The sequence below is a fragment of the Mesoplodon mirus genome, assembly GCF_964341445.2.
Source record: "Mesoplodon mirus genome assembly, chromosome: X".
NCBI classification, from domain to species: domain Eukaryota; kingdom Metazoa; phylum Chordata; class Mammalia; order Artiodactyla; family Ziphiidae; genus Mesoplodon; species Mesoplodon mirus.
Genome location: NC_138981.1, coordinates 45,013,405 through 45,151,275, shown reverse-complemented (window position 1 = coordinate 45,151,275; position 137,871 = coordinate 45,013,405). Strand labels below are relative to the sequence as shown.

General features: G+C 52.3%; 8 protein-coding genes across 14 annotated transcripts; 4 read left to right on the top strand and 4 right to left on the bottom strand.

The window, feature by feature from the left end:
* Positions 1 to 17,996: 17,996 nt before the first annotated feature.
* PPP1R3F (protein phosphatase 1 regulatory subunit 3F) lies at positions 17,997 to 33,371 on the bottom strand. 3 transcript variants are annotated; one of them, XM_082609859.1, is made up of 4 exons: positions 32,359 to 33,371; positions 22,738 to 22,793; positions 22,437 to 22,519; positions 17,997 to 19,731 (listed from the first exon to the last, which is right to left on the bottom strand). In XM_082609859.1, the coding sequence occupies exons 1-4, from the start codon at positions 33,357 to 33,359 to the stop codon at positions 18,436 to 18,438; spliced, it is 2,436 nt and encodes an 811-aa protein (XP_082465985.1). In that variant the 5' UTR covers positions 33,360 to 33,371; the 3' UTR covers positions 17,997 to 18,435. The 3 variants fall into 3 exon arrangements, with proteins under 3 accessions (XP_082465985.1, XP_082465986.1, XP_082465987.1); XM_082609860.1 differs by having other exon boundaries at positions 22,437 to 22,516; XM_082609861.1 differs by lacking the exon at positions 32,359 to 33,371 and adding an exon at positions 22,893 to 23,504.
* Positions 33,372 to 45,030: 11,659 nt separating this feature from the next.
* Positions 45,031 to 51,766, top strand: FOXP3 (forkhead box P3). The gene is made up of 10 exons (XM_082609800.1): positions 45,031 to 45,255; positions 45,776 to 45,880; positions 45,968 to 46,106; positions 46,500 to 46,761; positions 47,668 to 47,755; positions 47,954 to 48,034; positions 49,027 to 49,177; positions 49,865 to 49,941; positions 51,160 to 51,261; positions 51,482 to 51,766. The coding sequence occupies exons 1-10, from the start codon at positions 45,046 to 45,048 to the stop codon at positions 51,629 to 51,631; spliced, it is 1,365 nt and encodes a 454-aa protein (XP_082465926.1). The 5' UTR covers positions 45,031 to 45,045; the 3' UTR covers positions 51,632 to 51,766.
* A 706-nt stretch (positions 51,767 to 52,472) lies between these two features.
* CCDC22 (CCC complex scaffolding subunit CCDC22) lies at positions 52,473 to 66,184 on the bottom strand. 2 transcript variants are annotated; one of them, XM_082609857.1, is made up of 17 exons: positions 65,949 to 66,184; positions 64,740 to 64,917; positions 59,653 to 59,785; positions 58,802 to 58,905; positions 58,592 to 58,658; positions 58,313 to 58,491; positions 56,150 to 56,344; positions 55,544 to 55,606; positions 55,330 to 55,449; positions 54,693 to 54,812; positions 54,487 to 54,603; positions 54,280 to 54,381; positions 54,091 to 54,198; positions 53,738 to 53,833; positions 53,456 to 53,515; positions 53,301 to 53,375; positions 52,473 to 52,854 (listed from the first exon to the last, which is right to left on the bottom strand). In XM_082609857.1, the coding sequence occupies exons 1-17, from the start codon at positions 65,996 to 65,998 to the stop codon at positions 52,741 to 52,743; spliced, it is 1,881 nt and encodes a 626-aa protein (XP_082465983.1). In that variant the 5' UTR covers positions 65,999 to 66,184; the 3' UTR covers positions 52,473 to 52,740. The 2 variants fall into 2 exon arrangements, with proteins under 2 accessions (XP_082465983.1, XP_082465984.1); XM_082609858.1 differs by lacking the exon at positions 65,949 to 66,184 and adding an exon at positions 65,301 to 65,941.
* Positions 66,185 to 67,844: 1,660 nt separating this feature from the next.
* On the top strand, positions 67,845 to 91,371 carry CACNA1F (calcium voltage-gated channel subunit alpha1 F; the record flags this gene model as incomplete). Its single annotated transcript, XM_082609221.1, has 46 exons — positions 67,845 to 67,924; positions 69,869 to 69,974; positions 70,208 to 70,347; positions 70,597 to 70,739; positions 70,841 to 70,993; positions 71,627 to 71,823; positions 71,936 to 72,039; positions 72,648 to 72,838; positions 73,237 to 73,329; positions 73,442 to 73,535; positions 73,706 to 73,732; positions 73,891 to 74,051; positions 74,940 to 75,165; positions 76,113 to 76,320; positions 76,417 to 76,537; positions 76,653 to 76,734; positions 77,935 to 78,013; positions 78,470 to 78,609; positions 78,796 to 78,925; positions 79,397 to 79,456; positions 79,606 to 79,712; positions 79,794 to 79,881; positions 80,282 to 80,389; positions 80,485 to 80,537; positions 81,512 to 81,658; positions 82,432 to 82,633; positions 82,729 to 82,887; positions 83,714 to 83,824; positions 84,055 to 84,138; positions 84,960 to 84,980; positions 85,190 to 85,318; positions 85,660 to 85,725; positions 85,982 to 86,073; positions 86,504 to 86,663; positions 86,890 to 87,017; positions 87,316 to 87,412; positions 87,599 to 87,701; positions 87,978 to 88,079; positions 88,259 to 88,389; positions 88,622 to 88,756; positions 89,025 to 89,194; positions 89,705 to 89,830; positions 89,923 to 90,050; positions 90,155 to 90,267; positions 90,668 to 90,865; positions 91,137 to 91,371. The coding sequence occupies 46 exons, from the start codon at positions 67,845 to 67,847 to the stop codon at positions 91,365 to 91,367; spliced, it is 5,724 nt and encodes a 1,907-aa protein (XP_082465347.1). The 3' UTR covers positions 91,368 to 91,371.
* Positions 91,372 to 92,338: 967 nt separating this feature from the next.
* SYP (synaptophysin) lies at positions 92,339 to 107,010 on the top strand (the record flags this gene model as incomplete). Its single annotated transcript, XM_082609220.1, has 8 exons — positions 92,339 to 92,435; positions 95,022 to 95,254; positions 96,427 to 96,492; positions 97,719 to 97,843; positions 100,509 to 100,704; positions 101,419 to 101,610; positions 102,810 to 103,140; positions 105,399 to 107,010. The coding sequence occupies 7 exons, from the start codon at positions 92,339 to 92,341 to the stop codon at positions 103,134 to 103,136; spliced, it is 1,236 nt and encodes a 411-aa protein (XP_082465346.1). The 3' UTR covers positions 103,137 to 103,140; positions 105,399 to 107,010.
* A 1,501-nt stretch (positions 107,011 to 108,511) lies between these two features.
* Positions 108,512 to 117,060, top strand: PRICKLE3 (prickle planar cell polarity protein 3). Of its 2 annotated transcripts, XM_082610772.1 has the most exons (9): positions 108,512 to 108,618; positions 109,841 to 109,926; positions 110,820 to 111,003; positions 112,937 to 113,050; positions 113,352 to 113,489; positions 114,044 to 114,247; positions 114,335 to 114,521; positions 115,292 to 115,591; positions 116,242 to 117,060. In XM_082610772.1, exons 1-9 carry the CDS (start codon positions 108,577 to 108,579, stop codon positions 116,835 to 116,837), a joined length of 1,851 nt encoding a protein of 616 aa, XP_082466898.1. In that variant the 5' UTR covers positions 108,512 to 108,576; the 3' UTR covers positions 116,838 to 117,060. The 2 variants fall into 2 exon arrangements, with proteins under 2 accessions (XP_082466898.1, XP_082466899.1); XM_082610773.1 differs by lacking the exon at positions 113,352 to 113,489 and having other exon boundaries at positions 116,242 to 116,991.
* A 37-nt stretch (positions 117,061 to 117,097) lies between these two features.
* Positions 117,098 to 120,219, bottom strand: PLP2 (proteolipid protein 2). The gene is made up of 5 exons (XM_082610774.1): positions 119,999 to 120,219; positions 118,775 to 118,927; positions 118,575 to 118,670; positions 117,952 to 118,042; positions 117,098 to 117,530 (listed from the first exon to the last, which is right to left on the bottom strand). Exons 1-5 carry the CDS (start codon positions 120,092 to 120,094, stop codon positions 117,508 to 117,510), a joined length of 459 nt encoding a protein of 152 aa, XP_082466900.1. The 5' UTR covers positions 120,095 to 120,219; the 3' UTR covers positions 117,098 to 117,507.
* Positions 120,220 to 122,975: 2,756 nt separating this feature from the next.
* MAGIX (MAGI family member, X-linked) lies at positions 122,976 to 127,435 on the bottom strand. Of its 3 annotated transcripts, none has more exons than XM_082610500.1 (6): positions 127,150 to 127,433; positions 126,226 to 126,372; positions 125,381 to 125,463; positions 125,070 to 125,306; positions 124,823 to 124,958; positions 122,982 to 124,063 (listed from the first exon to the last, which is right to left on the bottom strand). In XM_082610500.1, the coding sequence occupies exons 1-6, from the start codon at positions 127,196 to 127,198 to the stop codon at positions 123,759 to 123,761; spliced, it is 957 nt and encodes a 318-aa protein (XP_082466626.1). In that variant the 5' UTR covers positions 127,199 to 127,433; the 3' UTR covers positions 122,982 to 123,758. The 3 variants fall into 3 exon arrangements, with proteins under 3 accessions (XP_082466627.1, XP_082466626.1, XP_082466625.1); XM_082610499.1 differs by having other exon boundaries at positions 122,986 to 124,063; positions 124,784 to 124,958; positions 127,150 to 127,432; XM_082610501.1 differs by lacking the exon at positions 125,070 to 125,306 and having other exon boundaries at positions 122,976 to 124,063; positions 124,784 to 124,958; positions 127,150 to 127,435.
* Positions 127,436 to 137,871: the final 10,436 nt, after the last annotated feature.

Here is a 137,871-nt window from a genome sequence, read left to right as displayed (position 1 = left end):
ATGAGAAGCCTGCACACCGCAATGAAGAGTAGCGCCCGCTGGCTGCAACTAGAGAAAGCCTGGTGGGTCAATGAAGTCTCAACGCAGCCAAAAAATAAATAAATAAATGTTTAAAAAAATACAAAAAACACATGGTAGGGCTTCCCTAGTGGCGCAGTGGTTGAGGGTCCGCCTGCCGATGCAGGGGACGCGGGTTCGTGCCCCGGTCTGGAAGGATCGCACGTGCCGCGGAGCTGCTGGGCCCGTGAGCCATGGCCACTGAGGCTGCGCGTACACGGCCTGTGCTCCACAGCGGGAGAGGCCACGGCGGTGAGAGGCCCGCGTACCGCAAAATAAAAATTAAATGAAATAACCAAAATAACAGTAATATTTATGAAGAACAGTCAAATATACAATGAGAATAAAGGGAATGGGGTAGAAAGAAATGAAAAGGCATTATTGCCAGTCATATTGTACAAACCTTTAATAGTGGCCTGAGTTATGTAAATGTTTTGCTTCAAAATACTATATATATCCAGGAGAAATAATGTCTGTCTCATGTTAATCTTAGAATAATTAACCATTTGATTTTCCTAACCATAGAAGGATTTACCCACCTTTTAATAACCACTTTAAAAAAAATCATACTAAACCAGCTACCTGTATGCCAGTATCCTGAACTATCCAGCTTTTATCAAACGTACCATGTAAAAATATGAATTACAGAAACCATGGCCATCATACATGACTCATTTCTGGAGCCTCTATCCTACTACATTGAACTGGGGCAATAATGAGCTACATTACAGTACAGACATTTGAGTTTTGAGCAAAATCATTCACCTTTTTTACAGCAACATTCATGGTAGGAAGACACAAACTCTGGAGTGAAATACAGATTTTGTATTCAAAAGCCAAGTGCTCTTTGATAAACCCAATCCTTTAGCCTCAATTTTCTCATTCATAAATTGGGGAAAATTTATTATAGTGAGAGATTGCCCTAAACTGCAAATTATACTCTCTTCACTTCTCCAGCCAATTTTCAGGTCACGTCTGAGATCCCTTTCTATTGTTTTCTTTCCTTCTCTTACTGGTATATCATAATGCATGACACATCACATACACACACACACATACACACACGCAACAGGCATTCTTCTTCCCTTTCCTTTCACCTTTAACTGAATATGCTCCTTCATCCATTTTCTCTTCACCAGGTGTTATGTTCTGACTTTCAGTTAGTGGCTTCTCTTGTTCGGGTTGCTTATCACCGGGCTGCTGGAACTATGGGTGTGTGTGTGCAAATGAAAAGTTTTGTTACTAATACACGTCAACAATATAAATATACAAAATACAAAGATACATTTCATCATAAATAAATCTAAAGACATTTTTCCAATACTATTCAGTACACTTTTTTTTTTTTCTGGAGCAGAGAAAGTTGTACTGCAAGTCCATGCAAGGAGACGAGGTGGCTCATGCCCTAAAAAGCCTCGAGCTCCCAGCATACTTATTCTTAGTAAAGTTACTCTTCCCACAGAGAGGCTACTCCAGGAAAACAGTTACCCACAAGGACTTTGGAAGCTATTTTCATCTATGTCGGGATGGCTGTGTGCAATCTGTTAATAAGCATGAGAAGGGAGTCATCAGTCAAATTCCCCAGGAACGTAACAGCATTCATCCAGGCAACACCAGAATATAGTCCTCCTGGATCAAAGTTCCTTATCACATGGAAGACCTTTATCACTGTATCTATATTGGTTCAACAACATTTTCACAAAAACTAATTTCTACTAATAAAAATCATCAAATGTTAAAACACTTACAACCACAGGCCCAACTGCCCTGGGATAGCCTTGAGCATCACCTCCTTCTTTAGGTCTGTATGTTGACTTTATTCTCCAACCCATATTTCCCATTGAAAAGAGAACATTGTCATTTGGAAAATGCACTTAAGAGGATAATTATATTTCGAACACTTCCGTGGCCAAATGGTGATGCGTACTATTTTTGTAATATTGAACACATTTTCAAAATAAGTCTCAAGGTAATTTAATTGTGTGTGCTTTCCAATCACACCAAATCTGGCAACTTGCAAAAGCAACTGTTTATGTCATGGCCACGCTGACAGAAAAATCACCTTAAAACACATGGTAGGGACTTCCCTGGTGGCACAGTGGTTGGGAGTCCGCCTGCCAATGCAGAGGACACGTGTTCGAGCCCTGGTCCGGGAAGATCCCACATGCTGCAGAGCAACTAAGCCCGTGTGCCACAACTCCTGAGCCTACGCTCTAGTGCCCACAAGCCACAACTACTGAAGCCCGCGCCCCTAGAGCCCGTGCTCCGCAACAAGTGAAGCCACCGCAATGAGAAGCCCGCACACCGCAACGAAGAGTAGCGCCCACTCGCTGCAACTAGAGAAAGCCTGGTGGGGCAATGAAGTCCCAACGCAGCCAAAAAATAAATAAATAAATGTTAAAAAAAAAAAAAAAAAAAAAACACATGGTAGGGCTTCCCTAGTGGCGCAGTGGTTGAGTGTCCACCTGCCGATGCAGGGGACATGGGTTCGTGCCCCAGTCCCGGAGGATGGCACGTGCCGTGGAGTACCTGGGCCCGTGAGCCACGGCCGCTGAGGCTGCGCATCCAGAGCCTGTGCTCCACAGTGGGAGAGGCCACGGCGGTGAGAGTCCCGCGTACCGCAAGAAAAAATAATAAAACAAAAAAATAAGCACATGGTAAAAGTCGAGAACACATTTCTGATGCGTTTTGGACTCACACCTTGATTCACCATTATGGAGACATTTAGTGAAATACTACTGGAAATTTAAAACTTTAGGGACTATTGCTTTCGTCATGCTCTCGTTTATCAAGCCCTTCCCCCACCCCAATAAAATTCTATTGGAACACAAAGCCACGCTCACTCGTTCACATATTGTCTACGGCTATTTTTGCACTTGCAGAGTTGAGCGGCTGCAGTAAAGACTCTTATGTGGCACTCTCCTTCCTTGGCACACTGTTCTTGGCACTACAAATCTCGGGATGCAGTTACCACCCCACAGCGGTCCTAGGTTTTCTAGGCGTTTCCTTTACTTCCCGCCCCGCTCCCAAGCCCCGGGCCCCACTGCCGACTCCGGATTCTGTGCTCTGTCTGCTGTTCCAGGGCCTCCAGGACCCAGATACCGCAAATAACGCCGCCATGACTCGCTCTACCTTCATCCGACCCCCCTGGCCTCCACCACCCACCGCCCTCCCTTTCCTGCCACCAGGACGAGTGCTATGGTGGCCATGACACCTGTGGCAAGAAGGACAACGACCTCGAGGGCCTTCCTCCTCAGAGGCCACAGATCGCCCGCCTGACCCGCCCGAAGCCCGCTGGCTCCCCCTCACACGCACACACACTTAAGCTCCAGGCAGGACAGATCTGTGGACCTACCTGGTGAGTTTCACCAGGCAGAAAGAACCGAGACATTAAGACGCAACCTTCAACAACTACGCACGCAAACTGCACAAGGGCCGACGGGAAGGCGCGCAGCCCTGGGCACGCGCACTGCGTCTCACATGTGCCACGTGGGCTGGTTTCCCCACCCCTCCACGGGACCCCACAGAGAACTCCCGGATCTGTACTCGTCTGCAGTTCCGGTCCCTCCAGGGTTCAGATACCTCAAGTAACGCCCCCAAGCCTCTCCCAACTTTCAACTTCCCCTCTCCCCTTTGTGGCCCACCGTTTTCCATTATCCCAGCCCCCACTATGACAAGGGCTGTGGTGGTTGCCTGTGAAATGAGTAGAATGCCTGCTAAAACTGAAATGACAATATACTCCATAGGATTTGCATAAGACCAGGCTTCAGAACCTAATATTCAAAATGTCCAGCATATGATTCAAAATTACTCAGAATACTCAAAACACTAAAAATAGAACTACTGTATGACCCAGCAATTCCACTCCTGGGTATATATCCAAAAGAAACAAAAACACTAACTGGAAAAGATACATGCACACCAGTGTTCATAGCAGCATTGTGTGCAATTGCCAAGACATGGAAGTAACCAAAGTGTCCCCCAACAGATGAATGGATAAAGAAGATGTGAGACATATATACAGTGGAATACTGCTTAGCCATAAAAAAGAATGCAGCAACATGGATGGACTTGGAGAGCATCATGCTAAGTGAAATAAGTCAGACAGAGAAAAATACTGTATGGTATCGCTCATATGTGGAATCTAAAAAATGCAACGAACTAGTGAATACGACAAAAACGGAGCAGACTCACAGATACAGAGAACAAACTAGTGGTTACCAGTGGGGGGAGGGGGCAAAATAGGGGTGGAAGAGTGGGAGGTACAAACTATAGGGTGCAAGATAGGCTCAAGAATGTATTGTAGGGGCTTCCCTGGTGGTGCGGTGGTTGAGAGTCCGCCTGCCGATGCAGGGGACATGGGTTCGTGCCTCAGTCCGGGAAGATCCCACATGCCGCGGAGCGGCTGGGCCCGTGAGCCATGGCCGCTGAGCCTGCGCGTCCGGAGCCTGTACTCCACAACGGGAGAGGCCACAACAGTGAGAGGCCTGCGTACCACAAAAAAAAAAAAAAAAAAGAATGTATTGTACAACACAGGGAATATGACCAATATTTTGTAATAACTGTAAATGGAAAATAACCTTTAAAATTGTATTAAAACTTTTAAGTGAAAAAATTGCTCAAAATATGAAAAAACAGGAAAATCTGAGCTCACATGGGAAAGACAATCAATAGACACCAATGCAGAAAAGACTAAGATGCCAGGATTATCTGACAATGTCTTTAAAGCAGCTATTGTTAAAAAAAAAATACTTAAGCAAATGAGTCATGAACACTTCTGAAATAAACGTAAAGACAGGAAGTCTTGGCAAAGAGAGAGAGAGAGAGGGAATATTTCAAGAAACAAATGGAAATTTTAGAAGTGAAAAGTATGATAACCAAATAAAAATCTCCCTGCATGGATTCAATAGCAGAATGGGGATGAGAAAATAGTGAACTTGAAGATAGATCAATAGAAATTAGTCAAGCTGAACAACTCAGAGAAAAGGAGATCGAAAAAAAAACAAACAGACCTGTGGGAAAATACTAAAACATCTATAATTTTTATACAAAACATATATAATTTTTCCTTCAGAAAACCAGAAGTGAAAGAGTTATAGAGATTAAAAATAAGAAGAAGAGGGCTTCCCTGGTGGCACAGTGGTTAAGAATCCTCCTGCCAATTCAGGGGACACGGGTTCGAGCCCTGGCCCAGGAAGATCCCACATGCCGCAGAGCAACTAAGCCCGTGCGCCACAACTATTGAGCCTGTGCGCCTAGAGCCTGTGAGCCACAACTACTGAAGCCTGTGAGCCCAGAGCCCGTGCTCTGCAACAAGAGAAGCCACCACAATGAGAGGCCTGCACACCGCAACGAAGAGTAACCCCCACTCGGCGCAACTAGAGAAAGCCCGCACGCAGCAACAAAGACCCAACGCAGCCAAAAATTAATTAATTAATTAATTAAAAATAAGAAGAAGGCTCAAGTGACTCTATTAATATCTGGCAAAGTAAACCACAGAACAAAGAAAATTACCAGGGATAATGAGATGTTACAAACTGATAAAAATTAACCAAGAATACATAATGATCTATAACATATATGCAATTGTGTTGGGGGCCCCCAAGACCACCCCAGGTTTATTATTCGCAAAGAGGATTCATAGAATTCAGCATATAGCTGTGCTCATCGCCAAGATTTGTTACAACTTAAGGATACTAAGCAAAATCAGCAAAGGGAAAATGCATAGGGTGACGTCCAGAGGAAAGCAGCAGAAGCTTCTAAGAGTCCTTTCCCAGTGGAGTCACACAATTCATTCCTCCAGCAACAAATTGTGACAACATGTGTGCAGTGTTGTCTACCAGGGCATCTCGTTAGATACTCAATGCTTTCTCCCTAAGATAGGGAATGAGGCAAGAATGTCCATTCTCCCGCTTGTTATTTAACATTGTATTGTAAGTCCTAGCCAGTTCAGTAAAGCAGGAAAAGGATATAAATGGCTTACAGATTGGGAAGGAAGAACTAAAACCATCCCAATGCTCAGGTGACATGATTATCTGCATAGAAAATCCCATGGAATTTATTTTTTAAATATTAGAGCTAGGACTTCCCTGGTGGCACAATGGTTAAGAATCCGCCTGCCAATTCAGGGGACACGGGTTCGAGCCCTGGTCCAGGAAGATCCTACATGCTGAGAAGCAACTAAGCCCATGCACCACAACTACTGAGCCTGCACTCTAGAGCCCACATGCCACAACTGCTGAGCCCATGGGCCACAACTGCTGAAGCCCACGCACCTAGAGCCTGTGCTCCACAACAAGAGAAGCCACCACAGTGAGAAACCCGTGCACCGCAATGAAGAGTAGCCCCTGCTCGCCACAACTAGGAAAGCCTGCATGCAGCACCGAAGACCCAACACGGCCAAAAATAAATTAATTAATTAATTAAAAACATATTAGAACTAATAAGTAAATTTAGCAACATTGCAGAATATAAGTTCAACACACAACAATCAAGCTTATTTCTTTACACTAGCAATGGATAATCAAAACCAAAATTTAAAAACACACATGCAATACTATTTTACAACAGCTCCTCAAAAAATCTAACAAAACATGTACAGGATCTGTGGATGTTGAAAACTACAAGAAGCTGATGAAAGAAATGAAAGAAGACCTAAATAAATGAATATAGTGTTCATGGATTGACAGATTCAATGTAAAGACATCAATTGTCCCCTAATTGATCTTTAGATTTAATGCAATTCCAATCAAAATGCCAGTAGGAATTTTTTTGTAAATACAGAATAATTGATTCTAAAATGTATGTGGAGGACATTCCCTGGTGGTCCAGTGGTTAGGACTCTGCTCTTTCACTGCTGAGGGCCCAGGTTCAATCCTTGATTGGGGAACTAAGATACTGCAAGCCAAGCAGGGCAGCCAAAAAAATTTTTTTAATTAAAAAAAATTAAAAATAAAGAATAAAATGTATGTGAAAAAACAAAGGAACTACAACTGTCAAAATAATTTCGAAAGGAGGAACAAAATTGGAGGACTAACATGGATTTTAAGAATTACTATAAAGCTACGATAATCAAGACAGTGTAGTATTGGCAAAGGGATAGATACACCTTTGTAAAATATCAATTGGTCATATTTGTGTGCGAAGGTGTGACTATGAAGGGAGAGCACAAGGGAGTTCTGTAGGGTGATGGGACAGTCACGTATCCTGAGTGTGGTGGTGGTTACATGAATCCACACATGGGTTAAAACTCACAGAACCCCCAAGGTCAATTTTACTGTATGATTGGTTGATTGATGGCTGCGCTGGGTCTTCGTTGCTGTGTGCCGGCTTTCTCTAGTTGCCGCGAGCAGGGGCTACTCTTCGTTGCAGTGCGCGGGCTTCTCACTGTGGTGGCTTCTCTTGTTGCGGAGCACGGGCTCTGGAGTGCAGGCTCAGCAGTTCAGTTGCAGTGCACGGGCTTAGTTGCTCCGTGGCATGTGGGATCTTCCTGGACCAGGGCTCGAACCCGTGTCCCCTGCGTTGGCAGGCGGATTCTTAACCACTGTGCCACCAGGGAAGTCCCTGTATGATTATTTTTTAAATAAATTTTTAAATCTTTGTCAATCAAACAGGTGAGAATCCTTGCTTTCTTTAAGACTTTTAACACAGTTGTACGTATGCCTAAACAGTAGTTTTGTTTTCTTTTGTTCTACATATAAAGGGAATCCTAAGTTATGTCCTCTCGTATCTGACTTCTTTCACTTAACATTTTGTCTGTGTGGTTTAGTTCATTTCATCTCATAATTGTGTAGTATTCCATGGTATCCATATAACAATTTATTTATGCATTTCCTATTGATGTGTAATTGGCTTGTTTCCGGGTTTTTTACTATTAAACATAGTTTTACTACATGAACATTCCTGTATCTCTCCCAGGTTTACATGCGTGTGCAAAAACTCTCACCACAGCTAGTATAAGATGGCAAAAAAGTAAATCAAACACTACCTAACCACCCAATAGGGAATGACTGAATACACTCTGGCTATAATAGATGATGGCACATCATCAAAATCACTTCAAAACCTGTGAGCCACTGTTTGGATAAGTTACACAAGTGCTCACCAGGGGCTGTTGTGATGATGACTCATGTCCCTGAGACTGCAGATGGGTCCCAGTAACGTTTGGGGCAGGGAGCTCACTGAGCTCATCTTGGGGCTCCCGAGGGCAGAGATGAGGACCAATAGGAAGGAGCCTGTGACACAGGCTGCTGGCCGCCCCAGAGCACTCCGGAGAGCGCCTCAACGGGTCCTGGCCCAGGTTTCTGATCTCAGAGCTTCTGCACCTGCCTGCCTGCCCCGAGCACTTCCAGGAAGGCAGCCCTGGTCCAGGCCTGAGGCGGCCACTTCAGTCCTGCCCCACCAGCTCTGACCCCCTCCTCCTCCTCCTCCTGGGCAAATCTGCTCTCTCATCTCTACAGATCACCCTCCATTCATGAGCACCCCCTGCATGCTGGGAGTGTAATAGTGCCCGCTATGTAGGTGAGGAGACAGGCCCAGAGAGGGCAGGGGCTGGGCCTGTAACCCCACAGCAGATCAGCAGGCAGGTTGTGGGTTGTGGTCCTCACCCTGCAGCAGCGTATCCCCCCAAGCCACACGGAGCTTTTCTGCTGCTTCTCACTCCAGGTCTGTGTCTCCGCAGACATGCTGCCCTGGTGCTCCACTCACCCCAGCCAGGGGTTCTAGACCAGCATTCAGGCCCAGGGAGGGGACTGGGTGGAGGCAGAGCTGGCAGCTGGCCAGGATCTGAATGGGGACTTGGGGGGGCCTATTCCTAAACCCCAGGCTCTGTTGGGGCTTCCCCCAGTGCCTTCTGCATCCGTGGCTGTGCCTTCCGGCCATAGCCAAACCTGCCCCAGGATCCAGGCTGCAGACAGTCTGTCTTGGCGGAAAGAAGCATATGATGCAAACTTTCAATGAGAAAAAGAAGATTAAAACGATGACAACTTCCCTTTAGCCCTGGAAATGAGCTTCTGGTAGGAGGCAGTAGAGCAGGAGGGGGAGGAAGGCATCTACAGAAGACCCTGAACTTAGACCAGGGTCCTCCAGGAGGAACAGGCAGAGCTGACCCTAGGTACCCCCAGCTGTCCACACACAGAGAGGGAGCCTCCGAGGGACACCCAGGCCTGGGGCTCACGCACGCAGAGGCCTTTGACCCTCTCAGGTGTGAATGTTAAAGCCTCTGTCGTTCCTCTGTCTTTTTTGAAGCCTTCCCAGACTTGGAGATGAGACGCCCCTGCTGGCGAAGGCAGGTATCGCTGTAACGTGGACAGTGCGTGGCTGAGCTGTGCCTAGTGACACCAAGACCTCCCATGGGGCCAAGGCTTCAGTCAGGCTTCCATGAATGAAAGGAAAAGGCTGCTTTAACTTAGCAGGCTGCTCAGGTTTGGACCTGGGCTCACCCTGCACCACAGACATCCAGAACGGGAAGTGGGGAGGTTGTAGGATACGGTCCAGTAACAGCCAGGCTGAGGGCTGACAGCTCAGGACAGAGAGCAGAGGCCACTGTGAGATCAAGATACTGGGCCTCGCAATGAGGAGAAGGAGGGAGAGGAAGATCAGGAAGGCCTCTGCAAAGGACTGGGCTCAGGGCTGATGAAAACCTGGACACTCAGGGCCTCAGTTTGCCCACCTGTACACTGGTGATAAAAGTTGAATTTACATGGTGCAGTTGGTGTGAGAAAAGCACGGTTCATGTAAAATGATCAGCCAGTGTCTGCCACAGAGTAACTGCGAGGTTAATGCTGATGGTATTGTTATGTTTATTATTACAAGAATCACTCAATCTTAATGAACTGTTGACATGCTCTTCTCCCCCGTGGGGTGGGCACCTTGCTCCCTTCAAGGGTAAGCCCCATCTGTCCACCTCTGTGGCTCCAGTATGGGAACACTGGCAGTCACCATAGCGGCCTGGTGAAGGAGGGGGTGTTTGATAGGCAGAATAATGGCCCCCAAATGATGTCCATGTCCTAAACCGCAGGACCTGGAATATGCCACCTTACCTTATGGTAACAGGGACTTTGCAGATATGATTAAATTTAAGCATTTTGGGCTTCCCTGGTGGCGCAGTGGTTGAGAGTCCGCCTGCCGATGCAGGAGACACGGGTTCGTGCCCCCGTCCGGGAAGATCCCACATGCCGCGGAGCAGCTGGGCCCGTGAGCCATGGCCGCTGAGCCTGCACGTCCGGAGCCTGTGCTCCGCAACGGGAGAGGCCGCAGCAGTGAGAGGCCCGCATACCGCAAAAAAAAAAAAAAAAAAAAATTTAAGCATTTTGACACGGGGAGATTGTCCTGGATTATCTGGCTGGGCCCAGTATAATCACGAGGGTCCTTGTAAGTGAAAGACGAAGGCAGGAAAGAAAGAGAGTGATTTGATGTGAGAAAAGACTCGACTGGCTATTGCTGGGCTTTAAAGATGGAAAAAAGGGGCCACCTCTAGACGCTGGAAGAGGCAAGGGAATTATTTCTCCCCGAGAGCCTCCAGAAGGCCCAGAAGGAACACAGCCCTGAGGACACCTTGTGAGACTTCTGAACTCCAGAACTGAAAGATAATACATTTGTGTTGTTTTAAGCCACTGAGTTTGGTGTAAATTTGTTACATCATTAATAGGAAACTACTAGATAGGGAAACACATGTCCTCCCCACTCCCTTCCTTCCTCCTCCTCAGGCCCCCATTTCCATCAGAAATGCCCAGTCCTGTGGCCCCTACGAGATGGTGCCCCTGGGATGAGGTGGTGGCCCTGTCCCCTCGGTCAACCTCAGAAACAGGGGGAGAGTGAGGAGGGTACAGGTCCCCTGGGGAGGGTATATTAGGACCCAGTGCTTCTCAAGGGGACAGGCAGGGAAGGGGCCTGGGGTACAAAGGAGGCCCCCACATTGCCCATTATCCACCCACTACAATAATACACACACTTGAGGGTGGGGACAAGGTGTCGTGAGTGACAGTAATTGTGAGATCTAGAGGGGGGCTGATAACAACTGATGTTTACTTGCTCTACCAAGCACTTCCCTAGGTGAATGATGTATTATCTCATTTAACCTTCACCATGACCCTGTGAGGAGGGAAAGTTATTACCCCTGATGACAGAGAAGCAAAGGGAGGCACAGAGAGCTTGAGTAACTTGCCCATCACGTGACATGATGGAAATTTAGTCCTGGACTGTGTCATTCCAGAGCCCCTCCTCTTGCTCACCCTACTCCACTGACTGGATTACTAGATTAATCAAATGTTGTCATGGGGAATTCCCTGGCCGTCCAGTGGTTAGGAGTCAGCGCTTTCACTGCTGTGGCCCAGGTTCAATCCCTGGTCAGGGAACTAAGATCTTACAAGCGTGGTGCAGCCTAAAAAAAAAAAAATGTGGTCATGAGTGAGGGCCATTACACATGTTTTCTCCAAAGCCCAGTGGGCATTAGCCCCCTTTTATGAATGAGGAACTGAAGCTAGGAGAGAATAGATGACTTGCCTAAGGTCACACAAGGAGGACTTGGGGTTCTGGCCTTTAAATGAGATTTGCCAGGCTCTAAAACCACATTTCCTCAGTTATTATGAGTGTGAATGAGGTCCAAGGGAAGATGGACTCCAACATCTGAGGACAAAATGGGCAGACCCTCTCCATCCCCTCAGAGACAGCTGTCCCCACACCACGGCTGGTGTCAGGAGATACAGAATAAACAATTCCCCCAAATATGACTTCCACAGACAGGGCTGAGGGAACCTCAGTAACTTCCAGGGCTGAAGGCAAGAGGACCCTGACCCCAGAGGAGGTTCTTTTTTGTTTTATTTATGTTTTAATTTTACACATTTATTATTTTTTAACGTCTTTATTGGAGTATAATTACTTTACAATGGTGTGTTAGTTTCTGCTGTATAACAAAGTGAATCGGCTATACATAATGCATATATCCCCATATCTCCTCCCTCTTGCGTCTCCCCCCCCACCCTCGCTATCCACCCCCTCTAGGCGGTCACAAAACACCGAGCTGATCTCCCTGTGCCATGCGGCTGCTTCCCATTAGCTATCTATTTTACATTTGGTAGTGTATATAAGTCCATGCCACTCTCTCACCTTTTCCCAGCTGAACCTCCCCCCTCCCCGTGTCAAGTGCATTCTCTACACCAGAGGAGGTTCTGAAGGAAGTAGTCTACACTTTGTGGTCTAGACAAGGAAATTGGGGTGGCTCAGACCCTGTATGGAGGAGTCCCAGAGTGTCACATTACTCCCCATTCTCACTGCATTTTTAGTTGTTTCTTTGGTATTTTTTTTTTAACCTGAGAAATGTACATCTTAATGAATATTAATGAATTTCACATCCATGAGCAATCACCCAGATCAAGCAGTATACCATTATCCACATTCCAGAAGTCCCCTGGGTCCCTTCTCAATCATATTCCTCCCTCCACCAGAAGTAAACACTATTATGACTTGGTCATTATCATTCCCTTGATTTTCTTTATAATTTTACCACTAGCAATGGATTCGTTTTGGCTGTTTTTGAACTTCGTGTAAATGGGTCATACAGTGTGTAATCATTTATGTTTGGCCTCTTTTGCTCGATGTCTTATCTGTGTGGTTCATCCAGACTGTTCCATGTATTCGTGGATCTTTAATTCTCATTGTACAATATTCCATTCTGTGAATATACAACTTATTTATATACTTCGTGTCACTTCTGGTTTTTCTATTTTTAGTTTTTAATATATTCTAGATTTGAGCCTTTCATCAGTTAAATGTGTTTCAATTATCTTCTCCCAATTTGTGTCCCAATTTGTGGTTTTCATTCTCTTTATGGTGTTTTTTGATCAATAGACACTCTTAATTTTAATGTAATTGAATGTTTTATAATTGTCATTTAGTGTTTTTCTGTCTTATTTAAGTAAAACTTTCCTATCTTCTATATTCTACTACTTTAAAGTCTTAAAACTCTTTGGGGGGGGGGGCTTCCCTGGTGGCGCAGTGGTTGAGAGTCCGCCTGCCGATGCAGGGGACACGGGTTCGTGCCCCATTCCGGGAAGATCCCATATGCTGCGGAGGGGCTAGGCCCATGAGCCATGGCCGCTGAGCCTGCGCGTCCGGAGCCTGTGTTCCACAATGGGAGAGGACACAACAGTGAGGGACCCGCGTACCAAAAAAAAAAAACCTCTTTGAGGGACTTCCCTGGTGGTCCAGTGGTTAAGAATCCGTCTTGCAATGCAGGGGACGCAGGAGATCTCTGGTCAGGGAGCTAAGATCCCACATGCTGCAGGGCAACTGAGCCCACACGCCACAACTAGAGAGAAGCCTGTGCACCACAATGAAAGATCCCTCGTGCCACAACTAAGACCCAATGCAGCCCAAAAATAAATAAATAAATAAATATTAAATAAATAATTTTAATTTTAATAAATAAATATTTTGCCTTTCACATTTAGGTTTTCAATCCACCTAGTGTTATTTTTATTTGTGTTGTGAGGTAAGGATCCATTTTCATTTTTTTTCTATATGGATAACTGATTGTTCCATTTATCAGAAGTCCAACCATTCCCCACTGGTTTCACAGTACCTCCTTGGCCACCTATTCTCTGTCTACATTATGAATGGGTCTGTTTCTGAGACCACTGGTCTTTCACTGGTCTATTTGTCTACCCTTGCAGCAATATCACATCATCTTAATTGCTATACCTTTAAAATAAGTATGGGTGCCCTGGCTATTTGGCACTTCCACATAAATTTAAGAATTAACTTGTTAGGATACACACACGCAAATCTATTGAAATCATGATTGTATTTGTATTGAACCTATAAAACAGTTTAGAGGGAACTGACAGCTTTATGACATTGACTCTTCCGTTGGATGAACATGTATATCTACTTATTTAGTCTTTTTTTAATATAGATCTATCTATCTATCTATCTATTTATTTATTTATTCATTTATTTATGGCTGCGTTGGGTCTTCCGTTGCTGTGCACGGGCTTTTCTCTAGTTGTGGTGAGCGGGGGCTGCTCTTCATGGCAGTGCGCAAGCTTCTCACTGCAGTGGCTTCTCTTGTTGCGGAGCACAGGCTCTAGGCACGCAGGCTTCAGTAGTTGTGGCTTGTGGGCTCTAGAGAGCAGGCTCAGTAGTTGTGGCGCATGGGCTTAGTTGCTCCACAGCATGCGGGATCTTCCCAGACCAGGGCTCGAACGTGTGTCCCCTGCATTGGTGAGCAGATTCTTAACCACTGCACCACCAGGGAAGCCCTTATTTAGTCTTTTTAAATGTCTTTCGATAAGGTTTTATATTTTTCCCAAAAAAATATTGGCCTGTTTTGTTAATTTCTAAGTAGTTCACACATGGTATCTTTATTAAAATTTTCTGAGTTTGTTGTTAACATATAAGAGCAATAGATTTTTTAAAGGCATTTTTAAACATTTATTTATTTATTTATTTATTTATTTATTTATTTATTTATTTATTTATTTTTGGCTGCATTGGGTCTTCGTTGCTGTGCACAGGCTTTCTCTAGTTGCAGTGAGCGGGGGTGCCTCTTCATTGTGGTGTGCAGGCTTCTCATTGCGGTGGCTTCTCTTGTTGTGGAGCACAGGCTCTAGGCATGCAGCCTTCAGTAGTTGTGGTGCATGGGCTCAGTAATTGTGGCTCGCGGGCTCTAGAGTGCAGGCTCAGTAGTTGTGGCCCGCGGGCTTATTTGCTCTGCGGCATATAGTATCTTCCCAGACCAGGGCTTGAACCTGTATCCCCTGCATTGGCAGGCGGATTCTTAACCACTGCACCACCAGGGAAGTCCCTAAAAGCAATAGATTTTTAAATATGGATTTTGTGTCAGAAATCTTCTTAAATTCTTAAAAATTCTAATAATTTATCCATGGACTATGTTGGATTTTCTAAATATATGGTGGTATCATCTACAAATAATGACAATTCTGTTCTTCATTTCCAATTTTTAAACATTTTCTTTCTCTTCCTTGCCTTACTGTGCCTGCTAGACCCTCCATTACAATGCTGAGCAGAAATGGTGATAGCAGGCATCCTTGCCACGTTCCAAATGTCAGAGCTCTTAACATTTCACTTCTGTCATTTACTGTAAATCTTTGTAGATATCCTTTAAGAAAATTTATTCAACTAATTTGCTAAGGTTTTTAAAATCATGAATAGATGTCAAATTTTATCTAAACCTTTCTCTACATTTATTAAGATGATTGTAGTTTTTCTCCTTTAATCTGCTAATGAGGCAAATTATGCTGATTGAGTTCAAATGCTAAACCACATCACAGATTTACAATAAATCTAACTTGATCATATTATTCTTTTTTAATATATTGGATTTAGGCAGTGCTATAGACTGAATGTTTGTGTCCCCTCAAGATTCATATGTTGAAACCTAATCCCCAGTGTGATGGTATTAGGAGGTAGGGTTTTTGGGAGGTGACTAGGTCATGAGAGTGGAGCCCTCATGAATGGCATTAGTGTCCTTATAAAAGAGACCCTAGAGAGCAACCTTGCCTCTTCACTATGTGAGGACACAGCGAGAAGACAGTCGTCTAGGAACCAGGAAGTTGGTCCTCACCAGAGAGCAAATCTGCCGGCACCTTGATCTTAGACTTCCCAGCCTCCATAACTGTGAGAAATAGATGTTTGTTGTTTATTAGCCACCTAGTCTACACTATTTTGTTATAGTAGCCTGAACAGACTAAGACAGGCAGTTATCATTTAGCTTAAAATATTTACATCTATTTTCTTGAGATTGTTCTGTAATATTCTTTTCTTACTCATCAGGTTTTAGTATCAAGGTTATAGCAGCCCCATAAATGCTCCCTCTTTTTCTCCACTCTGGAATTGGTTTTATAAAATGGGAATTATTATTATCATAAATAATTATTATAAATAATTATTATTATTCCTGGAGTATTTCACCAGTGAAGCCATCTGGAGACAGTTTTGGCAAGTTATATGTCTGTAGTGATTTGTCCATTTTATCTAATTTTCAACCCAATTGGCATAAAGTTGCTTTTTTGGACATTGAGCAAATTGTCACATCAGTGGAGGGCCACAGACACATGTCTGGACTTTGATATTTGACAAAGTCAGAATATCCTCATTGAAAGGTGAAATACGGGTGTGTTGAATTTGTTTTCACTAGCTGTTTTCCACTTCCAGACCTCTGCAATGTTATTCCTTCTTACTGGACTGCCCTCTCTTCCCCTTCATCACCTAGTGGATTCCTTCTTGCTTTGTGTGGTGTTTTTGGTGTTGTGGATGAGGGTGGGGGGAGTTGGTTTGCTTGTTTGTGCACCACGCGGCTTGCAGGATCTTAGTTTCCCGACCAGGGATCTAACCCGGTCCCTGGCAGTGAAAGCACCAGATCCTAACCACTGGACCACCAGGGAATTCCCGCTTCTTGTTTTTTAAAATCCAGTTCAGGTACCACATCCTCCAAGAAGGCTTCCAGAGTTCCCACAGTGGACTAAGCATCTGTCCTAGGGTCCCCACAGCTCACTGGATCCATCACTGCTAATGTACTAACCACAGTGTACTGAAATTCTTTCTCTGTGTCTGTCCCCCCCACTAGACTGTGGGCTCCTTCCTCTGTGTCCTCAGAGCAGAGCAGACGTCAACACTTGTGGAACTAACGTGAGCTGTAACCACTGAATGACCAACTAAGTTCTCTAGCCATGTCTGTATATTTTCCCACATATGTTTGTTTGTTCTTTTATTTCATTCAATAGGTATTTATTGAGAACTTACTATGTGCCAGGTAGTGTTCTAGAAGAGTGGCCAGTGAGGAAAGAGGAAAACTACAAGAGTGTGGTATCCTGGAAACCAAGTGAAGGAAGGATTTCAAGGTTGAGGAGATGGTTAACTGTGTCAAAGGCTGCCAATAGGTCAAGTAAGACGAGGTCTGAGACTTGACTGTTGATAGAACAATGTGAATATCATCAGTGACTTCAGCACTTTTGCTGAAGTGGTTGGGCAAAAAATCCAATCGTGGTTAAGGAAAAGCACTGGAGCCCTGGGGGAGAAGGACTGAAGAAAGCTGGTATAAAGTTTTGCTGTGAAGGGAAGCAAACAAATATATGGTGTTTTATTTTGCTATGCAGAGTTTTTTTTTTTTTTTCTCCTTCTTTGTGGTACGCAGGCCTCTCACTGATGGGGCCTCTCCCGTTGCAGAGCACAGGCTCCGGACGCGCAGGCTCAGTGGCCATGGCTCACGGGCCCAGCCGCTCCGCGGCATGTGGGATCTTCCCGGACCGGGGCACGAACCCGTGTCCCCTGCATCGACAGGCAGACTCTCAACCACTGCGCCACTAGGGAAGCCCCACTATGCAGAGTTTTTTATTTGCATGCAGTATATACATCTATCCTTTCTTTCAAAGCTTCTGGGTTTCCAGTTTTGAGTTAGAATGCAATGTCTGTGGACAGCAACTCTGAAATGAATTTTTCACAGCACATTAAGTCCTGTGTCCTTTCTGAGGCCTCCTCAATCTTGAGGGCAGAGGGCTCTCCCTGCTAGTGTCAAAGGCTGTGTTTTGGGGTTTTTTTTCCACTAACCTCAAAACCTTGTGGCTGATTCACAACAAATATCCCCTCAACCACAACTGACCACATCATGCAGTCATGCATGTGACACCAAACACTCATGTGGCCACCATTCTTCCTCCCTCCCTGGGAGAATGTGAAAAAGACCAAAGGACCTGCCCCCAAAAGACCACCAGACCACATGGATTAGTACCATAAGATGAGGTGACACAGATCCTCAAGGACATATTGAAGCAGCAGCAGCAGGCAATGACCACATCCCACCCACCCCTACCCACTCCCCACCGTGGTCCTCCCACAGAACGTGACCACCCTGCACATTCAGACCCAAACAGGAGAACACTGCACAAGACACATCGTTTCTCATAGAGCTGTATTGTGGCATATAATAATAGGTACTCTATATAAATTAAATTAAAAATAAAGCTCCAGCAGGTTGCACAGGTTGGCTGTTAATAAATATATCTCTGGGTAATTGTGCCCCAAGACCAGCTCATGACCACTCTCCCTCATCCAGAGAATTATACAAAAATAAATACAGGCTTGGGGGGGCGGGGTGGGAAGGGAGGACATGCCCAGTTCCATTCTGAAAGTTCTCACTCACACCATCCACCCATGCTGTTTCTCTCCACTGGTATCACCGCAGGGAGCCCCATGCTGACTGGAGAGCTAAGGGACAGGAAGGCCTCTCTCCAGTCAAGCATTCTCAGAAGCAAAGGACTCTTCACTGTACAGGCCACACATCCCATCTGAACCCTCTGGGGGGAGGGGCTGCCCCTCCCCAGAGAGGGGGAAGCCTGTTATTGCTGATCTCACAAGCAGCTCCTACGAGAACCAGGCCAGAGAGAGGCACAGCGCAAGCACCAGGAGGGACATACCACTGTTCAGAGCCACAGGGACCACCACCAGCCCAGCCAGGACTCCCAGAGTCTGGGTCAAGGGCCCCCAGAGCTGGGGAGGCAATATACACACACTCTCTGCAGGGGCTGCTAGGGTAGGAGACCTCTTTGGGGGCTCAAGGCTTGGGCCTGAACCCTCTTCATCCTGGGAGCTCACATGGGGCCTAGCCAGGCTGGAAGGACAGACTTCAGCCCCCAAGGAACCAAGGAGGGGGAGATCTTGCCCCTGCAGGACTGGAGCAGCTGGCTCCTTGCCGGATATAGAAACCGATCTGTCTGCCAACTCAGTGGTAAACTCCATCTGGACTTCTGTCCCCCCCGGTGACCCAGTCACCCCAGCTATCACCCTATTCAAATGCAAAGAGTCAGAGTCCTTGCCCATCCCCTTCTCTGGAGCCCCAGTGAACTGACCCTCCATACTCAGAACCACAGGGCTGTTACATCCTGAGCCTTCTGCCCACGGGAGCCACACATCTCCCATAGTGGCTACCACAGGATGGGCCCCAGAGAGGATTTCCGGAGGCGATTCCTTGGGGGTGTCCCCTTCTGGGCTGGAGGGTATGATGGAGAGCCCCTCTTCCCCCTCCCCCTCCTCATCAGGGTCCTCGGTGTCCTTGATGAGCTCCACACCACGCCCCAGCCTGGCATAGTGCAGCGTGATCTCCTCAGCCAGGGCACTGTTCAGGGCCCGCTCGGGGCCAGGCCACTTCAAGATCAGGTCGCGGTCCGTGAGTATGCCCAGGGGATGGCTGGGAGATACCCCCCCATCTGTGGGGCCCTCCCCACCACCTCCTGTCCCACCAGCAGCCACGGCAGCCCGCAGGCGGCTCAGGTGGGACAGGTAGAGCTGCTCCAGCTCCTGGTCAATGGTGTCCTCGCCAAGCAGCTCCTCCAACCCACTCACGACCTCCAGACCCGCGGGGGGCTCATCCATGATAGCTCCCACTATGGGGTCCTTTCGGCCCCTTCCATTCTCTCTGGATACTTCCCACGTGGCCTCCACCTGTCGCTGGCTGGGTTCCAGGAAAGGCCCAGCTGCCCCCTCACTTGCATCGGGCCCTGAGGCCTGGTCCCTGGGAGAGCCACCCAGGCCACAGAGGGAGGAAGAGAGGGGAATCCTGATGGCCGGTGCCTGGGGGACCTCTGTGAAAGCCACAGGTGGACTGCTTCTGGGAACATCACCTTCCTCTGGGGGTTTGCCAGCCACTGTAACTTCAGAAACCTGGAGCCATAGGGGGAGGGGGGAGGGAGGGGAGAGAAAGGGAAGGGAATGAAGAAGAGGAAGGGATGGGACAAGCAGAGACAGTGAAAACTGGTGAAAGCCCACATCCAGCCCCACAGGTGTTTCCAAGTGAAAACTCCGTAAAGAACTATAATTTTCTTAACTCCAAAGACTATGTCTACATTGAAATAACAAAATTAGGTGGAATAAAAGGGGGTTTCCTGTAGATCATAAAGCTGAGGAATTCAGTGGGCACCAATATCTGGTGAATGACTATCAGTAACTACTGTTGGTTGACCTCCAAAACATATCCAGAATATCCATATGAATTCATGTATTTTCTCTTTTAAAAGAAATTTATTTCCTAGCTCTGTCTTTTGACAAGGCCTAGAAACAATGACCAATCTAGTAGCAACAAGCACATCTAGCACCCAGATCTTGGTTCCTAAATACCATTCTCCCCTGAAAGGAATCAGGGCTTCTGAAATAAATGACTATTTCTAGGTTCGGGGCAGCGAAAGTACAAGATGAGGCTGGGACATATTGACATACCAGAATGTGAGAAAGTGCTCGAAGAATGTTGGGGATGTATCAAAAGAACTCTAGAGCCAATGAAAATAAGCTCCCACTGGCCAGAGACAATTCAATTTAAGTGTCAAAATAAATAAATAGGTGCAATGGGTTGAAACTCATCAAATATGTTTAAAATTCATGAGTTATTAATGCCACCTCAAAACTTAAATCCCTTAATTGGTCACCTTTGGAGAAGTTCATTTCTTCTGAAGACTGGTAAATAAAAGGGAAGTTTTTAAGTATTTATCCAGCTTTTTCTATACAAACTATATACCCTCAGGGCTTATATGCTCAAGGTAGCCAAATAGTTGATGTGAGAAAGTTTTTCTTTAGAGAAGAATTCCAGCTAATAAATAAAATGGAAATAGAATTAAGTAGAATCAATTTTATTTAAATTAATTTAATAATAACAGGTTATATTTAATAAAAGTAATAGTTAAATAAATTTAATACTAGATGAAATTAATTAAATAGAATAAATTAATAAAAGTGGAGTAGAAATGTGTTTCCACGTGGATGCAATCAGCCAAATCCAGACTGTGGGAAACTCTATAGGACAAACAAGGCTTCTTCAACAAACAAATTGCAAGAAAAGTGAGATAGATTTAAAAATCTAAAAAGACCCATCAACCAAATACAATGTATTGACCTTGTTTGCACCCTAAAACACTTATGAGACAAGGAAATTTGAACACTGGCCAAATATTTGATGATCCTAAGGAATTATTGTTAATTTTCTGAGGGGTAATGTGGCATTGTGGGTTTTTTTTTAAGAGTGCTTAATTTTCTGAAATACAAACCAAAGTATTCAAGGATGACATAAAGTCTGGATTTTTTCCAAAATAATTCCATAGGGAAGGTGAGAGGAGGGGGTGGGGTATAGAAAAATGTAGGAATGGACGTTTTGAAATTTGTTGAAGCTGGGTGATGAGTATATGTGGGTTCATTATACTAGTTTCTTTACTTTTATTATTTATTTATTTATTTATTTATTTTTTGCCACTCGCATGGCATGTGGGATCTTAGTTCCCCGACCAGGGATCAAACCCATGCCCTGTACAGTGGAAGCGTGGAGTCTTAACCACTGGACTGCCAGGGAATTCCCGGTTTCTTTACTTTTATATGTTTGAAAACCTTTGTAATAAAAAGTTAAAACACACACACACACACACACACACACACACACACACTTACATCTCTAGAATCTCTCTATCTCCCTGCCAGCACCAGCATCGCTCACCTGGACCACTGCAATGGCCTCCTCCTCAGGGTCCCCCAGCTGCCACCCTCAACCCTGCAGTCTATTTTCCTCACAGCAGCCAGAGGAAGCCTGTTAAATCCTAAGTCAGATCATGGCCCTCCTCTGCTCAAGACCCTCCTGCGGCTCCCCTGTCATTCAGAGTAAAAGCCAGAGTTCTCTCCATGGCCCGTGAGGCCCCACGCGATCTGTGCCTCCACCTCTCCCACCTCACCTCCTGCCGCTCCCCCTCACTCCCTCTGCTCTGCTGCACGGCCTCCTCCTCGCTGTTCCTCACACATATTAGCCACGGCCCCGCCTTGGGGACTTTGCACTTGTCTGAGATGTTCTTCCCTTACCTTAGTTATCCACATGCCTCACTATTCCACTTTCTTCAGATCTTCTCTCAAATCTCACTGACCGCCACGGCCTTCCCCGGCCACCCAATCTGAAGTTGCAAACGTCTTCCCTCCCCCAACCTACCACACACACACACACACACACACATACTCTCTCTCTCTCTCCTTATCCCTTTATTTCTTTTTTCCTTAGCACTCATCATCTAAAATACCATATATTTTAACTACTATTTTATTTTATCATGTCTCACTCCACTAAAATGTAAGTGAGCCCCATGAAGAGACAATGTTTGGGTCATTACTGTATTACCAGTGTCCCTAACAGTCCTTGGCACAGAGCAAGCACTCAATAAATATTTGCTAAACTAATAAATGACATTTCTATAAGCCCAGGCGAATAACTGCATTCTACCCTTCTGCCACCAAGTTCTGATTTGGGGGGCCACCCCCCAACCTAGGGGAGACCCAGAGCAAGTCAGCCCTACCACCCAGCCTCCCGTCGGGCTGTCCATCCAGAGGCTTCCAGGCCTGCTTACCTGAAGTGTCATCTGGGGCCACGGACGGAGAGGCGTGGGGGCCACCAAGGGACCCACTGACTCCTGGACATCAGGACGCTCTGCTGGAAAGAAGAGGACAGCGTCGGGGCCAGGCAAGGGTATAGACAAGCCTGGTTTGGTTAAGAATATATACTCTTCTAGCCAACTGGCAGATTTGCCTCTGAAGCTTTCTGTGACAGTCTAAGGCAGAAGGTGCCTCTTCATTTGTGGAGAAAGAAAAGGGGAGGAAGAAAGAAATGGTAAATATAAGCTAAAAGTCCCCAGCCTGCCAATTGCTTACCCACAGCAGGGGTATTATCGTCTGCACTCTTCATCCTCAGCTTCTCCTCGTTAGGCCTGTGGGGCGGAGGAGAGAATGCATGGATCTGATGCCCTGAAAGGCCGGTTCTGCCACCTACCGGCACCTTCTGAGCCTCTCTGCTGGCCCACCCTCACCTGACAGCTGCTGTTTTCTCTTCTGCTGCCTCTTTCTATCCTCTGGTCATAAAGTCCTACACACTCACTGTAGAAAATTGACGAAATACAGGAAAGCGTAAGGAAGCAGGAGAAAAGTCACACATCAGCCAGAGGCAACCACCGTTACCATTTTGGAAAATTTCATTCCACACATTCTGTGAATCGTTTAGATTCTGCGGGCATAATTTTGCAGCTGGCTTTGTCCATTTAACAGTAAGAAGCAGCATTACATACGTTTGTAAACATTTGAAATGGCTGCTTACTACCCCTATCACATGGGCTGACCTTAATGTACATAGCCATTCCCTTCCTACTAGGCAGCTAGGTTGTTTCCTTCATCTTGCTCCCACAAAGCAGACTTTGGCAGACATCATTGGGCATAGCTTAATGAACATTTTGGATCATTTCTTTAGAGTATACTTCTGGCTGTGGAGGAAACCATCTTTTCCAAGAAAGGGCAAGCGAGGACTGTGGGGCACAGGAAACAGCAAAGGGAAGGAAAGAAGCAACTGGAGAACGGGAAGGAGGTGAGCAGAAAAGGCAGTAACCCGAGATCACAGAAGCCTAGGTCCCTCCACCAACCCTCCACCCATCGCCATATCAGCCTGGCAGGGCACTTAAACTCCCTGAACCTCACCCTCCTCACCTTAAAACGGAGCACAGGGGAGCCAGGATGTGTACACCAAGCACAGGGCAGTCGAGGGAAATGAGGACATCAAGCCAGACACCAGGGCCTGGCACAGAGCAGGGGCTGAATCAAGCATAGATATTTGTTGGTCTTTTTCCTCATTTGCCAGGCAAGTCAGACCCCAAGGTCTGAGTGGCGGAAACCAAGGGTATTTCAGCCAGTCCCTGCCAGGGGTGAGGGCATGAGGATCGTGGAGAAATCGCTGTTCTCATTCTCACCAATGAGTATCAACTGCTTACAAATTAAGGCAAATGAGGGAACCATTAACTAAAACACATGCGGAGACCTGAGAAGAGCTGAGGTAATAGCTCAAACCTTTTTTCTTCCTCAGAAGTAACAGGATGATGTTGACATTTCTGGAAGTGGTTGCAACTTTTTTGAAAACACTTAATCAGTTACCTTCACAATTACCTACAAAAACAGAATATCACTAGCTGACCTGAATATAGTGCTTACTATGGTACTTCGTAGCACAGCTTCACATATATTCATTTAATTCTCATGAGAACCCTATGAGATAGGTACTTTTACTCTTTTGAAGTAGGCAGTTTTATTATCCTCATCTTACAGATGGTGAAACAGAAGCCAAGTAAATGGCTCAAGGTCATGCAGCAAAGATGGAAACCCAGGTCATTCAGCTCCTAAGTCTGTGCTCTCAACCAACAAACTGCTGCTTCTTGGATGAGGGAGGCTGGGGTCTTACCACGGCCCCATCTCCAATCCTTTCCAGGGCACATAGAAAGAGGCAGCAATAATGGACAAGATCCCCCCCTCCACCTTCATTCAAGCTTTGCTTTTGATCTGCTTTTTGCCCACACTCTCATTCCCAGTTTCCCTGCCTTCAGGGGACATGTGGCTAGGAGACCACCAGACACAGAAATGGCTGCAAGAACTGGCTTTTATTAACACCCTTGGGGAGGAAGCTTGAACCATGTACATAGATCTAGAGTCTGGAAGATCCGGAAGGGACCATCTGGTTTTCTCCACAGACTAGGGCTCACACATCACACCAGAGGTATTTGAGTCAGAAGACTACAGGGCATGAAGTAAGTGACTGCGTGGGAGCTGTCACCTACTTGGAGCAGGAGCCCAGCCATCAATTCCTGCACGTCATGGATGAGAAAGGGGGATTCGGAGCAAATTGGCTTGGATGGCGCTGCACCACTCCCCTTAGTAGGTCAAAAATCCAGGTCTTTGGATTTGTGGCCCAACACAATTTCTGCTGACTTCTTTTGCTGGTGTAGTCCTTCATTAGAGAAAATGTCATCTTCCTAGGGTCTTCTAAAGCAAGCATCCTCAAGACCAGCAAACAAACAGAGAGGCAGCCCTCCTCCCAGGGCAGGGCTAGGCAAGCCTTCCCCTGCCATCTGGCCCAGTGCAGGTGCATGACAACCAGGCTTCTAAAAGCCACTCCAGAGTCCTAGATGTACATGAGAGAGAAGAGAGGGGAGCTCAGGACGCAGCCAACAAGCAGGAAAAGAACTTCATGGTCCATTTGAAGGAAAAAGAGAGAGAAGAAAAACAAATACAAAACAAATCCTTCAGCCCCCAGAACATCTCTTCCAAAGCCGGGGAGGGTGAGAAGAGGGGGGAACATCCAAAAATCACGTCAAGTAATTCAGCCAATCCCCAAATCCACGAAGTCAGCAGAAGTACACAGGTCACTCTCCCTACTTCCAAAGTCAGAGAGATGAAAGCAGGAGGCACAGCATCTATCGTTCACCTCCTCCACCGTGGGCCCTTTTCATTGATACACCAAGTCATTTGAAAACCCTCACATCTATCCTTCAAAGCAACACCCTTCCCTTTGCAGAAACTGTTCCCAAATGCAGAAACTGAGGCTCAAGGAACAGTACCTACACCCACTGACTACTAACTATACACCACACTGATAACATCCAAAGAGGGTTCCATTTTGAAGACAGTGTGTGAAACTATGGGCTTAAAAAAAAAAAGAACACTAAATATCCTTGAACTGTCTTTCACAGTAAATATTCGAAGGCAGCTATGACTTTAATCAAAAGGAGGATAGTGAAAGAAATGGAGTACAAATGTATACTGACTCACTAATCAGTAACAGAGAAGAGGGGTTCTTAGAAAAATGGGGAGGGAGATTAAGAACAAAACTGTACCTCCCGTATGCTTGCTAATTTTCGAGAAGGAAACTTGCTCTTTTGGCACCAACCCCACACACGCCACGTGGTATTGCCTCAAGGGCAGTGGGCAGTCACGAGCTGGAGCACAGACCGGGGGCATCTTGGGCACTCATCCTCTGGGTGCTCTCGCGAGAACTAGTCAAGACCGTGTAGTCTAGGATGGGCCGTGTCAGGCCTGCGTGCCTGTCTCCTGGGCGTGAAAAGTCTTCCTGCCATCAGGAGACTCAATGGCCTCTGACCTCAGACGGCACCCAGGGAGACCAGGGGGTGAGATTTCAGAAAGAGGTGCTGTGGGCCCCAGCCTAGGCCAGCCAAGACAGAACAAAAAAGTCAATCGCCACAGTCAGAGTGAGTGAGCAAGTGAGGGCTGACAACCTCTGTGGAGAAGAGCAAAGCAGACTTTCAGAGCAGTCACATCACTGCCACCACCACCCAAGTCCTCTGAGAACACCCCCAACACTCGTGTTTTCAAAGAACCTGGCCAGCCCAAAGTGGGTCATGCACTGAAACCCAAAGGGAAACTCAGCAGACCCCAGCTCCCATGCTGTCAGCCTGAAGATAACGCTGACTCTCCGAGGGGACAGGTGGCTTCGGAAATCTGCCCGAGATACTTGGAATCCCAGTTACCCTGAGCCACCTGCTTTCTGAAAACAACAGGGTTTGAAGGAGGCTGTGAAAGCCACCAAGTTATGTGGGGTACTGCTCTGTCTTCCCCAGCTAGTCTGTGTCAGTGTCAGTTCTGGGACTTACGGACAGTCCAGTAGGGCGGAGGGAGGAAGCTGAGCAGTTTGTTGTGCTATGAGCTTCTGCTACAGCAATGACTTCATTCATTTGGCCGTGACCCACGGTAAGAAATACATTTTACATCATAACCCAGCACACACCCATATATACATATCTCTGAAAACCAGTTGTTCTTTGAATGAGACAACACTTACCTTTACTACATGTTGTGATGCACTCATTATTTTCTATGCTATTTTTTTTAATGTTTGTTGGAATCCAGTAAATTTATTTCACATCTTAATAAAGGGTCATGACATGTAGCTTTGAATAACCCCAGCTCTGCCACCTACCAGCTGTGTGACCTGGAGCAAGTTACTTAACCTCTCTGTGCCTCCGTTTCCTCATCTGTGAAGAGGGTATAATAGTAATACTTACCTCAGAGAGCTGTTAGGCAGATTGAGGAAATATTTGAAAGTCGCCTTTAAAGTGCTTAACAAACAGTACTCCACTCCAAATTCCCACTGAGAGAAACTGAGGCTCTGAAGAGGAAAGCAACTTGCCCAGCATTGCCCAGCTGGTAAGACACATCACCCAGCCCAGCACAGCAGTTGAGAAGTGGGGCGCCAGAGCAGGAGCACCCAGCTCAGATTCTGGCTGTGCTGCTTTCATAACACGTGGCCTCAGGCCCACATCCTCGACCATGATGCCCTATCAGCTTTCCGTGGGATAAAAGAGGATCACTTTCACACTAAAATCCTCACTCCAGACAACTAAGATGACCCCTGGCCCATCCTGTTTCGACTTTGATTGTTCTGATTTCCCAACTGCCAACTCAGATAGCAAGTTGGGTCCCCATCCATTCGGCTACAGGTACACCTAAAAATCATTGAGGGCTTACTGTGCATCAGCCCAGGGACAGACTCTGGAGACACAATGGTGAGCAAACCCGACTAGGAAGCTTACAATTTAGCGAGCAGGAAGACATCAAAAAAAGATACTCACACTCATTCTTTCAACAAACATTTATTGAGCACCTGTTAAGTGCCAGGCACCGTGGCAGGCCCTGTGGGAATACAGTGGTGAACAAAAGCAGACCATGTCCCTACCCCTCACGGAGCTTACAGTCTAGCAGGGCAGAGAGGGTCATCCGATAATCCCCTAATGAAGGTCTAACTACAAATTGAGGTCAGGGCCTTCAGAAAAGGAAAGAATGCCCCAGAACAAGGGGCCTTGGCCCAGACTACAGGGTCAGAGAGGGCTTAAGATGCTTAGAAGGAAAATGAGCAATGGAGGGGTCAGGGAGTGAGGGGCTGCTGAGGACTCTATGGAGGAGGTGATGGAGTCAATCTCGAACAAGGGGAGTTTGAGGCATCTTTGGGACATCAGCCAAGTAGAGATACTGAGTTTGTATGTATGAGGTTGAAGGAAAGAGTAGGGAGAAAGAGAAGAACCAGAGAGTTCAGAGGAAAAGCAGCAGAGGGTGGCCCCAAGGCAAGGGAAGAAAGGGTTTTAAATAGGAGTGCCCAACCACTTCAAGAAGAACACCAAAAACCCACCTGTGGAATCTGGCAGATGCGGGGGCAGAAGTGAGTGGAGAAGACAAGTGCAGGCAACTCTTTAGAGGGGGGTCGACAGTGAAGGGGAGAAGGGTGATTGGGTGCTGGCCAGGAGCAGTGGGGACAGAGGTGGGGTCAAAGGACAGATTTCTAAGACAGCAGAGACACTGGCATGTATAAAGGCCAATAGAGAGGCTCAAGCGAGGAGGGCAGTGAAAAGCTGCCAGGAGAGAAAGGGTAACTGATAATGTCAGGTTTGGAGCAAGTGGCAGAAAAATGGAACCCAGAGCACAAATGGGGAGACTGGCCTGAGGGAGGAAAAGGGCCCCCCTCCTCCCCTGTAACACAAAGGAGGGAAATCAGTTTGCAGGCTTGGGGGCTACAAGTTGCGGGGAGTTCCATTCTTATGGTTTCTACTTGTTTTTTTGAAGCAGGAAGTCTGAAGGTAAAGAACATTTGAAAGAGTCACCTCAGGGACGAGACAAGAGTGGATCAGAATAAAACAGTTGGACTGCCAGGCAGGGTGGAAAATGACCCTGGATCTGTGGCAATGCTCATCTCCTCTGCTCTATGACATTCTCTAACAGGGCCTGCCTGCTTGGCTGCTCAGCTGCTATAAAAAGACCCGGGCCTGAGGTGGTTGGGATGGACAGGCTTCCAGGAGGAAGCACTCTTAGAACTGAAGGATCAAAATGAGACTGCCCACTGCAGTGGGCACCGGACCAACATTCCTGATGAGGGAAACAGCATGGACACAGGCCCTGAGGCAGGAAGGGGCAAAGCACCTTGGAAAGACCACAGTGACAGAAGCTCAGAAGGCAGAGGATGGCATGAAGTGAGACTAGCTGCCCTGGAGGCCAGACTGTGGGAGAGGTCATGGGGTGCTCAAAAGCCATGCTGCAGCTTTCTTGGTCTTTATTTTTAAGAGGAAGAGGACACCTCCCAAAGGTGTTAAGCCAAGGCAGACCTGGAGGGCTCTCCTCCCCACACCAGCCCTGGGATTTTGGACTCTGGGAGCCTCAGTTTGCTCATCCAGAAAAGAGGGATCGAAGCCATCTATCTCACAGGGAATGCTGAAAGGATTAGATGAGACTGTACACGCAAATACTCCGCAGGGTCTCTGCCAGGTCTTGTACAACAAACCCTCCTCCATCCCTGCCCCTCCCACCCGGTTCCACCACCGGCCCTTTGACATCTTAGCGCCAGTCTGCACCTTTGGCCCTGTTTGAACCTAGCACTGTGCCCAGCACATGGTAGGCCCTCAATAAATGCTTGTTGACGGATCAGCTCTAAGCCTAAGGGTTATCAAAAGCCTGGGCCAGCAACTCGAGGAATGCAGCCATTTCAGTTTCTGAGCTGTATCCCGAGGGCTAGCACAGACTTCTCCCGTGTCCCCACGTGACGTGGCTGTGCTGGTGCACAGTGGACCTGCAGGCAACACCTCCTGAATGGGAAGCCCTCTACACCAGGGCTCGCGCAGGCTGAGGCTATCCCCTAAGATCCTCTACCACCTCCCAGAAGGGCTGGGTCGCAGGGAGCGGCTGTTCTCCAACAGCACTCCAAGTCACCGGCAGCACGCAGGTTTTAAAACAATAATAAGTTGAAATGTACTCGCCAAGAAAGCCACCGACCTACAAAGAAAATCTTATCGCTGATCTTGCAATGAGCACCGACCTCCCCTTTGCAAGAGCTGAGATCAAGATAAAGAAGCTATCAAAAAGCCATCTGCCCACTTAAAATAATATCACAAGTCATGTTAGGAACCACAGACCTGGGGCCAGATACCAAAACAATTGTCTGAACGGGCTGCTTCAATTTCTCCTTAAAACCACCCATGTATTTTAAAAGAAAAACACCCTCTCCACCCACCTTGGCCCTGCAAGCTTTTGATTTCTCTGTTCCCTTCCTTTCGCACTCTAAAATGACCAAACTCTGTTACCCAAACTGTCACATCTTACAGACAAGGCTCCCACGACAGCCAGCTGGAATGACGACTCGGGGAAAGTGACAGAAATTAAGGCGAGGGGCACTGGAATGGCTGGATATCTTGATCTGGGTGATGGTTTCACAAGGGCATACATATGTAAAAATCTATTGAGCTTCACATTGAAGATCAATAAAGGAAAAAAAAAACTAGAAGGAAAGCAAGACATGCTAGGAACATGGGAACACCTGGAGCGAAATGCAGAATTTGCCCTGAAACCTATCATCAGGCCTTCAAGAGGAACAGTAGTTTTTTAAAAACGTCCCTACCATCTCCTCGCTGGTCCTATCACTCACTAGCTGAGTGTACCTGAACAAGCTGGCTCACTTCTCTGAGCTACCTCAGTTTCCCCCTCTATTAAATGGGCATAACCATAGCACCTACACCACACAGCATGCACAGCGGGACTCAGGAGAGAACAAACTTGAAGCTGTCAACACAGAGATCAGTAAATGTTGGCCACTGTTAATCTTTCAAAGCTACCACCATGCTTCAGTTAACCTTGCCCATGCTTGCTGCATCCAATCCAAGCACACAACTTGACTGTCATTCCCCTTTAGCAGATGAGAAAACGGAGGCTCACAGATGAAGAAACTGAGGCAAGGCTACACAGCTGGTGATGGACAGAGCAGAGTTTGGGAGGGGAATCCAAGGAACTATCTGTGATTCCCTAAGCATTAATACTGACACCTATATGGCACTACTAAGAGCCAGGCTTGGTTCTGAGTGCTCTCAGTCATCTCCTGTGAAGTAGCTGCAATAATTCTCTCTGCTTTACAGATGAGAGTACTGAGGCACAGTGCGGTTAAATGAGTTGGCCAAGATCATAAGGCTAACAGACGACAGGACTGGGATTTGAACCCAGGCACTGATGTCAGAATCCACACTCTTACGCCTGTAAGGAAAGCCATGCTGCCTACCCTGCTCAGATAGTCTCAGGTTACTGTTACCAACACAGGTTGGTAAGTAGGTACTTGTCTGCTTGCTCACTTACCCAGGCACATCTGCCCATCAACCCCAAGCTAGACCTTTCTGAACCACTCACAGCCTAAGGCCCTTCAAGGATCACAAACATCTTGCTGCAGCCAGAGGCTTCTGATCAAGCATATACAAGGTCCAAACAGCATTTTCCCATTCCCATTTCCAGTCCTCCCAAGAACAGGGAAATGTATGCATTTCCCACATGTGCTTGGAGAATCTACTTATCCCAGGTTAGACTTAGGTGATTCCCTCCAAAATCAGGCCTAGCTGCTACTCTTGAAGAACTCATGGCTTGATAGGGAAAACCTAGGAGGATCTTGTATCAGGGGCTTCTGGGGTTAAGTGGTTCCTTCTCCCAAGCCCTGAATGGTCACAGGTGGTACAGCAAAAACAAAGGTAAAGAACTTCCAGTCCAGGTCCATCTGGTTCTGCCTCTGCCAGAGCCACTGCTTCCTGTGACAGCAGGGGCTCAGCCCCTCAACTCCACAGGAGATATCAGACTAAATTAGAGCAAAACAGTAAAGAGAGTGCACAGGCTTCAAGGTCAGACATGGCCAAACTGGAAAAGCCAAGAGCCATCACTTCCTCAACCAGTTTCTCCCTCTAGAACCCTGGCTTCCTGCTCTGTCAAATGGGGATCAGATTCCCTGCCTCCCACTGGTAAGGACCTTGGTCCACACTACCACATCACTGCAGTTCTCTCCGCTCCAGCACACTACCCTTCGTTCACACCAGACTCAGTCCCACCTCAGGACCTTTGCACTTGCTGTTCTCTCTCCCTAGAACACCTCTGCTCCCATTATGTGTGCAAAACTATTCCTCTTTATCATTCAAGGCTCAGTTTACACAGTACCTCCTCAGAAAGTCCTCCTTGTTCCCTTTTCTACAAACTCTCTCCCTCCCCATATCTGTGCATAACTCTTCTTATCAGCATCCAGGATTCACTTTCTCAAAGGCCTTCCCCTAACACCCCACCTAAAGCAGCTATTCCCTCCCAAACTGTCCCCTTACTCTATTTTACTTTCCTCTCAGCAGCTAAACTTATTCGTCTGTATCTTATCCACCTGCTGGTTTTTTCAAACTGTCTCTCATAAAAGCCTGTATGCTCCTTGAGGGCAGGTAAGATGTCTGTCTTGTTCAGGGCTTTACAGTGCAATTCAATAAATGAATGAAACCCCAGTAATTAAAACACAGCCTAGCACATGTTTGGTCTCCATTACTCTTTGACCGACTGACTGAATGCGCCCTCCTCCCTGTGCTGGAGGGCAGGCCTCACGGGCTCCGGGGTCGGAATGCTTGTCCTCCATCCTAAACACAGCCCTGCGTTGGCGGAGGTGGCGCTGGCAGACATTACCTGCGCCTCACCGGCTTCATGCAGCTCTTCAGCTGCCTGGCCTCAGCCTCCACGGGACCCTGGCACTCGGGCTGTGGCTCCAGCTGCTGCAGCTGCTGCTGCTGGGGCAGCCCTTCGGCATCACTGGGTGTGGGAGCGGGTGCAATCCGGAGCAGGACTGTGTAGTTGCGGCCGTGGTTGTTGGCCCAGAAAGTGCCCTCGGGGGTCTCATAGCGCACCACGAAGTCCAGGCGCGCCCCATCGCCCGCACCCTCAGCAAAGGGCAGCTGGAAGGCAAAGCGGTCGGTGCGGCCGCCGTCGTCGGGCGAGGAGGTGGGCGCCTGGCCAGGGCCCAAGCCAAGGCCCAGATCCAGGATGGGATCTCCTGCTCCTGGTCCTCCCGCTCCTGCCCCCGGCGGGCTGCGCGGGACGTAGCGCGCTGGGTGGTCGCAGAAGGAAGCCCAGCCGTCGTGTGAGGCCCGCACGTGCACCGCCTTCTCAAAGGAGCGGTTCAGCACGCGGACCAACCCGCGCAGCACCGGCGGGCGCCCCCCAGGCACCCACACCCCGGCACCCCCGGGGACCGCTCCGGGAGGCGGCAGCAGTGCCTCCAGCTCCACCATGACGCGCCCCAAGCGCTCCAGACGGCCCGGCGCGGGCGGCAGCGAAAATGTGGGCACCAGGTAAAACCCCCCGCCAGCGGGAACGGGGCACAGCGGCGAGGGCTCGGGGCAAGCCTCCTCTTCCTCCTCCCCTTCATCCCCATCCTCGCCATCGTCGTCCTCGTCAGCCCCGCCGCTGACGCCATCTTGCCCGGCCGCCACCGCCATCTTGCCCGCCCCGGGCCCGCCCCACGGCCGGTAGCGGCGCAGCTGCGCCAGCGGCAGCCCCAGGGCCTCGTCGGCGAAGAGCACCCTCCGCGGGGCCACCGCTGCCTCGACTGAGGTGCGGGGCTCGCCCGCGGCCGGCGAGGGGGGCGCGGGATGCCGCAGCGGGGGCTCCACAGGGGCCGTGCGCGCCATATCGGCGGCGGCACCGGCGGCGGCGGCACCGACGGCACCGGCAGCGGGACCGGCGGGGGCAGGGCCTGAAGGGGCGGGCAGCCAATGGGAAGGCCAGCGCCGGAGGGAGGGGGATACGACTCACGGTGGGGGGGCGTAGGCGGCGAGACGACAGGTATAGCGGAGAGCCAATGGGGAGCCACGCACGCGTGACGTAGACGGTGACGCTAGTGCAGGGGGAGCACGCAGCCAATGGGGATACCCGAGAGTGGGCGGTGTAGGAGGCGGGATGATCGGGGATCAATGGGGATGCGTGAATGGGGGGGTGCGGGGTCCGGGATGAAGAGAGCAGAAGTAGAACAGCTAATGGGGAAGTGTGAGCGGGAGCGGCGTGGGAGCGGCGGGGAAAACGGAATGGCTACAGGCGATGGGGGCAGCAGGGAGCGAACGGAGAAGCCGGAACACTAGGAGATCCGTGGGTTGCGTAGGTAGTGGGACGGAAGGTAGAGACAGCGAACAGCCAATGGGGAGCCGCGCACCAGTGACGTAGAGAGGAGGGATGACGATAATGGCTGCAGCGAGCCAATGGAGAGTCTTGTGAGTGTGCACGACGCCTTCAAGGGGCGGTGCCAGGGCGGAACTAGCCAATACAGAGACCAAAAGGTGACCAAGAGGCGGTATGTGAGCGGCCTCGGAGGCGGGACTGGAGGGGAAGAGTCAATGGAGTGGGTGATGAAGGCGAGAGCGAGGAAGAGAGGTAGCAGATAGCCAATGGGGGAGTCAGAGTGAAGGCAGTTGCGACCTCAAGGGGCAGTGCAAGAACGGGATGAACCAATGCTGAAGCTAGAAAGTGTATCGGGACAGAAAGACCCGGAGGTGGGACGGGAAAGAGCAGAGCCAACGGGGATGTTGTAGCTGGTGTGAAGGAGGGGATGAACAGCCAATAAGGAGGCTAGAGGAGAGGAAGGGTCGTAGGCCGTCTGATCTGTAGAGTGGTCGGGCCTCTGAACCGTAGAGTGCAGGCAGCCCTTAGAAAGAGTATGCCTCTCATGGATGGAGTTACCTTCTCCTTAACCCTCCGTGACTCCCTATTGCCCCAGGGCTATGAATGCCCAGAGCCCCTGAAGACCTAGACTGCATCCTAGTGTGAGATCTGAGAAAGCAAAACGGACTCTCCCGTCGCAGTTAGTGGGTCTGCCCAACCCAGCGCCGAGCCTTTGCTTGAGCGGTGCCACCAGCCGAGAATGCCCCTGATTATCACCCTCGGTGTTCTCCAGGACTTGGCACCATTGTTGAATGAATGGCTAAATGAAAGATTGAGCTTTTGGGGAAGATTAGCTTTTTCTAACTCCAGCTCAGAAAACGCTGGGCGTGACTATGCAGCCAGGAGTTGGTCGGGCATGTTGGCAGATATTGACTAACGTAATCACAAATCAAAGCCCTGTCTTTCTTGCGGGACTCAAGCTCCACACCCCACAGTGGCCTCACCTCCCTTCTTTCTGTCCCCGGTCTCTGCTCCTACTGTTCCCTCTCCCAGGAGTGCTGCTCCTTCTTCCTCATCTAGTGGGCTCCTTTCATTCCCCTTTCACTCTTCCTTTGAGATCCCGCCTTCCGTGGGAACAGAATTGTAGCTTGTGTCCACTGAACATGGCCATTCATACATTCCCCCTCCATCCTGGGAGGATTTTCTGAACACCTACTGTATGCAAGGTTCTGACTCACAGCATCCCTAGGAGGGAGGCAGTTCCCCCGGCAGGCTCCCCTCCTCAGGTCTCAGTGTCCAGGATGGGGTTATGGGCCAGGAACCAATCAGTATGTTTAGTTGCGAATAACAGGGAAAACCTCACAAAATAATATGGGCTTAAACAAGATAGAACTTTTTTTTCCTCACCTAAAAGTTCACGCTGTTAAGTAGTCCAGGGACTCCTTCCTGCCCACAGAGTTAGGGTGTTGTCTGTGTCCCGGTCTGGCCCCAAGACTCTCATCCTTCAACAAATCCTGTCAGCTCTCCATTCGATATATTTCCCGACTATTCCCTCCCCCCACCCCCTCCACTGCCAGCGCCATTATCTGTCACCTGGACCATTGCAGTAGCCTCCCTCTCACTGATCCCTCTGCTTCCATCCTCACTCCTAAAGTCCTTTCTACACTCAGCAGCCAGAGGGATCCTGTTAAGTCCTAAGACAGTTCACATCTCTCCTCTTCTCTCAACCCTCCCATGGCCTCCTACTCACTCAGAGTAAAAGCCAAAGTCCTTACCATGGGCTACAAGGTCCTGCATGGTTTAACGGCCCCCCTAGTCCCCTCTCTTACCTCACCTCCTACCCCTCTTCCTCTCACTCACACCATTCTAACCACACTCTTACCTCCTTAGTAGACCTTGAGCAAATCGGACACACTCCCACCTCAGGACCTTTGCGCTGGCTGTTTCCTCTGCAATTACTCAGATATCTACATGGCTCCCTCCCTCGCCTCCTTCAAGTCTTTGTCAAAGGCCCACTTCTCTGGGGACTTTCACCAACCTCTCTATTTAATCCTATCCACTCTCCCCCAGAAGCCTCCCATGTGAGAGGATGTAGTCCAGTGCAGAGAGGAGGTGGGGACCTCTGCCCCTCTCTGCCCACCTGACCCCTCGGCCCTCATTCTGCAAGGGTCCTGGCTCTCAGCAGCAGCAGCATCACCCGTCACTCAGCTTTCCTCCTTCTTTTCTGGCACTCCTCTCATGGAGCAAGTGACAGTAAGGGAGAGATGGTTTGGGGGGGACCCTGAAAGAGAAAACCAGCCCCCTCTCTCAGGAGGGAACAGGTCCTGAGGCAGGGAATGGGGCCTTGGCTTCTAGAACTGACCTGGTTTATAGTTACATGGGACATGTAGGGAATGTTCAGAACCAAGTCCACAGGGAGCAAGGGGTCATTAATTAACCTCAGGGACATCCCTAAAGTTGGACTCCCTCCTGATGAGCACACTCCTCACCCCCTCTCTTGCTCCCAACCACATGCCATATCTTTTAAGCCCCTGCTGTATGCAGGGTCCCTGCAGGCCTTCAACCTGAGACCTCACCCCACTTGGTGCCTCCCCTGCCTGCCCGGCACACACAGGCCATCTTTGGGTCTCAGACGTGTCCCACCAACTCAGAAGCCTCAACCAGTGAAAGTTTTGTTTTGAACTAATGGTAGGGAGGGTTGGGTTCTTTTTTTTTTTTTTTTTTTTTTTGTTGTTGTTGGCTGATTTTTTTAGGTGTTTTTTTTTTCTATTCACCTTTTTTTTTTTTCTTGTCTTCACAAAGCCAGGCCACCAGCCCCCCTCTGGGCTTTTCCAGAAAGGTGAGTCTGAGTTGAGGAAAGAGGTTCTCCTTCTTTTGAGGATTTGGGAGATGGGGGGAGGAAAAGAAGCAAAAGGGGTAAAGGGGTGGGTCTTGGCCAGTAGGTTTATACCATGTGAATAAAAATCTGTTTCCAATTTCTCTTTCCCAGGCCTGAAGCCAGTCTTGCAGACGGGTTGGAGTGGACATTGCATGACAGAACTCTGGGTCATGCAGGGCACTGGAGAGCCAAGGGCAGGGAGTCTCAGCCACGACCTGTCAGGAGAAGCCCCTGGGGGCTGGTCTCCCCTGTTGACCATTGGTTGGAGGGGGTGCCCGCTGAGGTGAGGAAATGCAGCCGCCAAATCTTGGACAACCTGAAACCTTCAAGCCCCCAGAAGAATCTCCAAATCTCAGAACCTCCCTGTCATTGCAGCCTAGAATTTAAAACCTGAGACCGTTGTGCTCAAGGAAACCTGGCGGTTTCAAAGCCCAGCACCAATGGAACGCAGGGCCCCTATCCTCCAGCTCTGTGATATTGGGCAAGTTGCCCGAATACTTCGTGCCTCCGTTTTCCCCATCTGTATAACGGCCATGATGACAAGATGGATCTCCAAGGGCTGTGGTGAGGATTGAACACGATAATTGTGAGAAGTGTTCGGTGCTGCATCTGGCACATGGGAAATCCGAGATAATTGTCAGCTACGGGGATGATGGTGGATATTTAGAATCCTAAATTCTTGGAAACTGGGACTTTTCGAAGTAGAAAATCGCAAAGGCTAAGGGCCTCAGAAGCATCAGGCCATGGTGTCCCTGACCGTGAGAAGGTTGGGGTCCGAACGAGCCTCTCTAGGCTTTGTGAGGATGGATTCATTAATACTGGGGCCTGGTTGGGACCTTCCCTCCGGGTCAGAGCTCTCAGGCCCTAAGATGTAATGAGGCAAGACTTTTCTCCCTTTCCTCACTCAGTTATGTTCAGTGGATTCTGGGAGCCAATGATTCTCAGACTCTTGGATTCTGTGAATTGCCGGGGGTAGGGAGGGACTCCCTGCTTCTTCCTCCATGAATTAACTTCCATGCCTCTCACCCTCTGTGAGAAGATGGGTTGCAAGAGTATCCAGAGCTCCCCACCCCTGGGCAGTAAGACCGTGATGAGCGTATCAATTCCACTTAAGGGGAAACTGAGGCCTGGACCAGAGCAAGGCCTCTGGAAACGCAGCCCTATTCCATTTCTTTCCCTGATGTCTCCCATCCACATGTAGCATCTCAGTTCTTTTCTTCCTTTCCCCAGAGACCCTCAAATATCCCCTCACTCACAGAATGGCATCTCTCCCTGCCTGGGATGTCCCTGTGATTTGAGTTCTTTTCCCTTTTTTTCTAACTCTACACACTTTTGTTTTAAAAACTGTGGTTTCTCATGAGCCCTGTTATCTCATTGATACCTCTCACCTCTGTAGTGAGGGGAAGAAATCATATTTTCAGATGACTCGTAAAGGGCAAAGAAAAAACCCAAAATTTCAAAATTTCCGTTTAAGTCTCATAATCAAGAAGAGGAGAAACAGAGCGAGCGAGTGAGAGAGAGAGCGAGAGAAAAAACTATGAGAACCCCCCCCACCCCGTGATTATCAGCGTACACACTCATCGAAAAAAAAAATTGGATTATTAGAAGAGAGAGGTCTGTGGCTTCCACACCGTGGTTTTTCTTCTCGGTATAAAAGCAAAGTTGTTTTTGATATGTGACAGTTTCCCACAAGCCAGACTGATCCTTTTCTGTCAGTCCACTTCACCAAGGTGAGTGTCCCCACTCTCCCCCACCAGATGCGGGTCCAGCGGAAGAGATGACAGTGAGGTAGGCACTGGGTTGGAGGGTAGTCTGGGACCAGCAAGACACACGCAGCAGCTCCTGTGGTCCTGGTCAGGTAAGGTATTTTTTACAGTAATAATAGTAATAACAAACGCCAGAAGACTGATAGATCAAGTACTTAATCAGTGCTCAGGCAGAAGCAAAGATAAATAAATGGATTGATGTGTGGATGGGTAGGATTTTTTAAATATATCAACTGCCAGTCTTTATGAATCTCAGAGCTTTGAACAGCTTGAAACACTGTCCAGGTGTAACTGGAAATTTCAGCGACGTCTCTGGCATAGTTGGCTCTTCTCTCTCGATATCTCCTGTCCCTCTCTGTCTCACTCTTTTCGTGTTTCTCTGCCCCTCTCTTTCTCTGTTTCCCTGGCACGCAGACTCTCCACCCCTCTGTCTTTCTCTGGTTCTGACCATCTCCCCTGTCGCTGTCTCCTCCATCTTGACCACACTCCATTTATCTCCTTTCCTCCGTCTCTCCCACCACCTTTCCTGCTCACTCGTCTTGCCTTCCCCCTGCCTGCCTCTCCCCCGCTACCCCCAGCCTCCAGCACAGAGCTTTGTACGGTTGGCGCTTAATAACAGTGTGTTGAATAATGTCGAGGAGGACATTTACATTTTACAAGAATGAGCATCAATTCTGTTTGCCCCGATCGAAAGAGGATTGTGGGCTGTCGGGTTGGGCTGAGCACTTAACTTGAACTTGCGCTTGCACCGCATGAGGAGACCCTCCAGGGGGGCACTTCACGCCATTTTCAACCATGGTTTAGCTGTGGGGTTCTACCCTCAGGATCTGGTGTTGTGGGGGGAGGGCCAGGACCCATGTCCAGGAACAGAGCAGGCCATTCAGGTCTGGGGTGACCTCGTCTCTGCAGGCTTAGCAAGTGCTCACCGAGTGTTAACTGTTAGTATTTTTTAACCAAATTAGAATCATGCTATCTAGCTATCTATTGCTTTTGTTTCTGCTTTATTCAGTGAATAGGAGCATTTTGGTAGGTCACTGAAAAATGTTTCAACGTATGATCTTTCACAACTGTTCAGACTGTCCTCACATCGGTATGAACCACGACTGGTTCGACCAAGTGCTGATTTTTGGACATTCGGGTTGTTTCTAGTTTTTTCGCATAATCATCCCGGATTAGTTCCTCGGATTCCTACAAATCGAGTGGCTAGGGCAAAGCGTTTGTGCATTTTTAAGGTTTCTGACCCTCTCTGCAAATTGTTCTTCCAAAAGGTTGTCCTGTTTTAGGTTCCCTCTACTCAAGCTAACCGTGGGTGGGTATTATCATTTTTTAATCCTTTCTCAACATAACAGGTAAGAAAAATATCACCGTGTTGTTGAAATTTGCATCTTTCGATAACTTATACTGTTCGTTGACCATATGTGCTTTTTCTTTTTTCAGTTGTCTGGTCAAGTCCTTAGTCCTAATAGGGTGTTCATCGTTTTTATTTATTGATTTGTCACAGCTCTTTGTATAAAAGGATATTAACCTTCCATCAGCCATACATATATAGCAAATGTTTTCTCTCAATTCATCATTTACTGAAGTTGTTTTTCTATTTGTTTATGCTGTTTCGTGATGCTTATGATGTTTTTATATTGTCAACGAGGTTAGTTTTTTCTTCTGTGGTTACTGTCTCTGGTTTTGTGCTTAGAAAGTCCTTTCCCACTTGAAAATGAGATAAATGTTCACCTGTGTTGGCTTTTATTCTCTTTTATGGCTTCATTTTTTCCACTTACTGTAGAGGTTAAGAGTGTGGGTACTGGAGCCAGACTGTCTGGGACAAACCCAGCCTCAGCTCAAGCAGTTCGTGTGACTTTTAGCCAGGCATTTAACTTCTCGATACCTCCATTTCCTCATAGGTACTGTGATGGTTATAATAGTACTGACCTCAAAGGGTGGTTGTAAGGATTAACTCTCTCAACTTTGTTAGATGCTTAGCCTAGGGCCTGGCATACAATAAACCCAAGGTCCATATAAGATTATTATCTATCTCTTTAATGGATCTGGAATTTATTTTAGGGTACATGATGAGGGTGACATTTCAAACTGGGCAGGAAGGGGTTGGTGGAAAAATGGACTGGTTAGTCATTAGCTTTATTTTCCCCTTAATTATCCCAGAACCATTTGTTAAACAGTCTATTCTCCAGCGTCCCCTGGTTTGAAATGCCATGTTCATCACAAACTCCATTCCCTCTAGACATTGGTCTGTATTTGAGCTTTTCCTTTCTGTTCTGTTCCTCGGTGTCTGTTCTGGTGCCAGGGCCACAGCGCTTTGCTGATTGTTGCTCCGCAATACAGTATAGCACCCGGCCGAAGGCCCTGGCATCTTGCCCTTTGTTATTCCTCGTTATTTTGGAATAACGAAGGACCAGCTCCTCCAGCCAGAGACCAACAACTGTTCTTATTTGGAGCATCTCTTTCTCTGTCTCTGTCTCTCTCTGTGTGTCTCTCTCTCTCTCTGTCTCTTTGTCTCTCCCCATCTCCCTGCGTTGTTTCTGTCTCTCTTGTTCTCTCTCTCTTTGACTTTCTGCTCCTATGGGCTCCTTCCCCCTCCTCACTGTCTCTCCTTCTCTCGGTGTCTCTCACTATCTCTCTTGTTCTCTTTGTTTCTCTCTCTGTGTGTCTATCTCTGTCCCACCTCATATCTCTCCCATCTCTCTCTGTAGCTCTTCTTCTCTGTGTCTCTCTGTTTGCCTATGTCTGTTTGTCTATCTCTGTTTCTGTCTCTCAGCCAGTCCCCTGGGTAGAACGGCAGTTATCGAATCAAAGCCCTGCAGACACCTAACAGCTCACTCAGACACAGAGCACAAGGCCCCTGGCCCTCATCCGCTCCACACCTCTCCCCTTCCCAGCGTACAGAGGGGCAAATTGAGGCTGGGAGATGGGCGGGAGGGCCTCTCTGAAGGCCTCACAGAGATGCAGTGGTAGAGTTGAGACCCAAGCTCAGATCTCAGGACTCTCAGTGGGGCCCTGTGGGGCTCTGTGTCTCTCCCCCACCATGGGCCTCAGTTTACCCCTCAGCACCCATGACAGGGGCAGGGGGACCCTGGGCTGTCTCCCAGCTGCTGCCGTTCCCCCTTCTGCCCTCTCACAGGTTGGACCCTCATGGTCACAGTGTGGGGCTAGCCTCACGAGAGCTAGGCTGGGTGGGGTCCCAGGGCCCCATGGGTCAGGAGGCCTCATGGCCAGAGGGTGGTGATACTAGAGGGACATAAGTCAGTCGGTCTATCTGTGGGTCTGGCTGTGGACAGAGCTCAGCCGTGTCCCCAGAGTTGGCACAGGTCCCTGGGATCCTCTATCCCACGGCTCCTCCAGAGAGCCTGGTGGTAGACTCTACCGGCAAAGGCCAGGGCTCTGACTGCTCCCACCATGAGGTCCTAGCTGAAGGTCTGCCAGCCTCAATGTCCCCTTCCTTCCCTCCCCATCTCTGGCAGAATGGCTGTGAGTCTGGGAGCACTGTCCCAGAATGGACAGGGAGATGGTGGCCCTGCAGGGGTCCATGTACTGATCACCAACATTTTGTTAAGCATTTCATGTGAGTTAACTTTGGAAGATGGGTACAATTATTGTCCCGTTTTACATATGAGCCTGAGGAGAGTTACAGCTAGTTAGTGTCAGAGCCTGGCTCCAGGCTGGGGGAAGCAGAGGGGACGATTCTGACCCTCCGACCTTCACAGAACTTAGGAGGGAGGCTGAGGGGAGGCTTGCTGCAATTCCAGGCCTGGCAGGCGGGAGGCACTATGAACTTCGGGAAGTTCCAGTGATTTTGGACACCAGGGACATAGGCCTTCACCTACTGAGAAGTTAGACCCATGGACCCCACAGAGTCTGTGGGTTTGAGATTCTGGGATCCTTTGAATCTAAGAAATGCTGTTCTACGATTCTGAGGTTCTAGCATAGTACCATTTGAAGACCCTGAGGGTCCCAGTCTCTGTGGGGTCTGCATGGCGCTCCCCAAGCATCAAACCTTGGGCCTCTCCATGGCCCAAAAAGGGCTGGGTCTACAGGGCCCAGGGCTTGTCATGGTGGCCAGACGGACGTCACTCACCACATCCGCCAGCACCCACATCACCCCACCTGGGCCAGGCCGGCTGCAGGACGGGACGGCCAATTCTCGGAACGAAACCCGTGGGGTAGGGTACCTGCCCCCTTCTCTTCCTCCTTGGTGCGATGAAGCCCAGCGCATCCGGCCGCCATGACGTCAATGGCGGAAATATCTGGGGAAGTCGGGGGCTGTGACAACAGGGCCCAGATGCAGACCCCGATACGAAAACACAAACTGTGTCCCAGAAACATCCTCCATGTGGCTTCTGAGAAATAGTCAGAAAAGGATGCCCCAACAGACAGTGCAGGAAGCCGGCTGCCCAACCTGGCCCTCCAGGTACCCCACCACGAGACAGACCATATCCACGGCCCCTTTCTGAGAATGTATCTATGCTGCCCTGAGTCAGGTTGTTCCAGATGTGTCTGAGGAGGTGATTTCTTATAGGCTCTGGCCAAGGGTCCAGGCAGCTTGGGAAGTGACCACAGGCTAGCCGTGTGGGCCAGGCCAGAGTGGTGGAAAACATCCACTCATTCACCAAAATCAATATTGGTTCGCTCAGGTCTTCTGTGACAAAGTACCACAAACTAGGTGGCTTAAACAACAGAAATGTTTTGTCTCACAGTTCTGGAGGCCAGAAGTCCAAGATCAAGGTGTCAGCAGTGTTGGTTCCTTGTAGGGCTACGAGGGAGAAATCTGTTCTCTCTCCTAGCTTCGGATGGTTTGCTGGCACTCTGACATTCCTTGGCTTATACAAGCAACACTCTGATCTCCGCCTGCCTTCATGCACTCATTCATTCACTCACCTCTTCGGGGTCATCGACACTCTCTCTGGCCCTTGTTCTGAGCCTCCATAGACCCAGGCTCCTGATTCTCACCCAGTAATGTTCTAAGGCCCCGAGAGACTAAGGGTTTAAATACCTGGATTCACACCCCCACCTCCGTCAGCACCATAACTCTGGCAACCCCCATGAGCTGACAGCAAAGAAAGAAAGGAGCAACTGCCCCCTCAGAGCCCTTCTTCCGCTCCCCAGGGCTGCTCTCGGCAGCTGTGTGCCCAACCCAGTGCTATGGGGCGGGGTGGGGAGACACACACATACACGCACACACTTTCCGGAGAAAGAAGTAGAGATCTCAAGTCACCATGGGGCTGTGGGACACTGTACCTGGTTGTCCCCTTCAGTAAAATGGATGTTGGGCTTGGCAGTCCCTTCCAGCTCTGGCTTCCTCTCAGGTTGGGACTCTAGGATTCTGAGAAACCAAGGCCCTGCCCATCGGGGAGTGTAAGGTTCTGGAGCTATTCTGGAGGACTTTCTGGATAGGGCTTGGGGAGGGGAAGAGAGGAGGAGCGGGCATTCCAGGCAGGTCGAATAGCATGAGCAAAGGCTTGGAGGCAGGCCTGAAGAGCAGAGATTGGGATGAACTCTGGTGGGAGCCGAGTCGAGGAGCCCGCACAGGCCCTGGCTCAAGAGAACCTGTCTCTCTTCCTCTCTGGCACCTGCCCTGCCAGCTCCATGCAGGGTGGGAGCCCAGAGATGATCTCAGATGGAGAGCTCCAGACCCCTGTACTCAGCTTCCACTTGGCCTTGCCACTTGCATGTCTAACACCAGAGTCGTCGTGTCCCTCCACACCTGGATCACCGCCCCCAACCCTGCTCCCCCATCTCCCCCATCTCAGGTCATGTCAGCTCTGTCCTTCCAGCTGCTCAGCTAATACCCAGAAGTCACCTTGACCCTCCCTCTCTCACCCTCCACATCCAAGCTGCCAGCAAATTCTCCTGACTCCACCTTCGAAACATTAACTCCGAACCCACCCACTTCTCACCATCTCCGCTGCCTTCATCCTGGTCTGGACTGTTGCTTGCCTGGACTATTGCAGTAGCCTCCTCACTAGTCCCCCTTACTACTGCCCTCACCTTCCTAGAGTCTGCCCCCCTCACAGCAGCCAGAGGGATCTTTGGAGTCCATATGCCCCCCTTGCACTCCCAGATATGCCCGTCACTGGGGTAACATAACGCTCCCAGGAGAAAATCAGAAAGCAGCCCCCATGGGATCAGCAAAGGTTGTGTGGCCTATACTGGGGTCAGGGAGGACAGGAGGGCTGAGGCTTAAAGAGCACCACTCAAGTGCTGAGACCTATCCTGGCTGAGGCCCCACAAACCACCCCAAATTCCCCACCACCCTCAGGGAGGACACCTCCCCACCAGGCCTGTGCCAGCGTGTACAGGCACACTGTGCGCTGGGTCCATGTACATCTGCACATGGGGTGTGCTTGGAGACACAGGCACGCCAGTGCTCCTGACACCGAGTATGTGTGTGCACATGCGCACACACGTGACCAGAGCTGGGGCCCCTTTGGGACACACCCCAGCCAACGCCTGCTCTGACCAGAGTGGGTGTCCACGTGGTTCAGATGGTTGAGCATTTCACACACACCCCAGCACATTTGTAACTCCCTCCCCTTGTGTCCCCGCAGCCTGCCCTCAGAAAAGGACCCAATGCCCAACCCCAGGCCAGCCAAGCCCTTGGCCCCTTCCTTGGTACTCAGCCCATCCCCAGGAGCCTCGCCCAGCTGGAGGGCTGTACCCAAGGCCTCAGACCAGCTGGGAGCCAAGGGCCCGGGGACAACCTTCCAGGGCCGGGACCTCCGAGGTGGGGCTCACGCCTCCTCTTCCTCCTTGAACCCCATGCCACCATCGCAGCTGCAGGTGAGGCCTAGGGCCCAGGATGGGGCAGGCAGGGTGGGGTACCTGGGCCTATAGGTGCCGACCTTTACTGTGGCACTGGGCGGGGGGCCCAGCTGGGGCACAGGAAGTGGTTTTCTGGGTCCCAGGCACGTCTGTGACTTATGCAGATGTCACGGGGCCAAGAAAGTCCCCACTTAGCAGGTCTCAGAGATTCGAGGCTCTCCGCAACCTCCCAATCCCTGTCTCAGGATAGGAGACCCTATCATGGTCCCACAGGCATAGCCATGTGTGTCTCCATCCCCCTGTGACAGAGGGCTTGGGGCCCAGGGAGGTGAGGTGACAGGATAGAGGCCAGCTCTGCCACTTATTAGCTGTTTGATCTTGAAAAAGTCACCCAATCTCCGTGAGCCTCAGTTTCCACATATGTAAAATGGGGTTGGTCATTCTGCCTAGTACGTGGGGTTGTGGTGAGGAGTATATGGGTTAGACGTGTAGAACAGTGAACATGAGGATGGCATCTCACCCGCCTGCCTTTCCCCAGCTGCCCACAGTGCCCCTCGTCATGGTGGCACCCTCTGGAGCACGGCTGGGTCCCTCGCCCCACTTGCAGGCACTCCTCCAGGACAGGCCACACTTTGTGCACCAGGTACCAACCCAGAACAGGCAGGGAGGAGGGAGCAGGCGGGAGAACTGGGGAGAGGACCTGGCTGAAATGGACACCATGTGCCCCTAGCTCTCAACGGTGGATGCCCATGCCAGGACCCCTGTGCTGCAGGTGCGCCCACTGGACAGCCCAGCTATGATCAGCCTCCCGCCACCCACTGCTGCTACGGGGGTCTTCTCCCTCAAGGCCCGGCCTGGCCTGCCACCTGGTAACACTGTACCCCACAGCTCCACAGAAACCCAGAGCCCCCAATCCTTGAACATAAGTGGTGTGGGCTGCTGACTTGCGGCCCTCAGGAGGCCAGAGGTGTCAGGTCTTATCATCTTGGAAACTCCAACCTCTAAAAAATGTCAGGCTCGGAGCCTTAAAGACACAGAATGTCAAAATCACGGAACCACAGATCTTTGCAAAGTTAGTCGAAATGTCAGCGCAGTCTTTGAGCTGCTCCACCAGTAGCCTTGGAGATTAGGGACCACAGAGCCCCCTGGGAGTCTGGGCCTGCAAAGCTCAGGAGGGTGGGAAGCTCAAAATGAGAGGCTTTGTGGGCCGAGCTCCAGAGCCTGGCCCCCAGCCCCCAGAGGTGCCCTGTCCCCACCTGCAGGGATCAACGTGGCCAGCCTGGAATGGGTGTCCAGGGAGCCAGCACTGCTCTGCACCTTCCCAAGCCCCGGTGTGCCCAGGAAGGACAGGTCAGTGTGCAGGGCTGGGAAGGACCCTTGCCCTGCCATCCCCTCCTCTGACACGCTTTGTCCCCCCAGCACCCTTTCAACCATGCCCCAGGGCAACTACTCACTGCTAGCAAATGGTGTCTGCAAGTGGCCCGGATGTGAGAAGGTCTTCGAGGAGCCAGAGGACTTCCTCAAGTGAGTGGGTCAGGCCCATTCCGGTCCAGGGGGGCCCCAGTTTGTGGGAGGAGGTCTGGGGTGCACGTCTCAGCTCAGGCCTCATCCCAATAGGGGGTAACATGAAAGAGGCAAAAGCTGAGACTGCGGGTTCAGATCCTGGCTCCATCACTCACTGGCTCTGTGACCTTGGGCAAGTTACTTAGTTTCTCGGAGCCTCCGTTTCCTCATCTGTATAATGGGGGCATCATAACAGAGGTGTGTGCTATGATTTACCTCCATTTTACAGACAAAGAAACTGAGGCCAAAGAGGTTAAGTGTCTTGATCAAGATCACCCAGTTCCTGAGTGACAGCCAGCCTCCGGAATCCACACTCCTAACTGCTTTGCCCTGCTACACCCCCTCATGCCAACACACCAGGCTTTTATTGACTTTACTGATCCCCAAAGTCCCATATCCTCACAATGGCTATTGCTGCCTCCTCTCAGCCCCATCACACACACACACTCTCTCTCTCCCCCTCTCTCTCCCCCCCCCTCTCTCTCTCTCTCACACACACACACACACACACATACACATACCTTTTCCAACATACCCAACTATCAGTGGCAATTCAGTGCATCCCGCCCTCTTCACAAGCAGGCCTTCGCACAAGCTGTACTCTCCACCTGGAATGCCTTTCCCACTCTCAGCTCACCACCCTTCCGTCATCATCTCCAGCACCCTGGCCATACAGTAGATGCCAAATAGCATGAGTTGAAGGAATGACAGGTGTGAAAGGAAGACTGAGGTAGAAAGAGGGGAGGGAGGCTGAGGCTCTGAGGAGAGACCTTCCTCCCAGAGGGTCTGAGCCCTCCCCATTAGGAATGTTGAGCCGAGAAGCCAGGCTCGCCATGGTCACCCGCATGGACTCTTTCCGCTACCCAGGCACTGCCAGGCAGACCATCTCCTGGATGAGAAGGGCAGGGCGCAGTGTCTCCTCCAGAGGGAGGTGGTGCAGTCTCTGGAGCAACAGGTGACATGGGGGGGCAGGGGCAGGGGGACGGTGGGTGAACGGTACGTCCACCCTGTGCCAGGAGCCAAGCTCACCCAGGATGGGGGCTGGCATGAAGGAAGGAAGGGGGCAGGGCACTCCCAGGGAAGACCACAGCCTACGCAAAGATGTGGCGGAGAAAGATCAGGTTGAGGCCTCACTCTGTGCCTGTCCTCACAGCTGGTGCTGGAGAAGGAGAAGCTGGGTGCTATGCAAGCCCACCTGGCTGGGAAGATGGCCCCAACCAAGGCTCCATCCACGGTGAGCCACCCCAGGCCCACAGGTTGCACAGACTGCAGGGGAGCAGGGGAGGGGCCCTGCAGGGGGCAGGGTTCCTATCCTTGCACCCAGGCCCTGGGATCTCTGGGCCCCTGTCCCCAGCTCCAAACATGCCCAGACCTAGGAATCTCTCCCTTTCTACCTACAGACCCTCTGACCTTAAGATCCCAAATCATGATCTTGAGTTTGCAAAGCAACAGCAAATTGCCAAACACTGAATGCAGACTGTGTGCCGCTGGCAAGACCAGCTATATAACTCACAGAGCCCAGTGCAAAATGAAATCGCGGGGCTCAGATTTCAAAATGATGACCGCAGAGCATTAAACAAAGTGCAGGGCCCCAGGACCTTGAGAGATCACACAGAAGCTGGCCCTGGGTGTCAGGCACTGTTTGTGAGCACTTTGGTGATGTTAACTTATTTAATCCCCATGATGCATTGTGAGGTAGGTATTACTATCATCCCCAATTCACAGATGAGGAAAATTGAGGCCAGGGAGGCTTAGGTGACTTTCCCAAGGTCGCAGTTGGGTAGCAGAGGAGCCCAATTCAACCCTAACTCGTGGCCCTGGCACTGGTGTGCTACACACACTAGTGTCCACACCCGCACTTTAATAAATATGGCTCGTGCTGCTTTGTGGGATTCTACATCAGAGTGGAATTGAGAAGAGGGTGCCCTTACTTTTAAAAACACTTATTTAAAAATAAAGTGGCAGGCGCAGTGGTTGAGAGTCCGCCTGCCGATGCAGGGGACACAGGTTCGTGCCCCAGTCCGGGAAGATCCCACATGCCGCGGAGCGGCTGGGCCCGTGAGCCATGGCCGCTGAGCCTGCGTGTCCGGAGCCTGTGCTCTGCAACAGGAGAGGCCACAACAGTGAGAGGCCCGCGTACCACAAAAAAAACAAAACAAACAAAAAAAAAAACCTAAAGTGGCAAGTTTAAGCCTCTGGGTCACCAGCCTCTCCCTCTTCCCCCAGGCATCATCCGACAAGGGCTCCTGCTGTATCGTAGCCACTGGCACCCCGGGCACCACTGTCCCGGCCTGGCCGGGTCCCCAAGAGGCCCCTGAAGGCCTGTTTGCTGTGCGGAGGCACCTCTGGGGCAGCCATGCAAACAGCACGATCCCAGGTAAGGATGGTATGTGCCCTACGTGGTGCCCTCTGAGCCCCTCATCTCCCTGACTGGTACTGGGCGGGGGACTGCTCTTCCCCACCACTGCCACCCAGCCTTTGAAAACTGGCGACTGCTCGTAAAAGCTTCCTCTCTGGATTTCCATGGCCTCCAAGCCCCCATTGTGGTCTCAGATGTCTAGTCCTAGCCCTGTCTCCCCTGGGGACTAGGGCTCACTCACTCTGCGCTTCAGCTACTCCATTTGGTCATCAGAAGGGAGGGAGCTAGATTAGTAATTCCCAGGGACTCTCCCTCTCCCCACCAAGGAAAAGCAGGGTGACTCGCCCAAGCTCACCAATCCCCTACTACCCGCAAGGTCTGGGCTGTGGGCTTAACAGCGATTAGGGCCTTTGAGTGCCATCCTGACTCCGCCATTTAACCAGTTACATCCATTTCGTGTGGAAGTTACTTCACTTCTTTTAAACCTTGGGGAGAATAAGCCCCATTTTGGTGGGAGCGGTGCAAAGGGGAAATGATATCATTTATGTCAAGTGCTTAGCAAACAGTGACTGTGATCCTGGAAAGCGGTGTTCACGGTGGGATTTCAGGCAGGCAGACTCCGACAGCCGGTCGGTCGAGAGCAGAGGGTGGGAGAGGGAGCGAGGAGTTCCCAGACAGGGCCTGATCCCTCCGTACCTCTGACAGAGTTCTTCCACAACATGGACTACTTCAAGTTCCACAACATGCGGCCCCCTTTCACCTATGCCACCCTCATCCGCTGGGTAAGCAGAGTGCCGGGCTGAGGAGAAGGAATAGAGGGTGGGGTGGAGGACCTGCCTCTGTCTGAGCACCCCCAGGCGGGCTCCTGCCTGAACAAACCCACGGCTCAGATGTGATCCCCCATCTTCACCCCAGACCTGCCCCCAAACCAACACCTAAACTGCCATCCAATCCAGTGCAAGCTAAAAGCTGGCCTTCAACACACCCCCTTCCTGATGGCCACATGAACTCCAAACCTAACTGCCTCCTGGGCCTATAAATAGCCCCCAAACTAGCCTGAATTCTTCCCCTTGCCCTACACCCACCCCAGGTACACCCCAACTCCTTCACCAGCCCAGACGTACCCCAGTCTTCCAACACATTCCCCCCTAGACCCCATCTCTAACCCCTTCCTTGTAACACCTGACCCATCCCAACCCCTTCATCCTCATCCCCCTAATGCCTTCCCAGAGGCTTCACCAGAGCCTGCCCGGACCTTTATCCTAGGCCCACACCTAACCCTACACAATGCCACCCGTTCACCTACCTAGCCCCATCCCAACCCGGAGCCTCACCGCAGCCATGATCACCGACCCTTGACTCAATTCCATTCCTAAATCCAAGCAGATCAAATTCCCGGACCCTCAGCCTCACTCCACACCTAATCCGAGCCCTGACCCTTAACAACCACACACAATCAACCTCATTCTTGACCCTGAAACTAACCACATCCCTGACACATAAAATAACTACGTAGCTAGGCCCACCTCTGACTCCTGACCTAATGCCACGCGTCATCCCACCGCTCGCCCCTCGACTCACCCCAGTTCATCCCCAGCCTGACCTTTAACCAGCCACTTCCCTGACCTTTAACTCTGCCTGGTCCTTTACCCCTTCCAAATCCTTAACTGGACCCCACTCTCTGGCCCTTACCCTTCCCAAACCCTGAAACCTCACTCTCACAGAGAACTCCAACTCTACCCCAGAAATTTAACTTAACTCTAGCCCTAACCCTGAAGCAGACCTCACTCCAACCTCAGCCCTGATCCTCTAACCCCATCCCAGCCGTACCCTCACCCCACTTCTAACCCCGTCTCTGACCGGTCACCCCACACCATCTCCCTTCCTTCCCCCGTCCCCACAGTTCCACCCAGGTCAGAAGGCCCAAGGCGGGCCAGTGCCCCTCTCAGTCCGAATCTGGGGGAGCAGCTTCCCTTACCCCCACACCCCCTAACCTCCAGGCCATCCTGGAGGCTCCCGAGAAGCAGCGGACACTCAACGAGATCTATCACTGGTTCACACGCATGTTCGCCTTCTTCAGAAACCACCCTGCCACCTGGAAGGTGAGCACCTCCGGACGTGGCAGTGGCTGGGAGGGCCTCAAATGCCACTGCGGTGCTGGGTCAAGTTCAGGAACGGGTGGGCCTGGGACTGGGCTTGTAGGCATGTTGAGAAAGGGCAGGAGGTCAATGTTTGGTGGGGACTGCTGGCCTCATAGGATGACTGCCTGCCTGCTCCCCTCCCCAACGTCCCCGGCCCGGCTGGCTGGTCCTCTTTCCACAGAACGCCATCCGCCACAACCTGAGCCTGCACAAGTGCTTCGTGCGTGTGGAGAGCGAGAAGGGGGCCGTGTGGACCGTGGATGAGTTTGAGTTCCGCAAGAAGAGGAGCCAGAGGCCCAGCAGGTGTTCCAACCCCACACCCGGCTCCTGACCTCAAAGCCAAGGAAAGAAGGAAGGACAGGGGCCAAAACGGGGGAGTAGAAGTGGCTGGAGGCAGGGGTGACCGGCCCTGGACATGCCTGCAGGGACCAAGGAGTAAGGTGTGCACCATCTTGCTGGCCAGGGACCCTGCTCCCCAGCTGACCGTCCTCCTGGATCACATGCTCTGCACCAAGGCTGCTCAGAGGGACCCCGGCCCCAACCCCACACCCCCGCCCCAGCCCCCTGTGACCGGCTCTCCAGCCAAACTGAGCCTTCACAACCGACCACACACACAGCCTGCCTCAGTCGCTCTCACAGATGACCTTAGGGCTGGAAAGGACACAGAGTCGCAATCCTGTCCCTTGGACTCAATACTAACCCCAAAACACGAAGAGCCTGCCTCAGTACACTCACACCACCTCAAATCCGCAGTCACACAAACAGTCACACCCGAGCACAGTCCTGTCAACCCACATGCCCCAAAGCACACACCCGTAGCCAGCTTCCAGGCCCACAGGTGCAGTGTCACACGGGGTGTGCCCAGACACCCGCACAGAAGCAGCCTCGGTACCTTCCGGATCTCAGGTCCCAGAAAGCCACACAGACACATGCTGGTCACACACGGTATCACACAGCTCCCGACATAGACGCTCGGTCACACAGACTCTCTGAACTCACCTGCATGTCTCACGCATGCGCACCCACAAAGCACCCCAGTGGGCCTCCTGAGTCCCACGCAGACACCCAGGGCCATGCACACCGACTCACCAAATGTACCCAGTGTCTCACCTGCCACCCGCCCCCTCCCCCATCCTGAGCCCTGTGCCCTGTGCCCCCATCCATGCCTCAGCTTAGACTGCAGAAGAGCCCCTCATTTATTTGAGATCCCAGGCCCCAACCCCCAGTGCCCTCCGCAATAAACTGCAGCTGAGCTCCCACACTCTGGATGATCGCCCCAGATAAGGGTTGGGGTCAGGTGGGCAAGGGTCTGGGGCCAAGGCTACAGCAGGAGGAACTGGACCGCAAGCAGAGGGCATGGCCCAGGCCAGTGCTTGGCCAGTGCCCCCAGCACCCCAAATCCCTGCCTGAGGCCCGGGGGAGACCTCTGCTGGGGGCTGCTCAGGCCTCACGGACCCGGCCCAGGAGGCCAGCGTTCTCCTGGCGAAGGGCTCGGTAGTCCTCACGGATCTTCTCCAGGTTGCTCAGGGTCTTCTTGCCCATCTCCGTCTCAATCTAAGGCAATGCGAACCGCAGCCCTTCAGCGCGCGGGGCCGCTTTCCCAGCTCCTGCTCACCCGCCCCACCCCATCACGGCCACCCAGGGCCCCTCCCATGCTCCTCCCACCCCCTCCAATAGCAGCCTGCTCTGTCCCACCGCCAGGCCTTTGCACATGTCATCCGTCCACCTAAAGCATCCTTTGCTATGCGGCAGGATCGCCCAGCACATACTCGAGCTGAAGCCTCTGCCAACGGCCCCGGGAGGCAGGCGTGAGGACCCTCAGGGGGAAGGAGGGGGTCAGAGCAGGCCACTGGGCTGTTCTAGGTCACACACACAGCGCCTAAGGGGCAGGGCTGAGACTCCAGCCACAAGCTGTGTCTGGTTCCACAGCCTCTCTTGGCATAAACCGAGGAGCTGTCCCCGGGCCTGCCTTGGTTAGCCCTCCCAGCCCCAAGCCTCACCTGCTCCTCAAGGTCTCGAACCTCCCGCATGATTGTGCCCGTGTCCTCGATGGTCTGGATGAGCTGGCTGCAGTTCTGGGGACAGCAGGAGCAGAAGGCTTGCACCCCAACTTGGCCCCACCCCAGCCAGCCCCCAGGCACGCTTCTCCCCTCACCTCATGCAAGGCAGCTAGATACTTGTAGGCCTTCCGAACAGCATCGTCCTTTTTGGCATCCTGATCAGACAGAGGAGATCCTGAAGGTGTCGGTGGGCTGTTCCCGCCTCACCCCGCCCCTACCCCACCCCCCACCTCCAGGCCCCCACAAGGCCACCCTCTCCCACTCCCTGACTTCATCTTCCCCAGGGCAAAGCCAGGCCCGAGCATCAGTGTACCTACGAGGCTCACACAGGGCCCAGGCCCACCCCACCCCCACACCCAGCCCGGCCTGCCCCACACCTTGAACACAAGCTCATCGGTCACTGCAAACGTCCGGTCCAGCTTCCCAGACAGGGAGTTGATTTCCTTCTGAAGCTCCTTCGTGTCAGACAAGATCTGGCAAAGACCAGGGTAGCCGTGAGCCCGTCTGGGGCGGGCAGCCAGCCAGCTGAGGGCATTCACGTTTATGCTGTCCCATCCAGACAGGGTCAGGGGTGGCTGACGTGGACTGTGTGGGGCTCTTCTGTGTCTGGGTATGGCCAGATAGCTCTGACTTTCAGAGGGTGTGAGGTCCCCGTGTAGCCCTGCAACACACATCCGCCCCTCTGGCATATCTACCCATATGACCCACCCTCCCGGCCACGATGGCGTACCTTAGTGATCTCTTCCTTCTGCTTCCGGATGTTGCCCACGATCTCCAGGATGCGCTGGGTATAGGCCAGCCGAGACACATCTCTGGGCAGGGTCTCGAGCTCTGACATCTAGACAGATACAGCAGGTGCTCCCTTAGCACCCACACCTCCCCGGCTCTGAGTGGCCCAGGGCCCCCACACAGGCCTTACCAGCTGCTTATAGATGTCCGCCTTCCGGCGGGCCTCTTCAGCAGCTGCCCGAACACTCTGGTGCAGTTCCTGGATCTCTGCCAGCCGTCGAGAAGATTCCAGCTGCCAGGACCCCACGGATAGAGGGCAGTGAGGCAGAGTGCAGGGCTAGCCCCCTAGGGAGGGACCGAACCCGCCCCACCCACGGCCCCGGACCCCACCACCTACCTCTCTGCAGTCCTGGAGCTTTCGGAGGTGGCGGTACTCAGCAAGGAGCGGAACACGGTGCTTTTCCCACTGACCTGCCAAGTGGATGACCCGCTGGGCACTGCTCTCTACCACGAGCTGGGGGTGGTGGCAGGGGGGCTACATGTCACACAGGCTGGGCCCATCCAACTCCGACCCTCCCAGCCCAGCCTCAGCGCCAGCCCCACCTGCAGCTTGGCAAGGTTGGCAGCCCCGTCGGGCAGCAGCTCCACCGCCCGGCTCTTCAGGCGCAGGGCCTGCTCATGCTCCGCTGTGCTGAGCTTGCTCTGCCGACACTCGGTCTCCACCTGGCACCCAGGATTCCCACTCCCAGTCAGTGGGGGAGCACCACGCACACCACAACCTCCCAGCCCCCACTGAGCCTGGAGAGCCCTGGCCTAGCCCAAGGCCCTCAGATGACAACACATCCCTCTAGGGGCCCTATGGGCCCCTTGGACCCCTCCTGATAGCAACGGAGACCTATAAGCAGTGACAGGCACCCACAGGCCCCTCTGACCCCTCCACCTCCAGGACCCCTGATGAGCCCCACAAGCCCCTACAGAGGCCCACGGACACTTACACCCCTCCCGATTCTCACAGACACCAAGGCACCTCTAACCCCTGCAGGTCCAACACCACCCCTACATTGCCCTCTCATTCCCACTGATTCTCCTGAACCCTCAAGAGGCCCACAGGTCCCCAGTGTCTCCCATGAACCCTTCTGACAAGTGCAGACCTCTACAGAGTACCCCCTCAAGTCCCTCTAAGCCGTGTAGGCCGGACTTGTGACCTGACCCCAGTGGGCAGCCCCTCTCCCACACCCACCTGCACAAGGCTGATTCCCAGGGTCTTCATGTTGGCTTCAACCTCTTCAATGTTGCGATTCACTCCCTCCAGCTGCTCCCGAAGAGACTCCAGCTCCTGCTCCTGAGCTGCCCACGTGTCCTGGGAGGCACAGGCAGTCGGGGTGGGGGTGTCAGGCCCAGTAGACAGCCAAGGACCCAAGACACCTCCCCCGCCCCACCATTGCTCTGCTCACCTGTTCAGGCCGCCGGGAGGTGGCCGGCACATCTGACACCTGGGCTGCCTGGGCCTCGGGCTCCTGGGGAGCGAGAAAGGAGCATCCTGGCTGTCGAGGAAAGCCCTGCCCCTCACAGCCCAGCCTCAACACCCCCCAAAAGCACCCTCCCAGCACCATACCCAGGAACAGTACCACTGTACCACTGACGGCTGTCAGAATGTGTGTGAGGATCAATGCGCTCTCTGTGACCTTAGACTGGAGTGTTTGCTCATAAAGAAACCTCCCTGACCCTGACACAGCTCTTGCCCATCTTCCCATGAGAAGGATGAGGGCCCCTCTGGATGACCATCCAATGAGAGAAGATATGTCCAGAGGAAACTGCCCAGGAAAAGCTGGGGTTCACAAAGAGCAGCCCTACACGATTACATAGTTCCCACCCCTCTACCCTTTTTCCACGGAAGTTCCCAAGAAGCCAGGGGATTGTTCTGGGTGCCCACCACCATGGGGAGAGGGCAGGCCAGGTGGGAACATGTGTCCCTGTATGGATAAAATGTGGTGTGTGTACATAAAGCAATACCACCTTGGCCCCATCGGCATGCCCCAGGCCCACTCAGGCCCACCCACCAGATGGAAGGTGAACTTCTCTGAATGCGTGAAGCGGGAGCCCTTGGGAGCACCAGTCCTGGCGCCAGCATCCCAGGCCTGCAGCAGCTCTCCCAGGTCTCGGGCTTGTTGGGGGGGCCCTGGCCGGACCCAGGTCTGGCGCAGATGCTCGGCCAGGTGCTTCTGCAGCCGCTGTCGCTGAGCCCGAGTATCCTCCTAGAAACAGTGGAAGAGTGTGGAGGCCTGCTGGGTACCCAAGGCCCTGCCTCCACCAGGGAGCCGCTTGACAAGGTGCTACCCCCAAGTCACACCAGCCATCCAGCATCTCCCACAAGAGGGCCCAGACCCACTCTCCTGGTCCACAGGCCTGGGAGCTCCCTGAGGATGGGGCCTCCTCTTCTTCAGCCCTGCTTCTCTCTACCCACTGGCTCCCTGCAATGGAGGAAGCTGTGGGAAGGGAGAGAAGTAAGCCTGCAGCCCCCAAATTAGAGACCGACACTCAAAAGATATGTGGGGACAGAGCGGAAACCGAGTCAGAGGTGCTGGGCAAAGAAGGCGGCAGAGGCGGAGTGGAATTGAGAGAGAGAGAGAGAGACATGAGAACAGAGGCAGTTTTGAGACAACTGGAGAAATCTGATTACAAACTCAGTGTTGGATGGTATTAAGAGGTCACTGCTACCAATACAGGGGACACGGGTTTGAGCCCAGGTCCAGGAAGATCCCACATGCCGCGGAGCAACTAAGCCCATGCACCACAACTACTGAGCCTGTGCTCTAGAGCCCGCAAGCCACAACTATTGAGCCCGCATGCCACAACTACTGAAGCCCACGAGCCACAACTACTGAGCCCGCATGCCACAACTACTGAAGCCCACGTGCCTAGAGCCCGTGCTCCACAACAAGAGAAGCCACCGCAATGAGAAGCCTGTGCACTGCAATGAAGAGTAGCCCCCGCTCACCAAAACCAGAGAAAGCCCACACGCAGCAACGAAAACCCAACGCAGCCAAAAATAAATAAATAAATAAATTTACGGGAAAAAAAGATGTAATAGGTTCTGGTTCAAAAGATAAAATGCATATATAAAGCTTTAAAAAAAAACAAAAGAAAAAGAGGTCACTGTTAACTCTGTTAGGTGTGAAAATGGCCCAGGGGTTGTGTTAAAAAGTGACTGCCCTTATGAGTTAAGAGATGTCTGCTTAAGTATTTAGAGTTAAAATGATATGATGTCTGGGACTTGCTTTAAAACATTACAGAAAAAAAAGTTAGAGAAGGGATGAGGAAAGATTGGCAAAATGCTTATATCTTTTTTTTTTTCTTTTTTTGGTTGCGCCTCACAGCTTGCGGGATCTTAGTTCCCCGACCAGGGATTGAACCTGGACCCTCAGCAGCGAAAGCGCTGAGTCCTAACCACTGGACTGCCAGGGAGTTCCCACAAAAGGCTTATAATTGAAGGTGGATGGCAGGGACATAGAGTTTATGAGACTATTCTCTATACTTCTGTGTTTGAAATGCCTATAAGTTTAAAAAAGAGAGAAAAAGATAAAGACAGAACAAATGGCAGCGGAGGAGGCAGAAAGAGACAGTTCCAGAGGTGGACAAAGTGGGGAGGGGGTGGGGACAGATACTGAGGTGGACAGAGGGGAGATGGAGGTGGATAGAGAGGTAGACAGAGGCAGAGACACAGAAACGAGGAGACAGCGGTGGGGAGAGAGAAAGAGGGGTGGCAAAACCACAGAACGAGAAAGCCAGTGATGAGAAGAGATGGTGCAGAGATCTGGAAGCCACACGTCAGTGATGACGGCAGAGGCAGAGAAAGAGGGAGCGAATCAGGGGCAGGAAGAAGGTAGTAGAAACAGGGAGGAAGGGGGCAGATCCTGACAGCTCTGGCTGCGTGTGCACGTCCTTCGGTGGAACATCGCCCTCAGAAGAGAGCGGTATCACCACCCGTGTCTCACAGCAGGAAGCCGACGCTCCGAGGGGCCATACTGACTTGTGCGAGGGCCACAATCTTTCTGACTCCAGTGTTCTTTCAGGCAGGGAGCCAGGTAGTTGCACACAGAGAGGAGACGATGGAAGAGAGGGACAAAGTGGGGAAAGGAGAAGGGTAGAGGACTAACGGGAAACAAAATGGGAGCCACAGTGAGCAGGGACCTCGTCAGCGGGGACCAAGCACCGGGCAGTACCTGGATGGGGAGGCGGGATGCCCGGTGGACCCAGTCCTCATCCCTGGGGTGGTCCCGGCCCGTGTGCTGGCAGAGTTGGATGGCGTGGCGTTCAAGGAGCGAGGCCACCCTCGCAGCAGGCTGGGGCACCTGGGCGGGGGCTGGTAGCAGCAGAGGACTCGCCTGGAACTCGCGGGGCTCTGGAGGCAGCAACAGAGTCAGCCAGGCCTCCTGCTTCACCATGCAGTTAGGCCCACCTCTACCGCTCCCCCCAGCCCCTCTCCACAGCCTCATCCTCACCTCCTCTGGAGAGCAAATCAGGCATGAACAGCCTGCTGGCGTGGAAAGGCTTCTGGTGGGCCGAGCCCTGGTGAGAGAGCAGAATCAGACCTCTAGGATGAATCGTGACGGGGGCACCAGTGGGAGGGGGCCAAAAACCTGAGCACCCAAATGGGGACAAGGCAGGCAAGGCAGCAACAAGCAATATTGACATGAGTTGAGGGGTCCCACCTGGAGGTGCTGCAGCTTAGGAGTGCGAAGGAGGGGTGGGACCCAGGGCAGGGCTAGCTGGTCCCGGATTTGGCTCCCGATGGCCCGGAGGATAGCTGAGTCACCTAGGGAAGTGGGGAGGGAGTGTCAATCAGGTGACGGTGCCACAACTCCAAAAATGCATACCCTGGGAAAGCAGCCAGACTGCACCCCCAGAGATACATATCTATGTAGCTATCATTCTCAAACTCAGACATTCAACAAACACTTATTAAGCACCTACTTGGTACCAGTCACCATTCTAGACCCTTGGGCTACTTCAGAGAACAAACTGATAAATATCCTCCTGCCCTCCCGCAGAGGCAGGTAGAGGAGAGCATGACCAAGGTTGTAAGTACAATACAGATCACTGTCAGGTGGTCATCAGGAAAGGAAGATAAGGACCGTTGAGAGGAAGATATAATTTTAAACAAGGCAATCCAAGGAAGGCCTCCCTGAGGTGACATGTGAACAGGAACCTCCAAGAGGTAAGGGAGTGAACCATGAGGCTATCTGGGTGAGTAAGCCAGCAGATGCAAAGGCCCTGAGGCCGGAGTGGCCTGGTGTGGTTAGAGTGGAGTGGGTGAAGCGGGGGCAAGGCAGGTGGTGAGGCAGAGAGGCCCCTTCCAGCACCAACTCCCCACCTGGGTCAGCCCAAGCCCAAGTTCCCTTCCCCCTGCCCTGCATTCCCTCTCCCAGCCCCAGTCCTCCCACCTAGTTCTCCTGAAGACATATACCCCACCCCCACCACTCAACCTTTTCACCACTTCCACCTCTCTCAGCCCCCACAACACCCTCTCCCTCACCCCCACCACGCCCCAGGCACCCCATACCAGCAGGCTGGTCTGCGTCCTCAGAGGCATCAGTGGGCAGACGTTCAGCCAAGAAGAGAAGCAGGTCCCGGAGGTCAGGCTCACTGGGGTAGAGGAAGTTCTGATAGCCAAGCTCCAAGGGATATCCCAGGTCCTGGGGGTGGGGGAGGGTGGCCGCTATCAGTCGGGCAGGCAGGATCCTCCTGTTCTGGGAGCCCAGGGCTGAGACCACAAACGCTCCCACTCTCTCACCAACCACCACCCTCTGAACTTCCCTTTGGCTCACCAAGGCCTTCAGAGCTTTAAAAATTAAAGCTCTGGGGACTTCCCTGGTGGTTCAGTGGGTGTGACTCCACGCTCCCAATGAAGGGGGCCCACGTTCGATCCCTGGTCGGGGAACTAGTTGGGGCATGCGTGCCACAACTGAGAGTCCGCATGCCTCAGCCAAGGTCTTACGTGCTGCAACTAAGACCCGGCACAACCAAAATAAATAAATAAATAAATAAATAAATAAATAAATATTTGTTAATAAAATAAAATTAAAGCTCTGGCCTTTCTAAATATGACTCAAAATCCAGAGGCCATGAAAGAGAAGATGGGTATTTCTGAATACATGAAAAAAAAATTTAAAGAAAAATTACAGTGAGCAAAGTCAAAAGCATAATGACAAGCTGGGAAAAAATATTTGGAGTTCATATCATAGGCAAAGAGTGAATCTTTTTCACTAGTATATAAAGAGTGCCTAAAACTACACAAGCAAAAAGACCAACAGTGCAACAGTAACAGAGGCAAAAGATAGGAGCAGACAATTCCCAGAAATAGAATGAAAAACGGCCCTTAAACATATGCAAATATGTCCAACCTTGCTTACAAGAGAGACTTGAATTGAAAGCACACGGAGAGACCCCACACGGGCATCACCAATCTGGGACAACCTGACGTTACGTTCTCCTGAGGTCCACTCGGGCAGGGAGATACTATCACTTGCACAGAGTTCCTGCCCCAGACCTGAATCTAGTCATGAGCAAACAATCAGACCAATTCAGATTGTGGGGCATTCCAGGAAACAACCAGCCTGCACTCTTCAAAAACATGTATCGGGGCTTCCCTGGTGGCGCAGTGGTTGAGAGTCCGCCTGCCAATGCAGGGGACACAGGTTTGCGCCCCAGTCCGGGAAGATCCCACATGCCGTGGAGCGGCTTGGGCCGGTGAGCCATGGCCGCTGAGCCTGGGCGTCTGGAGTCTGTGCTCCGCAACGGGAGAGGCCACAACAGTGAGAGGCCCGTGTACCGCAAAAAAAAAAAAAAAAAAAAAAAAAAATGTATCATTGCAAAAAACTAAGGAGGACTGTTGGATACAGAAGATTAGAAATGTAACAATGATATGAAATGTATGATCCTAGATTGGACTCTCTAGTTGGAAAGAAAAAGAGCTGTAAAGTATATTTTTGTAACTACTGAGGAAATTTGACCATGCACTAAATATTAGATACTATTACTCTATCAATATTCAATTCATGGGTGAGATCATGATATTGTGGTTATACTGGCGAACGCCCTTTTACTTCAGAGAGATGCACTGAAAGTTTTAGGTATGAAGTGTCATGATGTCTGCTGCCTTCAAAAGGTTCAGAAAAAAATGTGTGTGTGTGTGTGTGTGTGTGTGTGTGTGTGTGTGTGTGTGTGTACCCAGACAGAGAGAAAAGAATGGAGGAAAATGTTAACAACACAGAAAGCTAGGAGAAGGGTGTTATTTTTCTGTTTTCATTTTTCCTTAAATTTGAAAGTTTTTCAAAGTACAAAGCTAGGAGGAAAACTATACAGAGATACTATTCCTCACCTATTGAATGGGCAAAACTCTGACAATACACTCAGTGGGTGAGGCTGTGGGGAAACAGGCACCCTCTCATACACTGCTGTTGGGAAGGCAGAAATTAAACAATCCCAGTGAAGGCGACTGGGAAAAATCGAACAAAATGGCATATGCGTTTACCCTTCCACCTAGCAATCCTACTTCTAGGAGTTTACCCTGAAGACAGGCCTCCAACAATTCAAGAATATATATGCACAAGGTTATTCATTACAGCATTATTTGCAAAATATTGGGAACTCCCTAAATGTCCAAGCATAGGAGAGGGGTTGAATAAACTACAGTGCATACATACAATGAACTACTCTGCAGCTGTAAAAAGGAAAAAAAAAATGATTGCCTGATATGAAATGATTTCCAGGATATGTGGCAAGGGGAAAAAATAAGGTAAGAAACTAGGTATATGCTCTCTTTTGTGTAAGAAAGGGGGGAAATAAGAATATATATTTATATTTGCTTATATCTTCATTTTTTAAAAACTGGAAAGGCACACAAGAAACTAATCAAAGTAATCCCCCTTACAGCAGACGGGTAAGGGTAACGAGGTGAACGGTTTGGAGTGCCAGTGGGACTTCTCAAGGTATTGTGTTACTTCTTTAACACCTTGGAGATTTCTTTGACTCCTTCAGTAGTTAACCATCTTTTACCTAGTTAACAATTCTTTATATTGAAATTTCCCTATTCAAATTACTGCTGGGGTTTGTGTCTCTGGACTGGACACTGACTGATAAAAATGACCCACACAAAATAGTAAATAATGTTTTTAAAAGAGACTATGGGCTTTGGAGTCAAAAAGATTGGGGTTGAAATCCAGCCTGTGCTACTTAACTGACTATAAGGCCTTGGACCGGTTATTCAACCACCAAGAAGCTCAATTTCTAGCTGTAAAATGGGGCTGACAGTACTTTCCCGATGTGGATGCTTTAAGGGATAAAAGGGCCCATCAAGGTTCTGGGCCAGAGTTGCATGGATTCTGAAAGCATACTTCGTGGATGCAAATCCAAGCTTTACTTCTTACCAACTGGGTAACCGCAGGCAAATCACTTAAGCTCTCTGAGCTTCACTTTTCTCACCTGAGAAAAGGGATACCAACAGTGCCTACTTCAGAAAGTTGTCACGAGAATTCAGTGAGTTAACACCAGGTTACCACAATGCCCAGCACAGAGCACACACTCAAAAAACATCATTATTATACACACATACGTGTATTTGGTCACAACGTAAGATATATTTATTTCAGAGGATCACAGTCAAAACAGTGTGAAAACCACTGTCTTTTTAAGCTACTTTACTTTGGGTTTTTTCCGACACCTGCAATCAAAGGGCTGTGACTGATACAGAAACTCACTCCAGGAGTGGGGTGTGTGAAATGACAGACACCAAAGTATGGAGGTGGCTGAGTCGCAAAAAGTGGTTCCAGGAGTAGGGCACATGAGGAGGCAGACACCAGAAGGCGGCAGTGCTGAGCCAAGGTGGGCTACATGAGCAGCACCCAGCTGGGTTAAGAGAGACCTCTTCTACCTGCTCAGGGCAAACCGAGGCTCTGGGGCCAGACAATCACGTGAACCTCTCAGTCACTGAAAAAGCCATACTCACGCTAAAGTTAGTGTGAGGAAAAGTAGGTCACCACCAAATCCAGTGGGAAACAGCACTGAGAGAAGGGAGGAAGAGAAAACTGGGGGAAGCCTGATCCCCAGCCCCTCCTCAACACATCCCAATGTGCACCCTCCTAGCCAAACAGGGCACAAGTTCCCCCTTATAAAGTGCCATCCTTGAGAAGACAGCCCCAGGCCAGGGGACAGACTGCCTGCCTCGAGGGCCACCAAGAGCCCCTGACAGAAGAACCTGAGAACTCCTGAGAGCTAGGTGAACCAGAGAGCCAAGGGAAGGGTAGAGCTCTGAAGCCTATTTCTAAGAGACAGAAACTGCACAAGCAGGGAACAAATTCAAGAAACCTGACCACCCAGTCCCTTGGGGCTAAGTGGAAGGTTTCGCTGTAGTTACTCTATTGTCCCTCTACCACCATATACTGAGTATGCTGGGCATGTTGACATTCATTATGTAGCCACAAGTTGCTGGAACACAAGCAGCCAGATCAAGCCTATCCAATAATAGTAATGCCACTTGCACAAAGCTTACTATATCCAGCTTTTCACGTATGAACTCATTTTTTTTTTTTTTTTTTTGGCAGTACGCGGGCCTCTCACTGTTGTGGCCTCTCCCATTGCGGAGCACAGGCTCCGGACGCGCAGGCTCAGCGGCCATGGCTCACAGGCCCAGCCGCTCTGCAGCATGTGGGATCTCCCCGGACCGGGGCACGAACCTGTGTCCCCTGCATCGACAGGCGGACTCTCAACCACTGTGCCACCAGGGAAGCCCTGAACTCATTTTTAATCCTCATAGCAACCCTATGTGGCAGGTACAATTCTTACCCATTTTACATATGAGAAAACTTAAGCCCAAAGAGGTTAAGAGACTAGCCTAAAATCCCAGAACTAACGAGCCAGGAGAAATGACATTTACTTGGAGCCCTTGGATATAGTAACTGGACACAGGTCTGTACTGGGGAGGCGTGAGTGCTTCACCAGAAGGCACTTTATTTACAATAGAGACTATGTAAATTATTCTCACAAGAGGCAAGCTGCAACAGGGTAGAGTAAAGTTTTAGTGCAGACACTTTTAGTTAAGCAGCATATCTTCCTTTGGGTAACCCTCCCTCCCCCAACTCCAAGTGATCCTGAAGGAGCAGCCAATCACAGTGCCCTATAGGGATGACCATGTGATCCAAGCTGGCCCAACCAGAGAACGTGGTGGTTAATTTCAGCCTGAGCATGTGAATCAAAACAGGGTCTTTTCAGGAACTGGTAAATGGATACTATAGGGGGAAAAGTTCTTGGTGCTAAGCTCAAAATATGGGAGCCACGGGCAACTCAGGCACAAACTGAATCAACTCATTTAATCCTCAGGACAACCCTACTTTTATCATCTCGATTTCACAGATAAGGAAACTGATGCCCACATGGGGCATCAGTTAGCAAGGTCACACAGTCAGCAAGTGCTGTAGCCAGGGTCTGAACTACTCAGGCAGTTTGACCACAGAGCCGGCAGCCTTAACCACTAATGAACACTAAGCCACAATGGGAGGTGGCAGAGAGGAAAGTCAAGAGTCTCAAAGGAGCTTAGTGACTTTGTGAAGGAGGAAGGAAGAGGTTGTGTGTAATTGGGAGGAAGACACTCACCATACAGGCCTGAGCCAGGCTCATGGCCAGACGGAACCGGGCAGACATAGCAAGAGGCAGCAGGGGGCTAAGGCCGGAGCCCACAGCAGGGTTGATCACACGCAGGCAACGGACCACAGCTTCTACAACCAGCTCAGTGGTGAAGGCTCGCAGGGTCTGCACATCTGGAGGAACTGCCCTGAAGAAGAAGGAGGCAGGCTCGATGAGGGGTGGGGGGAAGCAGTCAGGAAACAGGGATGAGGCTGGGCCATGCTGCCTTCTGGAAGCCCTAGTACTGGGATGGGGTGGGGAGGGTGGCCACAGTTCAGACAGGTCCTGGGTGTTGCTGGCTGACTTCCATTTGGAAAACTAAGAATGGGGGGAGTCCTCAGGTCCTAAGATCCTGGTGTAGAATGGTGGATGGAAGGGATCCGAGTTTAAAAAATCTCAAATTTCCCTATGCCTAAAAGCCCCAAATTTCTGGGGTCTGGGAAGGCCTAGGAGCCCAGGTGGAATAGTCTCTGGGTCTCTGCATCCCCAGATATCATGTTTGCTGCATGTCAGAGGCCCCTAGATACTGACCTGCTAGGATTTTGAGACTAGATGTTGGGAGGCTGGAGTTTTCAGGAGTTCCAAATGTCAGAGTCCCTGGGTATCAGGACCACCCAGTCTCAAGCAATCCAGAAATCAAGCTCCCTAGATGATGTCATCTTGGGTTTTTAGGACCCTCGAATGCAGGAGTCCTTGTGTGCCGGGGGTCACCAAGCATTAAGGCCACCAGATTTTAGAGTCCTGGGGTTTTTAAAGGCTCAGGTATTGGGAAACCAGGTTTGAAGGTTCCCAAATATCCAGTCCCAGGGGATTTTGGAGTCCCTGAGTGCCAGGATCCCAGAGTTTTAAGTTCCCTGGTTCACAGGATAAAGGTGGCTTAGAATCTCCAGATGTCAGAGTCCCAGGGTATTGCTGTCAAGATCCACAGATTTCAGGATCCCGGGTCTTGAGGTTCCAAGGTTTTAAGGTCTCGAGGTGTCTAGGTCCTGGAGTTTGGGGTTTACCAAGTGTAGAGGTCAAAGGGTTTGGGAGGCCCCGTGTGTGTGTGTGCGTGCGTGTGTGTGTGTAAGGAGGAGGGAGGGTCTTAGGGTCCTGAAGTTGCAGCCCTAGATGTCAAGGTCCGGAGTTTTGGAGTCCCGGATGTGGGCATTCCGGGGTGGGCGGGGGCTGTGTCCTTACGTGCCGGCCTGTCGCAGGGAATGGATGAGGATTCGGTCCGCCTCCTCCATGGTAGGGCCGTGGTGGAGTCCGAGGTTGGGTCCAGGGCCGGGTCCGAGCAAGAGAGGCGCGGCTGTGGAAAACCCGCTCCCTGCTCGCGATCCAAGGAGTGTCACGGGCTGTGCGAGGAGAGCCGGGAAGTGTAGTTCCGAGACCTAGTTCGGCGCAAGCCGGATGCCTGTCATTCTGCTGTGAATGGGCGCGCGCAGGCTTGAGCGTGCAATGGCTGCTGGGAGTTGTAGGTTTTGTTTTGTTTGTTTTCTCTTTCCTGCAGCCCAGTGCGCTCTTCCAAGTGAGCAAAGGATTACACTGCACGCGCAAGTGTGTGTGTGTGTGTGTGTGTGTCAGGAAGGAAGGGGGAAGGAGCGGGACGGAGAGAGGCTTCTATACTCATTCATTTAAGGTAGCATTCATCTTCTAGATTGTAAAAGTGTACAGGTTAAGGCAGGGGCTTTCGCACAAAGCGACTAGGTTTGAGTCTCAGCTCTGCAACTTGCTAAATGTGCAACCGTGGGCAGGTTACATAGCTTCCCTGTGTCTTAGTTTCCTCATCTGTAAAATGGAACTGTTAATGTACCTGCTTCCTAGAATTAAACAGAATTAACTCACGTAAAGCAGCGTTGAAATGTGTGCCTGATACATAATACAGTAAAAAACAAAAACAAACAAAAACCACTATGTAAGTTACAGTCACTAGTATTCATGCATTCAATAAATGCTTTATTTTAATGTGTTATATATGTGTGTGTGTGTGTGTGTGTGTGTACACTCCAGAGAATAATTACATAGTAAACATCCATATAACCACCATTCATGAAAAAGACCACCCTGCCTCCACTGCTCAGTAGTGCCACGTTTGTCATAAATCACGTGTACCTATATGTGGGACTCGGTTTCTGAACTCTATTCTGTTCGTAATTACTCTTGCTTTATAAAAAGCCTTGATACCTGATATGGCAAGTCCTCCCATCTTGTTATTTTTCAAAGGATTTTGGCTTTTCTAGGTCTTTTGTATATCAATATACATTTTAGAATCAGTTTGTCAAATTTCAAGGAAAAATCTCTTGAGATTTTTTTAAATTAATTTATTTATTTTTGGCTGTGTTAGGTCTTTGTTGCTGCGCATGGTCTTTGTTGCGGCGAGCGGGGGCTACTCTTTGTTGCGGTGTGCGGGCTTCTCACTGCAGTGGCTTCTCTTGTTGCGGAGCACAGGCTCTAGGCACGCGGGCTTCAGTAGCTGTGGCTCGCGGACTCTAGAGCGCAGGCTCAGTAGTTGTGGCACACGAGCTTAGTTGCTCCGCGGCACGTGGACTCTTCCCGGACCAGGGCTCGTGTCCCCTGCATTGGCGGGCGGATTCTTAACCACTGCGCCACCAGGGAAGTCCCTTCTGAGATTTTTGTTTGTGACTGCATTGAATCTCTGGATCGCTCTGGGAAGAATTGACATCTTCACAATATTGACTATTTCAATTAGTAAATTTAATGTATCTCTCCATTTATTTAGGTCCCCTTTAATCACTTGATAATATTTGATAATTTTTTTCCATGGAGATCTTGCACATATGTTATGTTAGGTCTATTCCTACATACTTAGAATTTCAGATACTGTTGAGAAACAATTATCCTTTTTCTTATTTTAGTTTCTGACTCTGGTGCTGGTATATATTTTGTAAAGATTTTTTTTTTAAATCAGTGCCTTTTCTGTTGCCAGACTCTGGCCCAAAAGGGTCCCATCTTCACCCCTCCTCACCTTCCCATCCGACCCTGTTATGGCCCCGCCCTGTGACCTTAATCCCTCCAAAGCTGGGGGAAGAGAGGGGGGCTGTGTGCAGATGGCTCTTCAACCTCGAAAGGAGGATGGCGGCATCTGAAGGCGGGAAAGGTGAGAGCAGGCTTCCACCCCTGCAGACCCTTGGAGCAAGCCTGGGCTCTGCTCCATCCTCAGCCCCTCTGACCCACCCACTGCCCACCAGGACCCCACCCCTGGAGAGCCTTTAGGGGACCAGAATCACATCATCCTGTTCCCATCCCAGCCAGCCCCAAACACAGCCTTAGATCCCAACTGAAACCCAAACGAATCCTGGCCCTGATCTCTATCCTAGCGCCCACCCCAACTTCAACTCCAGTGCCAGCCCCAAGCTTAATCCTAACACAAACTTTACCAACCAGAGGGCAAACCCCCGTTAGAGTCCAAACCCCAACGTGGATACAGACCTTACCATGAGCTCTAAAGTTACCGAAACTCAACCCCAACCCCTGGATATAAGCACTGTTAGTGAGTGGGTCTCTGACTTTCCAGAAAGAGTGCAGACCCATTTTTAAGTACCAGAGAGAGAGAGAGAGAGAGGGAGAGAGAGAAAGAGAGAGAGAATACAGACTTGATGGTGGTAGTAAGTTGTGAAGGCTTAGAGTCAGAGACTGCCTGGATTTGGCTCCCAATTCAGCTACTTCATCAAATCACTTAACCTCTCTTTTTGCATCAATTTCTCCACCTGCAAAATGGGGATAATACTATGTGCCAGACATTCTTCTGAATGCTGAACTCATTTAATCCTCACAGCAACCCTATATTGTAGGTACTCTTACTGTCATCTCATTATACAGGTAAGGAAATTGAGGCTCAGAGAGGTTACATAATTTGCTCAAGGCCACACACACCTACCAAGTGGTAGAGTCAGGATTTAAACTCGGATAGCTTGTTTCATCCAAAGCTGGGTATCTTAACCAGGCCAACCCACTGTCCCTTGGAGGCTGAAACAAGGCCATGGGACTTGGGAATGGCTTTAGCTGAAAACCCCAGTGCAAAACTCAGATCCCACCCAAACTCAAGTTAAACCCTAACCTTGATCCTAATTCAAATTCCAACTCATTCAAATATCCAGTCCTAACCCTAAATCATACCTCAAGAACACTTTACTCCCACGGTATTTAAACCCAACCCAAAACCTACCACTCAAATTTAATCCTAAATTTGCTTCCAGCTATAAACTTAATCCTACCCCATGCCAATTTAATCTCTACCCCCCAAATCTAACACCAAACCCTACTTCAATTAGAAACATAATCTCACCCTCACTCCCCTATAAACTCTCACTCTAACGTCAATCAACTCCAGTCCCAACTCTTATCCCCCAATCTTTAACTCAGTTACCCTCAACTTTCCCTAATTTTACATACTCTTCTCTCCTTCCCTCAGACAGAGGGATAGGATCATGTAGGAGGCAGCCGTGATTGCCCCAATACCCTGTCCCCCCCACTCGGTTTCTCCACACAGACTCCACCCCAGAGCCCAGTCCAGCCAACGGGACAGGCCCTGGGCCCGAATGGGGGCTGTGCCCTGGGCCCCCAGCATCAGGTGGTGAAATCGGCGAGGCATCCAGCCTGGGGACCCCTAAGCGAAGGACTCAGCACAGTAAGCACAAGACAGTGGCAGTGGCCAGTGCCCAGCGCTCACCCCGGGCACTCTTCTGCCTCACCCTGGCAAACCCCCTGCGGCGGTCCTGCATCAGCATCGTGGAATGGAAGCATCCTGGAAGGCCAGGGGCAGGGCTCAGGGGTGAAGAGTCAAGGATTAAGCCAGGGCTGGAATGGAAGAGGGCTGAGGTCACCAGGGATCAAGGATTAAGAACTGGATTCAAGGGGGAGTTGAGAAAGGTGAAGGTCACCAGGGGGATCAAGAGTCAAAGACTAAATCTCAGCAAGAGTTGAGGATGGCTAAGGTTTCCAGGGGGGTCAGAGTCAAGGCCTTGGTCAGGGCAGGGGCTGGGAATGTCAGAGCTGGTCACCTTAGGGTCAAGGGTCAGCATTGGGTGGGGAGGGCCCCAAGGGAATGTGGGGCTCTGAGACCACTCTGCCTGGGTCCTTAACTGTGTCCACCTGAGGCCCTTCGACATCCTCATCCTGCTGACCATCTTTGCCAACTGCGTGGCCCTTGGGGTCTACATCCCCTTCCCAGAGGATGACTCCAACACTGCCAACCACAACCTGGTGAGGCTAGCCCCGCCCCGCCCCGCCCCGCCTCCAGCTAGATACAGCCCCAGTAGAGCCACACCTCAAGCCTTCCAGCCAGGCCCCGCCCCTCTCTGACCCAGATGACCCTCTCCTGCCCAGCCCCACCCTCAGTCCCCGCTACTCTCCTCTTCCCCTTCCCCCTGTCAAACAAACCCCACTCCCAAATAACTTCCCGATCTCCCGCCCCCCACCCCCGGCTCCGCCCCCAGGAGCAGGTGGAGTACGTGTTCTTGGTGATTTTCACTGTGGAGACCGTGCTCAAGATCGTGGCCTACGGGCTGGTGCTCCACCCCAGCGCCTACATCCGCAATGGCTGGAACCTGCTCGACTTCATCATCGTCGTGGTCGGGTGCGCCTCTGCAAGGAATACCCCCAACCCTAGCTCAACTTCCCACCACAGGCCCGCTAAATTCGGGGCTCGGGGAAGCGACTGCTTCAGACTGCCTCCATTCGGTGCCAGAATCAGGAATATTAACATATTTTAAACCTATTTGTATTTCCAGTTACAGGGGCTTGTACTTTTTCGAGGAGAAGGGTGGGGGGAAGGGGGGATCCGAACGCCTGACCCCCGCCTCCTTGTCCTGTGATCCCCCATCAGGCTGTTCAGCGTGCTGCTGGAGCAGGGGCCCGGACGCCCGGGGGACGCCCCGCATACCGGAGGGAAGCCGGGGGGCTTCGATGTGAAGGCGTTGCGGGCGTTTCGGGTGCTGAGGCCACTGAGGCTGGTGTCCGGGGTCCCGAGTGAGTGGCTCGTCCCCCGGGCTTGGAGGTAGCGGAGGGGAGAGCGGGAGGGGGGCTGAGCTGACCCTGCCCCTACGTTGCCCACCCCTCGCTCCCCACAGGCCTGCACATAGTGCTCAATTCCATCATGAAGGCGCTGGTGCCGCTGCTGCATATCGCACTTCTCGTGCTCTTTGTCATCATCATTTACGCCATCATCGGACTCGAGCTGTTCCTCGGACGCATGCACAAAACGTGCTATTTCCTGGGATCTGGTCAGCAAGCCCACCCCAACCCCGGAACAGGATACGCCCCCTCCATTGGCTCCTAAGCCCCACCCTGTTCTCTAGGGGACACACTCAAATTCACAACACTCCGCCCCCAAGTTCAGGCTCCGCCCCCAGATAAACAAGTCTTACCCCGCCCCTCCCATATTCAAGACTCCGCCCTCAATTCCAGACTACAACCGCCCCCCTAGCTAATTGCTCCGCCCTATCACAAGTTTCCACTCACAGGTTAAGGCCCTATCCCACACTGAAGACTCCATTCTCCAGAACTGGTCCCAAATAGGCCTTTTTCATCCACACCCAAACCCGTCTTGGCCCCACCCTTCTTTCAAGAGACCCTCCCAAATTCACAAGACTGCTCCTAGGCTCACGCCTCACTGTTATTCACAAGATTCTGCCCCAAGGTTTACAGTCCCACCCACTCCTCAGGTCCCTGTGGTTGGGTTTCACAGCTTCCCAGGGGTTCAGAATCCTGACCCAGCACAGTCAGAGGCTACGGGTTGTCTTTGATTTAGAAAAATCTAGAACCCTGAGGCGAGCTTCCCAGGTAGGCGGGCCTCCAAGATGGCAACGACTGTGGGTGGGCGTGCTTCAGGTTCCAGAGCTCCAGTCTTCCCACAGATGTAGAGGCGGAGGAGGACCCATCGCCCTGTGCATCATCGGGATCGGGGCGTGCTTGTACGCTTAACCAGACCGAGTGCCGCGGACGCTGGGCAGGTCCCAACGGAGGCATCACCAACTTCGACAATTTCTTCTTCGCCATGCTGACAGTCTTCCAGTGCATCACCATGGAAGGCTGGACTGACGTGCTCTACTGGGTGAGGTGGACGGCGGGCACACAGTGCAGAAGCTGCACCTGCCTTTCCTCACCGAGCTCGGGTAGGAGTGTCCGCCTACCCTGAGGGATGCATGCCCCTTCTCTCTCCCTAGATGCAGGATGCCATGGGGTATGAACTGCCCTGGGTGTATTTCGTGAGTCTTGTCATCTTTGGATCCTTCTTCGTCCTCAACCTTGTACTTGGTGTCCTGAGTGGGTGAGGAACCTAGACACCTACCCAGGCCTTCCTTCCTGCCCCTCAGCCCCTGTCCCTTTATTTTGTTCCTGGCAAGCTGCTAGGCATCCTTCAAAACCCATTTAAAATACCCCTTCATTCATTCAATCAACATTGAGCATCTACTGTGTGTGAGGCACTGTTTCAGGAATGGAACAAGAGACAAAAATCTCTGCCTTCCTGGATATTACATTCTGGTGGGGAGAGACAGACAATAGCAACATACACAATAAATGTGTGTTTGTACATACATACACACACATATGTGTAGTGTCTTATATGGAATATGTGCTATGGAAAGAAAGGAAGAGTTAAGATAGGAATGCTGAGATCTTGTAATTACAAATAAGGACAATCAGGACAGGCCTCCCTGAGATGGTGTTATCTCAGTGAAAGTGTGAAAGAGATTGAGCCATGTGGGTATCTGAGGAAAGATTGTTCCAAGCAAAGGGAACAGCCAGTGCAAAGGCTCCAAAGCTAAAATGTGCTTAGCATATTCAAAGAACAGCAAAGAGGTCAGTGTGGCTGGGAGGTGACGGCAAGGGGGCCAGGGTTGTTCCCCCACCTAACCCTCTATTCTCCTCCTTCAGAGAGTTCTCCAAGGAGAGGGAGAAGGCAAAAGCGCGAGGGGACTTCCAGAAGCTTAGAGAGAAGCAGCAGCTGGAGGAGGACCTGCGGGGCTACCTGGACTGGATCACACAGGCGGAGGAGCTGGACATGGAGGACCCCTCAGCTGATGGCAACTTTGGTTCTGTGGCTCAAGAGGGCCAGGCCAGCCACCGTAGGCAATCCCAACCTGGCCCACTCCCTGCTCCACGCATCCTCAGATGTGGGCTGCCCTCCTGAGATCCAGCCCCAGCCCGCAGCAACTCTAGGCCCCTGGGTCTTCCCTGGAGGTCCAGTGGTTAAGACTCCGCACTTCCACTGCAGGGAGCACGGGTTCGATCCCTGGTCGGGGAACTAAGATCCCACATGCCATGCTGCGCGGCCAAAAAATAACAAAAACAAAAAAAAAACTCTAGGCCCAGCCTCCGGTTAGGACACAGAACCCAGACTCAGATACCCTTCCCAGACTGCACTCAGAACAAAGACTCCAAATAACAAACCCCCCCCACACACACACAGGGCCCTAACCCCACCCCAGGCCGTGCTCCACCACTGTCCTCCATGTCCCCACAGGGCCACAACTGGCAGAGCTGACCAATAGGAGACGAGGACGTCTGCACTGGTTCAGTCACTCCACCCACTCCACACACTCCACCAGCAGCCACGGTGGGGGTCCAGCAAGGTTGACAAGGGGGAGGGATGGGTAGGCAGAGGAGAAAGCCAAAGTCAGAACCCTGGGATCTTCATGTGCCAACCTCTTCTTCCACCCTGCCCACAGCCAGCCTCCCAGCCAGTGACACCGGTTCGATGGCAGAGACCCCAGGCGATGAGGAAGAGGAAGAGGGGGCTCTAGCCAGCTGTACACGCTGCCTGTGAGGGCCCCCAGCCCTTGACCCCTGACCCAGCCAGAACCCAGAATAGACCCTGACCCCAATCCTTACTTTAGCCTCCAACCTTGACCTCAGCCCCTGACCTCCAACCCTCGCTACTGACTACCGCTCAGCCCCTGACGATGCCTACCTCCCATCCCCCTCTTTTCCAGAAACAAGATCATGAAAACCAGTGTCTGGTGAGTTGGAAAAGTTCTGTGACTGCTGGACCCCATGACTTTGTGAGCCCCACCTCCAAGCCCTCCAAGCCCCCCATGACCGCCGGGCTCCCCCACCTGAGCCCCCCAGGGCAGGCTTAGGTAGGTGATCTCAGCCGGTGGGTTCCCCATCCCCACAGCCGCTGCCTCCGCCGAGCCAACCGGGGCCTTCGGGCGCGCTGCCGGCGGGCTGTGAAGTCCAATGCCTGCTACTGGGCCGTGCTGCTGCTCGTCTTCCTCAACACGCTGACCATCGCCTCGGAGCACCACGGGCAGCCCATCTGGCTCACCCAGATCCAGGGTGCACCCCCCAGCCTGCCAGCCCTCTCCCCCAGACCCCAATTCCTTCCACCCCAGAAGCTCCAATCCAGGATCTCTCTGGTGCCCCACACCCCCAGATACTGACCTCCTACCCAAGTAAATGCAGAAACTTTAGCCTGTTCCATCCTACCTTGTAGCTTACACTTGTATAGCACTTGCTGTGTGTGTCAAGCTCTGTTCTCAGCACTTTACCTGTACTCACTCAATTTCTCTTCACTGCAACTTTAGGTGAATTAAGTACTAAGGTGCATTAAGTGACTAATCCCAGGACTCAGCTAGTGAGTGGTGAACCCAGGCAGCCTGGCTCCAAAGTTCAGGCTCTTAATACCACACTGTCTGGACAAGTTAAGCCCTCTGTGCCTCAATTTCCCCATCTACAAAATGGGAATAGTAGTAGTATCCACTTCAGGGGGTGGTGGGGAGGATTAAATGAGTTAAAGTGAAAAATGCTTAGAACATTGCCTGGCCCACATAAAGCTAACACTTTACAAGTGTTAGCTCTTAGTATTATTCATCTTAATCTCAGCCCCCAACCTGAATACTGAGTACACTTCTAATCCCAACCCTCAAACCAGCCCCAGGCCCAACTAAACCCCAGATTCTAACTCTACCCTTGAACTGGAGTTTTTCTGTATTCATAGAGGCTGACCGAGACCCACACCCCAGCTCTGCCCCTTGCCCCAGCTCCAAGCCCCTCAAAAGCTTGCCCACTGTGACCTACAAACTCACCCGATCCCTAGTCCTAACCACGCCACCGGCCTGTGCCTGGACGGATACCAACTACCCCAGATCGCCCCATGGCCCCTACCTCCCCACATTTCACCACAAAAACTGACTAGCCCAGTCACCCCTGCCCCTCTCCCCACAGAGTATGCCAACAAAGTGTTGCTCTGTCTGTTCACGGTGGAGATGCTTCTCAAGTTATATGGTCTGGGGCCCTCTGTCTACGTCTCCTCCTTCTTCAACCGCTTTGACTGCTTCGTGGTTTGTGGGGGCATCCTGGAGACCACCCTGGTGGAGGTGGGCATCATGCAGCCCCTGGGCATCTCGGTGCTCCGCTGTGTGCGCCTCCTCAGGATCTTTAAGGTCACCAGGTGTGTGTGTATGTGTGTGTGTGTGTGTGTGTGTGTGTGTCGGGGGAGAGGATGGGGGCCTCAGACACAGCCCCAACAGCCACCACCCCAGCTCCAATGATGACTATATCCTCATCACCATTCATTTATCAAATATCCATTGAGTGCCTACTGCATACAAGGCGCCCTTCCAGGCCCTAGGGAAACACCAGGAATCAAAGCAGACGCAAGTTCCTGCCTTCCTGGAGATTAAAGTCTGCTGGGGAGGGTGTCTACTCCATTTCCATCCCCTTCCTCAGCCTCAACTTCAGCTAGAACATTATTCCCAACCCCATCTCCAAACTCAACTCCATACTCATCCCCAACCCAAGCCCCATCCCCCACCCCCAACCATAACACCATCTCTAACCCCAACCACCAACCACTCATCATCCACAAGCTCATTTACAGCCCCATAACCCAAGCCCAAGCCCAAGCCCACCTCCAGCCTCATTCCTAGCTCCCAGCCTCATCCCCATCACTAGCCACAACCCCCACATCCCAAACCAAACGCAAACCCATCCCCAGTCCCAGCCCCAATCTCATCCCCATCCATCCTCTCCTCTATCCCAACCCTCAGCCACAGACTTATCCCCGACTCAGTCATCTACAACTCCAAATATTCCCCAACCCCATCCCCGGCTACAATCCCTAACCCCAGGCCCAACCTAAAACCCAGTTTTAGCTTCACCAACTTCCATATACCCTCCATACTAACCTCATCTCCCCTAATGCCAACCCCAACCCCGAAAACAACCCTCCCCTTACTTCTTATTCTCACCTCACCCCAACTCCAAAATCAATTCCAACAATGACACAAAAGTTCATCTTAACCCAGTCCGCCCCAGTGCATCCCAAGCTGGAGCCCTGCTCCGGCTCCTGACTCACCACTGGACATGTCAACCCTTCCCCCTCCATCTCTGCTGCAGGCACTGGGCATCTCTGAGCAACTTAGTGGCGTCCCTGCTCAATTCAATGAAATCCATTGCATCCTTGCTGCTTCTCCTCTTCCTCTTTATCATCATCTTCTCCCTGCTTGGCATGCAGCTGTTTGGGGGCAAGTTCAACTTTGACCAGACCCACACCAAGCGAAGCACCTTTGACACCTTTCCCCAGGCCCTCCTCACTGTTTTTCAGGTGAGACCTGGAGATCATGGGATGGGTGGGCAAGGCGGGGGCACCCAAGATTGGGGAGAGGGTCCCAAGAGCTTCATGGTGACCTCCCACCCCTAGATCCTGACAGGTGAGGACTGGAACGTGGTCATGTATGATGGTATCATGGCCTATGGCGGCCCCTTCTTCCCAGGGATGCTGGTATGCGTGTACTTCATCATCCTCTTCATCTGCGGCAACTGTATCCTCAGAGCCTTGGGAGGCTGGATCGTGGCAGGGCTGGGGGAGGATAATGGGGACATGGGCACTCCATAGGCAGGCTGCTTCTCCATCCTTGTAGCCTGAGCTCACCCCAGACATCCTGTTGAATGTGTTTCTTGCCATTGCTGTGGACAACCTGGCCAGTGGAGATGCAGGCACTGACAAGGACAAGGGCAGGTGAGGTCTTGCTCTGCCTCCAAGACAGTCTCTCCCTGGGATCCCTGACTGGGACCCTCCCACACACATCCCACACCACCAGAGATGCCTTGGTCACCCTGGCAATCCCCATCTGCAGATCCAACCTTCCAGTCCTCATTCACTGCACATGCATTTATTGAGCACCTACTTTTTGCCAGGCCCTGTTCTAGATGCTAAAGAGACAGCAGGGGTCAAAGAAGACAGAGTCCTTGCTTTCATGGAGCTGACATTCTAGTTGGGGAAGGCAAGCAAAACAAACAAATGAATATATAATAATATAATTTAATTAAATATATGTTAATATGTAATGAAGAAAAAGAAAGCAGAATAAGAGAATAGAGAGAAATGAAGATTGCTATTTTGGTTAGGGTAATCAAGGAAGGCCTCTATGAGAAGGTGACAGTTAAAGAGAGGCCTGAATGAAGTGGGGGAGTGAGCCATGCAAATATCTGGGGAAAGAGTGTTCAAGGCAAGGGGACAGCAAGTGCAAAGGTCTTGAGGTGATAATATTCTTAGCACATTCAAAAAACACCATGGGGGGAATTCCCTGGCAGTCTAGTGGTTAGGACTCGGCTCTTTCGCTGCTTTCACCCAGGGCCCCAGGTTCGATACCTGGTCTGGGAACAAGGAGAGTGGTAAGAGGTGAGCTCAAATGGGGGGAATAGAAAAGCCAGATGAAGGGCATTCTGGCCATGGTGAGAACTTTGGGTTTTGCTCTGAGTGGTGCGGAGCCATGGGAGGGGTGTGAGCAGAGGAGGAATGTATCAGACGTAGAATTTAACAGCATCCCTCCTGCTGCTGAGAGAATAGACTAAGGGGATGAGGGGGGAAGCAGGGAGGTTGTATGGGACCTGAGAAAGGTCTGTTCTGATCGCAATGACCCCCTCCCTTGGCCTTGCCTATCTGCTTCCATCCTTAACAGTCACCTCCTCCCCAACTTCCTCGCACAGGGAGAAGGACACTGAGGGAACTCCACAGGAGAATGGAGCACTGGTGAGTTAGAGGCCTGGGCACTGTCTACACCTCCCACTACCACCAATATCTGTCTATGCATGTGTGTCTTTATCCCGCATCCTCTGTCTATTCATTCCTTCTTTATTGTGTCCCTCCCATGCCTCCCCTGTGTCCATCCCCTGGTGTCTACCGCATCATCGATGACCCCCATCTTCCTGTCCCCAGGTGCCTGGTGGGGAGAATGAGGAAGAGGAAGGTGCAAAAAATGAAGGAGCAGGCAAGTGGGCAAGGCCAGGTGGAAGAGGTATGGGACCTTGGGGACAGCACCCAGGTGGAGCTCGTGACCCCTGAGACCCTCCTCTCTGGAGAGCAGCCTTCTCCGACAACATCTTAAAAATAATGGGCTTGGTGTGTGGCCAGGAACATTTGAGACGCTGAGATTAAAGAAGAGAAACAGACATTTTGTTTCACTGCAGAACTTCTCAGAGCCTTTATTATAAAATAGTATGTATACGACTGAAGATGCCAATGTGCATTCAACACACATTTACTGAGCCCCTCCTGTGTCCCATGCACTGTTCTAAGTGCTGAGGACACAACAGTGAACAAAACAGTCTGAAATCCCTTCTCTGAGGAGCTGACATTCTAGCAGGGAGATGAGAATTTACCACATGACAAGCACTGTTCTAGGTGCTTTACATACATTTTCTCAATTCATTCTCTCTCCTTTGATCTGCTGCTGCTGCCAGGCATGGAGGAAGAGGAGGAGGAGGAGGAGGAAGAGGAGGAGGAGGAAGGGGGTGCAGGGCATGTGGAACTCCTGCAGGAAGTTGTACCTAAGGAGAAAGTGGTACCCATCCCTGAGGGCAGCGCCTTCTTCTGCCTCAGCCAAACCAACCCGTGAGTGTTGAGAATGTACAGGGAGTTGGGGCAGGAGGGGCTGGGGCAGGGGGAGGACCAGGGAGCAGCCAAGGCTCGGGTGGGGTGCACGGCCTTATGCAACAGGGCCCATGCTGTATCTCTCGGGCTCCCCCAATCAACTCTGCGGTCCTGTGTTCTGACTATGGACCATTCCCCACTCCCCAGGCTGAGGAAGGCCTGCCACACCCTCATCCACCATCACGTCTTCACCAATCTTATCCTGGTGTTCATCATCCTCAGCAGTGTGTCCCTGGCAGCTGAGGACCCCATCCGAGCCCACTCCTTCCGCAACCACGTGAGCCTTGGGCTGGGGACTCAGGAGACACTCCCAAGGGTGTCCTACTGGGCACAAGCTGGGGCCAGGGTGGAGGCAGGGAGAAGACCCCTAGTTGGGCAGAGAGAGAGGAGCAATAATGGCAGCTGCAGCAGTGCCAGCCTTTATTATGAGTGCAACACACTTGGGGAAGCACCGGGGAGGTGATCAGTGTTTGGCAGAGGAGGAAGCTGTGCTCAGAGGTTGAGCAGACCAAGGGCGCCCATGTAGCTGAGTAGAGGCAGAGGAACCCAAATCTGAACCCTTGTCTTTCTGGTGGCCAAGGCTTTTGCCTTGTAGAAAAGTCCTGATGATGATGATGATGGGAGAGAGAGAGATAGAGGGAGGGAAGGAGAGAGGGAGGGAGGGACAGCGAAACTTACTGAGAGGTACACACAGCTAGGGTCCCCCTCAGCCATGACTCGGTGGCTCCCCCTCTTTCTTGCCCCCCAGATTCTGGGGTACTTCGATTATGCCTTCACCTCCATTTTCACTGTGGAGATTCTACTAAAGGTGACTAATGGACCGCCCATCATACCCCCAGTTACCCCAACCTACTCCCCACCCACCCCTGCAGCCCACCTCTCCTGTTTCCATCCCCAACTCCCTTCTCTATCCCCGGATCTGGGGTCTAACTAGCCTGATGTCCCCCTACTCCCCAGATGACGGTGTTCGGGGCTTTCCTGCACCGTGGCTCCTTCTGCCGTAGCTGGTTCAATCTGTTGGATCTGCTGGTGGTCAGCGTGTCCCTCATCTCCTTTGGCATCCAGTGAGTGACACCTGCCTACCCCATTCCTCCAAGAGCCAAGGCCAGGCCCGGGCCATGGCCTGAGGACTGCCCCCTCCTCAGCTCCAGTGCCATCTCGGTGGTGAAGATTCTTCGAGTACTCCGAGTACTACGGCCCCTCCGAGCCATCAACAGGGCCAAAGGACTCAAGGTAATCCCATCCCACCCAAATCCATGGGACCCAGACCCTGCCCCGCCCCTGGGGCCAGGATCACTGATCCGACTGACCATTTGCAGTGATGCATGACCACATAGCCTGGCCACAATGTGTAACCACACGGCCCTGACCACTGGCCATGTGGCCTCATCCATGTTCCTTACAAGTGACCATCCATTCCTTACCAAAGGCCACATTTCTGTGATCCAAGTTCCTGACATGTGGCCACATACCCCTGTCTGGCAAACACATTTCCCGTTGGTACCCACACATCCATCACCCAAGACCACATGTTCCTGACCCAAGTCCCTGAGCTCCATCCATGCCCAGAGTCCTTGCCCTGTGGCCACCGTGGCCTGCGGTGTCCATGAGCCATATTTGTGGGTGTCTGCAGCACGTGGTGCAGTGTGTGTTCGTGGCCATCCGGACCATCGGGAATATCATGATTGTGACCACGCTCCTGCAATTCATGTTCGCCTGCATTGGCGTGCAGCTCTTCAAGGTGGGAGGAAACACTGGAGGGAGGCCCAGGCATGAATCAAGGCACGGGGCCGGGGGATGAAGGGTGAATCTGCTTGACAAATATCCTCTCTGCAGGGGAAATTCTACAGTTGCACTGATGAGGCCAAACACACACCCCAAGAATGCAAGTGAGTGCCTGAAATCCTGCCCTCCATGGAGCCCAGGACCCTCCCAAAGTCCAAAGAGGCCCCTAGATCTCACCCAGGCCTCTAAAACCCCTAGATCTTCCTCCAAGGACCTGCAGAGACCCCTCCAGATTTTATCAAGGCCCCCAAGACCCCAGAAATCCTCAAGGCCCCAAGATACATCCCGAGAATTCTCCCAAGAACGGCAAAAGCCCTCAGACATCAGTCCCTAAGAGGCCCCCCCAATAACTGCCCAAAACCCCTCTCCACATTCCCCAGAGTTACCTACATTCCACTCCAGAATCCCAACCGTCCTCAAACACCCGACCCCCACCACCAAGTCCCCAGCTTCCGTCTTGAGACTCCTACAGAGGGTAATAGTTCACTGAAATTAGACATTCCTGGTTCAAATTCGTCTTATGAGACTTGGATACATTTCGTAACCTTGCTGAGTCCCATTTTCCTCAACTGAAAAATGGGGATAAAAAGAGTGTGGATTTCACAAGGTTGTTGTGAGGAGCAAATGAGTTACTACACAGAGAGTGTACTACAGTGTAAAGTTAGTACACGTAAAGCCTAGCACAGTGCCTGGCATATACTTAGTGCTGATAAATGTTGGCTGTTATTCGTATTGCTTTTTCCTGGATGGCAACGATGGTGACAATAATGCTGATGATAGCTGCTGTATACGGCCCCAACAATGTGCCAGACGCTGTTCTCATTGATTAACAAAATTAATCCTTGTAACAAGACAGGAAATACATTCTGTTATTATCCTTATGTCATAAATGGGGAAAACTGAAGCACAGAGGTTAAGTGCCCAAGGTCACCCAGCCAGTAAATGGAAGGGCAGGATTGGAACCCAGGCTATCCAGCTCCACCACTATGCCCTGCTGCCTCCGTGCTGCAGACACCAGTCCCCATTCCACAGCTCCCTACCCCTCCTCACCCACCCAGCATGTCTGCAACATCCACAGGGGCTCCTTCCTGGTCTACCCCGATGGAGATGTGTCAAGGCCCCTGGTCCGGGAGCGGCTCTGGGTCAACAGTGATTTCAACTTTGACAATGTCCTTTCAGCCATGATGGCCCTGTTCACTGTCTCCACCTTCGAAGGCTGGCCTGCGTGAGGGGCAGGGGCCCAGGGATGGGCAGGGGACTGGGCAAGAGGCTTTAGGGGATTGGCTTTGGATATCCTGGGGATGGGTGGAAGGGTATCTTGGGATGTGAAGAAGGTCTCTGGAGAGTGGATAGGGTTTTCTGGGGACTGGTGGGTGTATCAGATGACTAGGTGGGGATCTCCCAGAAGTTGGCTGGGGGTGCTTTGGGGACCTGGTTGAGGGGGCCTCCAAGAATTGGGTAGAGAGGTCTCTGAGGCACTAGGTGGAAGTCTAGAGAGGACTGCGTGGGATTTAGGGGGGGTACCAGGTAGAGGTCTGGGGGGACTGGGTGGAGGTCTTGGAGGAGATGGAGCTGGAGATTCAGGGGTTTCCAGATAGCTGCACAAGTCTTTGGGAGTACTAGGTGGGGGGCGATGGAGCAAGGAATTCAAGTTGACAGGACAGGGGATTTAGAGATCTTTGGGGGCTTGTTGGGGAGTTCTGGGGAGCTGCATGGGGATCCTCAGATGGCTGGAGGAGAACTGGGAGTCTGTGGGAACTTAAGGGATTTGGGAGTCTTGGAGGGCCTGGATGGGGATTCTCAGGAAGGTTGGATGGGGATCTCTGGATCTCTGGAGGGCTGGGCTTTGAGAGTCTTTGAGGGCCGGGTGTGTAGGTCTCAGATAGTTAGGTCAGGGGATTTGGGGATCTTTGGGGATATTCTGGGGTGCCTAAGGTGTCTGGGGACAGGTCTGAGGGGTCTGGGATATCCCTTCACTTGCTCCCACTGGCTCCCCAGGCTGCTATATAAGGCCATCGATGCAAACGCAGAGAACAAGGGCCCCATCTATAATTACCACGTGGAGATCTCAGTGTTCTTCATTGTCTACATCATCATCATTGCATTCTTCATGATGAACATCTTTGTGGGCTTCGTCATCATCACCTTCCGTGCCCAGGGCGAGCAGGAGTACCAAGACTGTGAGCTGGACAAGAACCAGGTGACCTCCGACCCCTGATCCACCAACCCCCACCCCCACCCCAGCTCCTTGCCTCGGGACCCCACTGCTCACTCATGCCTTGCACTTATATGCAGCGCCAGTGTGTGGAGTATGCCCTCAAGGCCCAGCCACTCCGCCGCTATATCCCCAAGAACCCGCATCAGTATCGGGTGTGGGCCACTGTGAACTCTGCTGCCTTCGAGTATCTCATGTTCCTGCTCATCCTGCTCAACACGGTTGCTCTAGCCATGCAGGTCTGAGCTCCCCACCCTGATCCCGCCAGACACCTGGCCCTATTCTGTCTGCACAAATCCTTAAGAACTGTCAGGAATGCTTTAGCCTGCAAGTAACAAAACCCCCAACTGACAGAGACTTAAGCTTTAAAGATATGTGCCACATATATTCAAATCAAAGGCCAATAATCATAAGTTGTATCCTGATTTCAGAGATGTGAGAATGTGGAAAAAATGGCAGATGGCAAATGTAAGTTGTCATTGGCTGTGAAACGCACCCCAATTTCAGAGATTCTAAACTGTGAAAAGATGTGTATCCTGGAGTCAGTGAATTATGATAGTTACCTCACATAGCAAGCAGTGCAGAGGTAGGCTGTTTGCTCATTGCTCATCAGGGACCCAGGCTCTATATTTCTGCTCCTCTATTCTTAGTAAGTTGGGTTTCGTTCTCATGACTGTTGCTTCATGGTCACAAGATGGCTGCCACAGTTCCAGGCATCAAAACCACATTCAAAGAAGGAAAAAGGAAGGAAGGTTGCACCAAGGGACTCTCCTCACTTGACCCTTTTATTGGAAATCAAAAATAATTTTCACAGAAGCTGCCCAAGCAGCAGCAAGCTTACGTTTCTGTCTCATTAGTCAGAACTAGCTGCAAGGAAAGCTAGGAAATCAAGGGCTGGGCTTTCCAATATCCATAATGAGAGGTGGACAGTGTGAGAGGTTTGGCCAACCCATAGTGCTACCACATCCCCAGACTTACCTCAGTCCAAGACAGAGAATATTTGGTTGGGGTGTGGGGGGGAATCTCTGCCTCAGGCTATGTCCCCACGTCTGATTTTCTCCCCAGCACTATGAGCAGACTGCTCCCTTCAACTATGTCATGGACATCCTCAACATGGTTTTCACTGGCCTCTTCACTGTTGAGATGGTGCTCAAAATCATCGCCTTCAAACCCAAGGTACCCCCCCAAGGCTTAGACCCATTCCTTAGGGTGGAACTCACTGCATAGCTCTCAGGGGGGCAGCAACCAGGGAGTCATGAGACTAGGGAGGAAGAGGGATCTAGATGCAGCCTTATCATGTGATCCAACCTAGACCCTGCCTCCCCAATGCCCCCAACCACTACTAGCCCCATACCCTAGCTTGCTAGCTCTGAGAAGACAGGGCACTGCTTTCCTCCTGTCTACAGCATTACTTTACCGATGCCTGGAACACGTTTGATGCTCTTATTGTGGTGGGCAGCGTAGTGGACATTGCCGTCACTGAAGTCAACGTGAGGACTGGCTCTCCACTAACCCGCTCACCCCCTACCAACCTTCCCTCACCTCAACCCCAGGGCTTTCTTTCACATGGGGAGGTGGTTCCCACTCACATCCGCCCCACTCCTGGCGACTCAGAGCTCCTCCCTCTAGCTCTATCCCTTGAGTCCCTATTGGGTTCAGCCAAAGCCCCCTTCTACCAGCTCCTGCTCGTTCATCTGCAAGCTATCCTCTGGCTCCAGCATCTCCTAAAATGACTCTCCTGTTATTTCTATTATTTTCTTCATTGCTTCTACATCCCCCTCCATTGGTCCCATCATCTCCACCAACTCCTGCTTTGACTCCATCATCTCCTCTGATTCCTTCATTGGCTCCATTTCCTCCACCGACACCATCGTCTCTGACACTGGGTCTTTCACGGTTCTGTCATCACCACTGACTGCACGGTTGGCTCCATCATCTCTTTCACTGGGTACTACATGGTCCTCCATTGACAATGCTTCTGGGTCCATATCTCCATCACCGGCTTCTCCATTGGATCCTCCATCGGTTCTCTCATCTCCGTGAAACCACCGGCTTCATCATTTCCTCGATTGGCTCCAATATCTCTCCTCCACCATCTCCTGTGCCCTCTCCTCTACCTTTCACCCTCATTACCAACTTTTCCTTCAACCATCCTGATCCATTACCACATAACCTTCCTTATCATCCCTTGGATAATAACTCTACCATCCATTATCCCCCGTATCTGCTCCATCACTTCTCTCCTTGTTCATTGGCCCTGTGACCTCATCATCTCCTCCATCACCTCTATTTTGGCAATATCTCCGTACAGAATGGTGGCCATCTTGGCGAGGTAGCCCCCCCACCTCACAACAGGGACTCTCTGCCTCTCTCTTCACCTACCCTCCTTTCCTTTCTTCCCCAAAGTCCTTAGAAATGCTCCCTGACCACCCTGGGGCCTGGGTTCTGAGGGATTTGGAGGCTGGGAGGGCCAAAGCATGAGACAGGGAGGTGGCTGGGGCAAATGTGGACTGAGCATACCCACCACACGCCCAACCCCAGAGCTCTGAGGACAGTTCCCGCATTTCGATCACTTTCTTTCGCCTCTTCCGAGTCATGCGGCTGGTCAAGCTCCTCAGTAAGGGTGAAGGGATTCGCACATTACTCTGGACATTCATCAAGTCCTTCCAGGTAACTCCCCCACTCCTTTGTTCGCCCCTCATCCCCACTTCACACCCTCAGCTTGTCCTTTTACCGCCCCCAGAACTACACCTTCCAGCATGCCATACCCATGTGCAGCTTACCATTTCCAGTTTTCTCTCTTTTGTGGGCTCTCAATTCCCAACATGTCTTGGCCTCACTGACCTTACTCTATTGTATTTAATACTGTGTCCATATTTGGGAGACCCTGGCAGGCATGGGCACTTTGGGGATGGACCACATCTCTCAGCAGGCCCCGGCTTGAGTGCATTCTGGGGCTTAACAGTTCTCTGCCTGGACCTGAGTATCTATCCTCCTCTCCACCCCCATAGGCCTTGCCCTATGTGGCTCTTCTCATCGCAATGATATTCTTCATTTACGCAGTCATTGGGATGCAGGCAAGTGAGAACCCTGGGGAGCATCCCTCAGGCACTCCTCTGTTGAGGGGGGTTAGATAGGAATGAGCCCAAAGTGGGGGTAGAAAGACAGACAAGCTGCACCACCCTGAGTCAGTCCATACATCTGTGAAATGGGATCAGCAGTGCCTGCTTGTCAGGGTTGTAAGGATCCTTTGGGTATTAGGTGTTGTGAAATGGATGGGAACCTGTAGGGGCACGGAGTCACCCCTCTGACACAGCCCCTGTATGCCCCCAGATTTTCGGCAAGGTGGCTCTTCAGGATGGCACACAGATCAACCGAAACAACAACTTCCAGACCTTTCCACAGGCTGTGCTGCTTTTGTTCAGGTGACACACACACACACACCCTCTCCCCTGCTGCTTTGATCTCCAGCATGCTTTTGGGTACCCACACATACTCTCTGGGCCCCTGACTGCCTGAGATATGGAAGTAACAGGGCAGCATGGGGCTCCATATTGCCTGAGACCTTTTCTGGCTGTGTTCTAAAGAATCTTTTAGAATATTCTAGCCTCAGCCATCCTTTTTCTGGCTGCAAGACGTATACCTTTCATAGGCCTCAGCACCCCCTCTGTAAAATGCAAACATGATTGTCATCAACATGGCCACACCAGCTTTTAAAATATTGAAATGCTGTTTTTACCAGATGTAGCCTCTGGTAAGAAATAGGCCATCTCCTCACCCCTCTGGCCCCCACAGTGGCCCTTGTCATGACTTCATAGCCTCCCCCCCAAGATGGCACCACTGTGTGACCCCCAGGTGTGCTACTGGTGAGGCATGGCAGGAGATAATGCTTGCCAGCCTTCCTGGGAGCCGGTGTGACCCTGAGTCTGACTTCGGCCCTGGTGAGGAGTTTAGCTGTGGTAGCAATTTTGCCATAGCCTATTTTATCAGCTTCTTCATGCTCTGTGCATTCCTGGTAAGGACCAATCCCCACAACCACCACTACTGCCCCGGGGGCTGGTCCTGATGGGGATGAGGTGGGGAGCCCAGATCTTCAGAACGGGTAAAAGGGCTGGCCTGATGACAAGATCAACCCGGGGACTCATGACCCAGTGACCATAGAAGCTTACCTCTGCCTCCCACCAAGCCCCCCATACTCTTCTCTGCCCTTCACCTAACCTCTCCTACTCACTGGCCCACAGATCATAAATCTCTTTGTGGCTGTGATCATGGACAACTTTGATTATCTAACCAGAGATTGGTCCATCCTGGGCCCCCATCACCTCGATGAATTCAAGAGGATCTGGTCTGAATATGACCCTGGGGCCAAGTATGCCCTCTGACCCCATACCCGGGATACCAGAGGACAGTGCACTGCCTCACAGTCCTCCAACTCTGGAACCTCTGACCTATGCCTCCCATTACCCAGGCAGTAGATGCCCCAAGTTTCCCACTGCCCCTGTTCTCTGCCTTTTCCCCTCCCCCACTGACTGCCCTCCAGTTCTTCCCTGGAAAACTATGGGGTGTTGGTGGGGCGAGGGAGTGATGAGCTGGTAGGGCCTTGAGTAAGGACCAGAAGTGGTATCTCCAACCCAGTAGTGCCTCTCTTCCACCCCCACCTTCCCCAGAGGCCGCATCAAGCACCTGGATGTGGTTGCCCTGCTGAGACGCATCCAGCCACCCCTGGGATTCGGGAAGCTGTGCCCACACCGAGTGGCCTGCAAGGTCTGTGCACCTGCCCACCACTGCCTCTGAGAGGACTGTCACCACACAGCAGGGGTGGGCAGGGACCCTGCCTTGGGTGGGGAGGGGGTGTTTGGTGGCATCCTCAAAGGTTTCTGCCCTTGGGCATCACATGCCTGCATCCCTGGCATCTGCCCAAAGTGGGTTCCATGTCCCTGGTGTGCACAGAGACTTGTGGCGATGAACATGCCTCTCAACTCAGATGGGACAGTGACATTCAATGCCACACTCTTTGCCCTCGTTCGGACATCCCTGAAGATCAAGACAGAAGGTGTGTGGGGAGGAGGGGGAGGAGGGGGAGGAGGGGGAGGAGGGGGAGGGTCCCCGGGGAAGGCGCAAGGAGCAAGCTAATTGAGGGATGGGCCCCACTCTTAGCTCTGAACCTCAAAATAGGTGACTCTGCCTTCTCCAGGCCTGTTTTCCCACCTGTCCAACGGGGGCGGTGTTTGGATGCGGTAGAAGTTTGTGACGCACCCTCCAACAGTGAAGGAGTGGCTGTGAAAGGCTCTTCCTATTGGCTCATGCCCCACATCCTCTCCCCATGCAGGGAACCTGGAGCAAGCCAATCAGGAGCTGCGGATTGTCATCAAAAAGATCTGGAAGCGGATGAAGCAGAAGCTGCTAGATGAGGTCATCCCCCCAGCTGACGGTGAGCTAGCTTCACCGCAGTTCCTTAAGCCTGCCTCTGAATGTCAACGATTGCTCACCACCACCAAACCATCACTGGCTGGAGAGGGAGGGGTGCAGGGGGAGAGTCCGAGCTTTGATGTGGGGGTGTGGGGAGCAGAGGACTCCTGTGTGATCTTGCCTCCTCTCCCTTGCTCCCAGAGGAAGAAGTTACCGTGGGCAAATTCTACGCCACATTTCTGATCCAGGACTATTTCCGCAAATTCCGGCGGAGGAAAGAAAAGGGGCTACTAGGGGCCGAGGCCCCCCCAAGCACCTCCTCTGCCCTTCAGGTCTTGGGAGCAGGGCCTGAGCTGGGTGGGGGTATGTGGGAGCTCTGTGGCTGAGGCTGACTGCCTTCTTGATCTCATGGAACCCATGTCACAGATGAGGAAACTGAGACCCCAGGACGCACAGAGGGTCAGGGGTGACTGTGGGGCTCCTTCCCCCACCCCACACTCCTACTCAGGGACAGGGAAGTTTAGACCCTGAGCTACCCGCTTCCCTATTTTCCCACCCCCACAGGCTGGTCTGAGGAGCCTGCAAGACTTGGGTCCTGAGATGCGGCAGGCCCTCACCTGTGACACAGATGAGGAGGAGGAGGAAGAGGGGCAGGAGGGAGAGGAGAAGGAAGATGAGAAGGACCCGGAAACGTACAAAGTAAGGATAATAAGCTTTCACTCCCCCAGGAACTCTTGATTGTAAAATACACCCTCAACCCCCTGAGTGATTTCCATACTGCGTCTGGGAGGAAGCCCCCCAGAGAAGACCCCCTGCAATAGACAAATGTTTATTTGGTACCTACCACCCACTGTTGGAGGGCAAGGCCCAGATTTGGCCCCTGGGGAGCTCATTGGAGACACACTATTTGACCAAGTGACTTTTAGTTATAACCTGTATGCAACGCTCAGTCCTGTGATTTCCACAGGCCCCAATGGGCTCCCAGCCCCCATCTCGCCGGAGCTCTGTGATTTCTGTGTCTCTGCCTGCCTGGGACAAACCGCCAGATTCACTTTCCCTTGGGCCCAGTGATGACGATGGGGGTGCTCCCAACTCCAGACAGTCCAGTGTGCCCCAGGCTGGGTCCCACGCCCACAGGTATGGCCAAAGGTCTGCAGGAGGACTGTGAGGGAAGGCAGGGACTAGCCACTTTATGGGGTACTTCAGGGGGCAGAGGGTGTTTCCAGTGAGACAAACGTCTATTAAAAGAAAGCCCATGTCTCCTTTAAAATGATGACAGGTTAGGGCTTCCCTGGTGGCACAGTGGTTGAGAGTCCACCTGCCGATGCAGGGGACCCGGGTTCTGCCCCGGTCCAGGAAGATCCCACATGCCGCAGAGCGGCTGGGCCCGTGAGCCATGGCTGCTGAGCCTGCGCGTCCGGAGCCTGTGCTCCGCAGTGGGAGAGGCCACAGCAGTGAGAGGCCTGCGTACCACAAAAAAAAAAAAAAAAAAAATGATGACAGGTTAATTTTATGTTATGTGAATTTTCCCACTTAAAAAAAGTCTAGTGTTTCTGCAGAAGGTAGGACATGAAATGAGAGGGGACCAGGGGCCCAGGACCACACTGAGGGGATCTGGTCTGCCTAACTTGCCTCACTTTCCCCCAGGAGAAGCTCTGGGGTTCTCATTTTCACCATTCCGGAAGAAGGAAGTTCTCAGTCCAAGGCAACCAAAGGGCAAGAGAAGCAGGATGAACAAGAGGAAGTCCCCAGCCAGCACTCTGGCCACGACACGTAGGATGAGCCCATGAGCCACGTGCGAGAGGGATGGCACCCCATCGCGCATGCCCAGGCCTGAGCTCACCCCAGCCCTCCCTCCCAAACAGGCTCTCCTACCTAGATGAGCAGGCAGGGACTCCCCCACGCCCCATCCTTTTGCCACCTCACAGACCCCAGAGGTATGTGGATGGCCACCAAGCACCACGCCGCCGTCTGCTGCCCCCAACGCCTGCAGGTGAGAGTGGACCTGGGTCCTGGGGGGCCCCTTGGGCCATAAGGGCAGAGGGCTGGGGAGGCACTGACATTCCTCTTTGCCCCTGGTGCCCCCCACACCCCCAGGCCGGAAGCCTTCCTTCACCATCCAGTGTCTGCGGCGCCAGGGCAGTTGTGAAGATTTACCCATCCCAGGCACCTATCATCGTGGGCGCAACTCAGGGCCCAGCAGGGCACAGGTGAGGTGGGGGAGGGGGGCTGAGGCCCGGAGGGGTGGGGGGCAGCCTAGGCTGAATTTATCAAATACACTACATATCGGACCCTTCTGAAGAAGGGGGCACGTGTGAATTCACACAGTCCTCACTGTGCCTGTGAGGTGGGTACTGTTACTAGCCCCAGTGTACAGATGAGGAAACTGAGGCCCAGAGAGGCTTACTCAAGATCGCACAGCTAGTAAGTGGCAAAGCTGAGATTTAAATCCAGGCCTTCTATGCTCTGAAATAAACCCACGGCTGATTTATACCCATTCAGTTTGACTCCAGTTGTGTTTGGGGGGTAAGAGGTAGGCACAGGAGTGATTCCTAGATCCTCATACCCTCCCCATCAATCACTATGCCCCTGATGTTCATTCTGGTCCAGGGTTCCTGGGCAACCCCTCCTCAGCGGGGCCGGCTCCTATACGCCCCACTGTTTTTGGTGGAGGAGGGTGCAGCAGGGGACGGATACCTCGGCAACTCCAGCAGTCCACTGCGCACCTTCACCTGTCTGCACGTGCCTGGAACCCACTCAGACCCCAGCCATGGCAAAAGGGGCAGTGCTGACAGCCTGGTGGAGGCTGTGAGTCCAGAAGGGGAGGGGGCCGGAGGGATGGGAGAGAAGGGGAGAAGGTGGGAGCTTGGGAAGGAGGGTCCCCAGTCTCTGTGTTGTGTATGTAGCTATCCCTTTGCTCTGTGACTTCTGCTCAGCAAGATGTGTGTCCCACTGTCCCCCACTGACTTCCCTGCGTGCCCTCATGGGTTCATCACTCATCCACACCAACCCCTCTGTGCACACTGCTTCGACTCCATGCTCTGCCCTCTGTCAACACTGATCCCATCTGTGCCCCCAGGTGCTCATCTCCGAGGGCCTGGGCCTGTTTGCCCGAGACCCACGCTTCGTGGCCCTGGCCAAGAGGGAGATTGCAGACGCATGTCGCCTGACACTGGACGAGATGGACAGTGCTGCCAGTGACCTGCTGGCACAGAGGACCAGCTCACTTTATAGTGACGAGGAGTCCATCCTCTCCCGCTTTGATGAGGAGGACCTGGGAGACGAGATGGCCTGTGTCCATGCCCTCTGAATTCCCATCCCTCCCCCACTGCTCAATAAACCTCCTGCCCTCCCTTCCTCAGAAGGAGACCGGCATGGACCACACCCCTGGATTTTGGTGTCTTTGCACTGGAGGCCTGGGGCTGCCCAGCGGTCCTCATCTATCCATCCCGTTTCAGCCCTGAGCCACTGCCCACACGCGGGTATTTCCAGAAACCAGGACAGCCGGGCCTGATTATTCAGCGTCAGGGAAGGAAGGAGGAGGAGGGGAGGCGGAAGAGGCAGCAGCCAAAAAAAGCTGGAGACAGAGTGGAGGTGGTGGGGGAAGGGAGGTTTCTGGACAGATGGAGGAAAGTGGAGAGAGTGAGGATGTGTGAGGGCTCGGATGAGGGGTGGGGGAAAGTCAGAGATTCCACAAGGGGTCAGGCAGATCAGACTGAGGCGGGACAGACGGACGGAAAGGAAAGGATAAGGAAACCTCCAGGAGAGTCCTGCCAGTAGAAAGGCCTGGAGGTTAGAACTAGCTTGGCATGTGACGTATCTTAGGCAGAGGGGTCCTCTGACGGCATCAGGAAGGGAGGCTAAATTGGGATCACCCCCACCTCCCCCCTTCTGCTTGTGAAAAAAGAAATCTAGGACTTCCCTGGTGGTCCAGTGGTTAAGACTCCATGCATCCACTGCAGGTGGCACCGTTCTATCCCTGGTCCAGGAACTAAGATCCCGCATGCCTCCAGGTGTGGCCAAAAAAATAAATAAATAAATAAAGAGAAAAAGGAAATTGAAATTCATTTGTAAAAGACATGGGTGACAGCAAAGGCTCTCCTGAGACCAGCTAACAGTACCCCACTCCCAGATCCCAGAGCTCCTCTCTGTTTCTTGCCCTACTTTTAGTCATTGCCCAACCTTTGGGGTCTCAATCATTCAGTGAAGGTTTATCGGGCATTTATTTTGTGCCAGGCACTGTTCTGGGTTTCCCTCAGCACAAACTGAGCTGGCTTAGACATGTGGCGGCGGTTGTCCAAAGTGGTAGTCATCCCCACTCCAAAGGAATTGGAGGTGGTGTTAGAAGTGACACCGGATGCGGCCACCCCTGGGGAGGGTCTGACCTAGGGTCTCCTCCCAGCTTTCAGAGCAGGGGTTTCTCATTTGTCTAATTTGTGTCAATGGAACCAGGACTGAAATTTGAGGGAAGCCAAAATTGGAGGCTAGGACTCAGAATATAGAATTGCACTAGGTCTGGAAACAAAGGCTTGGAGTGGTTGGGCCGGTGTATTGTGGGAAAGTAAGTCATGGGCAGGGTAAAGAGAGTGAAGGGCGATTGCTGAGGGAGGAGGTGGGATAAGCCACCCGAGGGCAGATGATGCAGACCCTTGAATGCCAGGCCCCAACCCCTGGGATTTTTCCTGAAAGCAGTGGGGAGCCATGGGAGGGATTTGAGCAGGGGAGTGACATAGTTAACTTTGCATTTTAAATAGATGCTCTGACGGGTGTGCTGAAAACAGATGGGAGGAGGAAGAGACTGGAGATGCTAAATTTGGCAGGAACTATGGTCGCCTTAGCCAGGGGAGGTGGCAGAGGAGATGGTGAGAAGTGAGTAGATTCCAGAGATGTGTGGAAGGTAAAACGAACCATTTATTGGGCCCTGTGCTAAGTGCATTACAGTGATTATCTTGTTTAATCAGTGCAACAATCCTGTAAGTACCATTTTAAATTATTTTACCTGTCCAAAGTCATACAGGAACAAATATCAGAGGTGAGATTCAAATTCAAGCAATCGAATGCCAAAACCCATGCTCTTCCCCCGAAAAGGCAATAACTGTGAAGTATCCATTACATATTCCACATTTGTGTGAATTTGAGTGTGAGTGTGTTTGTTTAAAAAACAAAAAAACATAGGTATACATTCAGATGGTTCAAAGTTCAAAAGTACAAAGGGGTATAAAGTGAAAGTTTCCCTTCCCTCTGGAGGCAACCCGTGTTATCAGATATCTTTTATATAGTTATAGGATGCTGTACGGATAAGTTAGCACAGTGGCTAAGAGTAACAGGTGCTGGAGCCAAACTTCCTGGGTTCAAATCCTAGTTCCACCACTTACCACCTGTTCAAATCTTAGTTCTACCACCTACCAACTGTGTGACCTTAGGAAAACTCCTTCAGCTCTCTGCACCTTAGTGTAGTCAGCTATAAAATGAGGATAGTAGTAGCACCTGACTCATAGGGCTGTTGTGAGGATTGATTGATTGATGGCTGCATTGGGTCTCCGTTGCTGCACACAGGCTTTCTCTAGTTGTGGAGAGCGGGGGCTACTCTTCATTGCAGTGTGCAGGCTTTTCATTGTGGTGGCTTCTCTTGTTGAGGAGCACAGGCTCTAGGTGCACGGGCTTCAGTAGTTGTGGCACGCAGGCTCAGTAGTTGTGGCTCATGGGCTTACCTGCTCCGTGGCATGTGGGATCTTCCCAGACCAGGGATCGAACCCGTGTCCCCTGCTTTGGCAGGTGGATTCTTAACCACTCTGCCACCAGGGAAGTCCCTGTTGTGAGGATTTAAATGAGTGATATATGGGAAGCTCACAGAACAGCCACAATTTAAAATGTTAGTTATTCTCTCTATAATTGATATAATGCTTCCCTTCTCTTTGTACACAACTCCCACGTAATTTGGCATCTTGCATTTCTTACTTAACTAAGTGTCTTGGCTATCATTACACAGCTCCATATTATTAGTAATGACAGCTACATAGTACTCCATTTTGCGGCTCTACCTGAGTTTTTTTAAACAGGCCACCAGTAATGAGCATCTGGGGAGTGTCCACACTTTATAAACAGTGCTGCAGTGTATTATCTTATACATACCTCTTTTAGCACATGTTTGAATCTCTCTGTAAGACAAATTCCTAGAAGTGTAAATGCTGAGCCACATACATGGACTTATTAGTTTGCTACATTTTGCCAAATTACCCTCTACAGAAGTTATACCAATTTAACTTCCACTGGCAATTTATGAGAATGATTGTTTCTGGCCAACTGCTAATACTGAGCATTATCAAACTTTTTTATATTCACCACCCTCAAAGATGAAAAACAGTGTCTTAGTAGCTTTTATAGGCATTTCGTTTAGTACGAGTGAGGTTGAGCATCTTAAATTCCAGCTGTATTTATCCATTGGATTTTGCAACATGGCAATTGCCATTGACCTTGGTGGGCCTAGTTTTAGTAGCATGAAGGAGGCGTAGTCCAATTAAGAGAGGACTAAGGAATAAACAGGATGTAAAAAGTTGAGAGTTGGAGTAGGCAACACTTTGACTAAGGAAGAGCGAAATAGGGGAAATGGTTGGAGGGGGAGGGTTTGGTTTTGTTTATTTTTAAGTGCTTAAAATGCAGATGAGAAGAAACCCTCAAGACCCTGAACCATGTTTAAATTGCAGGGACTTTGGGCACTGCCAATAACTAGCTGGGCGACCTTGTATAAGTCGCTTAACCTCTCTGGGGACTAATTTTCCTCACCGGTAAAAATGGGGCCAATAGTCCCTACCACGTAGGGAGGTTCTAAGGCTTAAATAAGTGAACACATTCAACAGTTCAGCAAATGGCCTGGCAAATTGTCCTACTGTAGCACCCAACGGCCCACCTCTCCAGATCTCTAGCTGTGTTTTCAGAGATAATGATCTTCTGAGAGCATTTTCAGGGTTCCAGCCTCCGGACTGCAATGGCCGCCTGCGAGGTTTTGACACAGCTGCTGTGCGCAGGCGCGCGCGGCGAGAGAGGCGGGGGCGCGAGGGGCGGAGCTGCGGCCCCCTGGGCTGTTCCGACGATTGCGCACCGCCCCCGCCGCGCCCCGCGCCCGCCCTTGCTAGCAGGCGCCTCCCGCCCCCCGCATTGCTGATGCTGCTGCTGGCCGACATGGACGTGGTGAATCAGGTACGCGTTCCAGCACCGCGGACAGAGCCTGCTGCTGGCCGGCCTCCTCGCCGGGGTCGCAGCGAATCCGCCGACTCTAAGAGGTGGTGGCCAGAATCCTAGCAACGGACACCCGGTCCCCGGCGCTGGGGCTGGGGTCTGCGGCAGGCGAGGGGAGGAAAGGGGAGGTGGAGAAAAGAAGGAGTGCACCCTTTGCCGCAGCGAGGGCCGTCCAAACTGCCGCAGCGGGGGCCGCCAGAAGCCAATTCCTTACGAGCGACCGGGAAGGAAGAGGGGTCTTGGAGCCAGGGTACAGGCAAGGAGGGAGGAGAGGGGAGAGTGGAAGGAAGATGGGGGGGTGCTGCAGATGAGCTAGGAAATAGAGCGACAGAAGGCGTGGGGGCGGGGGTGAAGGGGAGGGCTGACACCTGCCCCTTCCAAACAGGGATGGTACCCTGGTAGACGACCACCTCTTCCCCCAGAGCAGACCAAGGGGGACGATCAGTTGCTCTTCTCCCAAACCCCTAGTCCCCCTTCCCCCAGCACATATGCAGTGAAGCCACGTCCTAGCCCTCCTCCACCTTAATCAAATCAGTCCAGACCCTCTCTGCCATCGAACTCTCCTTCACCACCTCAGAACCTCGCCCATCTCTAACCAGGACTAACCACTCCCCATGCTCATCACCTCAGACACCCCACCACCGTCATCTGACTCACCTTTACCGCTGCAGACCCCTCCCCCACCCTAGCAAACCCGACTCCCTCCCTGTTATGGCTCACCTTCACCATCCAAGACCCCTTCCCCCACCCTAGTGAACCCCAACTCCTTCCTCACTCTCTCCACCCGATCCCCTTCACCATCTGACTCACCTTTACCGTTTCAGACCTTCTCCCCTTCCCTAACTAGTCCTGACCCCATCCCCATCTTGCTCACCCCTGACCCCCTCTGCCATCTATCTCACCATCTCCCCAGACGTCCCCATCAGCCCTGAACCCCGGGGGCCTTTTCTCAGAGACCCTGAGCTCACACCTTCCCCAAAGTGTCACTTTCTCCTTTTCACCGCCTCTCCAAACGTCACTCCCTCCTGGAGATCACATGCCTTATCCCCAGGGGTCATTGCCTGGTGGCCTTGTCCCCCACCTCCCTCTCCATCCCCAACAACCCCACCCCTCCCCACCGTTTCTCTCCTCAGCTGGTGGCCGGGGGTCAGTTCCGGGTGGTCAAGGAGCCCCTGGGCTTTGTGAAGGTGCTGCAATGGGTGAGTGTGGTCTGGGCTGTGGGGAGAAAGAGGGAGGTAGTGGGGTCTGGAAGAGCAGGGATGGAGTAGGGATAAGGAGGGAGGGATGGATGGGTGGGGGGTGGCAGAAGGGGGTGGGGGAATTGGGCTCCTGGGTGAAGTCCCAGGGGGTTGGGGCCAGAGAACAGATGGGCTGTGATGTGACGCCACATAAGGCCAAGGGTACCCCCATTCTGAAGTGGAAGACTGCGATGTCCTACTTCCTCTCCTGAGGTGAGAGAAGGGCAGGGGAGGTGGAGACTGAAGCTGGTTGCTGCAGGGAGAGACGAAAAGCCAGAGAAACCCAGAGACAGTGAAGGAGACAGAGAGAATGGGAGATCGGGAATGATGGAGACAGAGATGGAAATACCAGGAAAAAAGTGATGGAGATGGGAGAGAAACAAACAGAAAGAGACAAAGAAAAGGGAGACAGAGAAAGATGCACAGAGAACAGAGATGCAAAGAGAAACAGACACACAGGAAGAGAGGAAGAGAAATGCGGTGGGGGAGAGAAAGAGACAGAGGGAGAAGAGACCCTCCGGGGAAAAGAGAAAAAGAGAAACCGATAAACAGAAAGAGAGGCAGGAGGGAGACAGAGAGAGCACCGTAGAGATAATGTCAGAGACAGAGCAGGGAGAGCACCGTAGAGATAATGTCAGAGACAGAGCAGGGAGATAGAGACAGACAGACCAAGAAACAGAAAGACACACACACACACACACACACAAACAGAGAGAGAGAGAGAGAGAGAGAGAAGAGGCAGAAAGAGACACACATAGATACTAGAGAGGCAGAGAGAGAAACAGAGATACAGAGAGACAGAGACATCTGAGAAAGACAAAGACACATTGAGAAGCAGAGACAGAGAGATACCGAGGGAAACAGAGACACAGAGAACAACAGAGACAGGCAGAATACAGAGAGAGACAAAGACAGAGACAGAGAAATAGACTGAGACAGAATAAGGGGAATCAGAGCATTATTGAGAGGTAGAGACCAAGAGAGACACTGGGAGAAAGACTGGAAGAGATAGCCACACCCCTCTAATCAGCTTGTCCTTGGGCCTCGCTGAGCCCTGATTAGGGGGTGGGGGTGGGGACCAGTCCATCTGCTGCTGCCTATGCTGGGCCCCATCTGTCCAGAGGAGGGCAGCCCCATCCCACGTGCACACAGCCTCACCGTGGCCATCCCCATCCCTGCTGCCCAAGGTCTTTGCCATCTTCGCCTTTGCCACATGCGGCAGTTACAGTGGGGAGCTCCAGCTGAGTGTGGACTGTGCCAACAAGACCAAGAGTGACCTCAACATCGAGGTCGAATTCGAGTACCCCTTCAGGTGTGCCCCCACACTAGCCCACCCCTGGGATCCTGACAGACCTGGGATGGGGGTGGGGGGTGGGACCGGCCAACACCTCCTCCCCATCGGCTCCTGCCCAGCCCCCACCTCGGGAGACCACACCCACTCAGGTCACTGCGCATGCACTGAGCACCTACCTTGTGCCTGGCACTCCTCTGGACATCTAGGACACGTGGTGAGCAAGACAGGCATAGGCTGTTGCCCTCTGGCTGTGTTCTAGTGAAGACGAGGGGCAGGAGACTGGCAATAAACAAGATTCAAAATTTTATATATATATATATATGTGCACACATATATATATATCCTTAAGGCAGTAGGTGCTCAATTAATGTTAGCCAATATTATTATTTAACTCCCATTCGTTCATCCCATACACAGTTTTTGAGAACCTACTGTATGTCATGTACTGTTGAAAGTGCTGGGGATATAACAGTGAACAAAACAGACCAAGCTCCGTACCCTCATGGAGCCAACGTTATAACAAATAAACAAATGAATAAAGAGGATAATTGCAGATTGGGAGAAATCCAAGGAGGGCATCTTCATGCAGGGTTTTAGGATAGAGAATAATGAGGGGGTGCTGCTTAGCCGTGGGGAAGGATTAAGCCCAATTAAACAGTTCTGAGAGTTATTGAGCTCATACCGTGTGCCGGGTGCTAGGTACACAAGAGTGAGCACAAGCAGGAAAGGTTGCTGCCCTCATGGAGAGGCTTACCTCCTAGGAATGGGAAGACAGAGACCCACAGACACAATTTCAATAGAGGCTCCTGAGGCTCCTCCACTACTAGGACAAATCACATAACTGCTCTGGGTCTCCATTTCTTCATCTGTAAAAGGGGATAATAATACCCACCTTACAGGGTTATGATAAATATTAAATGAATTAATACTTGTAAAATGCTTAGCACAGTGCCAGGCACACAATAAGCGCTCCATAAGTGTTTGTTAAAATAAGGAAAATAAATAAGTTTAAAGAACTCAGGAAAGAGATCAGGGATTGAGTTGGGAATTAGGGATTTTTGAGCTCTAAGGGTAAATGTAGGCTCAGGGGATCACCCAGGGTGAGAGGCAAGACTGAAGAGAAGATAGCCCAGCGCAGGGCCTGAGCAATAATCAAAAGAAAAGGGGGCACCAGGGAGGCGTGGTCTGAGAGTTTGGGGAAGGAGTGGGAGTTGGAGCATGGGATACTGCTGAGAGCAGGCCCTTTGGGGATCTAGAAGACCAGAAAAATCTGTGGACCCCCCGACTCCTCCCATGTCTAGGACGTCGGGTCCTGAGGATCTGCCCTTCACCCCCAAGCCTCCCAGGGGAAAAAAATATTTGCCCTGTGTCCCCCTGACCAACCCTGCCACTGCCCCAATAATCCCCCCCAAAGACCCCTCATTCCCCCTAGAAACCCAGAAACTTAAACCCAGATCCAACTCCTAGCTTCATCATTTAGCAGCCATGCAGCCCTGTGCAACTTAGCCTTGCAGAGCTTCGGTTTGTTCATCTGTAAAACAGGTATAATAATGCCTGCTTTAGAGAATTGTGGGGGAGGGTCATTAAGTGAAGCAATTATGTAAAATGCTTAGAGGTGATCAATAAGTGTAAGCCCTTCCCTTAGGGCCTTTGCTATACAAGGGCACTGGCACCATTTGGATCCTGCCCCCCAACCTGAGGCCAGAGCTCTGGGGCTTCACCCTGCTCTTTCTCTCCACACACGTTCCTCCTTATGACCCCTCTTCCATCACACCATAGGAAAGGCCTTAGCCTCACATGCCTTTCCCAGTCTCCAACTACCCCCCCCCCCCCGCCCACACCTCACATACACGAATCCTGTTCGAGCATCCCTTCTACCCTCCTGTCTTTCTGTCTGTCTCCTCCTATTTTGTAGTCCCTGGGCTCTCCTCTGCTATGTACACATTTGCTTTTCTCTTGGGGACCTGAAGTGAGGTGGGGAGAAGAGTCAACATGACGTAGGGGGAAAAACACAAGGTTCAGATTCCAACTCTGTCATTCCTATACCAGCTGTGTGACTTTAGGCAAGTTAATGCGTTTCTCGGAGCCTCTGTTTCTGCCTCCATATACTTCACTTAATAAACATTTATTGAGCGCCTACTATGTGGCAGCACTGTTCCAGGCCTTAAGGGTACAACACTGAACAAAACAAAGGAAAAAGCCCTGCCCTCTTGTAGTTACAACAAAAATCAAGGAAAAAAGTAAAATACATGGTATTTCAGATGGGGTATCACAGCTACAGAGAAAATGGAGCAAAGAAGGGGGCTAAGGAGTGCTGGGAGGGAATGGTTAGATTTAATTAAATAGATAGGGAAGACCTCACTGAGAAGGTGACCAGTGGAGCAAAGCTTGAAGAAGAGCATTCCAGTGCAAAAATCCTAGGGTGGGAGGGTGCCTGGTATGTTCTATGAATAACCAAGGGGCCAAAGTACCTAGGTTGGAGTGAGGGCTGAGTAATACCTATTTCACCAGCATGCTCTCAGCAATCAATGAAATGTGACTGGTACACAGTAGGTGCTCGTGAATGGTTATTTCCTCCTCTTCCTGGGACCTTGTCAGAATCTGGGGGAGACCCATGACTGGGCAGGGGGGAGGGGAGGGAGTTCTTAGGGCCTGGGCCACACCTGCCCACCTCTCTCCACAGGCTGTACCAAGTGTACTTTGAGGCACCCACCTGCCAAGGGGACCCTAAAAATATCTTCCTCGTGGGGGACTACTCCTCATCGGCTGAGTTCTTTGTCACCGTGGCCGTATTTGCCTTTCTCTACTCCATGGGGGCTCTGGCTACCTACATCTTCCTGCAGAACAAGTACCGAGAGAACAACAAAGGGCCCATGCTGGTGAGCTCCCACAGCCATCCGTATGCATACAGGGGCCAGGGGACATGGAGCCTTGGGGACACAGCCATGTTCAGAGGCCACGTCAAATCCCAGACAGGCCCACACGCAAGCGGCCCTGATAACAGCCACACACATTACTGCTGCTGCTGCTATGAGCATCGGAGACACCGAATCAGAGTGACAGGGACACACCCACAGCCCACACAGAATCCCAGACACCTGGAAACTTGCCACCTCTCACAAAACCCTACAGTCTAGATGAAAGAAAGAAGCACACAGAGGTTCATTGTGACAGTCATGCTTGTCATCACACCACACAGACACACTGATTCCTACACAGCTGTACTCGTACAACCTCATCCCAGACACAAAATGACACAAATTCCCACATTCAGATAAAAGTGGAAAGACACACTACTTTCCACAGATTTGGCAACCATCTCACAGAATCCCCCCCACACACACCCACACCACATACCACAATCACACTCCCACACCCTCTGTCACATACACACACGTGCACAGACAAGCCCAAGCTAGGAGGGCCACCTTCAAGTGAGTGTCGGGGGCTTCAAGAGCTGGAAAGGCAGGGGAGAGACAAGCCTCTTCTGGGAGACCCCCCTCCCAAGAAAGCCTGTGATCTGAGGAGGCCCCACAGCCCAGCATGAAGCAGCCCACTCACAGTGCCATCTCCCTCCCCCCCGCCCGGCCTAGGACTTTCTGGCCACAGCAGTGTTCGCCTTCATGTGGCTGGTTAGCTCATCGGCCTGGGCCAAGGGGCTGTCAGATGTGAAGATGGCCACGGACCCAGAGAACATTATCAAGGGGATGCCTGTCTGCCACCAGACGGGGAATACATGCAAGGAGCTGAGGGACCCTGTGACCTCTGGCCTCAACACCTCGGTGGTAAGCCCTGGGAAGCTGGCTGGGCCAGCTGGGGAGGGTGGCTGGGAAACTTAGTCTGGCATGGGGAGTGGTGGAGAGAGAGAATGAGAGGAGGATTCAGAGGAAATCCAAGAGGGCTCCCTGGAGGAGGCATGCCAACAACAGAGCCTTGTAGGATGAGATAGCCGTTGTAACCACTGTGACACCACAGACTGTCCCCAAAAGGGGAACGTGAGATCTTCTGTCCAGTTAGGTTTGGGAGACCTGGATCACAGGCTCAGCCTAGTCATGTAGAATCTCTGGCAACTCAGTAAGTACCCTCTTGGGACCTGTTTCCTTATATGCAAAATGAAAGAATAACTTGAAATGTTTCCCCGTATGGACGCCCCCTACTGGCCAGAGTCAGACTGAGCTCAAGTCCGAGCTCTGCCACTTGCAAGCTCTAGGACCTGAAACTAGTTACTCAGCCTCTCAGGCCTCAGTTGGAGCATATAAATTGAAAATAAGAGGTCCTGCTCCAAAGTTAAGTAGTGAACTAATAACATACAAAGTGCTTAGAAAAGGGCCTGGCACATGGTAAGTCGTATACCAGTGTTACAGATCCTCAGATTCTAACTCTTCTTTTGTCAGTTGCTGCCTAGGACAGATCTAAGGTCTAAGCCACTTAGCCTCTCTGCACCTCAGTTTCCTCGGCCCTAAAGTGGAAATATTACTTCCTGTCCCCAAATTGAATTACATTGTATATATTTATACAAATGTATATATTTGTTTTAATATAAAGGCATATATTTATATACTTTATACATGGGTATTTATACATATGTTTGTATTTACATATGTATGTGTATATATGCATCCATTAGCGGTATATCTACATATTTAATAAAAATTTATGCTTAACATTTTACTATATATTACAAATTTAGGTTTACTATATTTTGTACATTATATATTCAAATACATAAACACATATATGTAATACTGATATATCTCAACATCCCCGGGAATCTGAATTCTAACACGCCCCACGTCCCCCTTCCCACCAAGGTGATTTTTGTGCACATTGACATTCATGCGCTGGGACTCGGAGGGTCGGGGTCTCAGAAACCACCACCCTCCGGGCGCCCGCGAATCCAAGCCCAACGCAAGCGGCCTCGATGCTCCCCGGGGCCGCCAGGGCAATGGGCGCAGGACGACAGCCGAGCTTTGTCTCCCCGCAGGTGTTTGGCTTCCTGAACCTGGTGCTCTGGGTCGGCAACCTGTGGTTCGTGTTCAAGGAGACAGGCTGGGCCGCCCCATTCCTGCGCGCTCCTCCCGGCGCCCCCGAGAAGCAACCGGCGCCCGGGGATGCCTACGGCGAGGCAGGCTACGGGCAGGGCCCCGGCGGGTACGGGCCCCAGGACTCCTACGGGCCCCAGGGCGGCTATCAGCCTGACTACGGGCAGCCCGCCGGTGGCGGTGGCGGTGGCTACGGGCCTCAGGGCGACTACGGGCAGCAAGGATATGGCCCTCAGGGTGCACCCACCTCCTTCTCCAATCAGATGTAGTCTGGTGAGTGACAGACAGGCGGGGCGGCCAAGGAGGGTTCATGATCCTTTCATGGGCGGGTTAGTGAGCCAATAGGAGTAGGACACTGGCCGGACAGGTAAGGATGGGAATTTGAAGGAGCCAATAGGAAGGCAGAGCTACGTGCTAGGGGCGAAAAACTAGCCAATGGTGGAGAGCAAAAGAGTGGTGTTTGAAAATGGGCAGAATGAAGAGCCAATGGGAGAGAGGCAGAAGTGCTGCTCTGAGGGAAGGGAGGGGAGAGAGAAGTGGGCAGAGCAACCAATGAAAGGAGGGAATAACAGGAGGACTTGCGTAGCGGGAAATCTGCCGGGCGCAGGAGCCATGGAGGGAAGAAGAGGTGGGTCTTACCCAATACTTTATGATAAGGCCAATAGATGATGAGGGTAAACGGGCTTGGATCATGAAGGTCAGACAAGATCACTAATCCGGAGGAGGTGACAGATCCGCCACCTCTCCGAAACCCTGGAGGCGAGGGAGGTGGTGTGGAATTTCAAAGAGGGAAAGGGCCGGGGCGGAGCGGGGCGGGGTGGGGTGGGGTGGGGTGGGGGGGCGCATTGGAAAGTCTTGCCGGCCTTCTTGTTGGGCCTCAAAAGAGAAGCGAGATTTCCCTCAAATGTGAGGGGGGAAGATGGGGAGTAGAGGCAGGCTGATGGCGTTAGAGGGGAAAGGCAAGGAGGTGGCAACACATGGGTGGAGGTAGCTTCTGGCACTTGGCCAGGATGGAAAGGGCAGGGAGGAGTTTATCAGGCATCCCATATCTAATTCATTAAAAATTCCTGTTGGCTCTACCTTCAAAATATATCCATAATCTTCCCACTGTCCCCCTGGACCTCTTCACTGGTTTCCACCCCCATTCCCATTATATTCTGCTCATGGCGTGGGGAACGATCCTGTTAAATCCTAAATCACGCCACGACCCTCCTGTGCTCAGAGCTCAGAGCTCTACCGGGGCTCCCATCTCACTCAGATTAAAAGCCAAAGCCAAAGCTATGGCCCACGAGGGCCAACACAATCTAGCCCCACCCCTCACTTCTCTGACCTCTCACCTCCAACCACTCCCCCGCACTCTGTTCCAGCCACACTGGCCACCTCGATGTACCAGGCACAGTCCAACTTCACAGTCTTGGTACTTGCTTTCCCCCTGGAGTTTCACACCCACACACACTGATAACCTTACCTGGCCAACTCCTTACAAGTCCCTTTTCTTACCTCTCCCTGTGCTTTTCTTTATCACAGTCTGTAATTATTAGTTTATATGTTTATTGACTGTCTCTTCTACTAGACTAGTGGATGTGACCATGACTAATTCATGCTATAGACACATCACCTAGAGCACTACTAATGGTAAGAAACATTTATTGAGGAAATAAAAGAAACAACATAGCATGAGACATTTTACTATCATTTTACTCTTCTTCTCTGCTTAAAATCTCCACTTGATTTACACCTTATCCAGAGTCAAAGCTGAAGTCCTCACAACCTTGTCTACAAACTCCTATGTGACCCCATTACCTACCTCTCAGACATCACCTCCTACCACTCTCACTTGCTCACTCCACTGAAGCCCCACTGATCTCCTTGCTGTTCCTCAAACACACTAGTTGTGGTCCCACCCCAGGGCCTTTGCACTGGCTGTGCTCCCTACCCAGAATGCTCTTCTTTCCAGTTATCTGCATTGGCTCATTCCCTCACCTCCTTAAGTCTTTATTCCAATGTCACTTCTTCAATGAGGTCTTCTCTGACTACCTAAGTACTACAGCAACCTTTCTTCCCCTACTGTCACTCGTAATCCCCCTCGCCCCAGTCTACTTTTTGTTTTTCCATTTCACTTATTATCACCTTATGTCATACTAGATAACTTATTTATACATCATGGTAATTGTTTAAGTCTTTCTCCCCTGCTACAGTGTAAGCTCCACAAAGATAAGGATCTTTGCTCTGCTCAATATAGTTTACCACCAATGAGGAGAACAGTACCTGTTAACAGACTTTTTTGGGTTGGGGGAAGGGGAAACCATAATTTCTTTGGTACCTAATCTAGTGAAGGCAAGGTATATCTTCCCAGCAGGGGCAGCTGGGATGAAGCTGACCCCAAGACTATAAGTGAAGGAAGAAGGAAGGAAGAAAGGTCATGGCAGATAGAGGGTGAAGCCAGGGCAGAGGCATAGCAGCCCAGCCCTTCCCTAAAGGCACCACCTGTGTCTGGACCCCCTCTCCTTTTGTATCTTTTGTCTCCACAGGTCAGTGCAGCCCGGGAGGACCCCGTTGGTAGGCAAGAGCTCAGGAGAAGGACTGCCCCCCGTTCCCATCCCTACACCCCAGGTCTCCACCCCTCAAACCAGGAGACACTTAACTGTCTTTGCTGTTTATATATATATATATTATATATAAATATCTATTTATCTGTCTGAGCCCTGCCCCCACTCCACTCCCCTTATGCATTAGGGACCCGATCTTGCATGGGCCCCTCTCTTACCCCCACCCCTTCCCCTTCATCCTTTGGCCCCTCTCTGTTCCCTGGCCCTGTGCCCTGAGGTTGGGGGGCTCTGTAAGGGGGACAGGGAGGAGACAGAAGGCTGTGTGGGGAGGGTGGGTGTGAGTTCAGACTCTCCCCTCTCTCCCTCCCCTCCTCCCAACTCGGGCCGTGATTCCTCTAGCAATGCCTGAACAGGGGCCATTAGGGAAAATTCAACTCTGAAGAGAGGAGAAAGGCAGAGACTGGGGGAGCTTGGGACACAAGGTGGTCTTGGAGAGGACCTCTGGAGTGGACGGGGCTAGTAGGCAGAGGGGTTGGGTTCCAGACATACTGGATCTGGAGTCTGAAGAAGAAGGGTGCCCTATAGCATTCTAAAATGGGGCTTAGAAGGAAGCTGATGGTGTGGTCCTAGAAGGGGTGGAGCTTTGAGTGAGGCAGCGGGTGGGCCCACAGTGGGCAGGGGTTGGAGTAGGACAGGGTTCTACGGAAGGAGTGTGACTTGGGACCTGGACACTGGGTTTGGAAAAACGCTAAAGGCGTGGTTCTAGAAGGGGTGCGGCTTGAAGCAGGCAGTGGGTGAGGCCCCAGAGTGGGCGGGCCTTGGATTGGGACCAAAATCTATGGAAGGGGTGTGGCTTTGAACACTCCGAGAGACTGAGTTTGATTCTAAAGGGGGCCGACCTTGGGCAAGGCAAGAAGTGGAGTTCAGGAATGGGCCAAACTTGGAGTGAGGTCGTGGTCCGTGTTCCAGACAGTTCGGGGCTTAGAGTGGGGCGTGCATGGTGGCTTCTGAAGGAGCAACCCCGCCCCCGCAAAGGAACAGTGAAGAAAATATGTTTTAAAGTGGGTGGGCTTGGCAGTGGGGAGGGCGAGGTGAGAGGCTTGGTTAGGAGCTGAGGGATGGGTTTTGTTAGGGGTAGCGGGGAATATCCTTGGCCAAGGCTGGGGACTGAGGTGGCCTTGGAAGAGCTGAGAGAGAAGAATTGGAGGGTAAGGGGTGGGATCCAGAGAGAGGCAACCCCACACCCTTGCCTACCCCGAGATGGGACAGCTAGGCAATCAGAGGACAGAGCCAAAGGGTCTGTGGGGCCGACCTACCCTTCTCCCCGCTCCCCCCCGGCCTCCTCCCTCCCTCCACACCCCCATCCGTCCCGGAGTGGATGGAGGCCCGGTCTGGAGCCCCTATCCTGCACCCTCTGCTGTGTCTGTGACGTCGGTAGTGCCTGTGCTTGTGTGTTGCCATTTTGTCTGGCTGTGGACCCTCCCCCTCCCCTCCAGACCCCCACCCTTTCCCGTGCCCTTCGGTATTGTTTGAAGACTTCATCCCCGAGGAAGAAAAAATATGATGAATTCTTCTCCCCTAAATAAACTCCTCAACCACCTAGTCCACACGGCTCTTACTTCTCAGTGTGTCTTTTTGGAAGGGGGAGAGAAAGATGGGGAAGAGGAGGCGAGAGGAAGCTCCGCCTCCGACCTGCTGGACACCGTTCGAGTCACCCCACCATTTTCGGCCCCTCCAACAGTGTTTTGCCGAGCCCTATCCTCTGTGAAGCCTCGCCTGCCGATCATTCTAAGTCACTCTCTGAGTAGCCCTGCCAACTGCCCCACTACTGGCCACCGAATGCCCAGTCTTTCTAGGGTTCGGTTCTAATTCTGGTCCCTTAGCCATGCCCCTTCCCAGCCCCTGTGGAGCCCTGTCCTTGAATCCCCAAACGGTTCAAAGGGAGAATTCCCTCTAGCCATCCGCCTCGCATTCTTTAGGCCCCGATGTCTCTCTATTTCCTTGTCTCTGCTCCAGCTGGAGAACCGGGAAACCGACTAGGCTGCAAGGCCGGGAGGCGGGGCGCCAAGGTGACTCGTTAGTTCTTTCATTCACTCCCTATAACCTGTCTCAGGCTCCTCCCTGGGGCAGGGAGGGGCGGGAAGTGACCAGGATGTGCGTAATGGGGCGCGGTGGGGATGGGAGGTGAGGTCCCCAGCGCCCACAATGAAGGGCCTGGCTGACCGCCGCCAGAGCGGTGCCTAATTAGAGACCCTGGCCGGGCACCGGAGTTCTGGCTGTGTGCCGGGGACCCCCTCCTCCCAGCCCCGAGGCATAGTGAAGCCTGAGAGCGCGGAGAGACTCCTAGCTCAGGGAATGAGCTCAGGGAAAGAATCACTGGAGAGAGAAAAGTGGGAGCAGGGGAGGGAAGGCTTGAAAATCTATTTCTCAGGACTTAGGGGACATCGCAGCTGGGCCTGTAAAGATGGGGAGCGAACAAGGAAGAGGGCCTCGGAACCTGGCCAGTAACTTTAACCACCCCCCCCCCGGCTCTGAAAACGGGTGAGAGCGGGGACGTGGGGCGGGGGCATAAGATCGAGCTCTGTGATGGGGTGAGGGAGCACCAGCTGGGGCTGCGATGGGGCTGGGGACCGTTCTTGCAGCATTCATCCGGGGGAAAGAGACCCTCAGAACATCACCAGTGGGGAGGGGGCCAAGAGGTGGCTTTAACCCATCCCCCAAATAAACATCCAAGATAAATCACACGAAGCGTCGATACAAGTACTGTAGCGCACACTCCTTGCAGTCAGGTCGCCACTTCCAAGTTCCCACTCCTCCACTACAGAGCCCTCAAGCCCTAGAATGTCCTGTGAGAGACCATGTGGAACCCTGGGGGCTCTGGGGGCCGTGTTTTCTGAGGCCCAGCTCCCGCCCAGGCAGGAGTGCAAGGAAGCTTTCGCGCACGGCGTTCCTGGGCTGCGCGCCCCTCACCTCTAGGCAGGGGGCGCCTTGGCCCGGGAGAGACAACAGGCCCAGGGGCGGATCCCGCTGGGCGCGCTCCTCCTACGCCGGTGTCAGGTTTACGGAACCGAGAGCTCCCCTGCCGGACGCGCGGTGGCCAGACGGCCACAAGGATTCCATTCGCCTCACCCGGCCCGGCTTGGCCCTGCCCGGGCGCGCCATGTTCGCGCGTGGGTCCCGGAGGCGCCGCTCCGGGCGCGCGGTGAGCGAGACTCAGGGCAGCGGTGGGGGTCGGGGTAAACTGAGGCCCGGGAGAGGGAGCAGGGGATAGGGATAGCGAGGAGGCGCTCCCAGAGGATCTGGGAAACCCCATCCTCAGGGCTCCCAAACCGGAGGGCCTGGGGCTGCTGGAAGTATGTGGATGAAGGAACGTGGAGATCTGGTGGCCCTTGCTCCCTAATCACCTTTCCGCACACCTTTATCAGCACCCCGGGGACCTGGTGCACTCCCCTCTCGGGTGAATTATGGGAGGGGATTCTGAGAGCCAAAAGATTGGGTCCTGGAGTCTTAGATTGAGCAGGGGCCTCCTGAGCTTATGAGAAAAGGGACCTCCCCCTGTACCTTGGCGGAAGGTGAACTGAGGAGTGAGGCCCTACACTCCTGGGGTGCCCTAATACTGAGAGTCGAGTGGTTGGGATTTGTGAGGAGAGGGCTTCCAGGCTTCCACTTGAGCCAGGAAGCTTTTGACTTCCTAGATGGGAGGGTCTCTCTCTTCCTTTGGAGGGGCTGTCTGGGTGGGGTCTGCATTTGGTGGTCCAGAAGAGTGAATAGCCCTAGGATATGAGGGGTAAGGGCCAAGGCTTCTTGGGGTGTGGGTTTCTGAATGGCTCAAGGGCCTCCTGCGATCCTGGAGGAGGGTCTCAGTTCCTTGGGTATGAAAAGGTGAAGCCAGGGTTTCGGGGATGGGCTCTTGTGCTTCTGAAAAGAGGAGCAGGGTTCACATGGGGATCCCAAGTAAGGATGGGGTCTCAGATTCCTACCCTGTGGAACTGGAGTGCTGTTGGCTTCCTGAGTGGAGAAGGGGCCGAGATGAGCCCTGAGAGGAGACACCCAGATTAGGGGCTCTGCTCTGGTGGGGAGAGTACTCTGAGTTCAGGGGGAGGTGTTTTGAGGCCTGGAGGAGTCAGAGGCTGGTGGGAGGTGTCGGGGCTGGGTGAGGGGAGTCCGATGCTGGCCCAGGGAGGGGAATTCCCTGAAAGGGGCGGCATATAGGGAGGTGGCCTCAGCTCCCCCGCCTCTACCTCGGTTGTGTCCCCCTCCCCCGCGCTCTGGGCTCTGTCCCAGCCTGCCCGGCGTTGCCCTGGTGGGACAGGCCCCGGCGTGTGGTTGCCGGCCTCAGAGTGGAGAGGCGGGCGTTGACTTCTCTCTCCCTCCCCGCCCGCGCGCACCTCGCCGGGTCCCGCGTCTGCCCCCTCCCACTACAGCCTCAAGAGGCAGAGGACCCAGACCGCGGCCAGCCCTGCAACTCCTGCAGGGAGCAGTGCCCCGGCTTCCTGCTGCATGGCTGGAGGTAGGTGACCATCCCAGGACCTTGTCTTCGTCAGGGTCCTGCTCTTATGGGAACCTGCCCTTAGGGGAAGCCCCCCCCCGCCCCGACTTAGGCCACGCCCCTAGGCTTGAGCCAGGTCTTAGAGAAAGCTCAAGTCCAGAGCCCCTCCCCTGACTCATTCCCAATTGTCCAGTTCCCAGGAGAGCCCCGCCTACTACACAGCCCCGCCCCAAGAAGTGTGCTCCAAGTTTCTGAGTCCCATCTCTAGGGAGATCCTCCGTCCCAGGCTCTAAGCACCGCCCACTGACCTCCAGCCCCCTTCTGGGGCTCAGAACTCCTCTCCCAGACCAAGGTCCTATCCTCCTAGTGGAGCCCTGTACCCAAAACGTCCCATAAAATACCACAGACAGAGCCCTACTCACCCAGGCTCAGAGCCTCAGCACAAGCTAGAGCCCGCCCCTAGGGAAAGTTCCCCCACCACGTCCAAAGTCATGAGAGGAAACCCCTAGATTTATAACTCCAATCTCAGACTCAGAGCCCCACCCCTACTCAGGCTCGTTGCCGGGAGAGTGTGACCCAAGTCCCAGTGCTGAAAGTCAGGGGATGGCCTTGAGACCTCCCACAGCCCCACCACCACTTCACATCCTCAGCCCAGGCCCCACAGCCCCACTCCCAGCTCACAGCCCTGCCCCCAGCTGGCCGCTCTGCCCCTCACAGCCCCGGCCAACTCCCCACAGTAGTCTGGCTCACAGCCCCACCTCCGCTCAGCACTGCCCCCAGGCCCCTGTCTGGCTCGGAGTCTTTTGCTGGTGATAATCTGAATGTCTCTGGCCCTCAGTTGGACTTCCTTGGGCTGCCAAGGGGTCCAAGTGGGCCATCCCTTAGGAACTGACCCCCCATCCTGGTCCCCTCAGAAAAATCTGCCAGCACTGCAAATGCCCACGGGAGGAGCACGCCGTGCACACAGTGCCTGTGGACCTGGAACGCATCATGTGTCGGCTGATCTCAGACTTCCAGCGCCACTCCATCTCTGACGATGACTCCGGCTGTGCCTCGGAGGAGTATGCCTGGGTGCCCCCTGGTCTCAAGCCCGAGCAGGTGACCAAACGCCACCACCCACTCTTGCTCACCAGTGGGCACACACACATGCACACTCAAGTGGGAACCCATTTCCAGGGAAACTGTAGGGTGCGTGGTCAGACTGTGCATATCCTTCTGACCCCTCTGTGGTCTAGCAGGGAACCCTGATTGATCACTGGGCCAGTTCCTCAGGACCTGTTCACCCCTCTCCTGTCCTCCCCTTACCTCAGGTCTTATCCCAGCACTTCATTCACTACATTTCCATTGATTGATTCATTCAACAAACAGTCACTGAGCACTTACTGCATGTCAGACAATGTTCTAGGCACTGAGAACACAGCAATGAACAAAACACAAAAAAATACATCTGCCCACATGGAGGCTGTATTCCCAAAGGGAGCAAGAGCCAATAAGCAAACCTGTAAATATATGTCAGATGGTGTAAGGGCTATGGAACAAATAGAGCAGGGAAGTGGAAGAGAGGGAGGGGGGGGAGAGAGAGAGAGAGATGTTAGAATTGTAAGTAGGGTGCCCAGGTCAACCTCTGTGAGAGTATGATGTTTGAGCTTCTTGAAGGAGGTGAGGATATGAGCCATGCAGATATCTGAGGTTAGAGCAATCCAGGCAAGGAAAACAGCTAATGCAAAGGCCTTGAGGCAGGAGTGTGCTTGGCGTGTATGAGAAACAGCGAGGAGACCAGTGTATCTGGAGCACAGTGAGCAGTGGGGCGAGTGGTTGGAGGTGAGGTCAGAGATGGCAGAGGCCATGGACAGAACTTTGACTTCCACTCTGAATGAGGGAGAGGACACAAGAGGCTTGTGAGCAGAGAAGGGATGTGATTTGTCTTAGGACTTAACAGAATCCCTCTGGCTGCTGAGTGTAGAATGGACTTTAAGAGTGAGGATGGAAGCAGAGGGATCAGTGAAGGGGAGGCTACTGCAATGGTCCAAGTGACTGATGATGGCGCTGGCAGTGGAAGTAGTGAGTGGTGGTCAGATTCTAGTTATATTTTGAAAGTAGAGCTGAGAGAATTTGCTTGTGAGTGTGACAGAGGAGTCAAAGATGACCCCAAGGATGGATGGATTGACTGATATGGGGCAGGCCAAGGCAGGAGCAAGTTTGAGGGCTAAGAGCATAAGTTTGGTTTTGGCTATCTGGAGTATGAGATGCCTGTTGGACATCTGAGTGGTCACATTGTCTGGAACTCAAGTGAGAGGTCACAGGGCTGGAGGTATGCATTTGTGAGGCATTAGCCATGAGATGGTATTTATAGCCATGAGGGTGGATTCGATTCCCAAGGGACTGAAGGTAGACAGAGGCAAGAGGGCCAGGGACTGAGCCTGAGGACCCTCCCACATTTAGGGGTTGGCCAGTTGAGGAGGAACCAAAACAGGGACAGAGAAGGAGCAGCCAATAAGGTAGGAGGAAACAAACCCAGGGCTGTGTGGTATTCTGGAAGCTAAGGGAACAGAGTGTTTCCAGGAAGAGGGAGTGATCAGCTGTGTCCAGTGCTACTGATGGGTCAAGTTGGATGAAGACTGAGACCTGAACAATGAGTTCAGCGATGTGGATATCATCAATGACTATGACAGGAATAGCTTTGGAGGAGAGGCAGGGACAGAGGGGGTGGGGAAGCCTGACTGGGCTGGGGTCTAGAGAGAATGGGAGGAGAGGAAGTGGAGACAGCAAATGCACACAACTCCTTCAAGTAATTTTGCTATAAAGGGGAAAGAAAAGTGGAGCAGCAGATGGAGGGAAAAGTGGGGTCAAGACATGAGGGAACTCTCAGTATGCTTAGGAAGTGGCAGAAATGATCTGGCCTGTAGGGAGGAGGGGGTCAATAGAAGTTCCCTCATGATGACTTTAATTTTCTCAGAAAAGTAGGGACCCACCATCCCACTGCATCACCCCTAGTCTCAATTGTTTTCTCCCATCCCCCATGTCCTCCCAGGTATACCAATTTTTCAGCTGCCTTCCAGAGGACAAGGTCCCCTACGTCAACAGTCCCGGGGAGAAATACAGGATCAAGCAGCTGCTGCACCAGCTGCCCCCACATGACAGTGAGGTGAGGAGACAGAAGACAGGAAGGGCATGCCAGGTAGGAGACACAGCCTGGACAAATGCTAGGCAGCTGGAAAGAAGTGGGCAGGGTCAGAGGTGGAAAGGTGAGCTGATATGAGGTGACAGGTCTGGACAGGCAAAACCACAGCTGTGCCTTGGGAGAAGAGGTAAGGGGTGGGTATTTCAGGCAGGAAGCACCATCTATATAAAGGCCTAGAAGTAAATTTTTTGAGCATGGATGAAATTTGGAAGAAGGCTGGGGGCAGGCATCAGGGGAGGAGCCTGGAAGATCCCCACTACTCCAGGCACAGTACTGCACAGCCCTGGAAGAGGAAGAGAAGAAAGAGCTCAGAGCCTTCAGCCAGCAGCGGAAGCGGGAGAATCTGGGGCGTGGCACCGTGCGCATCTTCCCCGTGACCATCACTGGGGCCATCTGTGAGGAGGTGAGCCATGGAAGGCCTCAGTGAGTAATGGTGCCTTTGCTCCAAGCCCTGGGGTACAGGGCCCATCTGCCAGGCTCTGGAAAGAGTTTTCTCCCCTCCATGCAGTCAGTGTACATGGGGCGTGGGCTATCTCTTTGGTCCTCTTATGCTTGAGACTTGTCTTTAAGAACCAACCCACAGTGGCAGGGCCTGTCTCTAGAGCTGGGTGATGGGTGGGATTTGTCTCTAAGCGCCCCCTGGTGGGTGGAGCCTAACCTTAGATCTTACTGTTAGGTGAGGTCTGTTGCTAAGATCCCCCAACTGGGCCTGGCCTGTCTCTATGGTTTCCCCAACCCCCTGAAGGGGAGACTTGCCTTTAAGGCCACCCACGAGAAACAGAGCCTGTCTCTGTGGTCTCCCCCAGGAGCAGCGTCCAGGGCCTATCTCAAAGTTACCCCCTGAATGGGGCCGGTCACAAAGGCCACGGGGAAGGCCCACGTGTGACACGCCTTGGCTGACCCCCATCCATCCTACCATCTTGATGATGGTGACGGCGTCCACCTGTCATTTGGCAGTGCGGGAAGCAGATTGGAGGTGGGGACATCGCCGTGTTTGCCAGCCGTGCAGGCCTGGGTGCCTGCTGGCACCCACAGTGCTTTGTGTGCTCCACGTGCCGGGAGCTGCTGGTGGACCTCATCTACTTCTACCATGCTGGCAAGGTCTACTGTGGTCGCCACCATGCTGAACGCCTGCGCCCGCGCTGCCAAGCCTGTGACGAGGTTCGTGTCTCTCTGCCCAGGGGTGTGAACGGAGGGGTGGGCAGGGGCAGGCCCTTCTGATGGCCATGGATGGCCTTTGCCCCCCAGATCATCTTCTCCCCTGAGTGCACAGAGGCCGAGGGCCGGCACTGGCACATGGGTCACTTCTGCTGCTTTGAGTGTGAAGCATCACTGGGAGGGCAGCGCTATGTCATGCGTCAGAGCCGCCCCCACTGCTGCGCCTGCTACGAGGCCCGCCACGCGGAGTATTGTGATGGCTGTGGGGAGCACATTGGTGGGTGAACATGGGACTGGATGGGGGATGGATGGACAGCTGGGTCACAGCCCCACCCCCAGGATTCCTCCTGGGGGCATCTTTCAGGCCCCATCTTCCGTTATACACCATACTTTAAGTCTAGCTCCAGCACTGTAGCCCTATACCCTTCCCTGCAATTCCATTACGTGTCCCCCATCACGCCATACTTTCTAAACCCGACCTACACTAGGCACCACTACACATCTAGGTCCACCTCCAGAGTGCCCTCTAATTCCTAGCCCTGCCCCCCACCAGAGCTACCCTCCTACCCTCTCAGCCTGGCCCCTACTCCAAGCTATGCCCTATTCTCTAAGACTCTCCTCCATCAGCCTAGGTAAACCCTACCTTCTAAGCCAGACCCTACTCTCTAAGACCCACTCCCTTCCCACCAAGGCCATGCCCTACCTTCTATGTCCTGCCGCCACCACCCAGGCCTCTTCTTCAGGTCCACCTTCACTCTCCTCCCACCTGAAGCCACCTCTTAATGTCTAAGCCTGACCCACATCTTGGAGTCCAATGTCTACCCCCACCCTGGGAAAGAAAGGGAGGCAGAGGAGACATTTATCAGCCAGTTTCCAGGAGAGAAGGATGAGGAAGGGCCCCATTCTGGAGAGGGGGGGGGAGAGGGCATCTCCGGGTACCCTGCCTCAGATTCCCTGCCTCTTCCCAAGAAGGGCCCCTATTCAGGAGGGTTGGGAATATGCCTGGGGCCTCTGCCTCAGTTTTCCCCCTCGTGTCCATCCCCGCAGGCCTGGACCAGGGCCAGATGGCTTATGAGGGCCAGCACTGGCACGCCTCAGACCGCTGCTTCTGTTGTAGTCGCTGTGGGCGAGCGCTCTTGGGCCGCCCCTTCCTGCCACGCCGTGGCCTCATCTTCTGCTCCCGAGCCTGCAGCCTGGGGTCCGAGCTCACGGCTCCGGGGCCCGGCCGCCGCAGCTGGAGCGCAGGCACGGTCTCCACACCTCTCACAGCCTCTACAGCCTCTTTCTCTGCTGTGGAGGGGGCGTCTGAGACCTCCACCAAAGGCACCAGCACCGAGCCAGCGCCTGGTGAGCCAACCTTCCAGCCACACCCAGCCACTCCGGTGCCCCCGCCTCAACCCTGTCCCCGCCCCTTGATTCGCCCTTCACCTGTGGCATCCCTGTGCCATCCCTGTGCCCTTCACCTGTGGCATCCCTGGCCCTGCCCCCATCACAGCCCTGGCTCCGTCCCCAAACCATTCCAGGCCTAGTCTCCATCCCCAACTACACCCCAACGTGAACCCTGGTTCCACCCCACTTCTGTACAGGGCCCTTCCCCTACCTCAACTTGTCCCAGCTTGAGCCCAAGTTCCTCCTTTCCTCCAAACCCTCTACCCCTCACCCTCCGCCCCCAGGCCCCGCCCCCATCCTATCCCAGACCCTGTCTGCTCCAGCCTATGCCACTCCCCTTTCACCAGAAGCCACGCCCCCACCCCGGCCACACCCCATACACCAATCCATCTGGTCCTGTTCCTCCTGCTTTCAACCTTCCCTCCACCCAGAACCTGCCCCAGGCCTCACATTTCCCGGACTTCCCACCTCGCTGCGCCGCCCCATGCCTGCCTCCACTTTTCCAGTCCTGATGGGGGAGAGAGAAGGCCCTTTCCAAAAGCCTCCCCTGGGCTGGGGTAGGGGTGGGGCGAGAGATACAGGGAGTCGCTCCATCTCTGTCTTTCCAGCTGCAGGCCCCGAGGAGCCTGCCCGCTTTCTGAGAGGGGCCCCTCACCGCCACTCCATGCCCGAGCTGGGGCTCCGCAGTGTCCCCGAACCACCCTCAGGGCCTCCCGGCCAGCCGGACCCGCGCCCAGAAGATGGTGCCTTTGATCGCCAGAGCACCCCACGCGTCAGCTTCCGCGACCCTTTGGTGTCTGAGGGAGGTCCGCGGCGGTCCCTGAGTGTGCCCCCAGCCCAGCGCCGCAGGCCACGCAGCCCCCCGCCCAGGGGCCCCACACATCGCCGCCACCATCACCACCACCACCACCACCACCATCACCGCCGCCGCTCTGGCAGACGTCGCCACCATCAATGTGACTTGGGATCAGGGTCGGACTCGGGATCTTGCTCCAGCTCGCCTTCCAGTCCCAGTTCCGAATCCTCAGAGGACGATGGCTTCTTCCTAGGGGAACGCATCCCACTGCCCCCGCACCTGTGCAGGCCAATGCCTGCTCAGGACACTGCAACTGAGGCCCTCAATTCCCCATCTCCACAGCTCCCCGGGAACTCTCGCCCAGGGATGCCTCGCCAGGCCAGAGACAAGAACTGCATCGTGGCTTGAAGGAGTGACAGTTCTGGAGGGCTGCATTCTCAAGTCAGTGTAGATGATGACCCAGCCCCGCAACTTAAGTCATAAATCCCCTGCCTTCCTCCCTCCTTCGTCTGTTTGTATTCCTGAAGTAATTTAATATTTGTTTTAAAACAGGCCTGGCTTCTTTACCTCCTTGCTCCAGCTGCTCCAGCTCCCCCCAGTTTTCCCCCTCCTGATGCTTGAGATTTAGCTAAATTTGATCAAAGGATTAATTTATTCACTATCATATGTTCTAATAATCTGCTTATTATTTATTTATTCCTCCACAGAACCCCTCTCCTCCCACACACACATGCACACTGAGAAGGTTATTAGGAGTGGGTTACAACCTGGGGCCTGGAGTCTGAAATCTGAGGCACCCTCTTCCGTCATTTTGCGGCTTAGGTGGGGGCACTGTCCAGGCAGAACTGGTGTCTCCGTTTGGATACTGCAGAAGGAAGGGGAACCTAGGCACACGCATAAAGGTGGCCATACCCAGAGGAGTTGATTGGCAGCCTGGAAGACAAATTCTCGCGATAAAGGCACTTTTACCTCAGTAGGGGGCTGGGAGTTGACTGGGAGTGTTGTAGTAGGGGCGGGGAGGAGTTATTTCGATGGAGGTGTTATTTGCAGGTTGCTGAGAGAAATGAAGGGAGTTCACCTACACCGGGCCATCTGCGGGGTCTGCAAGAGGAAAAGAGAGAACACATTGGCTGGATCCATATGTCCATTTTGCAGATAAGAATACTGAAGCTTGGGCTTCCCTGGTGGCGCAGTGGTTGAGAGTCCGCCTGCCGATGCAGGGGACGTGGGTTTGTGCCCCAGTCTGGGAGGATCCCACATGCCGCGGAGCGGCTGGGCCCTGTGAGCCATGGCCGCTGGGCCTGCGCGTCTGGAGCCTGTGCTCCGCAACGGGAGAGGCCACAGCAGTGGGAGGCCCGCGTACAGAAAAAAAAAAAAAAAAAGAATACTGAAGTTTATGGTACTTATTGGCACTAAAGCCTTAAGTATCAATAAGAGACAGAGTTGGCATTCATGCCCCTTGGGAGACCCATTTTCTTTTCACCCCCTTAGCAACACCCCCCCAACACACCCACACACTTACCAGTAGGGGCTGCTGTATGTCTTTGCTGCCGCAAGGGGAAGGTAATGTAGGCATCATAGCCAAAGAGGCATGCAGCGATTAGGCCCAGCACCTGGGGATGGGAATGGGAGTGAGGTGGGAGTGGATTAGGCTGGTCAGCCTACTCGGCCTCCTACCTCCTTGTATCCACCACCTCCAGTGACTACCCTATGATGGTAGCTAAAGCCCCAGGTTGGCAAGCCAGAGAGCCCCAGGGAAAGGCCAGAGACTGGACTGTAACCCACCCTCCCTCTTCCTAGTACCTTTCAACACAGTGCAGCCACACAGTGGCCCCACATATAGGGGACGCCATTCATACTGTACATTGAGACAAAGCTCTAGCAGATGGTATAGTCTAGTGTATCGACAAAGGGGCCACCTCTCTGTGCTTCCCACAAAAGTCCCTGTGTCGGACAAGGGATGGCCCTTTCAGCAAATGATTTAGGGAGTAAAACCAGGGCCTGGGTCAGACTTTCCTACAGGCCCTGAGGACAAGTGTGACCTACTGTGGGTGACACACTTTCTGGCAGAAGCAGAGGCAGAAATGACCCCAGGGTCCTCAAACCCCTCTCTCTGTGCTTTGGAGCTGACTCCACAGCCTTTACCCCTGCAACGATTTTGGAGTGGTTTCCTCTCTCAACAAGCACAACAATGGAGGTGATCAGGTAGAGGATGACCGCTACAAGGGTTCGGAAGAAATCCTGTGAGGTGTAGGGAGAAGAGGGAAGTCAGTGTCCAGAGTTCCCCCCACAATCCCAACTTCCCGAGCCCCTCCCTAGCCTTGCCATTGTGGCCCCTTTCTCACACTCCAAGGCCAGTTGATGATCTGTATCTTGGTGTGCAGGTCACACATGTAGACGACAAAGAAGATAGCAGCAAAGACCATCTCTATCACTGACAAGAAGGAGTATCCTGATGTCGAGGCACCGAAGCAGATCAGAATCACCAGGCACAATATCTGGAAGGATATGTGAAAGGGGGCCTCGATCAACTCCCAGGGCCGAGGGGACTGGTTTAAATTGGGGGTCTCAAACTCAGATGCGTACCAGGACTGGGAAAATGACAAATAATAATAGCTAAACACTTACTGTGTGCACACTGTGTTGCAAATGTTGTTCTAAGAGCTGTACAAGTATTAATTCACTCAATCGTCACATCACCCTAATGAGCCGGGTACTATCATTAGTATCTTTATTTTATAGATGAGAAAAGTGAGGCACAGAGACATGAAGTGACTTATCCAGGATCACCCAGCTAGTAAGGAGTAGATTTAGGTGCCTCAGTTTCCCCTCCTTTCCCTTCTAGGATGGCCTGCCGGGAGTGGTGCCTCCAGGTGTTTTTTTGTGAGCACTCGCGGCGCCAGCTTCAGGGCTTTGACAGGGCGGGACATGCGGTTCTCCCAGCAACCTCTTTGGGAAACGGTGAGAGCGATACCAGAGGGGCAGGGCTCCATTAAAGGCGCCGCACCCCTTTTACAAGTGACTCAAAGGAGGCGCCCACTTTAAGAGGGACGGGAAACCGAGGCTCCCAAATAGCTGAGGACCTCCCACCCCACCACAGAGAGGCGAGGAAGAACTGGGGGAGGGCTGGTCACCCTACCCCGCGGGACTAGTGCGCGGGGGCCCCACCCCAACAGGTCCCGCCCCTGGGCGCTCTGCCAACCCTTCCGCCAGTGCCCAGGCCGCGCCACGCCCTGACACGGGATGCACCCCAACACCAGCCCCTGGGGACCCCTTCGATGAGTCCACCGATAAGTCTATGGGGTCTCTCTCCATGGGGCCCCCCATATGCCCCTATGGGCCTCTTGCCTGACCCCGTGAGCCAGCAGCTCCCGACCACCTTCTCCAAACTTCACTGACTCGTCCTGCGTGCGCCCCTGGGTTCGGGCCTGCGCCACCAACCCACGCACCCCTCGCTCCACTGCCAAGAGGCCCGGGCCACGCGCCTGTCTCCCCCGGAGCTGCCCCGCTCCGCGTAGTCGAGCCACCCCACCCCGCCTTTGCCCACCCGCCAGTTCCGGGACGCTCACAATCTCAGCAAACAGGAGAATTCCCTTTCGGGTGCGTGAGAAGTTGGTGCAGGCGGCCCAGCAACCGGGGGCCGAGAGGCGCTCGGAATCCGCCATGGCGTGGACCGGAGTCCCGAGAGGCGCGGAGGATCTGCTCGCTTGCTCGTGGGTTCGAGGACGGTGCACACCCAGCCGTCTTGCCCGCCGTCTGGCCGGGAAGGGGGCCCCGGGGAGAAGGAGGGAGTGAATCACCGCGCGGAGCAGAAGCGGGCGGGGCCGGAGCGGGCCGGGCCAGGTGGCCGCCGCCCCGGAAGCCCCCTTGCCCCTCCCGCCAAGGATTCTCCCCGCCCGGCGCACAGCCCCCAGGGCGTCCCATCTACGGGGGCGCCAGCCTCTGAGGCTTGGCAGTTCTGTGAACCATGTGTTGCAGTGGAGAGACCCTTCACGCTTTTAGCAGCCTAGGGCCGCCCCAACTCAGAACCATGGGGATTTGGCTTTGGAAGGGAATGCCTCAGTTTCCTTAGCTGTAATAACGGCCGAGGCCAGGGTTAAACTCAGGTATGTTTCCAGAATTCGGAATATCTTGGATTTTAGAAAGTTTTCTCAATACATATAAGGTATATTATTTAACACTCTCGGCGGGGTCTGAGACTGCCCCGTTAAACAAACAAACAAACAAACAAAAACACGTTAATATTTCCTCAAGGAATGGTGTGGACATTCACAGTAAGTGGGATAGGCCAGGACCAAAAATTTTTCCTGGTTAAGTCAGGCCAAGTTTTGTAACCAAATTGTGCCCAACTTGTGGGAAAACTGTTGGTTTCCAAAGCTTTTTGGATTTCGGAATTGTGGATAAAATATCGTGGACCGTGGAATAAACCTCTTAGCAGTGATGGAATGAGATGTCGCCAGTGCACAGGCTGAGAGAAAACAAAGGCTGTTGAGCATCAAACTGCTTGGTAAATGAAGGGTGGACGTTATTTTTTTTTATTTTTTATTTTTTTGCGGTATGCAGGCCTCTCACTGTTGTTGTGGCCTCTCCCGTTGCAGAGCACAGGCTCCGGACGCGCAGGTCCAGCGGCCATGGCTCACGGGCCCAGCTGCTCCACGGCATGTGGGATCCTCCCGGACGGGGGCACGAATCCACGTCCCCTGCATCGGCAGGTGGACTCTCAACCACTGCACCACCAGGGAAGCCCCGGATGTTATTAATAGTGTCAGAGCTCAGGGTCTGTTTCTCTGTTCTGCAATTCTAGGGAGGTCCTGGCCCCAAGTGTTGGGCTTCCATTTCCTGGTTCTAAGTAGAGGGGCTGTCAGCCCAGTCTTAGATGAAGAATGGGGAAGGAGCACAGCTTTATTTATTGCCGTGAGCTTGGCAAGATGAGAGGAAGGCTGCTGGGTGCCAGACTGGGTGAAAAGGCTGATGACATTTGAAGAGTGTGTTATCCTGAGCGAGTCATTTCTCCTGACTCAGCCTCAATTTCTGCGTCTGAGACATGCACCTGGTCACGGAATCAGGATCTCCCCCAAGATGTGCTGAGGGGCACACTCTCTCCAGAGTGAGTGTTGGTTTCATTCTCATCTCATCTGAGGAGAGGAGAGCCATGGCTGGAAGGCCAGGATGGTTCAACCCAAGGGCCTGCCTGCTTCCCCCCCACCCCTGAACCTAGGGTCCCACAAAATAAGTAAGGGGCTCCCCTCTTTCAGCCCAGGTTGCTGAAAGAGGGATTGGATAGTGGAAGGCATGAAGCATACCTTTCCCAAGGCTGAGTGTTTGCTTTCCAACTCTGTGAGGCCATGCCAGAGTTTCTAGAACAGAACAAACTCTGCTCTGTATCAGGGCCTTTGAACTTGCTGTTCTCACTGCTGTCAATGCCCTTCCCCCAGTTCTACAAATAACTAGCTTCTGGTCACTCAGGTCCCAGATCAAATATTATGTCTTCAAAGAGGCCAGCAGCCCACCATCATTACCTCCCCCACCATAACCTTTTGCTATCTTCCTCTCACTTCTCTCTGAAATTATCTTTTATTTATTCATTTTCTTGTGTCTTTTCTGACATCTGTCTACACCCCCCCCAACTACCTCAGCTACACAAGGTTAGAAATCCTTATATTTCATTCCTCCAGCATCTCACCAGTGTCTATCACAGTGCAAGGTAAACAGTTGGGGCTTAATTAATACTTGTCAGATGCAGGTGAGATTAAGAGGACAGGCTTGCGAATCGGGCAATATTAAATATTGCCTCCATCCCCAACTTCCTCAAGCTATTTATACTCACCGGGCCTCATTTCTCTCCTCTGTGAAATGGTCACATCGGGATTGTTGAGTCGATGTGTAACTAGATGGAAATAGATAGTGCCAGTAAAGCCGGTAGCCAGGATAAGACCAAGTAAATGGTGGCTGGCAGTACTATCGATATTATTAGTCTCCTGGGTGTGACTGTTTTTATAGGACTGGGGCTCTGGAGCCCTTTCCTGACTTCCCTAGAGCCACACTTCTACCAGGCTCTGAGTTAGGGTCAACTAGAAGCCCCAGTGCACTCCCCCACAATGCCTACAGCGCTAATCATTCAAGGGTTCACCTCTTCACCTCTTTATACCCCAACTCCCAGCCTAGCTTTACAGTCCCTCTCTCCTCCCCAGCGCCACCTTGGACACTCACACTCGGGCCCTTTCCCTCCCTCACCTCTCCAGCCCCTCCCCGTAGGGAGTAGAGTTGCCCATTCCCCCCAGATCACAGCTTCCTTCGTTGGGGGGATGGGACGAAGTGTTCAGGATGTGGTGACAGCGGAGGTGACTGGACATTTCTGGCCCCGGTCAGCGCCCGCACTGGGGCTACACCGGAATCTGGCTGGCCATATAAGCCCTGGCTTTGGGGCTCTGTTCCCGGGACGGAGGAAACTCGGGCCTCTCCCAGGACCGGGAACGCCCAGCGTGTAGCGTGTGCACACAAGCACAGCTGCAGTTCGTCACCATCTATGGAAGAGGGGGGCGCGGCCCAGGGTTCTAAAAGCCTTTTTTAGCGCGGTCCGCTGACTCACACCTTCCTGGCTCCGCCCCGAAGGGGGCTACGGGGCCCCAGCCAGTGCCGTGAGGGTGGCAGTCTACAGCCAGCCAAAGCTCGCAGACCAGGCTGGAAGTGAGAGACCGCAGGTTCTTGGCGAAGGAAGCCGCCCCGGTTCTAGCCTTGCTATCCAGCCCAGCTGAGGGTCTGGACGGTTCCTGGCCGGGGTTGTGGGTACACTGGTGCACTCCCCGCCACAACAGGCCCACCTCTCCATTCCCCACGCCACGCGCAATAATTAACTTTGAGCCCTGCACACGTCCAAAAAAGTGAAATGAATGGGGAGAGAAGCAGGAGTTGGCGAAGGGGAACGGCGTGGGGCTATGCCGGCAGAAGCGAAGACCTCTCTAGAGGCATGAAAGAAACAGCAGGAAGTAAGCTCGCCAGTGGTTGCTAGAAGAGGCCCTCCTCGCAACCAGGTCGACCCACCCGCTGCTTTACGGGTTGGTCTCTGGCGCCCCACCCGGCCTAGAGCACCTGGCAAGTTAAGACTGGATTGAACCATTTTATTACCTCCCCCACCCGAAGCAAGAAGCGCAGGGCTGGCCAGTCCGGGAGGGCCGTACCACTGACGCCTCGAGGGGAGCGAGGGCTGGTCGACTGCGAAGCAGGAGGGGGGAGAAGACCAAGGAAGCTCTCCCCATGATGCTAGTGAGCGGCGGGCGGAGCACGCCAGATCCAGGTTGGGCAGTACCAAGTGACCCGTCTGCTACAGGCTCAGTGCCTCCGCCTTCCGGCTGCCATCTCCAGGGCTAACTGCGCGCCCCCCGGGACCCCTAGGGCTCGCGAGAGCCGTTCCTCGCTCGGCACCAGCCAGGGTCCAGGGGAATCCGGGATGTGGTCGTTGGGGTCCTCTGTGCGGCCCTCAGGAGGAGGAACCGCGGGGTCGTCCGCCACTCCTGGGCTAGACTCCGGGCTGCCCCGGGTTTGGGGCGTCGTACGGGGTCGAGGGTGCTGAAGTGCGGAAGTGCTGGAGCTGCGAGACCTCGTCACCTCTGGTCCCCCAGGATCTGCACTGCGATCTGGGGATGGCAAGACTGCAGATTAGATTGGGCGATAGGGTGGGGAACGGAGATGGGGCCCCTTGGCTGAGGGTGGCCGGCAGACTCGAAGGGCTGCGGGAGACAGAGACCCCAGTACTTAGAGAAACCTCCCTCAATGAATGGACACGCCCTTCAGGAACCGGAGCCACTCCTCAAGACCTGACACCTCCTTTCCCGAGTCCCCTCCCTTCCTGGATGCAGAACACTCCCCTCAGGAATCAATTCCCACAACTCCCAAAGGAAGTCAAACCCCTCCCATACAGGATCCCAGACTCTCTCCCTTGCTCATCCCACCTTCCTCAACTCCCAACCCTTTCCCTAATGGATCCCTCGTCTTTTGGGACCAGACCCCCTACCCTCTGGATCCCCATCCCATCCCCTCTCCACTGAGACCCACTCTGCTTTCCCATCTGAGGACCACGACCCTTCTTTCTGAACAACCACTTTTGCCCCAACCCCCTCTTTTCTCTTCCCTCCCAGTACCTCAAAAGCCTCCCCTCTGAAATCCACCCTTATTCCTATCCTGGGACCCCGGTCTTCCCATCCCCACTTTTGAAAATATCATGACCCTCACAAGCACCAAGCCCTGATCCTCCCCATTGAGACCACCAAACCCTTCTCACCCAGGTCCCCAGCCTCTCCACTCTGTGACCCTCTTCCTCTCACAGATCCCTGACCCCAATCCTCTGAGAAACCCACCATCTTCTTTCCAGGGCCCTCCCACCCCCTCAGGCTTGCCGGGGTGGGTCTCAGGAGGAGGCCTGCTTAGCACAAGGCAGAGCCGGGGACCGCCTGCGCGAATCCGATCCATGACCTCGGCATGGGTGAGGCCCTGAGTTGACTCTCCATTGATGTGGAGCACGAGGTCGCCAGGCTGCAAGAGTGCAAGGCAAGGGGTGTTGTAGAAAGGTCAAAATGGAGAGCACATCGACAACAGGATAGGACAGTGCTGGCACCGTCGAATGGAGGGTGCCTTATGCTTCACCTGCAAGCGACCGCAGCGCTGTGCCGGCCCGTCCTTCAGCAGCCCGCGCACTGCCAGCGGAGCGTCCCCGCCTGCATCTCGGCCTCCACTTAATGTGAAGCCAAAGCCCACGGAACTGCGAACGAGTTCCACACAGAACTGATCAAAGGCCTGGGGCGGCTTCGAAGCACGACGTGCCTTACCCTCGGTCACTTGGGGCGGCGCGGTACGTGTAACCAAGGTCTCTGACCGACGATGCTGGAGTAAGGACACAAGTATACATACACTGCCGGTCTCGAGGCAGGTGGCCTCGAAGGAGGACAAGGTGGTACCTGGGGCCGGTGTTCCACGAAAGCGGCATGAGGAAGGCGACTGTCTGTGACCTCTATGTCCGCAGAATCCAGCACGCTAATGGCTGGGGGATGAAAAAGGCAGACGAAAGGGTACTGTAAAGAAACTATCTAGGACCAGCCTACTGAGTTAATATTTCTAGCCTCATCTCATTCCCTTGCCTCTGGGATGCAGAGACAGACATGCTCATCCATTAAACTAGGCTCCACCCACAAAATAAATATCCTGATCCCGCCTTCTTAGCTAATAACCCTGGGACCAGCTCTTTGAATAATCCTAAAGATCTTCCTACCTCCCTCTAATAACACGCAGATCCCGCCCCTCATATTAAACCCTTAGGCTCACCCTGCAGGGTGCTACTCCAGGAATCCGCTGCTGAAGATTCCAGGCCCCGCCCTCCAATCAGCCTATAAACTTCAATCTTTTCCTGACCTTTCGAGCCGCTACCCCAGTGCGCTTATAGACTCCACCTCCTTGACTAACATTCCAGGCCCGCCCCTTAGCCAAATGCCCGCCCCCAACCCTCTCCAGGCCCCGCCTCCTCAGAAATGCCACTCGAAACCCCGCTGACAAAACTAAAGATCAAGCTCCGCACCCACAACTAACCTTGCAACGTTCACCTACTGCAGTAACCCTCTCTGTGTCACCTCCTAGAGGAATAGTCTAGGCTAACCCCAGCACCCTCGAATCACCGCCGAGGCCCGTCCTCCCAACTCACACCCACTGGCCCCACCCAGGGGAGTAACTAACACTCCTGGGCCCGCCCCCCACAGAACCCCGCTCCACTCCGACCGCGCCCCCTGGAGGCCCCGCCCCCATCACGCACCCTCCTTGGGGCGCAGGCGCAATGTGGCGCCGGCCCGGCGTACCAGCGCCGCCACGTCGGCCGCAGCTCGGGCCGCCAGGGGGCGTGCGTCCAGCCGCGCCAGGAACTGCCGGGCTCTGGGGCCCGCGGGCGGGGGAAGGCCACGGCCTGCGCGAGTGAAAAAAACAGATCAGGGCCCACCCTGAGTCTCAGCGACCCCCTACACCCCCCCCACGACCGAAGACCTAGAATGCCCCTCAAGATCCCGAGACCACTACCACGATACTTCTGAAAGTCACCGACTGCCCCTCTCATCTCCCGCGACCCCCGACCATCGCGGGTATGCCCGTGGACCCCCAACTGCACCCACGATATCCCTGGACAGCTATTTAACCCCAATATTCCTGGACACCTCCGAACACCCTGTGAATAACTCTGGAGGTCTCTCACTGCCCCCCTATAACTCCAGATTCCAGACTCTTTCCCCGAACATCGAGAAGGATCCCGATTCCCCCACATGTCCCAACAGAACACGGTCTGCCCCCTGTGGCCCAGGCACCCCCGATTCCCCTCCAGTCATCCTAGGCAGCCCTGCCGGCCCACATATCCCCAGAGCCCCCAGCCTAACCCCCCACAATTCACCAAAGACCCCGAGTGCCCAGGTGTCCCCAGTGACCCCGGGCAGAGCCCCTCCGGCACACCTCCCCGGAGAGTCCGGAGAGACCCCCGGGTCTGGTGCGCCGCCCCGCAGCGCGGGTGTGTGTAGGGCGCCTCGAGCCCAGCCCGGGCCGCTGGGCCTCAGCCCTCCACCGCCGCCGCCCGCAGCCGCTAGGGCGCCAGGGCTGCTTTGTTTACCACCTGTCAGAAGGAAAAGGTGAGGAGCAGACAGGCGGGGCGAGGGCTGGCAAGGACGCGCCAACTACCCTCCCACCCCGCGCCCCGTACCTCCTCTGCTCCCCTTAGGGTCCGTGGCGCCCCCCGCGCGTGGCTCCATGACCCGTACTTGGCCTGGTGGACGCACTGCCGCCAGCGACGCGTTTGGAGCGCCCGGGAGCGCTCACCTGGCGGCCCGCCCGGGCTTGGACGCGGCTGAGGCCGGCCGGTCCCGTGCTTGGCGCCCCAACCAGCGCGGTGACCTACCTGGCGGCCGCCAAGGAGGCCTGGCCCTGGGAGCCAGCGCGAGCTCTTGGCTTCGCTCTGCCTCAGGCGCTGACTCTCTTTCCCAGCATCATGGGAAAACTCTTTCCGCCCTGGGGATGGTGTTATTCCACCTGTGAGAGGGGGAAGTCGAGGCCCAGAGAAGTTAAGGGCCCCACCCGAGCTCTGACGACTAAAAACGGGGTGCAGAACCGGAACCCAAGTTTACCAGGGTATTCTCCAGCCTCCACCAGAGCTCTGCACATCGTAGGCACTCAGTAAATTTGCAGTGAATGTTTCCCTACTGGGGGACTGGAAGAGTACGGTGGGCTGGGGAGGAGGGTGCCCTTGGAGCCTTTGGGAGCTCCGGGAGGCTTCAGGGGCCTGAGGATGATCGGGTTGGGGGACTCAAAAAGTAGGGAAGGGCAGGTCTCCTGGAGAGTGGAGAGGCAGTAGGAGCCTGGACTTGAGGAGCCTTTGAAGGCACGTGGTGGGGGAGGGGACACTAGCCAATGAGAGGGGAGAAATGAGGCCCTTCCTAGGTTTGAAAAGGGGTGGGGCGTGTCTGGAGATAAAGCCCCCAAGGGTGGAGCACTTGGGTAGAGTGCTACTGAAGTGGAAGGAGGAATGGGGAGCTGTGAGAGAAGGCCTGTGGCCACCACTTTGTGGAAGAAGAAACTGAGGATGGGAGGGCCCCAGGGTCGCACAGTCAGCCAACAACAGCTGGGGTCTCAGGCAGCTTACCCCCAGCAGTCATCTGGTCCATGACTGTTTCATTATGGGATGTGAACACACTGTTTCCTGATGTCCATTCTGCCAGGCTGTGCAGCCTCTCTCATCCACCTTTCAGGGTCCTGGTTTTGTTGTAGTTGAAAGGGCTGAATGGTCCCTGCTTTCCTTCCTCCTGTAGTCCCATGCCCCTCCCATCTCTGACCTGACTTTGTCTGTGGTGGAACACACTGGACCTCCTTCACTGCTCTGCCCTGTTCTTGTTGTGACCGAATGGGGCTTTCACAGCTCCCTAAATATGCCCACTGTTATTCCCATCTCCCTGCTTTTGCCTATGCTGTTCCCTCTTTCTAGGAGGCCTTTCCCAGCCTTTTGTCCACCTGGAAGGGGACTTCATGTTATCAAGGCCCAATTCAAAGTCTTCAACCCTGCATTCTTCCATTTCTGAAAAGAAAGAACACATATTTATATGCAGACGATGGATGGTTGTCCCTGCAGAATTGTAAACCAAAGTGCTTCTGTCTGTGGGGATGAGTCCAAGCTGCTTTCTTTTCCTGAGTCTTCCCAAGACAACTGGGTTGAGGAGAAAAACCAAGGCTGAGCCCTAGGCATCCATATCCTCTCCTCCACTGGGAAGCCTTGGCACTCTCTCCTTCAGGGCCCAGTCCCCTTTCCTTCCCCCAGGGACCTCCCCAATCCTGCAGGGCAGTGCTGGTCACCAGGATCACTGGCCTCTCTGGGCATCTGCCTGCCTGAATGGGGATCCGCTTTGTCCCTCTTGGCCACCCCCGGGAGTCCAGCTGATGTGTGCACTCCCAGGGGTCCCCAGCAGTCCCCAGCATAAGATGGCTACATCTGCCCACCTTCTCTTCAGAGAAGACAAGATGCTTTCTTTGTATAATGCTGTGTAAACCTCTTACGTATGGCTTGTGGAATGAGAAATAAGGCAACACAAGGCACAATTATTACCCCAGTTTTATAAATTAGGAGAAGGAGGCCCAGAGAGTGAAAGCAACTTACCGTCGTCTGGCCCTGTTCTTACTGAGACTTCAAGCACTGAAGATGGAGATGGCAGCTTCCAATCTGGGGTTTGAGGCTTGGGGAACCAGTGATTGTGGTAGAGGGGTGCTTAAAGATTGAGGAATGGGTGCCTGAGCTTCTATAGATTGCTTGATGGGAGGGCCTTGCAGAGGAGCATTGTGGAAAGTTCAGGATGGTGGATGGTGAAGGGAGTTTTCCAAGTATCCGGCAGCCTGGATGTTTCAGAAATGGGGCAAGGAGCTTACCAACTGGATGGGGTCTCGAAGGTTTGGAGATGGGGGATTGTTTGAGACTGGGAGATGCTCAATCTTAGGGGAGTTTGAAAAGGAATGGGGTGTCCCAGGATGGCCTCAGGGATGAATGGTAGGGACGGGACCCTGGGTGAGAGTTTTCTGAGAGCTGATACCAGCAGGGCCACAAATCTGGGGATAGGGGCAAGGATTGGGGTTGAGGGAGCCATGCTCAGGTCACCAAGGCAGCTGGCAGGGTTGGGGGGGGCAGACAAAAGGCAAACCCTAGCTACAGACTGTGGAACCCTAGCTACTGCTTTGTCTGGACCCTCAGTGTACCCCTCTGGGAAGTGGTGGTAATGAAGTGTGCATGGTAAAATTGCCAAAGGATTAGGAATAAACCTTCCATACCACCTGCCTTGTGCCCAGCCAACCTGTGGTAGCAGCTCTGGTGCTTATCTTTAATCAATATTGATTACAATCAGGCTGGACAGGCCAAACCCCCTCTTAGTCATGCACCATTGTGGGTTTAAACCAATGCATTCTTAGCCTTATCCATTCATGAAAATAAGCCTTTTGCCCCTTTTAGCGTCACCTAATTCATGGATTTAAGTCAGTCCCTCTCACAACCCCACCAGTTCTTATTAATTTTATCAAATATTTCTTCTTTTTAAGAAATAGATCCTTTTTAAAGGGATTGAGTTTAATTGACATAAAATTTGTTAGGTTTTGAACTTGTTACTGAACGAGATTCATTTGTTCAACACTCAGCAAGCCAAAGGCTGAGACAGCAAGGTCTGCAGCAGAGAAAGGGTTTATTCACCACCTCCCCAGAGGCACAGGGCTTGAGATACTTATGGGATAAAGAAGCAGGGTGGTCTTAGGCCCAGGGTAAAGTGTTTGGAGGCAGGGAAAAAGTGAGGCAATCGATGTTCTGCACAGGTGTATATGAGTTACATGCTTCTTCATGGAATGCATGTTCAAAAATGGAGGTGCTTAGAATGATTGGAGGGTGGAGTTTTCGGCCCTCTGATGTCAAAAGGTCATTCATCAAACACCTGTGCAGGCCCAGTTTTGGGTTCGGTGGTCCCAACCAGTCTTAGCTGGCTCGAATGGGACAAGAGATGACTCCAAGTTCCTGGAAAACAGTGGTAAGCCCCATTACTATAGAAACCCATATGTCAGAGGTGTTATCTGTAGGGGGTGGTAAAGGAGTCAAGAATAATTAAGGCGAGTTTGGTCAGTGAAGGCAGGTTACAAGCAGAGGGGTTTTTAACAAGCTGTTCCCTTACCTGCTGTTCTGTAAGACAAGCTCAAGAATTTCTGTCAGGCACCTGAACAGAAACACTAACCCTATAGGGCATGGTTTCAAACTGTTTACAACTGTGAGACCATCACTACAATCAAGATAGGGAACACAATCCTCACTGCCAAAAGTTTTCTCCTGCCCCTGTGTGATTTCTCTTTCCTGCCTGCTGCCCCCCCCTTGTCACCAATCTACTTTCTTTCACTGTACATTAGTTTGCATTTTACTAGATTTTTATATAAACAGAATCATACAGAATGTACCCTTTGCGTGGGGAGGTAGGTCTTGCTTCTTTCACTTAACATAATTATTTTGAGATCCATCCAAATTTTACATCCATTTTTATTGCAGTGTAGTATTCCATTGCATGAAAATTCCAGTTTGTTGATCCATTCACCTGTTGATGGACATTTGGGTTGTTTTCATTTTGGGGCTATTAACATATGCTATGGACTTGTGTCTCCCCCAAATTCATGTATTAAATCTCTAACCCCCAATGTGATTGTATCTGGAGATAGAGTCTTTAGGAGGAAAATAAGGTTAAATGATGTCATAAGACAGAAGTTCCCTGGTGGTCTAGTGGTTAGGATTTGGCGCTTTCACTGCTGTGGCCCGAGTTCAACTTCTGGTCAAGGAACTGAGATACTGCAAGCCACAGGACGTGGCCAAAATTTAAAAAAATGTCATAAGAGTGGGGTCCTAATCTGATAGGATGTGGCCTGATAAGAAGAGGAAGATCTCTCTCTCTCTCTCTCTTCCATGTGGGGATACAGAGTGAAGGTGGCCATTTGCAAGCTGGGAAGAGAGCCTTACCAGGAAGCAAACTGGCTAGCACCTTGGTCTTTGACGTTCCAGCCTCCAGAACCGTGAGAAATAAATTTCTGTTAAGTCACATGGTATTTTGTTATGGCAGCCTGAGATGACTAAGACAACAAATAAAGCTTCTATGAACATTCATTTAACAAATATTTGTGTAGACATATGCTTTCATTTCTTTTAGGTAAATACCTAGGAGTGGAATGGCTGGATCATACATGTAAGTTTAACTTTTCAAAGACACTGCTGGACTTCCCTGGTGGTCCAGCGGTTAAGACTCAGTGCTTCCAATGCTGGAGATGTGGGTTTGATCCCTGGTTTGGTAACTAAGATCCTGCATGCTGCGAGGTGCAGCCAAAAAAAAAAAAAAAAAAAAAACCGATACTGCCAAACTGTTTTTAAAATGCTATATACCATTTTCCATTTCCATCCACAGTATATGAGGGAATTCCCCGGGGGTCCATTGGTTAGGGACTCGGTGCTTTCACTGTCTGGGGCCTGGGTTCAATCACTCGTTGGGGAAATAAGATCCCACAAGTCCCACGGCACGACCAAAAAAAAAAAACTAAACAGTATATGAGAGTTCCACTTCCTCCACACGTTCACAAACAGTTGGTATGGTCAGATTTTTAATTAACTTTAGCCATTCTAATGTGTGTAGTGGTATTTCATCATGATTTTAACTTGCATTACCCAAAAGACTAATAATATTAAGCATTGTTTACACGCTTATTTGCCATGTGTATATGTTCCTTGGTAAAGTTTCTGTTCAAATCTTTTGCCTCTTTCTTTCTCCACAAAGTGGTGGCCACAGGCCTTCTCTCACAGCTCCCCATTCCTCCTTCCACTTCAGTAGCACTCTACCCAAGTGCTCCACCCTTGGGGGCTTTATCTCCAGACACGCCCCACCCCTTTTCAAACCTAGGAAGGGCCTCATTTCTCCCCTCTCATTGGCTAGTGTCCCCTCCCCCACCACGTGCCTTCAAAGGCTCCTCAAGTCCAGGCTCCTACTGCCTCTCCACTCTCCAGGAGACCTGCCCTTCCCTACTTTTTGAGTCCCCCAACCCGATCATCCTCAGGCCCCTGAAGCCTCCCGGAGCTCCCAAAGGCTCCAAGGGCACCCTCCTCCCCAGCCCACCGTACTCTTCCAGTCCCCCAGTAGGGAAACATTCACTGCAAATTTACTGAGTGCCTACGATGTGCAGAGCTCTGGTGGAGGCTGGAGAATACCCTGGTAAACTTGGGTTCCGGTTCTGCACCCCGTTTTTAGTCGTCAGAGCTCGGGTGGGGCCCTTAACTTCTCTGGGCCTCGACTTCCCCCTCTCACAGGTGGAATAACACCATCCCCAGGGCGGAAAGAGTTTTCCCATGATGCTGGGAAAGAGAGTCAGCGCCTGAGGCAGAGCGAAGCCAAGAGCTCGCGCTGGCTCCCAGGGCCAGGCCTCCTTGGCGGCCGCCAGGTAGGTCACCGCGCTGGTTGGGGCGCCAAGCACGGGACCGGCCGGCCTCAGCCGCGTCCAAGCCCGGGCGGGCCGCCAGGTGAGCGCTCCCGGGCGCTCCAAACGCGTCGCTGGCGGCAGTGCGTCCACCAGGCCAAGTACGGGTCATGGAGCCACGCGCGGGGGGCGCCACGGACCCTAAGGGGAGCAGAGGAGGTACGGGGCGCGGGGTGGGAGGGTAGTTGGCGCGTCCTTGCCAGCCCTCGCCCCGCCTGTCTGCTCCTCACCTTTTCCTTCTGACAGGTGGTAAACAAAGCAGCCCTGGCGCCCTAGCGGCTGCGGGCGGCGGCGGTGGAGGGCTGAGGCCCAGCGGCCCGGGCTGGGCTCGAGGCGCCCTACACACACCCGCGCTGCGGGGCGGCGCACCAGACCCGGGGGTCTCTCCGGACTCTCCGGGGAGGTGTGCCGGAGGGGCTCTGCCCGGGGTCACTGGGGACACCTGGGCACTCGGGGTCTTTGGTGAATTGTGGGGGGTTAGGCTGGGGGCTCTGGGGATATGTGGGCCGGCAGGGCTGCCTAGGATGACTGGAGGGGAATCGGGGGTGCCTGGGCCACAGGGGGCAGACCGTGTTCTGTTGGGACATGTGGGGGAATCGGGATCCTTCTCGATGTTCGGGGAAAGAGTCTGGAATCTGGAGTTATAGGGGGGCAGTGAGAGACCTCCAGAGTTATTCACAGGGTGTTCGGAGGTGTCCAGGAATATTGGGGTTAAATAGCTGTCCAGGGATATCGTGGGTGCAGTTGGGGGTCCACGGGCATACCCGCGATGGTCGGGGGTCGCGGGAGATGAGAGGGGCAGTCGGTGACTTTCAGAAGTATCGTGGTAGTGGTCTCGGGATCTTGAGGGGCATTCTAGGTCTTCGGTCGTGGGGGGGGTGTAGGGGGTCGCTGAGACTCAGGGTGGGCCCTGATCTGTTTTTTTCACTCGCGCAGGCCGTGGCCTTCCCCCGCCCGCGGGCCCCAGAGCCCGGCAGTTCCTGGCGCGGCTGGACGCACGCCCCCTGGCGGCCCGAGCTGCGGCCGACGTGGCGGCGCTGGTACGCCGGGCCGGCGCCACATTGCGCCTGCGCCCCAAGGAGGGTGCGTGATGGGGGCGGGGCCTCCAGGGGGCGCGGTCGGAGTGGAGCGGGGTTCTGTGGGGGGCGGGCCCAGGAGTGTTAGTTACTCCCCTGGGTGGGGCCAGTGGGTGTGAGTTGGGAGGACGGGCCTCGGCGGTGATTCGAGGGTGCTGGGGTTAGCCTAGACTATTCCTCTAGGAGGTGACACAGAGAGGGTTACTGCAGTAGGTGAACGTTGCAAGGTTAGTTGTGGGTGCGGAGCTTGATCTTTAGTTTTGTCAGCGGGGTTTCGAGTGGCATTTCTGAGGAGGCGGGGCCTGGAGAGGGTTGGGGGCGGGCATTTGGCTAAGGGGCGGGCCTGGAATGTTAGTCAAGGAGGTGGAGTCTATAAGCGCACTGGGGTAGCGGCTCGAAAGGTCAGGAAAAGATTGAAGTTTATAGGCTGATTGGAGGGCGGGGCCTGGAATCTTCAGCAGCGGATTCCTGGAGTAGCACCCTGCAGGGTGAGCCTAAGGGTTTAATATGAGGGGCGGGATCTGCGTGTTATTAGAGGGAGGTAGGAAGATCTTTAGGATTATTCAAAGAGCTGGTCCCAGGGTTATTAGCTAAGAAGGCGGGATCACGATGGTCATTCGGGTGGCCGGAGCCTGAATGATTACTTGAGGGTCACTGCCTAAGTAGTAAATGGGGAGCGAGGCCCGGATGAGTTCAAGGAGATGAGGCTAGAATGTTTATATAGGGGGGATAGGCCTATGCTGTTTCATTGGAGGGTCATTAACGGTTTTCTTAGCCTCTTTCATCCTTCAGCCCTTCAGTGTTGGAATGTAAGGACAATAACATCATGGATAGTCACTTGTCCCAACATCCCCTTGCCTCCCAGCCAGGGTTCCTAGCATGGCAAATGAAGTCAGGTTTTAAAACCTTGTGTACTTTTGGGAAGGTTGAACAGTCCATCCTTCCAAGACTTCCTTAATGAATCTTGGGCTCCTGGATGGGGAGAGAGGGTGGCAGAGAAGGATGGGTGCTACAGGAGAGCAATGGACACGGCCAGCTGAGAATCCAGCACAAGCCTTGAGTCAATATTGGATGTCTCTCCATTTATTTAGGTCGTCTTTAATTTCTTTCAACATTGTTTTGTAGTTTCCAGAGTACAGTTTTTACACTTCTTTTGTTAAATTTGTTCCAAAGTATTTTATTGTTTCGAGGCTGTTGTAATGGAATTACTTTCTTAATTTCTTTTTTTTTTTTTTTTTTTTTTGCGGTGTTCGGGCCTCTCACTGTTGTGGCCTCTCCCGTTGCGGAGCACAGGCTCCGGACGCGCAGGCTCAGCGGCCATGGCTCACGGGCCCAGCCGCTCCGCAGCATGTGGGATCCTCCCGGACTGGGGAACGAACCCATGTCCCTTGCATCGGCAGGCGTACTCTCAACCACTGCGCCACCAGGGAAACCCCTTAATTTCATTTTTGTCTATAGAAATACAATTTATTTTTTTATATTGATCTTATATCCTGTAACCTTGCCAAATTTGTTTATTAGTTCTAATTGTTTTTTTAGTGGATTCCTTAGGATTAATTTGCAAATAGAGATGGTTTTACATCTTCCTTTTGTTAAAAAGAAACAACCAGGGCTTCCCTGGTGGCACAGTGGTTGAGAGTCCGCCTGCCGATGCAGGGGACGCCAGTTCGTGCCCGGGTCCAGGAATATCCCACATGCCGCGGAGCGGCTGGGCCCGTGAGCCATGGCCGCTGGACCTGCGCGTCCGGAGCCTGTGCTCCGCAACGGGAGAGGCCACAGCAGTGAGAGGCCCGCGTACCGCAAAAAAAAACCAAAAACAAAACAAAACAACCAGCCCAAAATGGAGTGACTTGTGCTAAGCCCCATTGATACTTAATAAGTAACCTAACTGTAGTTTCAGGCTATCCTACATTTGAATTTTAATCCAATCAGTCTGTGATTTTTTTTCCTGGTCTGTACTAGTGAGGTAATCTGCCTAAAACACCCTCCCCTGTCTTCCCCCTAAGTGAGGGTGACCTTGCCAGAAATAATTCACTCTTTTAACGTCCTTGTCCTTTCTTAACACTTTCCAATCTGGACGCCTTTTATTTCTTTTTCTTTTTTTTTTTTTTTTTTTTTTTCTTTTTTTTTTTGCGGTATGCGGGCCTCTCACTGTTGTGGCCTCTCCCGTTGCGGAGCACAGGCTCCGGACGCGCAGGCCCAGCGGCCATGGCTCACGGGCCCAGCCGCTCCGCGGCATATGGGATCCTCCCAGACCGGGGCACGAACCCGTATCCCCTGCATCGGCAGGCGGACTCTCAACCACTGCGCCACCAGGGAGGCCCTATTTCTTTTTCTTGCCTACTTTTCCTGGCTAGATCTTCAAGTACAATAATGAATAGAAGTAGCAAGAGCAGACATTGTTTTTCTCCAGATCGTGGGTGCAGAGTATACAGACTGTCACTATTAAATAGGATCTTAGCTGTTTTCTGGACCCACTGTTTCTGATAAGAAGCCTGCTTGTAATCTTATTGGGGTTACCTTGTATAATAGATGATCAGTCATTTTTCTCTTTGTTCTTTCAAGTTTTATCTTGGGGTTTTAACATTTTTGACTATGATGTGCCTAGGTATCTATCTCTTTGTATTTTATCCTGCTTGGAGTCGGTTAAGCTTCTTGGACATGTAGATTAAAGTTTTTTTCATGAAATTTAGAATGTTTTTAGCTGTTACTTCCTTGGATTTTTTCTCTGCTCCTCTCTCTGTCTCTACTTCTTCTGCTACCCCCGTTACACATATGTTGGTGCACCTAATGGTGTCCCATATTTGTCTGATGCTCTGTTCATTTTTTCTTGATTCCTTTTACTGTCCTGCAAATTGCATAATCTGTATTGCCCTCTCTCCTAGTTCACTGCTTCTTTCTTCTGCTAGCCCATATCTACTTTTAGCCCCTCTGGTTAATTTTTCATTTTGGTTATTGTACTGTGGATGAAAAACTAATCAATCAATCTAAGAAAGAAATGGAAATTTTTATTCAAGCCAAATTTGAGGATTATAACCCAGGAAGAGCATCTCAGAAAGCTCTGAGAACTGTTCCACCCCTTAGAAGTCAAGGCACAGTTATATGTTTTTTGAGAAAGAGGGCTGTACATCAAATGGTGTATTATTGATGGTTTACATAATCCATATCTAAGCATCATCATGGTAGGTCATGTTACAAGATCAAGAAGGAATATTATCTTTTAAGGAGTTGTCTTGTTGATGCTGAAACCTGCACACCTGGTCTGATCAGATTAGAACACAATCACACCTCAGATGGGATTCAAACCCAGCCAGAACTCAGATTCAGACTTGAATCCATGGACTGGGACTCAAACCCACTGTCTTTTAATTAAAGTCACTCACCTTGTGTCAAGACTTACTGAAGCTCAGGTTCTTTATGTCTCAGCACAGAAGGAATTCAGCAAGAGTCAAAGCAATAGGCAAGAAATAGACTTATTAATATAGGACTCTTGTGAGGGATACAAGTGAGCAGGCGAGGGGGCTCTGCCCCAAGAAGGAAAGTAGTTTTATTTAGGGAGATGGATACACACTCCATAGAGAGAGTGTGGTCCCAAAACATGGGGTGGTTAGTTTTAATGGGCTTGGTAATTTCATAGGCTAACAAGTGGGAGGATTATTCCAACTCTTTGGGGAAGGAGTGGAATTTTCCAGGAATTGGGCCACCGCTCACTTTTTGCCCTTTTATAGTCAGCCTCAGAACTGTCATGGTGCCTGTGGGTGTGTCATTTAGCATGCTAATATATTACAATGAGCATATAATGAGGCTCAAGGTCTACTGGAAGTCAAATCTTCTGC

Bases quoted from the DNA above. Each gene is read 5' to 3' on its own strand.
- PPP1R3F (XM_082609859.1), bottom strand. From the start codon at position 33,359: ATGGCGCGCACGGCCCCTGTGGAGCCCCCGCTGCGGCATCCCGCGCCC. The intron at 22,794-32,358 runs GTAATGTCTGCC...TCCGCCCCACAG, and splicing joins ATGAAGCCGGTGAGGCGCAG to GCCTAACGAGGAGAAGCTGA. The intron at 22,520-22,737 runs GTAAGCAATTGG...TCTTCTTTCCAG, and splicing joins CGATAATACCCCTGCTGTGG to CAGAGCGTCCTGATGTCCAG.
- FOXP3 (XM_082609800.1), top strand. From the start codon at position 45,046: ATGCCCAACCCCAGGCCAGCCAAGCCCTTGGCCCCTTCCTTGGTACTC. The intron at 45,256-45,775 runs GTGAGGCCTAGG...GCCTTTCCCCAG, and splicing joins TGCCACCATCGCAGCTGCAG to CTGCCCACAGTGCCCCTCGT. The intron at 45,881-45,967 runs GTACCAACCCAG...ATGTGCCCCTAG, and splicing joins GGCCACACTTTGTGCACCAG to CTCTCAACGGTGGATGCCCA.
- CCDC22 (XM_082609857.1), bottom strand. From the start codon at position 65,998: ATGGAGGAGGCGGACCGAATCCTCATCCATTCCCTGCGACAGGCCGGC. The intron at 58,906-59,652 runs GTATGGGGTGCC...CCACTTCCCTAG, and splicing joins GGACGCAGACCAGCCTGCTG to GTGACTCAGCTATCCTCCGG. The intron at 56,345-58,312 runs GTACTGCCCGGT...CACTGTTTCTAG, and splicing joins CATCCCGCCTCCCCATCCAG to GAGGATACTCGGGCTCAGCG.
- PRICKLE3 (XM_082610772.1), top strand. From the start codon at position 108,577: ATGTTCGCGCGTGGGTCCCGGAGGCGCCGCTCCGGGCGCGCG. The intron at 113,490-114,043 runs GTGAGCCATGGA...GTCATTTGGCAG, and splicing joins CTGGGGCCATCTGTGAGGAG to TGCGGGAAGCAGATTGGAGG. The intron at 115,592-116,241 runs GTGAGCCAACCT...CTGTCTTTCCAG, and splicing joins CAGCACCGAGCCAGCGCCTG to CTGCAGGCCCCGAGGAGCCT.
- PLP2 (XM_082610774.1), bottom strand. From the start codon at position 120,094: ATGGCGGATTCCGAGCGCCTCTCGGCCCCCGGTTGCTGGGCCGCCTGC. The intron at 118,928-119,998 runs GTGAGCGTCCCG...ATATCCTTCCAG, and splicing joins TTCTCCTGTTTGCTGAGATT to ATATTGTGCCTGGTGATTCT. The intron at 118,671-118,774 runs GTGAGAAAGGGG...TACACCTCACAG, and splicing joins TCATCAACTGGCCTTGGAGT to GATTTCTTCCGAACCCTTGT.
- MAGIX (XM_082610499.1), bottom strand. From the start codon at position 127,198: ATGGAGCCACGCGCGGGGGGCGCCACGGACCCTAAGGGGAGCAGAGGA. The intron at 124,959-125,069 runs GTGAAGCATAAG...GCACTCTTGCAG, and splicing joins AGCGCTGCGGTCGCTTGCAG to CCTGGCGACCTCGTGCTCCA. The intron at 124,064-124,783 runs GTGGGTTTCTCA...TGCCATCCCCAG, and splicing joins AGGGCCCTGGAAAGAAGATG to ATCGCAGTGCAGATCCTGGG.